General features: G+C 44.8%; 3 protein-coding genes across 4 annotated transcripts in view; 1 reads left to right on the forward strand and 2 right to left on the reverse strand.

The window, feature by feature from the left end:
- Positions 1-722, reverse strand: part of LOC146189389 (uncharacterized) — a 24,289-nt gene extending 23,567 nt beyond the window's left edge. The window contains exon 1 of the mRNA XM_084603259.1: positions 439-722. Coding sequence (XP_084459385.1) covers positions 439-699 — 261 coding nt within the window. The 5' untranslated portion in view covers positions 700-722. The remainder of the gene's footprint in view (positions 1-438) is intronic.
- A 51,745-nt stretch (positions 723-52,467) lies between these two features.
- LOC146189390 (uncharacterized) lies at positions 52,468-93,083 on the reverse strand. Of its 2 annotated transcripts, XR_014707295.1 has the most exons (11): positions 92,957-93,083; positions 89,752-89,870; positions 87,924-87,959; positions 86,261-86,296; positions 82,659-82,758; positions 80,202-80,305; positions 72,157-72,204; positions 68,956-68,991; positions 59,054-59,195; positions 55,162-55,249; positions 52,468-52,667 (listed from the first exon to the last, which is right to left on the reverse strand). XR_014707295.1 is itself a non-coding variant. In XM_084603260.1 (10 exons), the coding sequence occupies exons 1-10, from the start codon at positions 93,021-93,023 to the stop codon at positions 52,660-52,662; spliced, it is 696 nt and encodes a 231-aa protein (XP_084459386.1). In that variant the 5' UTR covers positions 93,024-93,083; the 3' UTR covers positions 52,468-52,659. The 2 variants fall into 2 exon arrangements, 1 of the variants encoding a protein (XP_084459386.1); XM_084603260.1 differs by lacking the exon at positions 55,162-55,249.
- Positions 93,084-106,024: 12,941 nt separating this feature from the next.
- Positions 106,025-108,578, forward strand: LOC146189391 (uncharacterized; the record flags this gene model as incomplete). The annotated part of the gene is made up of 1 exon (XM_084605259.1): positions 106,025-108,578. A coding segment is annotated over exon 1 (2,388 nt), but the record flags the coding sequence as incomplete, so codon positions are not given.
- Positions 108,579-144,179: the final 35,601 nt, after the last annotated feature.

A 144,179-nucleotide genomic window follows, 5' to 3' on the forward strand; every position in this document is an offset into this window, starting at 1 on the left:
AGGCGTTGGCTCCGGGCGGCGAATAACCAGAAGCCAACGTTTTTAGATTGCCAGAAGCACAGCCGGTCTCGAGGGAGAGAGCACGCGCGCTCTCCATCGAGACCGGCCGCGCCAGAAGTGACGTCAGAAAGGTCACGTGACTTCCTTAGTAGTTGTACTCCGGCGCTGGCGACGGAGCACCGAGGACTGCTCTCGGCTGCTCCCGGGACCCCAAAAGCGCGCCTCCTCTGCCAATAGAACACAACGCTACCGCTCGTGTTCGACCACTGGTAGGCGCTGAAACTCGCGAGAGCCCTTTTAGTGCAGCTAAAAGTGCTACTGTTCGTCCAATGGAAACCGGTATAAGGCGTTGCTTTTTCGAAGATGCATTTGGATAAGTGTCTGGACGGAGGCCGAAAAGGCGGCCGCAATCCTGCAAGGCAGTGAAGGCGTACTCACTCTATACTCTTCGTCAAAAATCGTGTCATTTTTCGTAGCCACACTGTAGACGCTGACGACGCCCAGCAATGCTTTGTCTTGGAAGGTAGGTGCGCATCGCAGGCATGTTCCCTTGCTGGCGCGGAAAAGTACCGCCCACTGTGCGTGATTACATGTCTTATTTAGCGTGCTCATCCATGCCATCACCCGCGGTAAAGCGTTCTTTGGAGGCGAATAGGAAATGTATACTGTCCACCAATCTTTGACACCCTCGTCTGCCATTTCTAACCTCCGTTTTCAGTATGCCGAGGCTGCCATTGTTCAGAGGTTTTTTGTCTCATTATCCTTGGCGCGCGAGATAAAATAAAACAAATCAGGAGTACAAAAACAGTATTATCGCATGATAAGATAACTGAGGTAGAAGTTGTTGCTGGGCTAGTTGGTTCATGATCATACGGGGAAAATAACCGCAAATAAAGAGACAAATACAAGAGAGGAGACAAGACAACGCTGCGCTGGACAATTAATATGCCGTAACACCATATTGTTTCTATGCTTAGTTCAGCTGCGACATTTAAGAGAACATATCCCAATGTAGGTGAAATAATCAAAGAGAATTGATAGGGCTGCTAGCCGCCTTGATCTGATTCATCTTGTATAAAGTCCTTTACTATATTTGATTAAAATTTTCGCACAATTATTGAGCCATCCAGCTATACACCAATCATTACGCCTATCAAGAGATGTTGCAAAGGCTAGAAGCAGTTTTGTTTCCAAGGCAGAGTGTTTATAGTGGAAAGAGTATCTGAAGTGGGGCGCTGACTGCAGCCAATACCGCTGTCGTGTCACGCACTTAAGGGGGAAAGTAGTTAGTTCCCAATGAGTTTCCCTTTCAATTTACACGCCAGCTGTAACGAATATACCTCAAGTACAGTATAATAGCCAAATCCGTAGGCTTTTTTTCCGATTCCGAACTCTTTGATACGTGTTAAGCATATCGTCCTAACCTCTGCGTTACCTAAGCAGCACTAATCATAGCTGTCTGTCGTCAACGGAACCCCGCCCTCAAACACATGGGAGTGAAAATGTTTGCAGAAAGCGAAGGACTCTCTGCTTGCCGCCGCGTTTAAACACAGATACTTTAAAATCATGATATTTTTTTAGTTTTGCTAAGTAACTGATATAGCATTTTAGAAAGATAAGCGATACAGTAGGGTTTGCACATAGTTTTCTGTTCATTTATGCTTCAGAAGCTACGCAATATTCAAGCACGTTCTCCTGACAAAGTGTACAAAGGCGAAGATAGCGCGAGAATTACTCATGTTTAGCGTCACATCAATGTCACTGTTCGCGTTATTCCTGGCAGGCTTCGTCACCGATAACGAGCAATGTGGTTTTTCTACAATTCTCCGTAAGTCAAAATCGATTACCGATCAGATAACAGAATGAATTTGTTGAGCTGGCACCAACAATTACCTATTATATTAGCCCTAATACTCGACCCTGCTAATGGGTACTATTAGGTTCCGTTATTAAGTCGTCCTTCGCCCAACTACTACTTAAAACGTGAAAATGTATTTGCAAATTAGCGCTTCAAATTCTTAGCAATAACACCTAATGTCCCTGTGAAAAGCTATCGCATAGGCTTGAGTGTAATTAAGCGTCATGAAATTCCTTTCGCAGGCCCATTTCAAAATAATCTTCTCTTTCGCTGTGAGCCGCAAGAAAGCGCACTGCTGCGAATCTCTTACTTAGGCACCCTTGACCGGCTTCCCAATGTACTTCAGCTGGGTGCGCAATTGGGAATTGGAATGAGAGCATGAGTGTCGATCCAAATACCATCGTCTTATCGTGGAGTGGTGGGATATCGCAGGGAAGCAGCAAGCGCGATAACGTATAAAATAGAGGGTCACCGTATGTAAGTGCACACGAGCGAAACAAGGTCAGATTAGTGGGTGAATGTGAACGTTGCTTCATGTTGAGGGCAGTCATAAAGGCTATGTAATCTCACACAATGTTCCACCCACAAGCAGCACGATGCTAGGGAGAAGATCGGCAACTATACTGTGCGCGATTTGAACTAGACTTACCTCAAAGAGCAGCAACAAGAAATGAAACTTACACCATCAAAGCCAACGGAAACTGTTAGTCCTCGGTCAAAAAGTTTTGTCTGGCAATCGGAAAATTTCGAGAAGGGGAGCCATGCGCAGATTTAAAGGAATAAAAATTCAGCTTTAACTAAACAAGCAAAAAAAAAAAGATCCGAAGAAGAGATCACTTTTCGGTCATACGGAACTGATATTCACCGATGTACAATTGTATGTATCCTAAAAGTAATATCTGCAATTCCCTAATCAAATTATGAGGAAGCATTCGAAAAGTCAGAACTAAATAGGAAGGTGCTGAAGCATCTCCTTAAGAGTATACGCAATCGCATGGTTATATTTGTTCCAGCTTCCTTTTAGCTACGACTTACTACGACGCAGTGCCTCAGCGCGTTTAACACAGCGGACTCAGACTCACCAGTTTGTCTTTAGCTACTGCGGACTGCGTATGCTGCAATGACTCAAAACGTTCGTTTTTCTTGCTATATTGAAATTTATTGCCTTTATTTGCTTTTCACTTTTTCTTTTTCTCTACTTTAATTTTTAGTTATTTTTACGATTTCCAGATATTGTGAGCGCGGTGCCAGAACTTTGACCTCTTTCACCTCTACATACGCAGCATCGTCATCATTCACCGGTGTTCGCAAGATCACTCGCAGCATTCCAGACTGTGGCTGGAATAAAGACATTTGTTCTAGCGGTGGCTTACAGGTGGTGGAGGTGCGGGATAGCTACAACAGCAGGGGCAGATGCCGAGAGCGGGCGGGTTCCGTTGCCCTCGTTCATACCAAAGGGGTGTGAGGGCAAGCGAAGGCCGGAACGGAGCTCCAGGGGGAACAGTAGACAAGTTGAAAGCGAGAGGCTTGGGATACGAAGGGCACCTCCGCTCTACTCCAACCAACTCCCATGCGGCCACTACACTCTGCCCCTTATGGCAGTCTTCCGGTGATCGTCTAAATGTTGCACCCTTCGAGGTCTCTCCGCTGGACCGAAGCAGTAACTTCCCGGCATTGCAGCAGGATGATCCTTACTGCAGCACAATTATCGCTCGCCTCCGTGGTCAATCACCGGCATCCAACAGTCGCCTGCGTCATCAGCTTTGCCTTTTGCGGATTCAAGAAGGAACGCTTTACCAATCTGTATACCACTGACACCGGTGGGTTCCCGTTGTTCCTCGCTCTCTCCATCATCGAGTGTTGGAGGCCTACCATTGCAATGTCACTACCAGTCTTTTAGGACACCACAAGACATACGACCGTAATAAAAGCCACTACTTTTGGCCCAGGCTTTCTAGCAGCGTCGCCAAATACATATCAAGTGCGCCTTGCCAACATTGTAAGCGGTCATCTCTTCCTGCCGGCCCCTGCTTCCATCCTTTTTCCGAACGCCGCCCCTTGGCCCCAGTCCGCGAAGCCTACAAGCAATGTCAAAGTGGAACGCCTGGAGAGCGGCTTCCAACAAAGGCCCACTGTGGTTTCATCGCGGTGAGGCTAGCCATATTTTAAGCCATTGCCCATACAGACGCATCAGCCTGCGCTGCTTCGCCGACGACGGCCCACGACCCCGTTCTGGCGAACCACAAGAAAAAAATTGTCTTCTGTCTGCACGAGGCAGCGGGGGTAGCTCAGCTACAGAGTCAGTAGCAGGCCCATACATTTTTTTTCCTTCTTCCTACAGGCACAACAATAGGAAAAGCTTTAAACGTTATATATATATATATATATATATATATATATATATATATATATATATATATATATATATATATATATATATATATATATATATATATATCGATCGAGGCGACACAAAGGGGCGTCCGTGTGCTGTGCGATGTCAGCGCACGTTAGAGATCCCCAGGTGGTCGAAATTACTCCATAGCCCTCCACTACGGCTCCTGCTCTTTCTCTGTTTCCACTTTCGCTCCCACCTTCCTCCCTTCCCTTACGGCGCGGTTGAGGTGTCCACAGAATACAAGTGAGAAAGCTACCACACCTTTTCCCTTCTTATAAATAAATCAGTTTTAAACGGTATACTTCACCATCCCGCACTGATCAAGCATCGTCGCTTGCGTGGGCAACGCAGACATCGAAACCGCCGAAAGAAACGCCCAGTAGTCTTGGAACAAGTGCTCCTCATCGCAAGAGGTATATATCCACTTCCGACATAGAACAAGTTTACGTGCCGGTTGCGAACTTTACCGAAGAATACTGGCATAAGATTGGGATGGAGCGGATTTGGCATGCACTCGCAGAGTATGACTAGCAGCTTACCGGTATCGCTCAAGAGGAAAATATACAACAGTTGTATCTTGCCTGTACTCACTTATGGGGCTGAAACGTGGAGGCTAACCAAGAGAGTTCTACTTAAGTTGAGGACAACCCAGAGGGCTATGGAACGAAAAATGGTAGGGGTAACATTAAGAGATAGAAAGCGTGCAGAGTGGGTCAGAGAAATAATTCGTTAACGACATTCTAGTGGAAATTAAAAAGAAATGGGCATGGGCAGGACATGTAGTGCGAAGACAGGATAACCGATGCTCGCTTAGGTAACAAACTGGATTCCAAGGGAAGGAAAGCGTAGCAGGGAGCGGCAGAAAGTTAGATGGGCGGATGAGGTCATGTTCGCAGGGGTCAAGTGGATGCAGCTAGCACAGAACCGGGTTAAGTGGAGAAATATGGGAAAGGCCTTCGCACTGCAAGGGGTATAGTCAGGATGATGATAATGACTGGTATCTCAACAAAAGCACGAAGATTGCTTTTCTCGGTGACCTGGCAGGTCTTCGCCCTCCCCGAACAAACCAAACATGATGCTCTCGTCGTCGTTACACGGTGGTCTGTGAAGCTGTGGTCCATATGAACACTCTGCTTTCTGACTTCCAAGGAGTGAAATTTCACTGCGAAATTTTCACGGTGAAAAGTTTTTGTGCGGCGGGCTGTATTAAAATAACTGGGCAACCATAGAAGCGAGGAAGGAACGCACGCCGCCGGCACGCACTGCCATCAGGCTAACCGTTTAGGAAACCATTGCAGCGATGCAAAATATTAGCGTATGCAGAATACAACGGAATAACAATCTCGTCGACCAAACAGCGTAAAAAGGAAAGCACGGTGGGCTGTCCCATCTTACCTTGCAAATTTGCGTAGTAGGAGGGAAAAGTACCCTCACCGTCAGCTATGACATATATTGGCTTTTGTAGCAAGCCTTTGCTTATATATCTTTCGTATGCGTTCTCTCATGTTACCCTTACAAGTCGTGTCATTTGACTTTACTTGATTCTCAGCTATGTTCATGAGCGCTCCGATGACATGCAAAGTGACGAAACACCGCAACCAGCCGTGACAACGTAACTGAAGTGTACAATTTTCGCATTCGGATCTTTTAAATGGCTCCACATTTCAAGCGAACTGAGAATATTGTTTTAAGGCATTCTGTACGTTGTTCGCTTTACAACAAACGAGCTATTAAATCACGGCATAGAGGAAAAAAGTTGCATTTACATCACGAGATGCCGCCGCACTGCGATCGGCGTGGGCAGTTTTTGAAGTAAAAGTTGCCCTACGTTAGGTATGACCGGTCTCTGCGTGTGTGTCAACTGTAGTTTGATCTTCAAGCAGCAACAGGACAAATTTTCTATGCGGCTCAGATGTCCATAGAAAAAGGTGGCATATGTAGCGCCTTCCTTTTCTAAAAAGCAAACAGAATGTCAGCGTGGGCTAGTCATTGACCTTCAAGGAGCCAGAGGAGAAAATGTGATAAATATTCGGCGCCTTACATCCCCGAAACATCTGACCGCTTAATTGTAACATTATGGACTTTACTTGATTCTCATTACATGGTCATGACCTTGAAAATTTGACTTTTGGACAACGTTAAAATTTTGACCTTTGGATGACCTGCCATCTTTCAATCTTGCAGTATAAAAGTGGAAGCGGGTGGACGTCACGTCGCGCAATGGAAAGAGCCATACATCAGTCAATGCATGATGTAAGAAGGAGGAGCAACCACGCCTCAACTCAGAGCAGCCGTAGATACCTATTAAGATGATGCTGCTCTTAGCACGTTGTACCGGTACAAGTTAAATCGGGATACGAAATAGTTCACCAAGCATAATGGGCTGATAATCTTTTGCTGAAATCCATATTTAACTATGCTAAGCATCTGTTAATTTTTTTAAACGGCGCGGTTCAGGTGTCCACAGAGCAAGTGTGACAGATACTGCGCCTTTCCCTTCCTATGAACCAACCAACCAACCCTCTGCAGGCCTCGATCCAATATTCGTTTATGCTTTGTCGGAAACGCAAAGATTGGTGCTATAGATATGCTGGTTGTGATAACAGTTGCAAAAATGTGCTTTAACAGAGCGAAGGCGGCCGGAGGCGCAGATGGCCATTGATGAGGGCGCGGCCATGAGAATATGATTTGTGCGCTTATTGGGTTACATCCATGGGGAAACATGCTCCTGCGGGGGCGGTTGTATTCAATGACAAATGTGGCGAAGAAAGGCATCTCCGCTGGAGTGCAGCGCTCCATTTGGGATCTGTAGAAACACTAGCGATTTGCCATTGAACTTGAACATTGGGATTTACCTTTCTGTTTATGCCAACCAATTTGCACCTGGTGGAGTCGAAGTCTGTAGCAGTCAAGTTTTGCTGTTGATAGTGTGTGCGCATATGATGCTCAACTCGGACAAATTGGTACGGAATACATATTCTGCCATTTAGCGCCTACTGTAAAAGACAGTAAAATCCGGAAAGTAGATGCTAAGCTAACATTGCACTCTGCAAGGACTCGGGGAGGGGAGAGGGCGGGGGGGGGGGGGGGGTCTTCATATGTGAGCCTTGGTAACGTAAAGCTATCTTTTGTGTGCATGTTTACCGTTCTTTATTGTCGCAATCCACTGCTCAGTAATATAACTCGTCGGCAGCATTGAGTATGCAGGCAACATGTGCAGCGAGTACCTGCTCGCCAAACAATAGCGCGGTGTGCTATGAGCCTGCACGCCCACCATTGTCTGATAGACGCACTGATATTTACTTTTTTTATTACGTGATTATATATGATTCCGAATCTATGGCTCAAATTCCTGCTCTTTATGATATATTCAGACACAATAGAGGTTCAACGTTATTTTTTTCCGCCCTCTAAGCCTTTTGTCTCATTACATCCTACTCTGTCTTTCTCTGCAATTATGAAAGTTTTGATAAGATATAGGGGATCTTTTTGTTTCCTCTGTTATCAGTGCATTTATACCTACTTATGAAGCAAGCTATGAAGCTAGATATGCAAATGCTCGTTGGCTGTGCAGACAAAGAGAGCATTTAGGGATCATGGAGGGGGCTCAAGGGAAAGAGAAAGCAAAAATGACCATTTTCAGCAGCAACTCCGACTGCTTCTTAGGGTGTCTAAAAGGCGTTCTTACGTCCTGCTCCGAACCTGGGACAAAAGCCATTTGCCAGCACTGGTCGATTAGCTTCGAGTTCCCGGACCAATCAAGGTCTCTTGAGGCTCACATGCAAGGAAGCCGTTTGATCGCTTCGATGCAATGTAATCGCAGCCATCCCAATCACTGGATCGGAGAGAGAACTGTGGGAAGTAATAACAGCGCATGTGTTGCTGTTTTTCGAGAGCCATTGTGTTGGTCGCTTTTATATTGTGCACCAATACCTTGAAAATATCGCAATTATATGATGACAAAGAAGGCTCAGTTACAAACGTGTAACCTTGTTTAGTTAATGCTGCAGCAAGTTGGAGAAAAAAGAAGGTACATCTCTAAAGTGTGCATTCGCTGCGCAGAAGTCGGCACAGCATGCGCGTTTAAAATATCAGATGTGGTGCACAGATGCCTCTCCATTTTTTTTTATTTTTTACATATCAGCAGCGCAGAACCAAAGCGCATTGCTGCAGTTAAGAATATAGCAATGTTTGCATAAGAGCTGTATTGATGAGGTGGATGCGTTGTCACGTGCAACAGCAGTCACAGACACATGGGTAATTTCTGAACGTCGCCACTAGAGCTAACTAGATATCATTAACTTCGAGTGAAAGTTGTAGTGTCGGAGTTAATTTTCGTTGGGTCTCTTTCCTCTTTGTTGCCCTTTGCAACGTCAGGTCCTCGGGGTGGAGGAGGGGTTCGTTTGGCGTGCGACACGTTGCAGAGGAGATGAGACAGATGGGGAGACTTCTTGGCACGAATGAGTACTGAAGAATTTATTTACACTATATACATTATTTACACTACGACCGGTGTGGTCGCTACCATGAGAGGCAAACTAGAACGCCAGGCCACGGTGCGCCCGCAACAACACCCTGTCCTGCCTAACCGACGACTTAACTTGCGTCGCGCTACAAGTAGCGGTTCCTCGGAGCACGGTCAGCGCATGGCATAACCCGGTCCGCACCTCTCGTTCCTGCTCTCCACCGAGAGCCTCAGATCAACCTCTCCTCTAAGTCTGAGTTCCAAGTCCCAACTTGCCCTTTGGCGCCAAAACACAGCCTTAACTCAACTCGCACAGCAGTTCTGTGCCCAATAGGGAATGCGTTCTACATGGACCAATCAATGAATTATTTCCAGTTCAAAATGGCCAATGGCATGCTGCTACACCGCTCACGAGCACAGCATGCATTTCTCTCTCCCAACAGCAAAAAGAAAATAAACAAACAAACACGCTAAAACGCAGCGGCCACCAACGGTGCTCACTAAAGCTGCGAGAGCCGTCGGCGGAAGGCGACTGAAGAAAAAAAAAAGGGAAGGAGCAATTAAGCGTCCCCTTTGGCGCGCCGACACCTACGCCTTTAGGCCCGTAGCATTCCCCATGCTACACCCTCCGACCGTCCCAGGCGGCTTCTCCAGAAGGACGAAAACCGGACAATGCACGGGGAGCGCGACACGCAGATCGCGTCGCCGAGCGCGCGCCTCCTTCCAAGGCCTTTCCTGCCGGCTGGGTTTCACTTCCGTTCCCGGCGGCCCTCTGCAAGCAGCATTTGCTCCAACGTTTCGCGACGGCGAACAATTGAGGTGGGGGCGACTCGAGGAGCCATTAAAAAAAAATCGAGATCTAAAGACGCCGACCAAATACCCTTTTGGTGTGCAGATGTACCTGGCCCACCCGGCCCGACGGTCTGCAAACGTTTAGAGAGAGAAAAAAAAATCTAGAGGCCGACCTAAACACTTTCGGATGTGCAGGTGTACATGGCCCACCCAGCCCAACGGCCTGTAAACCTGACTGTCGGCATTTCAGGGGGACTCAAGAAACAACTTTGAGCCCTTCAAAAATTGTCAAGCTAAACATTGATATTTCTTTCTATAGTAGCGCTGAATTCCTATGTGGAGAGTTTCATTTTATGTATGAGGCTGTTGATGCGATTTATGGAGACGACGGGAAGCGATATATATGTGCATCTCAGTCGTCGTTAAGGTTCTTTTGAAACCTTTGCGACATTATTTTAATAAGCACACTACCTAAAATTTAGTTAACCTGTAACGTATATCATTATTTAACCCTGAAAATTGTGCGTAAAAGGTTCTCTTTATCAGTCATTGAAGGTAGAGGGAGGGTGTTGGAAAAGAACTTTTACACAAAAAAGAGAGCACATACTCTGAAAAAATATTAATCTGCATCCAGGGGATAACGATAATGCAGACGGTAGTAAAATACCATAATGTCGTTCTCATGAATCAAGAAAACCTCCGAAGCTAACATGGCGCCCTCGCCTCGAGCGCTCTCCATGCTCTACTGACCCAATGCCGGCATTGATATTGTTGTAGCCATGACTAACATTTTAGACAGCGGAGCCTCTCTGGCGGCTCAGGCGTTTCTTTTCTCGGTGGTGCTTATAAGCGTGGAGCCAAAAAAAAAAAAATATTCTAAATATTACGCGGAGCTCTTGAAGAGCCTGTATCGTGGCCAATATCTTAAATCTGGGATGTCCCTTTATGTAGATCCGCCATGTCGCAAAAATATTTCCTGCTAAAGAAAATATCTGAAGTTGCTCTCATTACGTAGGAGCCAACTCAGTGACAAATAGTAGTTTATTGCCTGCAAGGCTTAAAAATGCGTAATTTATACTTACTTGCAATAGTCACAATGCCTTGTTTTCTATTATCAGCAAGCATTTATCTATTTTTCTAAATTGCCTTTGAGTTGGTGAATTACATTCTTCATGAATTGTTATAGTATTTGATTAGCCATATGTTCCTCTTTTACGATAAACACTGAGTGTGAACACTAAGACATTATATAGCTAGCGAAATAAGTGCTCCCTGCCATGGTTGTCAGGCACTACTTACAATATAATAATTAAGCTCAACTTATTTAAGTTGAATTTATTTTTCGGATTTTTTGCGTCAACATAGACGATAGGTTGCCATTTGAGTTGCGACGACAAACATGCGACAAAATAAAGTTACAGGCATGTTTCTTTGCTTAGCACAAGACACGAAGGGAAGAGTGATTGGGAGGCTCTGACAAAGCAAATATATCCGCAACTGGAAAACGTCGGTCATGTGGAGAACCCAGAGACTGGCAGCAAGAAAGGCATTTGTTTTGACGAGGGCGAATGAATTCGCAAACTGAGGCTGGTTCCATGGAACAGTGCAGGTTTTTATGTGTTCTCTACAGCTATAACAGCTTTCATTATATACGAGCTTCGGCGATGAACATTGCGTGTTCTCAACAGAGTGCCCCTGGCGCCAGATGCCAGCCATGTGAGGGAGGCGACTTCCGTACTAGTCGAGAATATGGGGGCGTTATAGATATCACTTGAGCACACCGGAAAATCTCAAAGCATAGCCCGGAGAAGCCAACTTGAAAACGACCCCTTGCTTCCTTCCTCACAAAATATCTTGGAAAAGATTGTGCGCATGACTTTCGTAATAGCAACTGAAAGGAAAAACTCCGAAAACATTATGGGGCCTTATATTAATCTACCCAATTTCAGAGTTCATATATAAGTATCCGTTAACCAGACAATTACTAGAAGAGAACACATCAACCAAAGCGTTTTAAACCTTTTTGATTATTTGCTGTCGATGAAAATGTAGATTGCTGTAGTTTTATACGTAACAATGATTTCAGTTGTTTCGTGCATGTTTTTAACTTACTGAATGTACTATGTTGACATTGTGTTTACACTTTGCTCTTTTTTTTAGGCAATGTGCTGAAATACTTGATGAACAGGATTTTGAGTACCATTTTCGGCGCGGCGACGACTTGCACAACACGGCAACACAGCTGGGACTCGCCGCCCTCAACACTGGCCAGCCCACCTTCCGACGACGCGGTTCGCCCGGCTCCTGCATCGACATAGCGTTCGCGTCCAGCGGCATCGAGGCGACCTGGCATCGTGCACCATCTCTCTGGGGCTCGGACCACTTCTCCATCACAATAGAGCCCACTGCTAAAGAAGCGCGCCCCATGCATACCTACGCAATAGTAGATTGGGGCCACTTTCGCCGCGAGGTAGACGCCGCCGCTGCATCCGGTGCCGATTTCTTCACCAGTCTCGTCCGGAGCGCTCTCGCAGCCACGCGTCACGCAGAAGTGCGAGCTGGTCAGCCAACACCCGACAAGAAGCTGCTCGATCTGCGTGACAAGAAAGACATCGCAGAACGCAGGGCGCTACGGACGGACAGACCGGAAGACTGGACGGTTTACAATCGGCTGGACGCGGCAGCAAGGCGGCACGCTAACAAGCTCTACCGCCGGCAGTGGGCTTCTCTGTGCAATACGATGGAGAAGGATCGCAGCTCCCGGCGGCTCTTCACCACCCTGCGGCGCATCACTACACCTCAGGCGAACCCTCAGCCCCTCGCCGCTCTCGCCATCTCAAGCGGCCAAACAACCCAACAACTAGCTGAGCAGTTCGCTGACCGGTTTGCGCCGCAATGCCCCGCGAGCACCGCTGCCATCGCAGCGACTACACCGAGCCCGAGCCCCGATGCCAATGTCGTTTCCTCCGCCCCGGACGACGGCCCGTGCAACGCGCTCTTCACAGCGGTGGAACTGAATAACGCCCTGCGCCGCTGCACCCGCCGCTCAGCGCCCGGGCCCGACGGGGTGACCTACCAGATGCTACGCAACCTGGACGCGGAGCAACGTCAAGTCCTTCTGCGGCAACTGAACCTGGTGTGGGAACGCGGGGAGCTACCGGAGGAGTGGCGCACAGCGGTCGTCTGCCCGCTACCGAAGCCAGGACGCTCACCCACGGAGCTCAGCGGATATCGCCCTGTGGCGCTGACGTCGGCGGCCTGTAAGGTGATGGAGCATATGGCGCTCCAGCGGTTACACACGCGGGCCGCGGAGGCGGACTTGTTCGATGAGTGTCAGACAAGCTTTCGAGGGATGCGCTGCACGGCGGACTCAATCGCAGACGTGGTTTCTGCGCTCGAGCACGCCGTAGCGGCGCGGCAGGTCGCACTGCTGTTGCTGCTCGACGTGTCGAGTGCGTTTGACAACGTCCGCCATGCGGTGATCCTCGCGAGGCTGGAAGAGGCAGGCGTGAACGGGCGCTTGTTGCGCTATGTGCAGGGCTTCCTCAACGCGCGCACTATTCGCGTGCGTGTAGGAGGGGCTCTCTCGCGACCCCGTCCGGTGGATCTAGGCGTTCCGCAAGGATCGGTGTTGTCGCCGTTTCTATTCAATGTGGCGATGTCGGCGGTGCCGGGCTGTCTGCCCGCAGTCAACCGGCACCGTGTGTACATCTCCATGTACGCGGACGACATCGCACTGTGGTGCCTGGGGCCGCCGGGCGAGGCTCCCCGCGTCAGAGAGTGCCTTCAGTGGGCCCTTTGCGCGATAGACGCCCGGTTGCGTGATCTCGGTCTGGCGCTCTGCCCGGGCAAGTCCGCGGCCATGGCCTGCGGCGCTCGCAGGGGCTCCCGCCTTTCACCGCTAACGTTGGCTGGGATGCCGCTGCCGTGGAAAAGCTCCGTGCGTTACCTGGGCCTAGATATCGAGCAGCGCCTTTCCTTCCGCCCCGCGGCGACCAGGGCATGCCAGCAGATGAAGAGGACCACCGCCGCCGTGCACAAGCTCACCGCCCGGGGCCAGGGGATTTCCCAGAAGGCTGCGCTGCGCCTCTACAACGCAGCAGCCGTGGGGGCGATTCTCTACGCACTGCCACTCGTGACGGTGCGCAAACCATCGTGGAGAGCACTGGAGGTGCAGCATCGCAAAGCGCTGCGAACCTGCCTTGGCCTGCCGAGTAACTCTCAATGCGAAGCGACACTCGCCGAGGCAGGCGCGTGGCCACTGCAGCTACAGGCCACACAGCGAGCGCTGCACCACATCGACCGCCTTCACCGCGCACCAGACGGCGGCGAACTCCTGCAGCGCCTTCGGAATTTCCCACGCTCTAGAATGGGTGCGGCGCTGCAGGAGTATGACCAGCTGACGCGTGCCACGCCCCCCTACGGCCTCTGCTCCCCCTGGCCCCTCACGACGGAGGTACAGCGCGAGATCATCGGCATCGCGGGAAAACGCAGCACACCACTCTGTGCGGTGCAGCAGCTAGCCAGAGCCGTCATACACGAGCAACTAAGCGACCACCTGCTTGTTTTCACTGACGGCTCCGTGGCGAGAGAAAGCTGCTCGCTCGCCGCAGCGGCCACCATTCCTGCCCTGCAGTTGCACCGCCAGCAAACACTGACACACCTGGGCTCTTCGACCACGGCGGAACTACTGGGCCTTCGCCTGGGCCTTGACCTATTGCTCACCATGGCTCTGCCACCTCCCAGGTGTGCACTGCTGTGTGACTCCCGCGCCGCCCTCAGCCGCCTGCAGACTCCCGGCCGTGGCACACCGCTGCTGTGCGCGATACGCGAGCGCCTCGAGCACCTCGCAGAACGAAAGTGCAGCATTCGCGCGCAGTGGGTGCCCGGCCATTGCGGCATACACGGCAATGAGCAAGCCGATGAACTCGCCACCGCCGCACATCAACTCCCTCCCAGCGACGAACTTCTCGCTCTGGAGGACGTGCGCGCGGTAATCTATGACCACCTCCGTCAGCAACACCCAGACCCACGCATCGCGCGAGGAGAGCGCATCCCTGCTGTCGGCGCGCGCTCATTGTCGCGCCTACAGCGTGCAATGCTCATCCGAGTGCGCGTCGGCTGCGTGTGGCCCGGGGTAAGACGGGTGCGCCACGGACTATCGTCGAGCGACGTGTGTGGTGATTGCGGTGCAGTGGAGACATTGGAGCACATGCTGCTTCGCTGTACCGCATCCGCAGAGCCACGTCGCGAGTTGCTCGCGGCTTATAGGGCGCTCGGAATCATCCCGGACAGCATCGAGACGCTCCTGTGGCCGCGAGGCAGTGCGCGCACCCGTGACAGGGCAATGGTGAGCCTCTATGCGTTCATCGAGCGGGCGGGCTTGAAGCCTCGCTTGCTCTTCGCCAGGTAGTGCGTGCGTGACCTGCACGCTCCGTGTGTGCTACCTTGGACGTATGCTGCCGGGCGCCCCACCCCGGCAGCTGGTGCATTGCGTCGCGCGCGCGATCTGTCTGCGACAGGACGCTATGTGCGCGCGACTATGTGTATATATTTTCTAAACAATTGCAGGGGCCGCTCGCGCGCTGGCATTCGTGGACAGAGCTCGGACACTTGCACGCGAGCGATGCGAACTCGTTGACTGTCTTTACTTTGTAAATAATGTACAAAACTCCCCTGTCCTTTCTTCCTATCGCTCCCCTCTCTACTTCCCCTTGCTATCCTCTCCCTATCCCCTTTTCCTTCCCGCCGGCCGCAGCTCAAGTGCTTCAGTTTTTTAGATAGCAGTTGCCGCGGCCGGCAACACTCTTTTTCTTCTTTTTGATTATTTAAAAATAATAAATCAACCACTACCACCACCACCACCTCTATAACGAAACAGCAGCTTCTGGGCTAAACCACGCTGGCGCAGCGGCGTCCACAGCAACACTAAATCACCGGGCACATAAGAGATATGTGGGCGTCGTTTGTCATAACACTCCTTCGAACGTTCCTGTGAGTCTAGGATGCGGAGGCGGGCATCGCGGCGAGTTTCTTCGGCTCGGCATAAAGTAGTGGCGATAGAAGGCTCGTTGTGGAGGGAGAAAGGAAGGATGGTATCAAGACAACTGCGGTGAACTCGAGCATACAGGAGGTAAAACGGACTGTAGCCAGTCGTCTCATGCTGTGCATTGTTATACGTGTATGTAATGAAAGGGAGGATTTCATCCCAGTTCTTGTGATCAGAGTCCACGTACATCGCCAACATAGTGGTCAGAGTGCGGTTGGTCCGTTCAACAAGTCCATTCGATCGCGGGTGATACGGCGTCGTATGACGGTAATCGCAGGTGCATATACGAAGGAGTTCTTCGATAACTTCAGCAGTAAATTGGCGCCCACGGTCACTGATCAGAACTCGAGGAGGGCCATGGCGCAGGACGAGAAATTGCAGAAGAGATAGGGATACTTCGTAAGCAGTGGTTCAGGGTATTGCGGCTGTTTCTGAATATCGAGTGAGATGGTCAACACATACCAATATCCACCGGTTACCGTTAGAAGATCGCGGAAAAGGACCCAATAGGTCGATGCCCACCTGCTCAAAGGGTGTGGTCGGAGGCGCAATAGGGTGCAGCGGTCCAGGTGGACGGGAAGTAGGGAGCTTGTACTGCTGGCACTTGACGCAACCGGCTACATAGCGTTGAAGGACTTGACACATTTTCGGCCAGTAAAAGCGTTCCTGTGTGCGATGAAGGGTCCGGGCGACACCCAAGTGGCCCGACGTGGTATCGTCGTGCATCAATTCAAGAACGGGAATGCGGAGGTTTTCAGGCACGACGAGGAGAAAGCGTGCACCTCCGAGGTTGAAATTCTTCTTGTAAAGTAGGCTGGCACGAACGCAGAAACGCGCATCTCTTGAATCATGAGCGGCAGAGAAGAGCGGTGCCAAAGTCTGATCGCTGCGTTGTTCTGTCTGGAACAGTTGAGGGTCAGGAAACGTTGCCGAGATAGGCGCCAGGTAGTCATCAAAGTTGTCATCATCACTACCAGTTGATGAAAGCGGCAAGTGGGACAGACAGTCAGCGTCAGCATGTTGGCGGCCGCTTTTGTATGCCACAGTGAAGTTAAACTCTTGCAACCGCAATGCCCATCGAGCGAGCCGGCCGCAAGGGTCATGAACATTTACGAGCCAACAGAGCGAATGGTGGTCAGTGACGATGGTAAAAACATTGCCATATAGGTAGGAACGGAATCGTTGCACCGCAAAAACCACTGCGAGGCACTCTTGTTCAGTAACGGTGTAGTTGCGCTCCGCCTTGCTCAACGAACGACTAGCATAGGCTGTCACGTGCTGATCGGTGCCATGACGCTGGATGAGCGCAGCACCAACGCCCACGCCACTAGCATCGGTGTGAACTTGATGGGGGCAGAAGGACAGAAGTGACGTAGGATAGGTCCTGATGTCAGAAGGAATTTGAGGTGGCGGAAGGCAGAGTCGCAGTCAGTAGTCCAATTGAACGGTGCATCTTTGTGCAAAAGGCACGTGAGCGGGTATGCGATGTCAGCGAATCTGGGCACAAAACGAGGAAAATAGGAGCACAGTCTTAATTTCGGTGCTGTAAAGCTGGTGACAGCCGCAATCTTCTGAGGATCCGGCCGAACACCATCCTTCTCGACAAAGTAACCAAGAACAATTGTTTGGCGTTCGCCAAAGTGGCACTTCTTAGAGTTGAGGGCGAGGCCTGCTCTCTCTATGCAATCAAGAACGATGGCGAGGCGGCTATTGTGTTCCTGAAAGGTCTTGCCGAAGATCACAACGTCGTCCAAATAGCACAAACAAATTTTCCACTTGAGTCCGCGCAGAATGGTGTCCATGAATCGTTCGAACGTGGCAGGCGCATTGCACAATCCAAAGGGCATTACGTTGAACTCATAGAGACTATCGGGGGTCACAAATGCCGTCTTTTCTTTGTCGCTTTGGTTCATCGGTATCTGCCAGTACCCCGATCTCAAGTCTACCGAGGAGAAGTATGACGCCGAATGAAGACTGTCGATTGCATCGTCAATACGTGGAAGTGGATATACATCTTTTTTGGTGACGGCGTTAAGGCGACAATAGTCCACACAAAAACGCCATGTGTTGTCTTTCTTTTTAACGAGAATAACTGGAGCCGCCCCAGGACTTGAAGATTCCTGGATAACGGCACGTTGGAGCATGTCATGAACTTGTTCGTCAATAAGCTGATGTTCGTTCGGAGACACACCATATAGCTTCTGTCTGATCGGGCGAGAAATTCCAGTATCAATCGAATGATGGATACGAGAATTTAGAATCGGTGGCTGATGATCTCTGGCGAAGTCAAAAACCGAAACATGCTTGGAGAGCAGGTCTGTCAAAATTCGGCGCTCCTGTGCTCCCAACGCTGTGTTTATCATTGCCTGGATTCGAGACTCTGCAAAATGAGATGTTTTCTCTTCAGGAGCATGGTTACCTAGTGCCGCCACGTAATTCGACACACCTTCCTCGTAATGAGCGAGCCTCATGCCATGAGGCAACACGGCTGGCTCGTCTGAATAGTTTACAGTCCACAGCAAGGTGTGGTCTCTGGTGACTGAAACTATGCAACGAGGCACCAAGACACTTTTCTTTGCACAGGCCAGCGTTGTAGGTTCCACTAAGGCGTCGAATGTCTCGCACAAATTCGTAGATGAAATAACTTGAATGAATTCTCCGGACATCGCAGGTACAACTGTATCTTCAAACACAGAAAACGTTCCTAAATCGAGCGACGAGGTTTCTACAAGGGCCGACATCAACGCAGCATTAAGCGAGATCTGTCCACTACGGCAGTCTAACGTTGCACCACACTTGCAAAAAGTCTATACCTAGAATTACTTCATGCGTGGAACGAGGCAACACTGTGAATTCGGTTCGAAACGCTTGGCCAACAATCACAACTTTCGCATAGCACACACCCAAAGGCACCAATGATTCACCGCCAACACCACGAAATACCACAGCTTGATTCACGCTAAACATCACTTTATGTCCTAATAGATTCTTGAATGCTAAACTTATAACAGAGACTGTTGCGCCAGTGTCAGTTAGTGCCATGGTGGGGATGCCGTCAATGGATACTTCGAGTTTGTTCTTTAACATAAACACAGGCAGAGGTATTGGGAACGTTGCTTTTCCGGCGACCTCACCCCCATCGGCCGCGTCTTCTAGTTTCCCGAAGGGGAAGGACGGCGCCGAGGAGACGGGGATTGTTGCTGTCTTTGGGTTGGCGGCGTCAAACTGCGGTTCGAAGCAGGCATCCGTTTCGCATCTGTGCCGGGCGGTATGTATCCAGAGTCGGTGTCGGATAAAATGCAGTGTCTGAATGATTAGAAACGTTGGGCAGCGGTCGATAATCTTGTGGTAGTAGGCCCCGCCGACGGCAATACTGGGAGATGTGTCCGGTCATGCCACAGCTATAACACACGGGTTGCTGGCGCCACCGGTCCGAGTAAATGCGGGCGGAAACTGGTTCTGGTTGGCGGTAGTAATCGGGACGGCGTTGCTGACGAACCACCTGGAGTGTGTAGGTGGTTCTTCAGCCCATCCGTGGCTGAGAAGTGCTTAAATCGTTCTGCTGTCTGCCCTCACCAAAGCGTGATGCCTTTAACGCCGGAGTCCAGGAAGCTGATGGGGTCGCGGGTTCTGTTTGCAGCGCGCAACCGTCATACTGGTGTTCGTCCCGGCACGCAGAGTCTTTGTCACGCAACAATTCTTCCCGCACAATCCGGCGTATCAGATCAGCCATGGACTCCGGAGCACTGACATCAACGCTCGCAACAGATGTGACGTTGGCCAGTCGCCCAAATTTAGGAGTGATACGGCGCAACTTCAAGGTTTCGAAAGTGCGGCAGTGCCTGATGAAGTCAGCTGTAGAGTTCAAATTGTATTTGCTGATAAGAAAATTATAGACATCTACAGCGATACCTTTAAGCAAGTGCCCCACTTTATCTTCCTCGGACATCCGAGGGTTTACCACCTTGCACAATTTCACAATATCCTCGATATATGCGGTGCATGTCTCGCCAGGTACCTGGACCCGCTGCATCAACGTTTGTTCTGCGCGTTTCTTCTTCGCGGATCCGTCGCCAAAGCAGTCCTTTATCTCTTCTGTGAAACAATCCCAGCTGGTAAGCGAGTCTTCATGATTATCAAACCAAACTTGGGCAGTGCCTTCCAAGAAGAACACTATGTTCGCTAGTTTCACGGTCACGTCCCAACGATTGTACCGGCTCACCCGCTCGTAGTTGGTTAGCCACTCGTCGACGTCCTCGTCAGGTTTTCCACGAAATGTGCGCGGCTCGCGGTAGTGCTGCCAGTTGGTCACCGCAGGTGTTGTTCAGTCAGCGTCGCCGTCTTGAGCCATGCTAGATGGTAGGGGCTGCAAACCAGCGGGCCGGCGGCTTCGTCGAAGACAACGGGGATCCGTGTTGATCGACCCCGCCCCTCCACCACAACTGTTACGTACTCAGTACGTAACGGGGGTGTTGATTGGTATTCTAAAGTGCTGCGAGTCACGCAAGGAACACCAGTACACACCACTATGTCTTCCGTTTCTTCTTCTCTCTAGCCTCTTCTTCCTTTCCTGACGCCTCGAAGCACGTGACAATATTATACAATTATTCAAGGCAGTGTTTACCCGAAAACAATCTCGATAAGCAAAGAAGTTACAATGCTAGTTTTAAATGTGAGCGCAGGACTTAGTGGGCAGCTAAAGAAAGCAACGGCTTAGATGACTTAGAAAGATTGCTTCGCGGTCTGCTATTTGGGACATGACTTTGAATGCTAAAAATGGGTTCACGTCGCCTTTTTGAGGAAGCGCATCTACCCGTCTTATGTATACACTATCGACCATTCAGCCTTGAACAAACAGCAGAATGATAAATACCTTCGCGCTTACCTTACTGCTGCTCTGAGGTGGTCAAAGGATATTAACTGCATTGTGAACAAATCAGCTGATAAATTAGGTCTGTTAGGACGAAATTTCAACCATATCCCTAAGGCATCTATAAGAGAAATAGTATTTTACTACAGTCCGAATGGTACTGGAATATGCGTTATTGTGCTTGTCCCATATACTAAAGAATGCAATGATAAAGTTGAAAAAATTCAGAATAGAGCAGTCTAAATTTTATAAAAAAGTTTTGGTAGAACACTTAGTATGCTATAAAGCAAAAGCAATCTTCAGTGGCCAGACCTCAAAACTCGAAGAAGTAGACTGAGTTTAAAACATTATTTAATATTCCAACACCAGTATTGACGGAACCAAAGATCTGAAGCCGCCATTTTATGTTTCAAAGCGTAGGGACACATTTTATATCTTTTTGATTTTCTTTTTACATGTGACGTACTCAGCTATTAGTTTCTTCTCAGAATAATACATCAATGGAATTTTTTTGTCGCCACATGTTGTTATTATTACATCAAATGAAGAGTGTTATCACGCTTAAAGAGCACGAATTCTTGTTCTATGAATATCAAAGTGTCCCCACTGCTGTAATCCCTACCGGCGATGCAGGTGTCAAATAAATGTATTATAAATACACCCTTTAAAGCACTGAGCTCCCATCCGTGGTATATGTTCAAACCCCATATTTTTAATTTTAACCTTAAACATCTTCGTATGACAGCCATTTCGACAGTAGTGCATATTTTTGCGTTCCTTCATACACTTGGTACAACATTTGCATCTTTGTTTTGCCTAAATTAATTATAGAAATCTGCGCGTTTAAAATGTATAAAAGGTCATTTATTACTATGTTACTATTCTTTCTTCGGTACTGCCAAACGCATGGGAACCGTTAGGAGTGTACATGTGAAGGAAAGACTTAAAACATTGATCTTCAATAAGCCTCAATATTCATTATATGTATTACATATTCCAATATTTTTATTTCTTTAAAAACCGGAAGTACTGCAAAATACGATGAATAATGGCGGTAACAGATATAAGCTGTTCTGTTTTAACACAGCACCTCCACATGGCACTACAAAGCGAATGCAGTCCTATTGGGGTAAAGCTTATACACCCTCAAAAAAGAGATGTAGGATGGAAAAACGAAATAACAAATCGAAAAGAAAAGTGACAAAATAAAAATAAAATTGAATAGCAAAACCTATTGCGCAAAATCATCGAATCTAAAATTTAGCACAAAGGCAACGCAAGCAGGCAACGCCCGAATCCAGGTGGAGAGACTAGATTTTGATGCTTCGAGGGGAGGTTGAGCAGCGTATAAATAAATTAACACTATAAAGCCAAACAGTCAAGGCAACACCAAAAGTCTGGTAGAAAGGCTAGAGTTTGGTGCTTCGAGGGTTGGTAATTAGCCTTGAAAAAAATGCGCACTATAAAGCCAAACACAGAAGGCAACACCAAAAGTCAGGTGGAGAGACTAGATTTTGATGTTTCGAGGAAGGGTTGAATATCGTTTGAATAAATTTAAACTCTGAAGCCAAACAGAGCAGGCAATGCCCAAAGTCCAGTGGAGAGAGTACATTCTGATTCTTTAAAGGAGGAATAATTGGACTTTAATTATATTTATACTATAAAGCCAAACACAGCATGCATTGCCCGAAGTCAGGTGGAGAGACTAGAATTTGATGCTTCGAGAGAAGGTTGAGTAGCGTTTAAATAAATTTACGCTAAAAAGCTAAACAGAGCAAGTAATGCCCATAGTCCAGTGGAGAGAGAACACTCTGATTATTCAAGGGAGGATTACTTGGCCTTTAAATATATATATATATATATATATATATATATATATATATATATATATATATATATATATATATATATATATATATACAGATCACTTAAGGGGAAATGAGGGTGCTCGTTATAATACATGAAGGAAAGAAGCCAACAGTCGGTGAGGCCAAGGAAAGCGTTGGGGATGTTACTTTATGTCCTTTTTTTTTTTTTTTAAGTTTACTTGGATAATCACAGAAATTAATAATGTAATCTTGTTTAGTGGAAAGATAATTAAACACAAAGTAGCAGAAAAAACAACGTGCCGATGGTGGGATCCGAACCCACGACCTCCGAATATCGTGTCCGGTGCTCTTCCAACTGAGCTACATCGGCCGCTGTCCGCCCTGCTACTTGCTTGGGTATTTATGTTGTCTATATACGAACCTTGAGAGTGTTCACCAGCGCCACCCTCAACCATAGCGGCGGACGTAGGACGTCCTTTGTTACCGCCAGCGTCACGTTCTACGTGACGCTGGCGGTAACACGGTAACACGGCGGTAACACGTCACGTAGAACGTGACGCTGGCGGTAACAAAGGACGTCCTACGTCCGCCGCTATGGTTGAGGGTGGCGCTGGTGAACACTCTCAAGGTTCGTATATAGACAACATAAATACCCAAGCAAGTAGCAGGGGGGACAGCGGCCGATGTAGCTCAGTTGGAAGAGCACCGGACGCGATATTCGGAGGTCGTGGGTTCGGATCCCACCATCGGCACGTTGTTTTTTCTGCTACTTTGTGTTTAATTATCTTTCCACTAAACAAGATTACATTATTAATTTCTGTGATTATCCAAGTAAACTTAAAAAAAAAAAAAAAGGACATAAAGTAACATCCCCAACGCTTTCCTTGGCCTCACCGACTGTTGGCTTCTTTCCTTCATGTATTATAACGAGCACCCTCATTTCCCCTTCATTGATCTGCTTGTAGCTTACGGGGGCCTCGGTTCTGGCAGTCTTGAAGCCATAGGTAGCGTAAGAGGGTTCTAGCACAGCTTTCGCCCTCGCTCTTGATCACGTTCTACGTGACGCTGGCGGTAACAAAGGACGTCCTACGTCCGCCGCTATGGTTGAGGGTGGCGCTGGTGAACACTCTCAAGGTTCTTATATAGACAACATAAATACCCAAGCAAGTAGCAGGGGGGACAGCGGCCGATGTAGCTCAGTTGGAAGAGCACCGGACGCGATATTCGGAGGTCGTGGGTTCGGATCCCACCATCGGCACGTTGTTTTTTCTGCTACTTTGTGTTTAATTATCTTTCCACTAAACAAGATTACATTATTAATTTCTGTGATTATCCAAGTAAACTTTAAAAAAAAAAAAAAGGACATAAAGCAACATCCCCAACGCTTTCCTTGGCCTCACCGACTGTTGGCTTCTTTCCTTCATATATATATATATATATATATATATATATATATATATATATATATATATATATATATATATATATATATATATATATATATATATATATATATATATATATATATATATATATATATATATATATATATATATATATATATATATATATATATATATATATATACTATAAAGCGAAACACACTAGGCAACGCCCGAAGTCAGGTGGAGTGACTAGAATTTGATGCTTCGAGGGAAGGGTGAGTAGCGTTTAAGTAAATTTGCACTAAAGAGCCAAACAGAGCAAGCAACGCCCATAGTCCAGTGGAGAGAGTACACTCTGATTATTCAAGGGAGGATTATTTGGCCTTTACATATATTTATACTATAAAACGAAACACAGCAGGCAAAGCCCGAAGTCAGGTGGAGAGACTAGAATTTGATGCTTCAAGGGAAGGTTCAGCAGCATTTATATAAATTTACACTAAAAAGCCAAACAGATTATAAATTGATTACAGTTATTTCCTTTTGTCTTTTCTTGCCTCTAACATATTGGGTTACGAAAAGTTTGGCCTGTATTTTTAATCCCTACGACGCCCCGGCAGCTACAAGGCCTAATAGGAAGCATCGGTTTATTGCATAAGTTCTTGACTTTCTGAAATTCAGATGGCACAATTATCATGAAGTCTGTCACCGTGCCTCCGGGTGTAAATGCTGAATGATGTGACGTACAGAGATACACCGCAGAAATCTAGTGTTTTCCATCTGTAAGCGTTCATTAACTTTTCTAGAACTTAGCTGTTCGAGCATCCCACATCGTGATCACGTGCTGCATCTGGAAGCATGAAACTGCTCCAGTCGCCATCGACACTGCATTTACGCGTTGGACGTACCAGAGGGAGCGTTGCAGCATCGCTTACGGCTGTCGATAGCGTCGGTGCTGTTGAGCTCAAGCGTTAGTTCGTAAATTCTCTTTCTAACTCCCGTTGGCATGCATATACGCTTCCTTGAAGCTTTCTCCATCTGAAATCTCGCAGAGCATTCGTGAAGTGCAATATAGAGAAACGTTTGTAACTCCTTCCTATTATTACAGCGGAAGTCCTAATCCAAATATTTAAAGCCCAGAAAAATAATCAAAGGCTTCTAAATTCGCTCGTACTACTTTCAGAGTAACAAAATGAGGCATCCGGCGCGGAGTGAACTCAAACCTACGTATTTGTTGTTGGCAGTGCGCACGGAACTTCGTAGCTATGACTGCTTTTTTATGTTTTTTTTTCAACATTGTACTTATTACAGTGAAACCATGTAAAGTAACACGAACTAGGAACAAGGTATTAGAAAAACAGTGTTTTATCAACAAAATGTGAAAAATCATCACAGGACACATTAGGTCAACAAAACTCTAGACAAAAGGCTATGCGGCGCACATTACTAAGGTCCACAGCGTTTCGAAATACGCATGTAGATACAATACCTTTAAATGTACTATCATCCTAAACAAGTCGTCTTCCAAAGTCCGTCCCTCAAGCGCATTTTTCATAAGCTTAATAATCTGATTAGAAAGAATGGGTAATCGGGCTTATCAAGAAATGGCAGTGCATTGAGGTATCGTAGAGAACGCGGTGTGTAATTAGGTTTTAATTTGTGCCCTTTGTATAACACCCCACAACAGTATTTCATTTTCAAATTTAATGAAACACCACTAACGCACTTTTGTTTTGTTTTGACCTGCTCATTTCGCCTCATTTACGATATGCACCTGATTTTAGCTACGCATTGCAGTTTTGCTGTTAATTGTTACCTCATTTTGTTAATTCTCACCTCACTGACGTCTTGCTTTCACCTGGTTATAGCTTTCATTGAATTTTTGGCTGTTAATTGTTGTCTCTTTGATAAAATTTTAACTGTTTTTATCTTTCATCTCATGGAATTTTTTTGGCATGTTTTTTGTTGGCCGTTTTTCATGCATCTTCACCTTTTCATGATTTTGCCTTGTTTATGGTTGGTTCTTCCATGCCATTTTTTATTTATCACGCTGCATTTTGCTTTTACTTGCTTCTATGCCTTGATTTTTATAGCCTCTTCAGTGTTTGTTGCACCACGTTCGTTGTTGTTGTAGTTTTTTTTTTTTTTTGTGGGGCGACCTTCTCGTACTGAGATTGTGATACGGCCACTGGGATTGCGATTCGGTATCTGAGAATGCGAGATATTGCAATGCTGCTACTGAGATTGCTATATCTGTCTTGTGAGTGCGCTTGCGTGTCCAGTTCCTTCTGTCAAATATAAATGCGCGGATCATAAGCGTCCGAAATAAAGTTGTAAGTTCAGCGCAGTTTTGTGTGTCCCTAGTCCATTGTCCTTGTCTGAAAGCGCTGCGATACCATAATGTTTGATAACCACTAATGCACCTTTGAATTCGATGAAACAGTGTCAGTGGCTTTACGAGAAACATAAATGTTGCCATTTATCGTAGACACAACAATGCCCGTTTTTACTAGTGGCCTTTAAATTAGCAGCGTCGCAGTGTGTAGCTTAAGGAATTTTTCGTGCATGGCGAGAGAAGCATTTGTCGCATTCTGGAGTACATCATATCGCGGTAAAGCAAAATACATAGAGCGGCACAAGGGCAAAGGGAAAAGCATATAATTTATATCGTCGTACAATATCTTCCTCGACACTTGGAACGGGAACTGTGGGAGAAATGAAAAAGTAAGAAGCGAGCAGCTAAATACAGCTCATGCATGGCCGTAGCTATTGACTGAGCGGGTCGTCCTGCGTGCAAGCGGCAACCTATCCTTACGCTGTACATTGCACGCGGCTGACTCCACGAACTTTGATTTCTACGAAGACCCTTTCACATTGACCTACTTTGTGTAACAACTACTTGAAATATCTATCATGATTCTTCACTAGAAGCAAAAAAAAAAAAAAAAAAGAGAGATATATTGCAGCGGTATATAGTGGTTCTTGCAGCGCGTTCATAAACGAAACGCAAAACTAATATTGCTCTCTGCACTAGCAATAACTCAGTGCAATTATGTTATATACCACGTGTCCTTACAGCGACTTGTTTTTTCAGGACACGAGTGAGCGTTCCCTGTTTATTGCATAGAGTGCGCGCCAGCAATCGCTCCTCCATTGTGCTGGCCGGACAAGCAAGCTTATTGTTTACCAGCGGCGCAAGCAGATTCCACCATTATCAGTGAAGAACAATGAGTTTATTGACAGAGCAATATGAACAATAGCACAGCGCGGGGCTGCTGGATGTTTTACGGATACAATACCAACTGATTCACAAGCCCCTGACAGTCAGTCACAATCGAACTGACGTCTGCTTCCGGCGTTCGGGTGAACCAGATCAGGATGAGAACGGCACATTTCAAAGCGACGCGGAATTGGAACTTCGGCCGAGATTGCGGGCACGAAAAATTAGAGTGAGCGGAAGAAATTTGACAGATTTCTTTATCAGCAGCTTTCGACGGAGGATACTATATCTGAAGTGCGCACTTTCAAAACTTGTTGCGCTGCTCTCCTACGAATTTTAGTTACATACAAGTTTTTTTCGTGATAAAAAAATCTTATTCCGGATCGCAGACTCGAATTCATTTTTAGATACAATAGACACAATGCGATGAAAAACAAACCATTTTTTAATGTGATAAAGATACGAAATATCGGTACAACTAAAGTAACAGCCGTGCTATAGTACCCCAAGCGGAGTCGTTTAATGCCGCGCTGCCACCCGCATCCTCTTCTCCTGCACATAAGCGGCCTGCTCTCTACGTTGTGTTCCGCGCTCCACTAACATCAATCATATCAGCAGCATATGCTTTCGATTACGGAATAAATTGGCTCATTTACGGCTTCAGCGTCCAAGAACATCCGTTCAATCCACTAGTTTAGGAATCTTGCGTGACATCCCCATACGTCTTGCTAGCAGAATAAAGCACAAGGAAGACCTGGAAACAAAAAACACAAAAATAGAAACTAGTCTCGCATTACTCCACTAAATGAGAGTTAAGAGCACTATCATAGAGATAAGCGAAGCGAGGACGATATTTAGCTTCGTAAGCTTATTAATCTGCTTGATTCTGATTGCGGCAGAATGTTTGAGCGCTTGTCAAGGTGTTGCGGAGAGTTAGCCATATGACGACAATCTAAACCGGGTGATAGTTTTCCTGGTGAGAAACTGGTACATCTGTTAACGTATTACGGTAGGCATTTAGGAGGGGCTACCTGCTCCGAGGGCAAAGCATGAATGTCGCATCGTGATCTCTATTATTGTCGGTTGGAAGCCTTGTGGCAGCTAGCCTCCAGCTCGCGACAAGAAACAGAGCATTAAATCACCAAGAGCGGCCCACTACGAATGGTTTCGCTACAACTACAAAATGAAAATTCAGAAAAGCCAGAACAATGTTGTTACATATGGGAATTTTAAAAATGTTCGACATCTTGAAAAATCTTGTATGGGTATACATTTATTTCAGCCTAGGGGCTATATTGAGGGCTATGTCGGACACCAGACAAGATGCAGACTACTCAACTTAATCTGCTACTTCACTAAAGACGTAACTTCACTTTTTAGTTTGTTATTTTAGAAGTGAGTTCTTTTGCGATATTCGAGCTCGTCGATAAAATAGGGTAAAAATTTAGGGGTAAAAATCTTTAAAAACGCAGTGTGCGCTACAAGGCTACAAATGTCATGATGATAGGCGGCCCCATTCCGTAACAAATGGCGGCCAACCTCTGTCACGCAGATGGCTACACCAAACGATTTCACGTGCTCTGCTGGCATCCCCTAAAATGCAGACGGGCATGCGGTGGTTGTTTGTCAATTTTGCTTTGGCAGCAGCCTCCCTAATCTCTAATAGCCACCGCGTTGGCACATAATGCGCACAGTAATTTAGCTCGCTATCTTGCCACAGATCACCGAGGCTGACCAATCTGCGCTGAACGCGTTATGTTGTAAAACAGCCTAAGAGATGATTTTTGAGTCAGTGGGTATATCGGTTTGTGAAGCTTGTAATGCACCGCGCTGCAACATGTTCTGAGTTTTTTGCTTCTCTGTATATACTCTTTGGTGGACCCACGGCAATTCGGCATATACAGAAAGCCTTGGATTCCAGTATTGCCCCAAGGTAACATGGATCCAAAGCCCATGAAATTATTTTGAAATTTGCACCAATACAAACAACATCCTCCGGTATTCGTTTCAGAATGATAACCATAAGCTGTCATTCATGCTCTGAGAGTGCCAGCAAAATACCTACCACCCCAATATTACGCTTCGAGTTATTTTCTTCGCCCGGTCTGGATCTGCAGCCACTACCACTCCTAAGTACTACCGAATTACTTGAAATGCGTCGCTGCCTATCCTAAATGGCTGTTTTTTTTTTCATTCTCTTTAACATATTATATGCTTCTGCCTATACATTTAAGCCTACCGTTCCGCTTTGGCTATCTAGCTCATTATTCCGCCTTTGTATTCGTTTTTCTTCTTTCCTGATCTAAGAAACATTGACAGGGAGTTAGGCAAGAGATGGAATATGTACCAAACTATATCGCGATCTGTTCTCAATGTAGGCCTCTCAAAACTTCACTTGAAGCAAACCGTGACTAAGACAGGTGAGATAGTGCCCAATAGCTTAACGCTCTTCCTTATCAGAACTGTATTGCAGTATGAAGGCAATGGTATCTTAGCTGCCAGTGTAGATATCTTCCAATTAGTTCATATATAGCTTATTTTCATGAAACCGGGGCACATTTTCATCGAGTAAGAGTCGCGCGAATGCGCGCGCGCGTGGCGTTGGATAATGCATTCCAGAGCAATGGAGAAACGTCTCCTTTTCCTCTCAAAGAGAGCGCGTAGCCTTGCGCACATCGATGTCCCCCTCCTCACCACTCAGCGGCGACGGTGACTTACCTTGACCGAGAAGATGTTGGTCATCTCGAGATAGTTGAAGTTACGTGAATGGGGGCGCCTGCCTTGGCGCGTTGTAAAAGAGCGACACGGCGTGCCCTAACTATGAGGTCGCGTCGCTTCGGCCCAGCCAGCAAGTGTTAGAGCTAGTGTTGCAGCGAGTGTTGCCTTGCTACTGCTCGGCTCCCGGGGTCACTCCGCTTTTCGACACGCCTGCGAGATCTACGAAGGAGTGGCGCTAGTCTACAGGACGGCCACATCGTGACATCGGCAGTGCCCGGTGAACAATTTGGTGATGTTTGTTTGACACTGCCGTGTATTGTTCAGTGCTTTAAATGTTCTTTGGTTATTGAAAGCCTTCTTAGGATCATGCTCTGTATTGCCTTTTTGCGAACCTCTCGTTTTTAAGTGTTAGTGTGAATTCCGCTGTATCGTCTTTTGCTCTGTATAAAGTTTGAGTTTGTATGTTAATTCTGACTCCTACCACACTGGACTGAACCGGCGAAAGCTGGGCACCAAACGGTCAACCTCTTCTGTCAGTACATGTAGATGATTTCCAGCTGAGCTGGCCACGCAAGTCAAGGGCATCTCCTTTGAGACCGGAACAGCTGCCACCCCCACTCTAAGGCTATCTGGGATTGTGCGCAAAAATAGTGGTGCATCGTTAACAGCTAATAATTATTAACTGGTGGAACGAATCTGCTCTCTAATTTCGCAATGCTTGAATGGCTGCTTTGGTTGTGAATGAGTATAATATTTGCATTCTCGTAAACTTACCGCAATGTTAAGGTGTTAGGTATATTTCCCATGTGCTGATTTTATTTATTTTTTACGTAGCCGTTGAAAACGTCTGCTGGATCATCTGGTTGGCTGAAGAGAAAGGGTGTCTTGATTCTGTTAGCGATTACTTAAAAAAAGACTTTGTGCATAACGATAAACTGACTGATCGGCACGTTTAGGGTTTTCATGTTGCCCTTCTTTTGTGTAATGACCCTGTTAGCGTTCACCTCAGTTTCCTTTACTCCCTAGGTAATGGGGCATTGCTTTTACAATGTGGCCTGATTGAGAGCGCAGCTCTTAGGTGCCCGTTTCAGCCCTGACAGGCGTCGCCGTCAGCCTCAGTGCAACCTTTGTGCGGCCCAAGAAGAATGGTCCAGGGGTCCACACTATCACTGCGAGCCCTAGTGGCTTATAAAACGAACGAAATTCCTCTCGCTCGACCTGCCGTAACGTGCCATGGTCATACGAAGCACTGACGTCTCACACAGTGGGGCAAATGCGAACGCTGGTGTAATGAGGAACTCGGCGTTATAGTTTTCTTCACTTACAAACCAGTAAACGGATTAGAAGGATGAATCTGCGGTGGGATAATGAACGAAAAATGTTGATCAAGCCTCTGGATTACGGGAGATGGCAGGTGGAATACACGTCAGCCGAGCAGGCAGTATATATTGGTACCAGAGTTCCAGATGACACATCGAGCAACTGTCGGATGGGAAGGTGATATGAGAATCGAATCTGGGAGCCTTGAAAGTCGTAAAGGGGCCCCCTAAGCCACACTGAGATTTTCGAACGGCTTGCGTGAAGCGGGGTTGATATCTATGTTGGATGAATAGTACAATGTTCTGTGGCGTTGCTGTCCGGCAGCAAAGATGCATTTTTTGCTGAAATTCTGCGAAAATAAGTTGTGAAGGCATTTTTTACGCCAGTACAATTTAAACAGATTTATACAACTACGTAGTTGTATAAAATGATGGAATCCATCATGTAAACGAACACCATGATTACTAGCGCGTGGTGAGTGGTGTGGAGCTGCAGAAATGGAAGCATGAAAGCTGCCGCTCACCGTTGCGTCATGCAGTAGTTGCCGTCGCCACAATTGTTTCGCTTGCAAAGGCCACGGATTGAGTTTCTGAACCCAGCAACGAAGCTCTTGAAGCGACAGCTGGCGTGCACTCCGTCGACTTCAGTCTCAGAGAGCGTGCGATACTTTTCAAGGCTGAAGCGGCTGTGCTAGTGGGATATGAAAAATGCCCCAACACGTAAGAGGCGGCACTAATGGCAACAAACGAAGCTGTGGCAGCTATCATCGCCGTTCCCCCGTCACAACTGATAAGTACAGACTGGTCGGTAGAGGATTTTGAAACTTTCACTACTTTTCTCGTAGAATTGATAGCGTAACCCAGCGTATCGGTGTACTGACGAAGCGAGCTTGCCTAAAAGTGTGTTGGCCACCCTGGAAAACGGTGTAACATAGCTCGCCGTCGGTGTTTTTCTTTGCCTTCTACAACGCGCTATCAGAAGGCAATATCTTAAACCTCTCTTACAGTGTTCTATTTGACTTACAGTTACGACCTTGACAGGTGTGATGATAAACTCTCGGATTCATTTACCGGCTAGACGCGTTACTCGAGTACGAGTGATTATATGGCATTGCAGCTGAACATTCTCACCATTGACAAGCGTACCAGCATGCTTTTTATTTTACGGCAATTGTGTTACCATCCGAGTTACGCGGAATTGTGTCACCGACATTCGTGGTTGTATTTTTGCACGAGCCAATATCGTTGTTGTTGTTTTAGGTGCAGTTTAGGACACAGTAAAGTCCTGCAAAGGTTGAAAAAAAAACTTGAGTGTGGACGCTTCCGCGAGGTGAATTGTGTCTTCGCGGCTCATCCCGAAGGTTGCATCACGGAGCTCCTGATGTTCAATCTTTTGCGCCTCAATACTGCCGTGCACCGCGTTCTTTAGCTAGAGCCACGTGCATGGCAGGAAAGTGCGACTGACGACATCCTCAAGAAAGATTCCCTATTTGATGCTGCCTTAGGCTATGCACACTTCGCATTCCCAAGCGTTTATACCCGAACTTTCTTATGGTACCTCATGTTATAGCGCAGTTATTTCTGTGTGAACATTATGTGCTAGACGCAATATAAAAAGAAATATTTCAAGGGTGCACGTGCGGAACTGTGTAAGCAAGCCGAATTTTGGGTGTTGCCCACTCTATTGGCGAAGACACCAACTAGTTGGCGAAAGTAAAATCAAGGAGAAAACGATGTTTGCACAAATTCAGGCGAAGTGAAATGTTGTGTGTCTGAAGAACCAAAGCATGACGGTGCTCTTCGAAATTTGGGAGGAACCACTGAATTCTTCATACTAGAATTATGTCGCACACCAGATTAAGTCAAATGAAATTTCCCGTCTCCAGTGGGCCAATTTTGATGCCGCGCATGGAGAGGTTCTGTACGCACTTTTTCCGGAGACGTTCTATACTGCCTGTTTGCACGATGAGGGAGATTTATTTTCTGGTGCACTGCATTAATTAGGGCCCTTTTGCTCTACTACACTGCACGTTGATGATCTCAGTATGTTCAGAATAAACGCTGAGCTATGTACAACAGAGTCATTCAAGCCCTGGTTACCTCGGATGATAAAATTTGCATATTATAGCAGTTCGCATGACGCATATTCTAGTTTCAGATGGTATCTGTACACAGCCAGCTTTTCCGCTGTGTGTGGCGGACTCTGTGGGAAAGATACAGTCTAGTCTTGCCAGCGGGTATGCACTGCAAGAGGAGTATGAACAGTAGAGATTGAAGATTGAATGCTTGACCACAGAAACAATATTGCACATGTATTTAGTATACTTCATTAGGCTTTTAATATTGAAACACATTTTGCTTTGTACCAGTCTATCACTTTAGAGAATTCCTCGAGGCAAGATACGTGTCTTTCGCTCCTTTCTTATTTATCAGTTCATTATCAGTGCTCAGTACACTGTGAAGCAATGGAAAGCCCCAACGGTATGCTGCCGTCGTTCACAAATAAAAGGCAATATAGCTCAAAAACCATGAAATGCAATTGTTGGCGTGTTAACCGGAGAGTACACAATGCGAAAACACGAGAACACAAAAGCTAAGCAAACTTCCGTGGATGCCTACTTGTAAATCCAGGCGCTGAAGCAGCACTTGAGCCAAGAGCCCTATCTTAATCGATTTCGGAATAAGCACAGAGGGCTGCGCAGCCGAAATTCGTATTTTTCAGTTTAGACTGGGTGCTAAGAAGCAGATGCGCATTAATTTTTTTCACGTCTTCATGATACTTAGCATAAACCCTTTTTCATTTGCTCCGTTATTTTGCACTCCCAACACTCATGAACCAGCGCAAATGAATACTAACAAAAGAAAGTGTGCCATTAGAGTGAATGAACCACTTTTCCTGCCCTGTCGTTATGCTCTGTATGGCCTGTTCAGGTTCTTGACCTGCTTCATCAAAGCATCATTCAATGCGCCCATAAAAATGAACAGCTCAAATATAGTGGAAATAAATTGAACTTTCAACACCATTGTATTACTTCCTTGTCCTTCTGTACCTTGCAGCTTTCTTGCGCATGCACACACGTTTCGCATGCTTCTTGTACGGCACAAGCCTCTTTCTTCCCTCGACGCCTTGTCTGTGTTGTGGAAAACACGCGAGCCACAATGGTACACGATTGCTGCAAAGAAAGCCAATATAATTATTTTCGTACTGAAAGCTAGACCAATATGGCTTTCCATCTGGTTCCTAGAGACGTGAAAGCTGGTCACTGGGATAACTGGGCAACACGTGTTATCCTTGGGATAAAATACCGTTGATGGAAAACCTTTAGGCCAAGTGTGATCATGCCGAAAAATTAAATAATAAATGTGTTCAAATGCAGTACGCTATTAAGCCTTGTTCAGACAGCCGGTGCCATTGTCAGCATTGCGTAAGAAAGTGGCAATACACTGAAGTGCTCAACTTTGCGGCCGGCTTCGAAGGCACTACGCGCAGGCAGAGTACACTATGCATTTGCCCTGAAATTACCGTCAGTGACTACCGCCTGTGTCAGTGGGTTACAAAAGGAGCAGCAGTACAATTGCAGTACGTTTTACGCAAGGTTCGGCAGGATGCTTCTTGTGATGCTTGATGGTTAATGTCTTGTGGTGCCTAATTAATACCGATGATTTTATACCTAGCTACAACAATATTATTCCTTAAAGTCACATAGCTCATTGCTAATACATTCAGAGTATCTTTGGAGATTGACAGTGTGCCTTTTAGCGTGTTCGGAACCTCGAGTCACACGGTATATTCCTTCTATAATCTTAAGGTAAAGTCGCGGCACGCCGAACATTAGTAACCAACACCCTGTTATTTCATAGCTTTAGTATAAACTGTCTCCATTCCGATTGTCTGGTTACTTTATATGCATTCAAATCCAATTTCAATACATATTAGAATAGGCGCTTTCGCTGCAATAATGGCTTAAAGGGACAGTGAATTACCATTTACTAATTTACTATTGAAATCAGGCGTCCCCTAACTTCATGGCTGCAGTCTCCTTCCAAGATTACCCCGGAAGGAGACTGCAGCCATGAAATTAGGAGACGCCTGCTTCTGCGAAAGAGAGCCATGGCTAGCCTTGACCGCCTAGTAAAGAGCAAGATCCGTATAACTCGTGCTATGGTCTTTCCAGTTGTGATATATGGATGTGAGAGTTGGACTGTGAAGAAGGCTGACCGCCGAAGAATTGACCCGTTTGAATTGTGGGGCTGGCGGAGACTCCTGAGAGTTCCTTGGACGGCCAGAAGATCAAATCAGTCGATATTGTCGACCATAAACCCTGACTGCTCATTGGAGGGTTAAATTATAAAGTTAAAGCTCAGCTACTTTGGTCATCTGATGAGAAGGGAGGAGTCGCTGGAGAAAGATTTGATGTTGGGAAAGGTCTAGGGTCACCGGAGAAGGGGTAGGCAGCGAATGCGGTGGTTAGATGGCATCCTCGAGGCGCTGCAGATGAAGTTATGTGATGTTAGGAAGATAGTGAGAGACCGGAAAACGTGGCGTGATATGGTCCATAGGGTTACGAAGAATCGGACACAACTGAACGACTGAACTGAACTGAATTTACTAACTCCTCAACTGAAGCTGATGCATTGCCAGTTTCAGGTGGCAAGCGGTTTTGCTTGATGAGTCCAAGGGCTAGGGATCCGCCCAAGGTTCTGGGGTCGTGATGTTTTCTAAACGAAATGCTAAATATATTTTCGCTGGATCTGGGAGGTAAGTAAAAAGCTTGAGGGTATTGAAGTTCTCGACTAACTAATGCAAACTACGCCTGGTAGCCATACTGCAGCTTCTGTGCGTGAAAACTTGTCACGCTTTCAGCAGGTCACAGTTTTTAAATGCACATTTGGAAAATCTCCTTTGACTTTAATTAACGTTATGAGAAAAACATGTTGATGGAAAAGGGCTTTGATTTTCGAGGAAATCGAATCAATCTGCAAAATAAGATAATGCGCCGAATATCATATTTTTGCAACGTACACAGGGCTAGTTTAAGAGAAACGTTTCACTTTCGATAGATAAACCTAAAATAAGTCTCGATGGTAGTTTTCTTTCATCATTCTTTGATTACTTTGAGCATACCGATCATCTACCGACGAATGCAAATTATCTGATTTTTTTTACTACATAGTTTGGCCTGATTCTCAGATATGAAAGAAAAGCTTATTTGAAAAAAAAAAATTGATGATTCAACCTGCTAACATTCAAAACTATCAGCCTCAATGAACATTTGGCTTTGCTAATTCCTGCCATAAAACTGAAACATATTATCAATACCTCCGTGACGCCTCTTTTATATATAAATTGAAAGCAAGTATATCGTTTCACTACACACACACACAAAACAAGAAATTTTGCTTTCAAAAAGAATATCGTGAAGTCACTGTGGTGTAGGAGTTAGGAAAAGACGAAGAATAGTATTTTTAAATATTCTATGTAGTTTAGCCTACGTCTGCCATTAGACTATATATTTCACCTACTTATAGATGTGCTGACAAACTCCGTTTTTTGCATGCATTCAGCACCAAGGACACCAACGCCGCGCCACTGACGAGCGTTGAACTATATTGGCCCAGTGTTGCACCAGTCGGCACTGGGGATAAATACCTCACTAGCCGCACGGGAACAATGATACAAACCTTTTTTTAGGTTCACTAACCTGCAACGACTGACGAAACAGTACATTTCAAATTGCAGGTGCCTGATAAAGTTTTATGTGCTGGAGGGAAAAACACTGGAGCGGATTCTTAGTCATTTTAGAGATTACATTTCACGAAATAATATAACAGCTATGTGCACTGCTGGGGTTTTCCAGTGTTCTCAGAAAAGCATGCATTGCTGCGAAGTTTGTAATCTATATTTGTTGCAGCTGGCAGCCCGTTGCCGTGCAGACTTGTCACTATGCTTGTACTGAAAGAAAAGATCTCGTGTTCTTTGTTTATTTACGCGCAGTATAGCCGAGACTCGCCCTATTGTTTTGTGTCACAAAAGATTCCAGCCACTCGCGGCTGCTTTTTTAGGTTGTAGTACTCACACTTTGTGGTTTTATCTGGATGCTTCGTCGCCGAGTTTGTCCAACACTGGTGAATGCAACGGGCATTCGTACTTCGGCGACCGACGAGCAACCCCCCCTGTTATAATCAATCAATCAATCAATCAATCAATCAATCAATCAATCAATCAATCAATCAATCAATCAATCAATCAATCAATCCATCAATCAATCAATCGTTATTTAATGTGCGCAGGAACAACCATGTGGTCTTCGTGCTGCAGCACAAATAAAAAAAAAGAAACAAAAATGAAAATGCACAAACATGTAACACACAGAGAGAACACAAAAAAAGAAATAAATAATACATGAAATGAAACAGAGACGAAAAGTATCACGGAAAGTAAGCGATCAATGAGTAGCATCACTTATATACACAGTGAGAGAATTTCTGAGCACACCAGGAAAGAAGAAAAAAAAACGGTAGATAGAAGAGAGAAAACAACAACAAATAACTGACATTGAATATAGTAATATAGAAATATACATAAAATAAACAACCATTCCAGGCGCAACAAGTGCATGGTGCTTAAAACACAGGCTAGAAATACAGAATAATACAATAAAGAAGTAGAATTGAACAAGGGACAGTAAGATTCTAATATAAAGTTTAAAGTTGAAATATAAGTAAGAAACGGATAAAAAGTAGTTCAAGATACAGACAGCATTGAACAGGAGAAAAACCAAAAAATAAAGTAAATACAATATTAAGGCTAGAAAGTGGGAGTTATATGTGATAAAGTACTATTTAGAATGCAACGCTACGAACATCCAATGTAAATAACCAGAGCGAGTTTTGGAAGATGTCAAGGTGAGGACAAAAAGAATTAAATAACCACTGCATCCTGTCCAGAGGGGAGTGGGAATGAAGAGGAGAAACCTGAAATGGTCTGAATTCCCTCATGCTCTTTCGCGGAACGCGCAGTAGGATGTACTCTAAGAGCTGAGGGCACATAATATGGCCATGAAGGAGTTTGTACAGAAATATGATATCACGTCTGATACGACGGCAGCGAAGAGAAGGAAGATTCAGTTGGGCGCTCCTGGTGGAGCGAGAGGGGGAAGTTGCGCAAGGAAAGCGATAATGAAATATCCGTAAAATTGTTTTTTTGTACTCTGTCAACCTTGTCCAAGTTCGATTTGCAAGTGCCATTCCAAACAACCGAAGCATACTCCAAGAGCGGCAAGCATATGGACAGGTACAGTTTTAGGAACGGAAGTGGAGTATGGAACTCTCTCGAAAGTCTGCAAACGAATCGGAGTGTGCGCATAGCCCGCTGAGCAATGCGTTTAGTGTGAGAGGAGAAGCTGATTGTGCGGTCAAAAAGTACACCAAGGTCATTAATTTCATCAACCCTGTCCAACAGCACCAAATTCACAGAATAATGGTAGAGAAAGCTATGTGTTTTACGAGTAAAGGACGCAACCCTAGTTTGGGAAGAATTGAGGGTAAGTCGATTCTTCGCACACCAATCAGAAAAAGCAGATATGTCCGATTGCAACAAGAAGCAATCTTGAAAAGAATGTATTACCTTGAATATTTTTATATCATCAGCATAAAGAAGAAACGAGGAGTTCTTTATCGCCGAGGAAACATCATTAATAAAAACGGAGAAGAGAAGCGGGCCTAGTACTGAACCTTGAGGAACTCCACTCGTTGCAGGGTAAACGAAAGAAGTCTGTCCATTGACACTGACAATGCAAAAGCGATCAAGGAGATAGTTGCGTAGGAGGGCTACGAGTGAGACTTCAACGCCAGAGAGTAGAAGTTTTTCAAGAAGTAGTGAGTGAGTAACAACGTCGAAAGCTTTGCTCATATCACAGTACACAGTGTCAACCTGACCCCTCTGAAGGACTGCTGCAGAGGCATACGTCATAAACGTGACTAGGTTGGTGGAAGTAGAGCGACCCGACATGAAGCCATGTTGATTCGGTACTATGATATGTTTGAGATGGAAGGAAAGTACGTTGTGCAAAGCTAATCCGAAAAGCTTAGAGGCTCCACATAGAAGAGAAATCGGACGATAATTGGAAGCATCAGATTTGTTTCCAGACTTGAAGACAGGAAACACCCGTGCCATTTTCAACACGCGAGGAAAGGCAGCATTTTTTAAACAGTTATTAAATATGGCAGTCAGTACTGGTACAAAGATATAACTGAAGGCTTTTATTATGGCGGCTGGAATGCCATCAGGTCCAGGAGACAAAGATGGTCTCAGACGCTTAAGACTCTCAGTTATCAACTCCCCGTCAAAGAGAATGGAATTAGATAGTGCACCAGATGGGAGGCAAACGGAATCACAATGTGGATGTTTGTAAACGGAGGAAAAATGTTGGGCAAAACTGTCGGCAACATCCCGAATTTCCGGACCCTGAGAGTCAACTAAGCTGATACTTAAATCTGATTTAATGGAACGCTTGCGAACGTAACGCCAGAACTGACTAGTACGATTTGAGGCACCATTCTCTAAAGACTCAAGATAGGAGTCGTAGTCCCGCTTGCATAAGCGTTTGCAAAGAGAACGCACACGGCGAAACTCATCTGCCCAATTGTGAAACCCAGGGCGTTTCGCTTTACGATGGGCCCGTTCCTTGAGTTTTAACGCCGTTATTAGTTCCCTTGAAAACCAGGAAGCGAACTTCCTACGCGTAGGAGTATGCAAAGGTATGTACCAACGCATACCATCAAGAACTATTTCTGTAAAGCGACTGACTTGTCCATCTGAATCATTAATGTCATTTAAAAGGGACCAGTCGACGGAAGAGAAGAAATTGAAAAGACCGACATAATCACCACGTGCATACGCGAAACGGGGTGAATTCCTCACCCGATCTGAATTAGTAGAAGGTGAGGCAGAGACAGCAGTAGTAACTAGAAGCGGAGGGTGAAATTTGTCACAGCGAGTCAGCGGTATGTCTGAACTCGAGACTCGAACACTTTCAAAGTTCGATAGGCAGATGTCAAGAATATTACCACAGCATTTTTCAATGAAATTGTGTTCCTGCAAAGAGTTAAAGGCTATAAAATCAAGTAGAGCGTTACACTTACTTAATATGTAATGATTGTTGTGAGAAGAAATAAATGAGTTCAAGTTGATACCAGGAGTATTAAAATCGCCTAAAATAAGAAGTTTGTGTTTGCTATGACGGGTTATAATATGTTCGACAGAGAGCAGAACATCATCATAGGCTGGAGGAGGAAGATACGGAGGAATGTAGAAAGCTGCAAGTAAAAGATTTTCATGTCGATTTAAAGTGAGCTCGAGCCACACACATTCTTCAATAGTTTCCAGATGGGAACGTCGAACACAGTTCACGAAACTGTCAATAGCAATGAGCACTCCACCTCCTCTTGATTTGGGACCTGTTTCAGGGCGGTCGCTACGAAAAACAGAGTAATTATTTGGAAAGAAATCATTGGAAGGAATATCACTTGACAGCCAGGTTTCGGTAACCACAACATCGGTATAACAAGAGGACAAGACGCTAGAAAAAAATTCAGATCCCTTAGTCCGAAGACCACGGGCGTTTTGATAATAGATATCCAAATTAGGGGCCACTGCAATTTTGCGTCAATAATAATAATAATAATAATAATAATAATAATAATAATAATAATAATAATAATAATAATAATAATAATAATAATAATAATAATAATAATAATAATAATAATAATAATAATAATAATAATATTTAATGTGCGCAGAAACAACACGTGGTCTTCGTGCTGCAGCCCAAATAAAAAAAAAGAAACAAAAATGAAAATTCACAAACAAGTTTACACACACACACAGAGAACACAAAAGAAGAAATAAATAACACATGAAATGAAACTGAGACGAAAAGTATCACCAAAAGAAAGCAATCAATGAGTAGCATCACTTATATACACAGTGAGAAAATTGTTGAGCACATCACGAAAGAAAAAAAAAACAAAGAACGGTAGATAGAGAGAAAAAAACTACAAATAACTGACATTGATTATAGTAATATAGAAATATACATAAAATAAACAACCACTCCAGGCGCAACAAGTGCATGATACTTCAAACACAGGCTAAAAATACATAATAATACAATAAAGAAATAAAATTGAACACGGGACAGTAAGATTCGAAAATAAAGATTCGAAAGTCTGCAAACGAATCCGAGTGTGCGCATAGCCCGCTGGGCAATGCGTTTTGTATGAGAGCAGAAGCTGAGGCGCGGTCAAAAAGTACACCAAGGTCATTAATTTCATCAACCCTGACCAACAGCACAGAATTCACAGAATAGTGGCAGAGAAAGCTATGTGTTTTACGAGTAAATGAGACAGCCCTAGTGTTGGAAGAATTGAGGGTAAGTCGATTCTTCGCACACCAATCAGAAAAAGCAGATATGTCCGATTGCAACAACAAAGTTGAAATATAAGTAAGAAACGGATAAGAAGCAGTTCAAGATACAGACAACATTGAACAGGAGAAAAAGCAAAAAGTGAAGTAAATACAATATTTTAGGCTAGAAAGTGGAAGTTATATGTGATAAAGTACTATTTAGAATACACCGATACGAACATCCAATATAAATGGACAGAGCGAGTTTTGAAAGATGTCAAGGTGAGGACAAAAAGAGTTAAATAACCACTGTATTCTGTCCAGAGGGGACTGGGAATGAAGAGACGGAGAAACTTGAAATGGTCTGAATTCCCTCATGCTCTTTCGCGGAACGCGCAGTAGGATGTATTCTAAGAGCTAAGGGCACATAATGCGGCCATGATGGAGTTTGTACAGAAAAATGATATCAACTCTGATACGGCGGCAGTGAAGAGAAGGAAGATTCAGTTGGGCGCTCCTAGTGGAGCGAGAGGAGAAAGTTGCGCAAGGAAAGCGATAATGAAATATCCGTAAAAATTTTTTTTTGTACTCTGTCAACCTTGTCCAAGTTCGTTTTGCAAGTGCCATTCCAAACAACCGACGCGTACTCCAAGAGCGGCAAGCATATGGACAGGTACCGTTTTAAGAACAGAAGTGGAGTACGGAACTCTCTCGAAAGTCTGCAAACGAATCCGAGTGTGCGCATAGCCCGCTGGGCAATGCGTTTTGTATGAGAGCAGAAGCTGAGGCGCGGTCAAAAAGTACACCAAGGTCATTATTTTCATCAACCCTGTCCAACAGCACAGAATTCACAGAATAGTGGCAGAGAAAGCTATGTGTTTTACGAGTAAATGAGACAACCCTAGTGTTGGAAGAATTGAGGGTAAGTCGATTCTTCGCACACCAGTCAGAAAAAGCAGATATGTCCGATTGCAACAACAAACAATCTTGAAAAGAATGTATTAGCTTTAATATTTTTATATCATTAGTATAAAGAAGAAACGAGGAGTCCTTGATCGCCGAGGAAACATCATTAATAAAAACGGAGAAGAAAAGCGAGCCTAGTACAGAACCTTGAGGAACTCCATTGGTTGCAGGGTAAACGAAAGAGGTCTGTCCATTGACACTGACAATGCAAAAGCGATCAAGGAGATAGTTGCGTAGGAGGGCTACGAGTGAGACTTCGACGCCAGAGAGCAGAAGCTTTTCAAGAAGTAGTGAGTGAGTAACGTCAAAAGCTTTGCTCATATCACAGTACACAGTGTCAACCTGACCCCTCTGAAGGAATGCTGCAGAGGCGTACGTCATAAACGTGATATATAGGTTGGTAGAAGAAGAGCGACCCGACATGAAGCCATGTTGGTTCGGCACTATGATATGTTTGAGATGGAAGGAAAGTACGTTGTGCAAAGCTAATTCGAAAAGCATAGAGGTTGCACATAGAAGAGAAATCGGACGATAATTGGAAACATCAGATTTGTTTCCAGACTTGAAGACAGGAAACACGCGTGCCATCTTCCACACGCGAGGAAAGGCAGCATTTTTTAAATAGTTATTAAATATGGCAGTCAGTAGTGGTACAAAGATATAACTGAAGGCTTTTATTATGGCGGCTGGAATGCCATCAGGTCCAGGAGACAAGGATGGTCTCAGACACTTAAGACTTTCAGTTATCAACTCCTCGTCAAAGAGAACGGAATTAGTGCACCAGATGGGAGGCAAACGGAATCACAATGTGGATGTTTGTAAACGGAGGAAAAACGTTGGGCAAAACTGTCGGCAACATCCCGAATTTCCGAGCCCTGAGATTTAACTAAGCTGATACTCAAATCTGATTGAATGGAACGCTTGCGAACGTAACGCCAGAACCGACTAGGACGATTTGAGGCACTCCTCTCTAAAGACTCAAGATAGGAGTCGCAGTCCCGCTTGTATAAGCGTTTGCAAAGAGAACGCAAGCGGCGAAACTCATCTGCCCAATAGTGAAACCCAGGGCGTTTCGCTTTACGATGCGCCCGTTCCTTGAGATTTAACGCCGTTATTAGTGCCCTTGAAACCCAGGAAGGGAACTTCCTACGCGTAGGAGTATGCGAAGGTATGTACCGACGCATACCATCAAGAAGCGACTGATTTCACTGAAGCGACTGATTTTTCCGTCTGAATCATTAATGTCATTTAAAAGGAACCAGCCGACGGAAGAGAAGAAATTGAAAAGACCGACATAATCACCACATGCGTACGCGAAACGGAGCGAATTCCTCACCCGATCTAAATTCGTAGAAAGTGAGGCAGAGACAGCAGTGGTAACTAGAAGTGGAGGGTGAAATTTGTCACAGCGAGTCAGCGGTATGTCTGAACTCGAGACTCGAATACTTTCAAAATTCAAATGATGATAATAATAATAATAATAATAATAATAATAATAATAATAATAATAATAATAATAATAATAATAATAATAATAATAATAATAATAATAATAATAATAATAATAATAATAATAATAATAATAACAGGTTCAAAGAAAGGGAAAGGCGCAGTATCTGTCACACTTGTTTCTGCGGACACCTGAACCGCGCCGTACGGGAAGGGAGGAAGGTGGGAGTGAAAGCGCCTGCGAATTACGTATTTATGTTCAGGGGCTCTATTTTAGACACACATGACTGCAGTTCGGTGCCATGTTGTTTTTCTGATTGGTTGTCAAAAACGCCACGTGTTTCAAATTTGTGGTGCAAAATTGCGGTCTGTCGAAATGGCTTTTTACGGTGACGTAAAAATGATGCGAGCGTTCAAACGAATTTTTAGCAGCGCTGTTCATGATGTCTGGATGGTATTTCTAAGTAATAGTGGAGGGAAAACGGAGGTATTGATTATAGAGAGCAAAGCACTTATTATGAATGAGGTGATATGAAATAACCACTGTCAAGAGCCGCCTCCTGAAATCTGGGTGGCTGACGTGATTGGTGGCAAATGCGTGATGGTAATGGAAATCATTATATGACGTCTCAAAAAGACGTTTCATTACGTAAAGAATTTGCTGCCATTGCTCTAAATGTCCAATGTCGGGCGCCACATTTCGGACCACTAGGGGCGGCCGCGTTGAAAAACATTGCGAATTCGCCATGGATCATAGACAGTTGTTAGCTCACCACAGTTTGGTAGACAGTTTGGTGGGTGGTGAAGCTGAGTCAGTTTCTTATAATCTCAAAATAATTGAAACGACGTAATAAGGGTACTTTTCAGCTGCTCAACATTTTAGAAGATTAATAATAAAGACGCAAATTTACAACCGCACGAGAGTCCTGTTCCCTCTCGTTGCAAAGGCTTTGCCCTCATAGATAAAGCATCGATCCGCGCCGTTGTTGTCAAGCGCAGTAGTGGCGGCCTGCCAACTCAAGCGGTTGATGTGCGTGAGACGAGGCATTTCAGAGGGCACCGCTAGGCTTTCTGACTATCTGTCTGGACGGTTCGTGAGTACACTCTGAAGCGTCATATGGTGCACTTCGCGCGACAAGCAGCAAGAAGTCACCAAAGACTGCCTTAAACGTCGGCCCTAAACATTGCCTTTCTTGTGTAGCACTATGCCCCCCCTGCAATGTTAATGAATTGATGAGCATTCCCACGATGGGGGTGGAGAGAAAAGCAAGCAAAAATACTGACAGCTTGTATTTTAATAAAGAGAGGTATCTACCATGTACATGGAATATGTTTGCTAGCCACATGTGATGTGTTTCATGTAAAGTTATGTTTTGATGTGCATGCGGGCTCACCATTTGCTTATTTTTAGAAGAAAAGTACTCCAGAGCACGTTATGACGGCACGCTCTAATCATATGTTGTTGAGTGACATTTTGTATTGATTGCTTTTTTAATACAGCCGGAAAATATTCTCTCTTAAATGATTTGCATTTAACCGTTTCGCCAGTAAGGAATATGCACGCGCGGCGCCCTAGATACTTACGTCAATTTCATCAGTGATCACTCGCTTTCTTTCCTTATTCTGCGTTTATCCGTCTCTGCACGTGTACGGTAACCTGGCATCGCCTAGTTATCCTCCTTGCAATTCGTTCTTCTGTTTCTCTGTCTCTCATCAGACATATTTCTTATTATGCAACAGCCTTTCGCACGCCAGCGCATGAAAATTTACCCGACTTGGTGTAAGGTCCAGCGTGAGCCTCCCACCTCGTCCGTTGTGTGTGTGTGTGTGTGTGTGTGTGTGTGTGTGTGTGTGTGTGTGTGTGTGTGTGTGTGTGTGTGTGTGTGTGTGTGTGTGTGTGTGTGTGTGTGTGTGTGTGTGTGTGTGTGTGTGTGTGTGTGTGTGTGTGTGTGTGTGTGTGTGTGTGTGTGTGTGTGTGTGTGTGTGTGTGTGTGTGTGTGTGTGTGTGTGTGTGTGTGTGTGTGTGTGTGCGTGCGTGCGTGCGTGCGTGTGTGTGTGTGTGTGTGTGTGTGTGTGTGTGTGTGTGTGTGTGTGTGTGTGTGTGTGTGTGTGTGTGTGTGTGTGTGTGTGTGTGTGTGTGTGTGTGTGTGTGTGTGTGTGTGTGTGTGTGTGTGTGTGTGTGGAAAACACACACTCTCTCTCTCTCTCTCTCTCTGCGCTGCTTTCCGCGCGTTATGACTAGCTACCATCAGACTTGCTGACCTGATGGTAGCTAGTCATAACGCGGCTGTTCGAAAACGGTGGGCAGCACTGCCAGTACCTAACACTAATTAATACTTTCAGACTACGATCGTTGTCAGCTCGGACATGGAGCATGCTGGCTGTGCAGGTGCCACTTCGTCAGTGCTAGAGCTATTTCGGAAATCTGTCGATCCCTTCTGTTTACGACGAGGTCCTTAAACATTTAAGTCCCTGCATTTAAAAGCTGCTGATAAGTGAACGTGTGATGTCATCGGGGCTTAGGAGCAATGCCATTTTCCGCTCCCATTCTGCGCCAACCCACACCGAATATTCCGTTGTCGTTCTCGCTCTTCAGCTGCAACGCTCCTCGCGTTACAAACTCGCTCAGCCTCTTCGTGCGTAGCTGCTGCCGAATGCCCGACAGCAAGTGTATCATACAGTTCATACAACACTGAAACCGCAACGCCACAACATATTTCACTCACCCTCACTGAAACCCGAAGCTTCTGAATCTCGAGGCGCGGTTCCTGGAGCGTCTTCGTTTTTCATACTTAGAACGAATATTTACTAGCAGACGACAGGGCCTTTTTTCTATCACCTTTTTTTCTCTTTTTCGTCACGATGCGTAACCTCATTTTGTGCTTACATAACCCGGCATCGTCCTACTGCATACGTCATCCGTACGTCACAATTTGATCAAAATGGCGAATTGTCGAAAATAGGGCTCCAGGACGCAGGTCAGATTAATAAAGTGTTTTGTTTTCAGTAAAATCCAAGCCTTTTCAATTTTTACCTACTGTCTTGTCACTACCACGTGAAAATATGATTCCGTACCATGTTGCTGCTTTTGGCGAATTTAGCCAATAATAATAGCGGAATATTCGCGAGCCAGTGCTTAGGCAACAGCTAGATATATGCATATTTACACTAACTTTCGCGTCACACACAGATGGTATAGGAGCCTTGCGTTGCCCAGGGGGCGCCGCGAAAACTGTGCTAAAAAATGCCGCCTAGGCGTCTGCTGGGTAGTACAAATTCCAGGCGTCTGCATTCGAATGCATGCAGTCGGTATGTATCCACCGCTTTCTATTATGTATGAATTACAATGAATTTCAGGCGCTGAAAATTCTTTTTAGGGCTGTCACGACGTAAAACACCTCTATAGGTTTTGCTTTCGCTCACAACTATGTACCATGGACGATTATACTTGGAAGAACTATTGGAAGAAAGGACTATTGCATTTAGCATGAAAAACACCAACATGATCAAATGGTATATCAATGTCAATCTTGCTTTCATGGTTGTGAACTTCATTGATTATTAAACTTAAATTCTAAGGTAACCAACATGAGGAGAAAGGATGCTTTTTCACGAACAAAACTGTAGTTTTCTGGCCTTGGCGTCCATCTCACTGGTAGTATGAGTAGCAGAAATCTGTTCGGCTATGTCATTGAAATCTATGAGAGAAGAGAAGATGAGGGGTTTGTTCTCATGTAATAACTCCAGAAATCGCAATGAACTGATGCTCATGCGAATGTTTCCAGTGAAGGCGACAAGATGGCTTGGTTGCACCAATGGCTTTTACGAAATGTTGGAACAGAACATCAGATACGATACAAAGACAGTTGTCATGTTGCTCGGTGCTCCTGGACAAAAAGTGTCGTGCTTTCGATGAGCTTCGCAAGGTAAGCTTAGGATGTATTTAATAGAATTGGTCATCTTGAATGACAAAACTAGCGGGACAAAAGGTCCCTTGGACCTTGTCAAGCTTTAGAGAAGCACACAAATTTGTCGCGAAAAAAATAATGAAGAAATAAATGAGGAATAAATTCCAGAAGTCACGATACTGTGTAAACGTTGTTCTCAAACGAGGGAAAGCACCCATAGTCTGCTCCTCCTTTTTAACAGGAATAAGAAAGTGCGTGTAGCCTGTGTAGCCCAAAGACATCGGAATGGCGTGAATGGATTCTCTTGTAGTAGGCTGTATTTCAGTGATGTAATGTCGGCACTACTTCACATAATCGGCGCTGCCCTCTACACCTGGCGCCTAGCCGAGTGTCCTCCAGGACCCCTACTGTGGGAAATAAAGTTTTACCAAACCAAACCAAACCACATAAATGTTACAATGAAATATGCGTACTACAGCAGCCTTGGCAATTTCAGGATTGGGGATCGTATCTGGCCACGATGATGTGTTTATGAATTTAATAGCATTATCTATTTCTAGTGAACATACATACAAACATCCGGTTGCAATTGAGTACAGGCAGGAAACATCTTACACACGACGACAATGATATATGGCTGACGTCAAACTGTTGATTGAATCAAAGGATTCGCAAATAGCGCTTCTTTTTGTTTTTGCGGTTGCTTTGTTTTTGTGTCTAACTTTGGTGGCAGTAGACTGCGCTGAATTTAATAAAGACCTCGGGCAACCTTTCCTGGACCTGGCAATGTTCCTAATCGGGTCCTTCGTCATGACGTCTGAGCGATGCGAAGACAGCAGCAACAGACGATTTTCTGGCAACATGAGGATTGTTCGGAAGATGATACTTCTTGTTTAGCTCTTGGACACTTTTCACTAGCGTTTTACATTCGCTGCGAGCTTACGTCACGTTTCAGTGTAAGGCCTAATCCATTGGACACGCTAGAGGAATTGGAGGCTGCATAAGGGAGATCTGATACCATGCACCGCCAACAGTAATGGGTCTACTTTCTCCAACATTCAGTGATTGCCCTCTCGCTTTATTCGGAAAATTTAGGAGTGCTTTTGTAACCCATAATAAATTGACTCGGCTGATATTCGATTATGAGGACGAATACATGCGTTGTGGAGAAAGACCGGTTTTTGCATGTTTTCTGTTCGAAATTCCGCATTTACAATTACGAAGCGTTTAGCCATGCGTTCGTGGAATCTCAAGAGCCGCTAAATATTTTCGTGGCGTCCACGCCTGTACGGAAGTACTTTGCTCACTTTCGGGCTTATAGCAATCTGTTACAATGAATTTTATAGACGGCGCTCAACAGATATCTCACACTTCTGTAGCATGCGGCGTAACAGCAGAATGTCAGTTCGAAGAGCCCAATGACACCACTGCGAATTTGGTGTTAAGCATGTCTTTCTTCAGACCTTTGTTTATTTTTCTGCTGTCCCTTCTTCCAGTTCCAATTCGTTGTCTTTTGCTTGGAGCTCTTCCTTGGACACAGCATGAACAACAAGGAATGAATTCTTGCACTTGATTTTGATGGCAATCTGTCTGATTTTGACAAGAAATTCAATTTTGACAACAACTACGTATAGTTTTGCGTATTGTTTTCTTCGTCCTCGTTCATCGCGCGGCAGGTTTAAATTAAAATTTAAGCACATTTTTTTTACTTTCCAAAAAACATTTCTTAATTTTTCTCTGTGGCGCATCCAATTATATAAGATCTCCGGATATGGCTTGCCAGTATAAAACAGGTGGCGAACTGAAAGGCAAGGACATGTAATGAAAACTCTTAAGATATGCATAGGCACGCTAATGGTTGATGCCATGATGTGCGTGATTTTCCGACATGTTTGGCGACTGTTGGCACGACGCCAGGTCACGCCAACGCTCCCGTTCGGCAGAAAACGCTGCGTGCGCTATCATATATTCCGCTGAGGCCACTTCAGACGTGCGAAAGCAATGTTTCCCATATATTAGCATGCCCTTGCTTGGCGGTTAGGCATTGAGAGGTGGGCATAGAGTTTGTCAATATATTAACTGTTGTTGGTTGGCTTGAGTTTTGAGAAAGATAGGAGCAGCATCTGTCTCGCTTCTTGGCAGGCTTCTATGCTTACAATGAACAGCAGACAGCTTGAGGTACACTTGTTGTCTGCTTGCATTGCTATTGCGAACTAGCCTCTTACTAGACAGGTAGATGATTCTAAGAGAAGGACCAATGGTACGACCTCGAACTGTGCGCCGCACAGGAAACACTGCGTTAGTTTTGGTACGAAGTCACATGGGTGGATGTTTCTATACGTTCCTCCATTCCAGGTTACGCGTCTGCGATGGTTATGCCTTTGGACCGGACGAGCTGTATAAGATATTGTGTAAAAGAGCTACTCGAATGATAGCGTTACCCGCTTCTTCACGGTGAAGTATTTGCGTGCACAGTAAGATGAACGGCGAAATGTATGTGCACATAATAGTTATCGCATGCCAAAAAGCATATTCTGTGGCTTACAGCGTAAAGTAGAAGTTTGTTTACTTATCCCACTGGCTACAGCAGTTTTGCGAAAAAATGAACGAAGCTACTGCGTTTAATTCGACCCCAATGCCCGGATTTCAGTCTTGGATGTGCTCCGTATCAGTGCTGTGTCTCATGAAGACCGTTAGCAGGGGGTGTTCGGAGTCTAGCTTTTTTCGAAAAGAGTGCACTGTGACGATGCAAAGATGTTCCACAGAGAGCGCTTTTACTGGAGAGGAAGACTTTTAGCACAAAATATAATCACTTTTTGCGAAAACTGCAGTATCCGTAAAGACATTTCTAAAGGCTACGAAAAATGTTTCTTTTCTGAGGGGCAAAGTGTGCCTGAAAATATATTAGTTCGCAGATTAAGGGATATTGCAAAAAATAAATTTAATAAATGAATGAAAATAAGTAATGACCGGCACCACTTTCTTCTGTCATGTATTTCCTTTTTTTTTCCTGGCTCACGTCCCCGATGAAGAAGAAGAAATGAATCCAATAAAAAAGTCGTTTTACTGCTATGCGATCAAAAATTAAGGAAAAACTACTAGGAGCTTACCATAGCGGCTGTGCGCATGTAACATAGCACACACGGGCAGCCTGGGATTATTTGATGTAGTTTGCGAGCGCAATAAGTAGTGGTTGCTTACTATTTAATACACATCCGTATCGATAACAAGAGCATAATGCGTCCGCTGGAGGGAATGACGTCGAGTGTTGGATTTTGGAACATGCCCAGGGGAACATGCTATTCCCGTCTTGCTTCTCAGTGACACCTGCGCGTTGAGGACATGTTTACTGTTAACATATAACCATGTATCGATGAAACTTCTAATGCAATAAACTAACTAGAAGGCATCTCTTCTCTTGTGAGGCTAAATTCGTCAAATATTTCACTTTAGGAAGCACGTTAATTTCTTCAGCGAATAGGATCTATGGAAAGCAATTTCGTGCTTATATCTACATATAGAAAATTTAACTTGGAGAAGCAAAGGATACATTGTTAGGTTTCTCAAGTATACCTATTTTTTTTTTATATGCATTGCTCAACTTCCGGAACTGATGCGGGTGAAGAAGGCAAAACTTTCTAATGATTACAAAGAAAAATAGATTAAAGCATGCTCCGTCCTTCCTCAAACACAAAAATATTAGAAATCGAAGTTTAAGTCGCATTGCTGAGTACTGTCAAGGGACAACGAGGAGGAGAAAGTGCTGTGCTCACACACTTGCACATGGTGAGCCAGTCCTTTACATCAGCACCGTTCAGAGCATTGAAGGTTCCAGGTCAAGCGGGTGACCAATGGCGACAGCCGAGGTGGCGAACGCCGATCTATTAAACTTCGACTTCTCTGTACATGCACAAATTACTGCAACCTTCAGTGTACTGCTTCAATTCTCGCTTAATAGATGACAATAAATAATGATTACTAAACTCTCGTCGGGCATGTACAGCTCATCGTACTAGAGTAACAGCTCTAGAAGAAATTTAACGGACAGTAACAGCCTCTCATCGCCAGAAGTCGACACTGCAAAAATGCCCGTACAGCAAGTGAGTACATGTGATTACCGCACAGAGATTGTAATGGCAGGCTAAGGAATTCTTAACGGCACTAGTGAGGTCGGTTTTCGCGTTGTGATGAAAAAAATAAAGGGCATGGTGCTGGCAGGTAATATGTGTCATCTGACACTGCCGAGCACTGATTCTTCGACAGCAGAAGGTTGTGAGGATACATCGTGTGCACTGGCAAAGAAGACACGGCTGTGTAAAAACATACGATACGTAAAGGGAAAATTCTCAGAATAGCAAATTGTAACGTTCGCTATCTTGGCCAATGCAACCGACAGTTTCAAGTGAGATTCGGTAACCACAACCTGTGAATGTTAAAATACTGCGTTAATGACAGTAGCTAAGTAAATGGTATGTTATGCTTTTTATAACTAATTTCGTTCACAGAGTTCAACTTCTCAAAGCAACTCACGCTGTGAAGCACACCGATGGGGACCACAGAGATTGCACCTGGGCGGACCTAGTGCAATACATCGTCTAGGTGTTCACCTGTGTTGAAAGTGACCCCCGCGGCCGCGTTTAAATGCCACGTCATTGGGATCAACTGTCGAGCGCCGTAACCAATGAGCCCCCTCTACGGCACTCTCTGTAATGCTCCAAAATCTCCTATTTTAAATTATATACATGAAACATCAAATGATTCTTGTCAGGTCGAGAAAATATAGTTGTCGAGAAAATCGATTACAAAGAATTTAACGCATGAACGGCAAAAATATTATATTTATTGTTTTCGGCGTTGAAAATGTAGAGAGTACAGTCTTAATAGTGTGCTCTTGTTTATGTTGTAGCACACAAAATTTGATAACAGCAGTAAAATTGTTGTCGTTGACTTTCTAGTTACTGTCTTAGAACTCATTTTGTCCAAATTCGCTGTGGTGAACAGGCACAGGAAGCACCCAAAGTTTTATCTGCCTGGAAATAAACAAACAGAATAAGCTTTCACTACAGTGCATGCATACCTTATAAACACGGAGAAATGGTCTGTTCGTAAGCGGTTGTTATAATTCGTACTGTTGTGGCAGTATACTGTGAAAATATAAAAAGTCTCACAGAGAATTAAGAAAGGGCACAGTGAAATGCTTGCCTGAGAAGCTAGGAATTTATGCTTTCGTAGTGAATTTAATATTGGCTGCCGCTCATCTGGCTAACTGGAAAAATCGATAATTAGTAAATTTTACGAAACTACATTGTATAGCATTCTCAGTGAAGCACATTTTGTGTCACTTTAAAAATTGGGAGTGCCTTTAGTGTCATTCACGCAGTCTCGCATGACAAACTTTAGTGATTCTGGCAAAGAAGGCACTCGTATCGCATTGAGTTTGGCGAATCCATATTTCACTAGGCCGGAAAGCGAATGTGAAACTCGACAACAGACCTTCCACATAATATTAAGCGATTAGCACACAATATTAACTTACTAACAGCTGTTGGCATAATAGTATAACATTAGAAGTCGGTAGCGGATGTTTGAAATCATTGAGGGCAGCAAAATATGGTAATTTGTGGCAGTACCGATTCATAATTTATCGGTGTGCGATATCAATGAGACGTTAACAAGATTATTATAATTGATAAATTCTGAATAAAAGAAACAAAAATGTGCAGGTGCTCAGATTGAAAAGATAATGCTTGACGATGTGACATATAAAATTCAGAATGTAAAATTTACCAAATAGTTAATTAACTACAATAATTGAAAATGAAAAATATTAAGATTGACTCAAAGGCGTTGAAATGCTCAAATGAATAAACACAGCTTGTTTATACTAATTAAAAATAATTAGCTTTTATTTGATCATTCAATCATTTGAAATATTTGGAGGAAATGAAAAACGCATACAAATGGGGCCAAATTGCGCTGCTCGGTTTGAGGAATTGCTGCTTTATCTGATCCATATATATTATAGGAGCCACACCATTTCTGTAATTCGCATTTCTTTGCCTTCCTAAATTCGCGTCCAAACTTATCAACTCCAGCATCATTATGTAATGTTTGGTGAATGCCACGCTCCCCTGTTGAAGACAGGTGGTCACCAATCTCGGTTTCCCTGCATATATCATATTGTATATCTACCAACGCTTAGTACGTATCGTACAGCTACTAAGCTTGAATGCGCTGCTGAGCAATTCCATCAAGCCTAACTCCTGTAAGCCATCTAGCTGTTTTCACTGCTGCAATACATTAATTCATTGTTTTCTTAATGCCTTGTGCGCTACGTATTCCTGACTGAAGCGCGCAAAAGTCTCAAATTATTCCCGGACACATTCAAAAGAACAGAAGAATCCTGTACAATTTACCTAAGTCCATATTCAGACAGCAGTACAAACAGCTCTGAGGGCATTTCTGAAACATGTTACCGGGCTGTAAATTTTAGGTTCGCTTGTTTTACGTGATGTGTGATTCTGTGCCTTCCATTTTTTTCAGTCGACATATTTTGTAACCCTTTGATTTTTACCGCACATTTGTATCTTTCTGTGTATGTTTTAACTCCCTTCTTTATTAATGTATAGGCTTTCTAATTTTTAATTAGGGGCACTTGTATATTGAAAACGAGGAAATAAAATCTAATAAAATATCGATTGTTACGAGCTCTCTCGACGATTTAATAAGAAGCCCTATCAATTTAATTAAGGGGATGTGAAAACGGCTATGGTACACTGTCGTAATTACACGAAAGGCAAATGCTGTTAAAAGGATCAGAGTGACCACAACTATTCCTACCGGCACAGCCCAAAGCCTAGCAGAGCATAAGGAACCGACTCTTTTAGAAGAGCATTACAATGAACATGGATCGCAATTAAAAATGTAATCTCGTGCTAAAGCGGCTTTTACCGGTACGTACAAATCCGCTTTGAGTCTCACATCGATATGCCTCGTACTGAGGAAACGCTTACGCGTGATCTATTCCGTCACAGTACAGTACACAAACCGGCTGACTATTTGCAGTTTGGAGCTACGCCAGCACGCCTTTAAGCTGAAAACTAACTCAACAAACATTACCATTTTCCTATACCTGCACACACCAAAGCTATCTTGCCATCGAAGTGTACAGTCATCGCAATTTTGCTAGGCGTTCTTTCTTGCCAGTTCTAGGTTTTATTTGCATGCCACAATTGTGCATCTTGTCCGATCTTGCTGTACACACCCATATTAGTGACTGAAGAAGACCTTGCGAGAAGAAAGCGCAATCGAGAAAGTAGCTTTCTTCAACAATATAGAAAAAATATGCACAGATTTCTGAATATCAGAGGACGTATAGCACGAAGCAGTTTTGACGAAAATGTTTTCCTCTCCTTACGGCCAACTGGAAACAAAGAGGTATCATACCGTTAGCAACATTTGATTTGATGCTTTATTTCGCAATACGAACAAACTTAGCTGTCGTTCGTTGAATGCTTTGCTTACCATTCAAACGCCTATAAGGTGCGCAGGTACTCAATCGGTATCGTGCGACCATAAATAAGGCAATATCACGCCTTACGGCGCCATATATCTGCATGGATGAGAAATACAAGTGTTTTAAGACAAACACAAGCCAGTCAGCACAACTCAATTACAATGCTCTTAAACGTGCTGGCAGGACATCGATGTTTAATAAGCAATAAAGAGGTTGATTATACCTTCACACTGACAGAAAAAGAGTCCGGATGATTAGAAGGCAATCTGCTAACTGCGCATTACTTAATTATGGGATTTCGTCTATACAGTATCCCTGTAAGTTTAAACGCAAGGAAAGCAAACAATATCTACAAAGCAGTCGTGCTGAAGTGTTGCGGAATTCGCGATAATTACCAAAATGCACCTCCACAGTTGGAGTAGCACTCATTGTCTATGACAGGCAATTATCGCATGGACGAATCAGCACACAACACACTATAGGGCGTTTGTGTGTACATCACCTTATAAAAAGAAGGACCAGATATCAAAATGAACAGTTGCCTTATGGAATTCCAGCAAGCTTAACAAACAGATCCTGACCCTCTACCTTACCCTAAGGCTCCTATTTCCAGCCGGCCTGCACCTAGATAGAATGAAGTTTGGTGTCTCGTCTCTGGCTTTGTGTTGCCTTGAAAAACCAATATTTTATCGCCATGACAGATAAACATGCGTGCGGCATCCGTGGCAGTCAAGCGCCGCAGCAATGCCCTGGAGTATCTATAGGCCTCCATTTCTGTTGAAGCGGATCCTAGAACAGCGGCTGTGGCACTCAACAGCGATAGCCCTGTCAGGCACTCCTTCGCTTCTTAAGAGTGTCGGGCCTTCACCACAACCTTTAACTTTGTAGTGCGCGTTAGGCTTAGGGACTTCTTTTCGTGTTTTATCTATTTATCCTTCTAATGTCCATTCTTTCACCCCCTTTTTCCACAGCGCCGGGTCACACATCAGCTCCTGGCATTCGACCGCCCCACCTCACCCCTGTCGGCTAACTTCGGCCGGAATTTCTTCATTTGGGGAACAAAGTGAAAAGTGAAAAAATGCTCAGTTAGGATTAACAAGAATGAATAGCAGCTTCAACGCTATTTCTCGCAGTAGATTATTGGATAGCTTGCTTGGATGTGGACCGAATTATTGTGGTACTTCTAATAGCAAAGTCAATTTCTTTACCTTCGTTCTGATTTCTTTCTTTTGCCTAAATGTAGCTGTGTTACTCTAGAGCTCCTAATCTTTGTTCTCACCCCAGGCTTATTGATTTTCTTCACAAACCATGGTGATGTCGCATCCAGGCCGATCACGTATGGCAACCCCGACCGATTTTATTGTTGTACATCCTGTACGCAGTGCCTGTATACCAAATCACGTGTAAACTTAAGAAATAATTATTCCATGCGTAACACGGCATATTAATAAAATGTTCAGCGCCGTCGTTAAGGGTGCGATGAGATAGCGCTATTGGCTCCATTTTTGCAAGCCTACCTGGAGATCATTATTCGCGTACCTGGATTTTGCAACTCGACCGATTAGATACTTTCTTCATATAAAATCTTGCTCATGCTCTTTATCATTCAGCTGTATTAGAAAGGCACACCCCACAAACCTATAACGCCCCGCCTAACTAATCCGTGCGAAATTTACTGTGTGACCTAGAGTTAGCGTGTCTGACTGGGAATGCAATGGTCCCGGAAGGCCAATTCTGAGGGCACCCTTCCATTTGAAAGCAGAGGACTGGATTTTTATTTTCTACCAAACCAGCCACGTCGTATGATCATGTGACATAGGAAAGCCTACGTCCCTGCTATGCCCGCCACCAACTGCCACCTGGGAGACTCATGACGAGAATTTTGCGCTTACATATTCAACATCCCATTTTTTGTGGAACTGGGTGTTTAAAGCTTTCACGCTATTTTTTTACTTTTTCATTTTAGTAGTACTTTATGCCCTTATAACCTTTAGAGCACGAATAATTGATGAAAGGTTTTCCATTATAGAGCAATTAGGAGGGAAGAAGCAAAGCCTACACGATTTTTACAAAAAGGGCGACTACTCAGAGACTGGCAACCTGTGAATCAAAATCCCCACATACCGATAATCACGATTCAGTAAAAACTTGATCCAGAATAATCCTGAGATATAACGAGTCATTAAATCTTAATCAACATAATGATCCACAGCACTATATTGCACAACTGGAGGAAAAAGGCATTCCCTATATTCCCCAATGAACGTGGTCCGCTACCAAATGCAGCCATTACGTCCTGGCAAACTTCCTAATTATCCACAAAGGCAATGTTCCGCAGCATAATCTTACGCTTGCGTTTTCTTAGAACAGTCAAATATTTTGCCTTGGAGTTACATCACGTACCAATCTCTTTAATAATACAGGAATATAATAAACTCACATTTGTTCCTGGTACATTCTGCGCGGGTCACATCTCTTCTTGATACAGGGCATCGTCCGCGTCCGTTGCACTGTATCAAGAACTGTGGAACTCTATACTATAGAAATCTGGAACTATGGAACTCGCCCAAGCATCGAAATTAGCATGTCTCTCAACAATACACCTGCCATTATTATTTTCATAGCCATCAGCGTGGTCCCAAATAACGAGGAACTCATTTCTTGAACCTCTTTGCTTAGTACAGGGAAGATAGAGCTGTTATGTACTTTCCTCTTGAGTGATCCGCCAACCTGCTGTTAATGAATAAATAGCACATTTCGAATCCGCTCCAAACGAATCACATGTTCCTAGTTTCCTAGCATGATCCGGATAAGCAGCCACTGAATGTCTTATGTAGACAAATTCCCAAAGTACTTCCGGCGCGTTGCTACTTATGGCAAACTAATGCTTCATTCCGAGCCTTTTGGATATCATTTTAGTTTCCCACTATTGACTTAAGGTGCATCCTCTTTTGACGTCATTAATATTCGTCAGCAATTCTTCACAAAAATAATCACTAAAGCAATGCCATATGCGCATGTAGGATTTCTGAGGTATTGTATTTTAACCCTTATCTATAGCTGTTCCCGATCCAGCCCTCTTAATACTTTCAAGCGGGGAATAGAGCTGCAGAGAGTATGGTTGCTTACCTAACACCAATACTTATTGGTAATTTATTACTTGTGGATGACCATGTTTACTGTGCAGCGGCTTTGCTAATCGTCCGGAACGTTATTCTATGCGTTATCAGTAGCGTGATTTCGCAACGACCTTCTGGCAGTTGTCTTATAGAGTAAAACGTTTTCGCGTAATTGATTAATACAAATCTAGAGGGGCTAAAGATATTCCGAAAACCGTTGAGTCACTTATTTATTATTTGAATATATACAATTTTAGGTTGTCTTTTAGAAAGCCTGCCTGATAATATTGGTTATAGAAGTGTAAGGCTACCATGCTTCTATAACTGATTGCCATAGTAAATACCTAGTGCATAAGAGATTTGGTAGGCCTGTGCACTATTATATACTTAGATTCTCCTACAATGAACTATGACATTTTAGCAATGAGCGTTCATTCTGTTGGGGTAACTTCGTATACAGGGCAGCCAGTTTGTCAACAACAGTATCCGCATTCTCCTTCTACAAATAAGCAGTTACGTAATGCTCCTCTGCTGAAAATCTGATTGATTTTCAGTAATTACCTTCTCATGACCATTTTGATTACTTCGGCTGCTCTCTCGATCACTGTTGAAGTTCTCTTCTAAATTGGCAAATATATTCATATTATTAACCATGTCGCCCACCTTTTCTCTGCACCCTGCACCCAGTCTTCTCTTGACTGCTTTTCTGATACTGCTTGAAGTGATACACTAATGCCTAATGTGGTTTGAAAATATTTGCGAGCAGATTTACTGCACTTACATCCATTGCAGAAAAGAGTCCGGTACTCTTTTTGTGCCTCATCGCTAGTCCAGGGTTCTCGTGCAGCGTCATTGATAAATTGACACAAAAGCTTTCTGTATGTTGCTCGTGGATAGGTTTCGGAGATATATTTGGCCAGACACTGAAATAAAGAGCAAATAAGGAATCTGCCCATCATCCGCGCACAGTTGATACGCACCGATATAGAAAGCATGTCGTAGCAAATACATCGCCTCAGGTAACGTACATGAAATGCTTGGTTGCGAACTTAATAAGCTGTATAAAAGCGAAGGATAGGTAAAATAACAAGGCTGCCCTATGTCGGCTCATCAGCTTCACGAAGGCTGAATGACTGTAGTAAGGACTCAAAGAAAGAAGGATCGAGGCACACCAGCTGCTATACCTAAAAAATTAAAGGGGTACTTTCGACCACTAAATTTCAATGAGGCGAAGGCCTTTGTTTGAAACGCCGCTGCTTCCTACTATTCTGCGTCTGCCTATGTATACTGTGTGGTGCGGAGTTTGAGGAAGAACCAGATCAAAGGCGCAGCACATACGCCTGGATCTAACGCCAGGCAGAGTAAACATCGTATATGTTTGAATCGACTGGTTAAGTCCTCCGTCATGAGCGGAGATGATGTCATGATGACGCAAGTTCCGGTTTGTAGATATGGCCAGATGTGACATCATGATGACGTCATATCTGGTGTTAAAAGATGGCGTCACCAGGTGATGCGCCACAATCTTGCGGTTACCCGCGGAATCTGGCGAGAAGTGTGCCTTTTCCCGCAGACGCACACAGGCACGGACGGACACTCATGAGCCTATATAAATATTCATCCTAATAATTAAACCTCCTGGTGAGCCATCATTTGCCCTCCTACCTTTTCCAGCTCCCTGTCTCAAGCAGAGAGCGAAAAGAGTGGTGAGAAAGTCGAGTGCTTGGTTGGCAGTCGGCAGCTTCGATTGGAAATGCACTTTATTAGCCATTGGAGCTCAGCTGTGCACTCGCGTGATGTAATTCGCCAGGCGTATTTTAAAAATGTAACTTCTGCGGTCTGGGCATTGCAGGTGCGAGGAAGGCTAGTAAACGATGGGTTTTAAAGTGAGAGTTTCACTCTTCACTCTGCAGTATCCATTATCAATCTCTTGCACTTTTGAACTTGAGCCCAGAACAGCCGTAATGAGGGGCTCCGGAAATTTCAAACTAAGCTCATTCATTCTTTCCTTTCACCTTGAGCCTAAAGATACCTCAGTGAACGTTTCCGGAAATTGTGTCCATCTGGGTTCTTCAACAAGCACTCACATCATCAGGCGAGCAGTTTAACAAATGCTTAGCCGGCGCTTGGATACTTAGTCCTTCAACGGATGAGGTCTGTGCCGGTCTGACTGTTTTACCCTACGGGCGTAGGCGTAATGCTGATATGTAGCCATAAATAAATATCTGCAATCTTTAAAAGAAACCTAACATTAACACTTGCACAAAAATTGGCATCCCGCAAAAATATAACGGGTTTCAGTATACATGTCTGGCCTACAGGTTGCATTTTAAAAGCTATGGCGCTCACATTTCTTCCGCGTAGCTGAAACCCTTTAAACAACTAACTAAAGTAGACATTTTATTGTTGTAAGTGAAAGCAAGAAAGTTCTAAGTGACTGCTTAACCACTATGTTTCTATTGACATTGATTATAAAAGCGTAGAGATATATAAACTTCCCAATTTGTGTCGCAAATTTGAAGTGACGATTTTAGGTGGTCTCTACGGGTCTAAGCAGCGTCGCAGTTTTCTTCAGAGTGACAGATGGGCAGGACCAAGGTGGGCCAGTGTGCCTCCCTATCGCATTTGGGAGTGGCTAGCTTGCGTCGAAATACAGGTCTGTCTCCAATAGCCTGTCATGGTCACCCGCAAGAAACGGTTGGTATAGTCGTGTTAAGGCAGCACTGTGATCCTCAGGGAATCTTTGACTCTGTCACGTCGTACATCTAAAGACGCAGTGCATGTCTATCTGAGATAGATTTCCCCGGCTGGCGGTCCTACTACAAATTGGGAACCAGAAATCGAGCACTAGTTCCTGGTCGGCACAACGCAGGTTTCCATGATTATAGAGGAGGTTGCGTCTTGGAGAGTTCGGTCGCCGATAGTGTCGGGATCCTGAGGGATTCTTAAATCTGTCTCGCGCTGTCCTCAGAGCTAGCCTAAGATTTCCTTAAAAATGTTGGAAGATAAATAATTTCGAACAAGTTGACTTAGCAGCAGTGTTTTGCTTTCAAAATACAGCGCTAATATATAGGGCAACTGAGTCATCAAATGTAGCGTGTTTCAATACGCTCATATTCGTTTTGATATCTTTTTTTTCTGATTTACTGCTAGCCTTCGCTGCACGACCAGAATTGTTCAGTTCAATGGCGCTATAATTCGCACAGAATTGATTATATTGTCACCTGACGGTTCGAGGTAGCGCTTGAACGACGAAGAAGTTGGAGACTCTCGCGCGCTTCGGCTAGCTAAGACTGTGGACTCTTGAGCTTGTGTCTTTGTGTTACCGTTTACCGGGAACCTCTGTATTGACTGTATGTATCTGCCCCTGTTGCCGATACCCATAAATCCCTGTCTTCGTGACAGTTTTGGTGGAGCCGCTGGGTAATTGTCCTCTCAATGTCGCACACCCCTCCGCGAACCAACGACACCGAGCTTTTGCCTGTGGACACGCCAGTTCATCGCGTCAGCCGGAGGAACCTGGGCCTTCCTCCCGAACACGGGCCCTTGGAGTCCACTTCAACAACGAGTCTCCGGCCAGCCACGCAAAGCACTACGTCGGTCATGCAAGGTACTCCTGTTTACCTTCAAAACCCCCGAGTGCCGAAATCGTTTCATGGCACTGCGCATGAAGACGTTGAGGATTGGCTAACTCAGTTCGAACGAGTCGCATCCTTTAATCAGTGGGACGACAACTTAAAGCTACGGAACGCCATTTTCTGCCTGGAAGACCATGCCTTGACATGGTATGAGAACCTAGAAGGCACAATAACATCATGGCCTCACTTCCGCCGTCTTATCGTAGAGGCGTATGTCAGCCTGGATAGGCGCGAACGAGCAGAACGTGCTCTACAATCTCGGAAACAGATGCCAAACGAGTCCGTCATGATGTATGTTGAGGACATGACGAAACTATTTCGACGTGCGGATCCCAACATGTCTGAAGAGAGAAAGCTGCGCCACCTGATGCATGGGGTTAAAGAACAGCTTTTTGCTGGTCTTGTACGTAGCCCACCAACTACAGTTACCTCATTTTTAACAGAGGCGGTCACCATGGAAAAGATCCTACACCAGCGCCGCTCGGCGGTCTACGACAGCCCAATCCTCGCTACGACTGCTGCCGAGCCTCTTATAGCTGCTGTAAGCAATACTGAACACCTCCGAGATCTTATTCGTGCAATTATACGCGAGGAACTGCAGAAGGCTTGTGGCACGTTCCAACCCAGGGGTGATTCTCTCGCACATATGATCCGCGAAGAGATTCAGCAAGTCACGCAGCCATCTCTGCATGTTGCTGAAGCTCAAAGTACCTCTGTGCCTGATTATTCTCGTCCGACTTACGCTGACATTCTCCGACGCCCAGTTCCCGTCCAAGCTCCGTTGTCTACGTTACCACCAACCCAGTGCATGCCCGTCCAGCAGCCAACGCAATACATTCCTGTACAGCAGCCAACGCGGTACGTGCGGCCACCGCGGGCAAACATTCAACGAACGGACGTCTGGCGGGCCCCTCGGAGCCGCCGCCTTTGCTACCACTGTGGGGAACCTGGTCACATTTTCCGGTGGTGCCCTTATCGGGAACTCGGACAGGAAGGTTTTTACACCAACGCACCTAGACGCACGTTCGGACAACTACCTCGTGACATTGGAGACAACCTCGCACAAGAGAGCCTCCGGATGGCGCGTGGACAATCCAGGTCTCCATCCCCACGTCGGCAAACCCCTTCAACAACTGGTGACTTCCCGCGAGCACCGCCTGGTCGCTCGCCAAGCCCCCACAGGGAAAACTGAGTAGAGCGACCTCCGGGGGCGGGGCCGCTAAATGTCAGCACAAAGAAGTCCCCCCAATGAGAACAGATATAGATTTTGGAGCAGAAACGACAGCATTTGGTTCAGGAGACCGGCTATCGCTGGACATCCCTGTGTGCATCGATGGTCATAATGTTAGCGCTTTAGTGGATACCGGAGCAGACTTCGATTTTGAGTGGGAAACTGGCAGCGAACCTTAGGAAGATTATGACACCATGGTGTAGCACGCAAATACGCACGGCTGGGGGGCATGTAATTACTCCTATTGGATAGTGCACGGCTAGAATCCAGATTCGTACGTCAACGTTCGTTGTCAGCTGCGTCGTTCTCCGGGAATGTTCTCGTGATTTGATTCTCGGTGTGGATTTTCTGCGGGAATATGGCGCCATCATCGATCTCCGACAGCGAACGGTCTCGTTCTCAACGGAGAAAGCGGCTGCCAGCCCCACCGATGGCCAACGTACGTGCGCCCTACGGGTTTCAGCCGAGTGTGTTTCAGTGCCTCCCCGCTCCAGCGTGGTTGTGAGTGTTGTGTGCGACGGGCTTCGTGACGGGCCGATAATAGCTGAAGGCAACCGTTCGCTTTTATTTTCTCATGGCATCTGTGCAGCTCGAAGCTTAATTATTCTCAGCAATAGTCACTCTGAGCTTCTCGTCACGAACTTCACGAATGAACCTCGCCACCTCTATCGGTCTACTGCCATCGCTTTCGGCGAACTGTTAAAGGAAGTTTCTGAATGTTTTGCGTCTGACATTATTGATACTCCCAGTGTTCTAGACAACATCAATGTTAGCAGTGACCTTTCTTTCTGTCAACAACGCGCGCTACGTGCCTTACTGCTGGAGTACGCCCCGTGCTTTGCCTCATCATCGAAATTCCGGCAAACCTCTATCACCAAGCATCGCATCTTAACGTCTGACGATGCCCGACCTATTCGACAGCAGCCGTACCGTATTTCGGCCAAAGAACGTGAGGCAATTCGGACACAAGTCCAGGAAATGCTTAATGATGATGTTATTCAGCCGTCTAAAAGTCCGTGGTCGTCGCCAGTCGTGTTGGTTAAGAAAAAGGATGGCACGCTGCGTTTTTGCGTTGATTACAGGAAGCTGAATGACATCACAAAAAAAGATATATATCCGTTGCCCCGTATCGACGATTCACTCGATCGACTTCGCAACGCCAAGTTCTTTTCCTCCATTGATTTAAAAAGTGGTTATTGGCAGATAGAAGTGGATGAGCGCGACCGGGAAAAGACTGCCTTTGTGACACCAGATGGCTTATATGAATTTAAAGTATTGCCTTTCGGTCTGTGTTCAGCGCCAGCGACGTTCCAGAGAATGATGGACACCGTACTTGCTGGTCTTAAATGGCAAACCTGTTTGGTTTATTTGGACGACGTCATCGTGTTTTCAGAAACGTTTGACCAACATCTTAAGCGGCTGCGAACGGTATTGGACGCTCTTCGCTCGGCCGATTTGACACTCAAACCGAAAAAAATGTCAATTCGGATATCAGCAGCTAAAATTTCTCGGTCATGTGGTTAGCGCTGACGGTGACCGGCCTGATCCTGATTAAACAGCCGCTGTAGCCAATTTTCCCATCCCTACCACGAAGAAAGTAGTCCGACGTTTCTTGGGCCTGTGCGCGTACTATCGCCGTTTCATTGCCGATTTTGCCAAGATTGCAGAACCTTTGACGCCCCTGACACGTGATGACGTCCCGTATGTCTGGTCTTCCGAGCAGCAGGAAGCATTCACCGAGCTGCGCCAACGGCTGCACAACCCTCCCGTTTTTGCACACTTCGATGAGGACGCTGCGACCGAAATTCACACCGACGCCAGCAATGTCGGTCTGGGTGCTGTTCTGATCCAGCACCAGCAAGGCGAGGAAAAAGTGATCGCTTATGCCAGCCGCACCCTTTCTCGGGCAGAATCAAACTATTCAACTTCTGAAAAGGAGTGTCTCGCCGTCGTTTGGGCCACAATGAAATTCCGACCTTACCTCTACGGCCGTAAATTTAAAGTTGTGACAGACCATCATGCTTTGTGTTGGCTAGCTAGTCTTCGAGATCCGTCAGGACGTCTTGCACGGTGGAGCCTTCGTATGCAGGAGTTTGATTACTCTATCGTTTATAAATCCGGACGTAAACATGAAGATGCTGACACACTGTCTCAATCACCCGTGGAGTTGGCCCATGACAGTACGGATGAAGACGCCCATTTTCTTGGCATTATCAATTCCTCTGATTTAAAGGCCCGGCAACGGGCTGATCCAGCCCTCAACACTGTGATCGATCATCTGGAGGGTTTCGATTATACAGTATCTCGACTGTTTGCTAAGAACTTGTCATCCTTCTGTACGCGCGACGGAATCCTCTACAAGAAAAGCGCCGGCAACAGTGACCGAGCCTATCTTCTAGTCATCCCTGCAGATCTCCGCGATGAAATCCTTCATGCTTGCCATGATGAACCCACCGCTGGACACTTGGGTTTTGCACGCACTCTTACCAGAGTGCGCCAGGCCTACTACTGGCCCAAACTTGCCGCCACCGTACATCGATACGTTAGAGGTTGCCGCGAGTGCCAGCGACGCAAGACACCGCCATTAAAGCCAGCGGGTTTCCTGCAGCCTATTCCCCCACCGCTAGTACCATTCGACCAAATTGGTATGGACTTTCTTGGCCCTTTTCCTCTATCGGCAGCTGGCAATAAGTGGATTATCGTGGCTACAGATTATCTGACACGTTACGCGGAAACTATGGCGGTGCCACGTGCAACATCCTCCGAAGTGGCACAATTTTTCATGACGCAGATTGTCCTTCGCCATGGCGCCCCTTCATACGTCATCACTGATCGTGGCAAGGCATTTACAGCGCGTCTTCTTGGAGAAGTTTTCCAACTAAGCCAGACACATCACCGAAAGACTACTGCTTACCATCCTCAGTCTAATGGCCTTACTGAGCGACTAAACAAAACATTAGCGGACATGCTCGCCATATATGTCGATGTCCGGCATAAAACATGGGACGAGATATTGCCTTATGTCTCATTTGCATATAACACGGCCGTCCAAGAAACAACTCGATTCACTCCGTTTCGCCTAGTATACGGACGCGATGTACAGACCATGCTCGACGCTATGCTGCCATGTGCGGCTGACGACCAGCTGCTTACCGCTGACGCAGAATAATTCACCAACTACGCTGAGGAAGCTCGTCAACTCGCCCGTAATCACATTACAAAACATTAAGCAACGGATGCACGCCGATATAACGACCGCCATCGCTATGTTGTGTTCCAGCCTGGTGACAAAGTCTGGGTGTGGACACCTGTCCGGCGCCCAGGCCTGTCAGAAAAACTTCTCAATCGTTACTTCGGACCCTACAGAGTGTTGCGTCGCCTCTCAGAAGTTACGTACGAGGTTATTCCAGACGGAACTGTACCGAGTTCTAGACGTCAGTGCTCGTCTGACCTGGTGCATGTGCTTCGCATGAAGCCGTATTTTACCCGCTGAAAGTCATATTTGCCATCCGGATCAGTTTTTGTTTCTGCGAGCTTGTGGTTTTCTTTTTTCGAGGGGGGGAATAATGCCACCTGACGGTTCGAGGTAGCGCTTGAACGACGAAGAAGTTGGAGACTCTCGCGCGCTTCGGCTAGCTAAGACTGTGAACTCTTGAGCTTGTGTCTTCGTGTTACCGTTTCCCGGGAACCTCTGTATTGACTGTGTGTATCTGCCCCTGTTGCCGATACCCATAAATCCCTGTCTTCGTGACAATATTTTCCTTTTGGATATGCTCAACCATTTTCGGCATGCTCATCCGTTAGCATATGGGCTGCGGTACTTTACATTTGAAAGAACATATGCATCCTTCTCGCTCTTGTCGCTGAGATCGAAGACAACAAGCTTCCTGTGACTTAAACTACTGGGTTCAATTTTGTATTACCGATATTGTCATCGTGATGTCAAATTTTCTGTAAAAGTGCGCTCCTGCCTTTGCATTAAGCGAAAACTGCAGCAATGATAAAAAAACCTTTCTGAATTTATTTCATTCGGGCAGTAATGTGACGCCAGAAATTCATTAACCTACATTTAAAGTGTTGCTGTACAGCTAACTGGGACCATATGCAATCAACTACGGAATAAAGGGGTCATGACAGCTAATATTTGAGCATGAACTTATTATTGCGTTTCACTCCACACACGTTAAATTTTAAATCCCCGAAGTTTGAACTAATTCGGTGCAGTAGAGAGTTTTAGAATGAATATTTATTAATATTGAAATCAGATTTCTGGTCTGGCAACCATTAGCCACTGACGTCTCTCGTCCCTTATATATATGTGAATCTCCGCCCCATGGGACAATTTTTTTTTAATTCCTCTGCCTGGGTTGAGTCTACTTTTGCAAGGATCACCGTGCTTGTCTTTGTCGTGTTTAGATAGATAGATGGATTTATTGATAGGAAAAGGCAGAGAGGTTGGCCCGAATAATTCAAATCTGGCCTGCTACTCTGCACTGGGGAAGGGGAAGGAGAGAAGAAAGAAGGTCATGATGGGTGACGATGTGGGAGAAGGCATATGAAATATATATACAGACACAGCAGCTTGCTTTACAAACGTGAATCAAGTCCACTGGCGCTCAAATAACGGCAAAGAGCGCGCACTGCCTGGATGCCCTTCCCCTTGTCCTGCCAAGCGCCCAGCAGCAGTTCCTCCGACAGAGGCCTCTTGTCTAAATGCTTCAAGGAAGCAGCTAGCACATTTCTTTCGTTCGCATACTCTGGGCACACCAATAATACATGGTCCACAGTCTCTGGGATGCCACAAGTTAAACATTCCGGTGAGTCCATCTGTCCAATTAAATGTAAGTACTTGCGCGTGAAAGCCACGTTTAAACGAAGTCGATGTATCAATATTTCTAACTAGGGATATTCGTACTGCCTCAGCCAATTCTCGCCACGTTTTGTGCCCCCCGGGTTCGAGCAGTCGTTCACTCTAGGTACTCATGAGCAGTGCTAGTGCCTTCTTATCGCATCTTACGCAAAATTACGAGGAAATTATAGACTGTTAAAAATTGGGACGTAGACTGCTACCGCCGTCAGATCTTAGCTTAAATAATAGAGAAGCTGTCGCGTGAAGGCGGCTAAACTAATCCCTTCATTTCGCGCGTTTCACGCGCTACTAGACTTTAGGGAAAATGATCAGTGCAAACGCTGCAGGGCGAGAGGGAACCTCGACCACATAATTTGGGAGTGTCCACAATCCCAAGGGACAGGACAAAATATAACAAGTAGAGAAGCCTGGGATACCCTGTTCCGAAGCGCGGACTCTGCGATTCAGCTATGCACCGTCCACCAGGTGGAAGTGGTCGCAACGAGTCAAGGGCTACCTGCCAGCCTCTAATCCGCGGGCGCACGACTCCCCGTCTTCCCCGGCTCGCATGCCGGGAGCGGGAAGAGGACGCCCATTTCCGATGGAAATAAAAGTTGTCCAACCAATCATCCCCATGTCGTTTGCCATCGCCGGTGATTTCTGTGGTGCTACGGACGCAAAACAAGTTTGGGAGAAGTGCTATAGGCTCGACCTGTTCATGTGACGCATTTACTTCTAAGTGGCTGCTTCGCGGACTTAATACAGCCAGTGCGCTCCAGTTTCACACAGAATGGTGAAAGGCTTGTCAACATTTTAAATGCCCGATACATAAAGACTGGTTCCTTCTATTAGCTTCAAATAATATTCTCAAATTGACCACGCAAATATTCCTTTCGCAACAGTAACATATTTTGTGCGGTGCACCTGTAGAACGAAATAGCGCTAGTAATTTTAGAGATACTTACCTCGCTCACCTTTAAAGCAGCTGTTATTGTGCATACCTTAAAAATAAAAACACTGCAGTTAAAACCTGCGAAGAAAACTCAATATGATAAGAATGAAAGTAGGCTTGAAAATGCCGAATTGCAGCAAATATCGAACATGGGCAGGTGTGGAGGATGTTGGACATGCAGAAATCAGGCTCAAAGCAGTCGAGTCCTAAGACCACCTATAAATAGAATTGTGTCGTAGGGTGAACAAACAATTGTAGCTTTTGTGGGGATACAGTTTCATTCTACGTCACTACGGGCTTGACCACCGCGCGTTCAAGCATCAAGACAGTACTTAGTGGGCGAGGAGGGGAGTATTTCCCCATTTGGGGAAGCATTTACCTCCTGATTCCACTGCCGGTGTTTCGATGCTTTAGGGGTTGGTGACCAGCCCATTAGTTGCACCCCCCGCTAATACGAGGCTGACCTATACGTTCCTTACGTCCCTGTCTTCCTGCGCTATCCATCCGGACAATGCATGCATTACTCAGCCGGCAGAATGTCCTAGCGAGTGAGATCTCCGGCTGGCTAGGTAATTCCTTCCCTAACGAGGCAAGCCGAAGAACTAACCAAAGTGGCACCAACATGCACGCCGAGTCCCGCAAGAATTTCGAAAAAGTGTTCTACATACTGGCGGCAATTGGAGTGGTCATCTGTGAATACCGCTCGCGGGCTGATCGGGAGGAATGAATTGGCCGAGTATGTGACTCCTATGGGAGGTCTCCTTGTGCGCGGCTGGCTGTCTTTCGGTTACTGCCAGCTAGAAAGACCGTCAGATACCACAGACTGTCTCCTCCCACCGCGGCAGAGGACACTGAATGCCATACATAGGTGAAGTAATGTAGCGAGCGGGATGTGAACATCCAGGTTCGGAAACAATTAGCGGCGAACTTGTATCCCTGTCTCCGGCCGGAAGATGCTTTTTCGTAGTGTTCTATTTCCTAGGAAGCCCTGGTTGATGTTTTATAGCTAGCCAACACGCTTTGCATTATTTGCATGCGCAATAAGCAGAATCAAAAGTTCACGCTTTGTCGTTCAGTCTCTATGATTCCTCGCGGCTCATGAGAGAGGACAATACACCCGTGGAGTCTCTGATGCACCTGTGGAGTCGGGCTGGACTCTTTTTATTGCGAAAGCGATACTACTCGCACTTTCAAGCCTTCGCGTGACCCGGCCGCAGTTACGTATTACCCACGTGATGCTGTGACGTCACACCCCACGTGACACACGGGCTGGCAGGAGCTGCCAACTTGGGTCTCTCGTCACACACGGGACGGTTATGTCAGAATCAGCCTGCTAGGACCTTGGCATTCACGTTGCCCCTATAGGCCACTAAGGCACCTTCATATGGGTTGGTTAAAGCGGGGCTTTATATTTGGGCTGAGGAAGAAGAAAAAGAGAAGAAGGACGCTCGGTCACCCGCAGCTAATGCTTTCGCCCAATATTTGGTTCAGCAGCGTGGAACCCTTGTAATTTTTACTTTAGAGACACGAGATCTTGAGAATTTTATTAGATTTTGTTTCTTACAAGGTTTGGTGTTGCTTTGTCGCGGCAGAAATGTTTGGTTTTCCGCCACGGCGCTAATGCCTAATTCGTGACTTGGTAGCTATAATAGCTGACTTCATGATGGTGATTTCCCGTGAGAGTGTACGCTGTCTTTCTTTGTTCCCAACAGAAAACACTGTTTCTACACACAAAAAGTATGTACAACATGCTCAGAACATGGATTAAAAAAACACGCCACCACGAGCTGCGTAATTCATTAAATTCGCCTGTGTCTAATAGCGCTTCCGTTCTCTGAAGCCAGTCGTGCTTTATGTGTGACTTTGGACCATGTCACGCCACGCTTTCCGGTCTCTCACTATCTTCCTAACATCACATAACTTCATCTACAGTGCCTCGAGGATGCCATCTAACCATCGCGTTCGCTGCCTACCCCTCTCCGGCGACCCTTAACCTTTCCCAACATCAAATATTTCTCCAGCAACTCCTCTCTTCTCATCAGATGACCACAGTAGCTGAGCTTTAACTTTAGAATTTGACCCTCCAATGAGCAGTCAGGGTTTATGGTCGACAATATCGACTGATTTGATCTTCTGGCAGTCCAAGGAACTCTCAAGAGTCTTCGCCAGCACCACAATTCAAACTCGTCAATTCGTCGGCGGTCAGTCTTCTTCACAGTCCAACTCTCGCATCCATACATCACAACTGGAAAGACCATAGCACGAGTAAAACAATATTAAGGGGCTGTTAAAAAGTTTTTGCTTCCTCTGGTAGACACCGCAGCTTGTTGGGAAAAAAAAAGCATCGCCGTCGTCGTCGCTGTTGGCGTAATGAAGATTTTCAAAAGCAGCACGTTATTGTATATCACTTTTATGACGCAACTTTCTATTTGCAGCATCGTGGGACGCGGCGCATCATTTATATTTACGTTTAGCGTTCACTTGCCAGTCACGTCGGAGACTAGTTTGCGGTAGAGATTCCAGCAAACGGAATATTTACTTACGATTCTATGCTGTCGACCAACAAGATCGACCAACAAGCTCACAAAGGCCGATGTCAATGCCACCGCTGAAGAGAACTCTCATCTTCGGCATCAAAATAATGTACCCTAGTTTGCCATCCTCCTTCTACATTACCGTCGGGTGCACTACCAGTACACTACATAAAACCTCCACAGGGTCTACAGTCTACACTTTCTTGAGGCCTTTATGGTTTCTGCCTCATTTATGACAATACAACGAGGGAAAAATATCGATGTGCAACAAGCCCTATCTGCATGGCTATATATCGGTCTACATTACCAAATATGAACTTATCGCTCAGGGAGAGCTTATTATTCAGTGCAATCCGGTTCCTTTCTCAAAAAGGTTCATGGATTGAGATGTAGGCAGTCGAAAAATTGCTCAGATTTCACGGGGCAATTTGTTTCAGAAGGCTGATATGGTGTATTCTTTTTAGGTGGTCACTGGTTTGTGCTAATCCTCTCACTGACCGACGTGTTTTCTGTCACGCAAAACAATGAATGTGTGACCTGGAAGATCAGTCGGAACATTGGATCTTTTCAGCAATGCATTCTAGCTTCCTTAATGTTTTTTTATTAATATTGCAACATTGCCACACATACCTGTATTTCCTACTCAAAGGAATCGAAGGAAAAGAAAAATGTTTACTCACGTTTGCTGATTCCCCTCCATTAAACGCGATTGAACTGACGTTGAAGCACTGTAGTGAATGAAGAGAAAAAAATTAGATTTTGAACCGATACCTGTCGTTATTGCTGCTCTTACTGGTACTAAAACTGCTCAGCCTTCGTAATTGCAGATTGCAGTATTGATGTCACTGACGTTTTCATATTGCCCGACGCCGTTTTCATAATACCTAAATGTAGGTGACAATTACCTAATGTAATATTTCCGCACATAAGCTGTTTCCAATGCCTCATTATCTCTAAAGGTCTATGCATTTGTTAACATTTTCAAACTAGCCACTAGACACGTCTAAGGCGCGCTAACACATATTGCGTCTGAGGTTGCATAACAAGAAAGAAATTATGAATAGGGTGCACTTCGATATTGCGGAGATAAACATTTGTGAAAGAAGACTTCCTTTACCTGCCGGAAACAGGAATGTTCTTCAGGGAAAAGTGACAGAAAGCTAGCGCTTTTTGCAAACTTCTCATATTTTGGTCTCACGTAAAATGTCAGTAGAGTATGTTCACTAATCCTAAGCCTTCATAAGAACACACTGAAAAGTGAAGCGACTCCATGCGTACAGCTATATTGCCAATTCAGGATGTCATCTAAATAAAACGTAAACCAAGTTTGCACGATTGCGATGCCAGATAATTACATAGGTTAGATTGCTGGCATTCCTGAAAAGCATACACGTGAAAACACAAAGAATGTTTAGACACAGTACGAAGCCAAGCGGAATAGTTTCAGGTTTTGTTTGAGTTTCAGCATACGAGCAAAATGAATTCTCTCTCCTATAGATCAAAGGCTCCCGCCGATTCCGTTGAGGGTAAACAAATAGACTTATGTTTTACTGGTTCCAGTACACACAGGTAGCAATGCCCCATCAGAGAGACCATTTTATTACATCTCCGCATTAATTTTGAGACGGAATGTATGCAATCTGCGCGACTTCGTGGAAAACCTTGCACCAGTGATGCTTTGAGCAGAATCCCTGTTCATCCATGTATCGCAGGAATTTGGTCCCCAGTCTTTCCCGTTCAGGCACTGGTGACTGGATGGACCATCATAACTGCGTCGCTCCTCATTGGTGAACAAGTGCGCAAGTCTTATTACAACTAGCTCCTGTATATGCTGTATGATTCTATATTTGCGTTGTTCGGGCTAATAAAGACCACATGCCGCCATCAAACCTAACTGTCCCGTGTGAAATATCGCAAGCCTATCTAACCTACATATGCGATATAGGTGGGGAAGCCTTTGTCACGCCAAAATTGGGCCGCCGGTACTAATGTGCGGTGGCTACAACGGCCGCACCAGGAAGAACAAGACCTCCTTGCATGCCGCCCAAATTGGTCCTATGTAGATAACATGAGGGCAGGAACGATCTGAATGAGAGCTCTATAAGTGAAAATCAAAGTGAGGCTCAAATAATGAAGCTTGCATTAAACTCGTTTGTGCTTCACATTGGGAAATTTGTAGCTTCAGTAAAGACGTGCCCGCATAAGCTACCGAACTTGGTCACTTGTCAAAATTTTGAAGGCATGACAAGTTCAAAGTGTGCTAAAAAAGCATCGTCGAGTACAGTTTGTACTGACCACACGTAACGACTGCAGGATGGGTACTCAGGCGTACGCATTGTGCCCACGCAAGAATTTGGAAGAACATGAGGTCTGACGCCACCTATGTGCGGGTTTTCTTCACGAAAATGTAGCACAAACCGTAGTAGGGTAGCCGGAGCTGGAAACATTTGAGCGGGTGCATACTATCCTACATACATTCGTTCCATCTGTTATTTCGCTTCCTTTGATCTCAATTACTCCTACTACTAATTTGTAATATTATTATTACCATTGCTACTGATGAATAATATTCTATAAAAATTGTAAGCAACTTTACTCTTCCAAAAATTTCGGTCTTTAGTTCTCGCTTTCAAGTAAATTGAGAAAAAATTACGAGGATACATAACACTGAATGTACCTCAGTAAAGAATTGGCCTGAATAGGGCGAAACTGTCCCTCGATACATTGTTACCATTCAAGAGACAGAGCTTATCTGCCTAAGGTCATGAAAATAGTGGGGCCACACTGCTCATAAGAAATAATTCTAAAACATCACTGCTCCACAGCCAAGTTTCAATGATTACGGCGCTCTTAAGTTGAACCCAAGCCAGCGGGGTAGAATACCGGCCACGACGGCCGCTTTTTATTGGAGGCGCCCAGCAAGGAGCCCGCATTATATGCGATGTAAGCGCAAGTTAAAGAACTCCAGGTGCTATAAATTTCGGGAGCTCTCCACTACGGCCTTTCTCATAGCCTTAGTTGCTTTGGCACATAAAAGCCTATAAATCTAGCCTACAAATCAAGCCAACCAAAAATTTCATTGCTTGGCTCAGAAAATAAAGACAGAAGTACATTCATGAAGTTTGCCCATATGAGCTCCATGCCAGAACTATGACCCCGATGGCTTATTAGAAATCAACTTCAGCCCACCGATGGGAATATTGAGGGGACGCCCAATCGGCGTGCGCCTTTGCAACCGACATCGATCTCATGTTGGTAATGTGATGCTAATAGAAATCAAAACAAACCTTCGTCAAATCGACTGCCTCATCTGTCCGAATTAGGACCACTGGGAAATTGGAGAGGTATCCATATTTGGCAATAGAAGAAGATTGTAGGCAGCCCTGCATGAGGTTCCACCATCGGACCTAATTGGGATTCATCGGGCTGTTTTTCGGCAGCCCACTTCAGGCCTACTTTGGCACCATCGAGCAACACGAATTCAACCCACCGGGGGTTGTCGCGTTGCTCGTATCAGTACCGGTCAGTCACGCGCATTTTGACGTTTATAACAGAAAGTCTGTGCTGATTGCGACGTTTTGCAAGCACTACAAACGGCCTGGTTACATGACTTCTATGATAGTGCTAGATGTTTAAGTGAAAGAGGCATACTCATTCGAATTTGCATGCTGATGTTACATCTTCCCCATTTTGCAAACAAAGTGCATTGAAACTAATATGACAAAACAGATAATAGTTATTCATTATTCCCAAGTTGTTTCGGTGTCTTCATCACGCTATCGTAGCGGGCGGCTCTACTATATCCGGTAGCTTACTTTGCTGGTATCTTGAATGATGAAGCGGAATTTTGCGGTAATCCCGCTGAAACACTAGTGATGCCGTTTCGTCATCTACTATGCCTGGCAGTAAGAACATGTGGCGTCTCTTGCGGTGAATGGCTTGTCTGAACCTAGTTGGACCGTGATGTTTGGGATTATTAGCTCCGGCGGCCCCCTTCTCTGTTAGTAATGCCTAGTCCTCTAAACGAAATCCGGAAAATACCACCAGCATGACGATTGTCAAAGTATCTTTTCTGCCTTTTGATGCATTCCGTCCACGTTCTGACAGGAAGAACTGTTGGCACGCGTTTTTAGCTGAAGCATAATCCAAGGTATTCTGAAGTGCAATCGACGACCCATAAAACGTTTAACTGGACTGTGGACCTGGCGAATTGAGTGATTCGGCAAGAACATATACGGGTGGTCTGCTTCCACGAAAAGTACTTTTATCGTTTTTGCCATTCGTTCATCTTCGCCATCGGCTTCCACGAAGCGAGGACGTTTTGGTGGTCCTGAGTCTACAGACATTTGAAGAATTCTTCAAAGCAAACAATGTAAACTATGCCCCATTATCCGACAGCATGAAATTCGGAATGCCCTGACTGACGAAGATGTTCTTCAGATAGATGATGACAATCTCATGACATGCGTTCCTTCAGTAGGCCAGCGGTCTGTAGCTTGTTGGTAACACACGATATTAAGGCACACAGTATGTTTTAAATCGAGCGAGCCAACGCCGACATTTTATGTTCGTCCTTCAGTCGTTTCGGAGGGAGTAATTGGTTACACGAACAGCAAACGTTCGGCCGCACACGTTCGGATATCAGCTGCAGCTTTTGTTTAGCCCCGGTCACAAAAGAATCTTTTTAATCGTGTACTCGAGCGAACGCTAAGTCGGTGTCCTTCGTGCATTACTTCAATCTTTATTTGCGCAGGCATTCGTCATCTTTTTATTACTCGCCTCGTTTGACATAAGCAATACTATCTGTATCAGGTGGGGCGAGAAGATTCCATCAACGAAAGCCAAAACGTCAAGTTGGCAGTGTACCTAGCGCATGGTTAGGCACATTCGATCGCACTCCTGATAAGGTATCGGATTTAAAAATAGCGCAAAAGACAAGCACCAGAGCAAAGAAACACAAGACGAAAAATTAAACAGCGCTCGTCTTGTGTTTCTTAGCTCTGGTGCTTGTTTTTTGCGCTGTTTTCCCATCCAATATATTCCACCAACTCGGCCGTTCGGCTATAGTCCTGATAACGTGTCTACAATGCTTTTTAATGGAACGTGTGTTGCATGAAACATTACGTCATCACACGTATACTGAACCTTAGAAAGCGAGGCGGCAAGGCATTCAGATAATTACGATCCAGCAATGGAAGCAGAGGCTTGTAATCTGTTTGTAGCAAAAGGGTCATTCCTAAAAAAAATTCGCAGAAACATTCAGCTGCCTAGTCAACGCTGCTGACTTCTCTATACGAGAGTATTTTTACTCTTTCTTTGTGACCCGTATCAAGCCATAAGCAATCAATCATCTACCCGGCGGGGGGTGTAGGGGTTAGTGCGCTAGACTGCTGGGACCAAGGATTTGGGATCGTGTCCCGACCTCTGCTGCCGCTTTTCTCTGCAGACGAAAAACAAGGCGCCCATCTTCTGTGCGATCTCTGCGCACGTTAAATAACCTCAGCTGGTCGAAATTTTCAGAGCACTCCGCTACAGCGCCTCCATAGCCTGACTCGCTTTGGGATAGTTAACTCCATAAACTTAACCATACCAATCAGTAGCCATTTTTTGAATCTTTGGACCTGCAATATTATGATGCCAAGACCACATAAGGAAGCGTCTACTGAGGGTATTTGTGTTCTGTTTTATTTGAGCTGTACGTTAATATCGTCCATGTACAGTCAAAGCACGATCTAATAATTCCAAACGTTGCTCAAACTTGTGACAATTTTCTGGTGTCGAGGCTATACTTAAATCTAGTCTGCAAACAGTAGCAGCGCCTGCCATATGGCGTTCGAACGTGGTGAGGTTTTGGCACAACTCTGCAAGTTGAATTTGATATATACTTAGCTTTTGTCCAATTGTGAGAGCACCGCTTACGGAAATCCCATATCTGCTCCAGATATGGAACATATGCTGCCAGATACAAATATATAAGGCAGCAAATAAGACCTTATCTGGGCCAGATAAGGTCATATATGCGCAAAATGTTGCCCTTATATGGCTCAGATTTGGCCACATCATGCAACATATAATCCATATCTGAACGGGTAACGGGACCTTATATGGCTTGATCAGGGGCATATATGGTATCCTCGCGACTTTATGTGGCCTGATAAAGGGCATATATGGCATCGTCATGTCCTTATATAGACAGACCAGGGCCATATGCCTGGCATCAACAGTACTTTATATAACCTCATCGGGGCCTTAATTATGTAGGCGCCATAACGACTGTATATTAGCAATATATGGCTTTCGTCTACCTTCTGCAAATATTCAATATTGGCATCATGTGGTCGAGCTTCAATTTTTCTACACTCAGCATGGCCTGCATGCTTTGACTCTTTCTGAAAGCTTCTCATCATCTGCACTATATTAGGTGGCTGGAGGCGCTTTCCTCTTGAGAACTTGTTCAGTTCAGTTAGGCGAGCGCAAATTCTAACTGATCCGGATAGCTTCAGAATAAAATAGGCGCAAGAATTCTTTAGAATCGTCGACGTGTCTTGGGATGGGAATTCTGCACGAAGTCGACACTGCGTAGGGCTGCTTTTTTCACCAGGCGTATTGTGTGCTCGCCACCTAGAGTTCCAATTTTATTAATCAGCCTTAGGTATTTTTGCGATCTCATCCCATGTTTGTAGAGCACTAATTGCCGTGAGCCCTACAAGAGACATGCACAGGTTGTGGGTGATATACAAGGTTGTCGCATTTATAGTGAACACGCCAGCACGTAGCCTTTCTCTTCAGAGCTTCACTGTGCCTATAGACAATACTGACAATACTTCGAAGCCAGAATGCACCCGGTAATGTAGAGCGGCCCGAGGGCTTATCGTTTTCCTGGTCATACTACGTTCCTTTCTTTACCCTCTCCGAGCCGCTTAAGTGATTCAAATAAAGTTTTTCTCAACCAACCAAAGTGAAATGCCGTGCGAAGCACCTCATCTAGATTCGTCCGTTCCGGTGCTATTTTTCTGTGATATGTGGCGAAGTAGTGCGCTGCGCCGCTTGAAAAAGAGCGGCCTTTACACTCCGTGGTCAACCGAAGTGTAAACGAACCTGTATGCTGTTTGCACGCAGCAACTGTTCGTTCATCCGTTTTCTGCTTGAAACTTATCCCACATGTGAATGCTTGCATCACATTGTAATTTCAGGTTTTTTTTTGCTCTATCAAGATAATTCTGTGTGCGTGGCAAAGCTTTCCCAATTACCGCAATTTCTCCTGTAAGATGTTTCATATTTATTTCGTGGTTATTTATCTGTACCACAACAAAGTGCGCAGACGACTTGCTTTATAGCGGTCTAGCTGTTCCTAGGATAGGCCTTCGTCATTGGTTGTAGTTACCCCGTCGAGGTTTCTTTATCGTTTCCTATTGCGAAGAGCCGCTTCAAAGTGGCTCTTGGTCTGGCACTAAAACCACAGCTTCGTCACTGGACAACTTCTTCGAGGGTGTGTCGGACCTAACATTAAGTTCAATGCTCTTCTTACAAAGCGTGCGTGTAGCATTGTCTTCCCTCTTCTTTTTTCTTGCTGTTTACTACTGCCACATATGCCTCGGCACTCGTACGCCCTTTCACGTCTGCATGCGTCTTTACCGCCTCGCTTACTCTGGCTTACGCTAATGCTATTTTTAGCACTTGAAACTCTTCCGAAAGTTCTTCGTCTAAAAGGCGGGCTATTCAGTGACCCTAATTAAGCGGTGCTTGATGTTATCGAAGTCATATCGCTCTGCTAACTTTCGGAGCTCGGTTTCAAACTGATTTGCCGTTTTCCCTGGCTGATTCCGACGCTAATTAAGAGGGGCGCTTTAATACACACTATACACCCTTTGCACGAAATATATGCTTTACACTTTGACTTTATAACCTTGGCGTTCTTCAAGTCTTCCTCCTTACAAGTAACGATAAAATAATCTGAATAAGATAAAAGAATAGTGAATTCCATGAGGAGATGATTATGTTGAAAGCTACTACTTCGGTCCATTTGTCGGTATATGACCCAAGCTTCCATTTGCTGGAGCAGCGATCCCATTTCCGACCCATCACGTTTACTGCGAAGATGATCAATGTATACATAAGCGCTGATCAAATGACTAGTGTAACAGTGCTGAATTTTTTAGCGAAAGAAAAGTGCTTGCTTATTATCTACATGCTGACGCTACAATAAGAACCACCAGGCCCCTCACTTCATAGCCAACTTTCGCTAGATGAGTATATTTATATCTACAGGGGTCTCATTCACTCTCTCTCCCTAGTCAAGGTGAAGCCATCGAACGACAGAGGTTCCCCGTCTCATTGTCCGATGATTTGCCTTCTAAGTTCAAACGAACAATGTTAAAAAATTTGGGTTACCATAAATGATCAAATAAAACTATGCCCTATCTCATGGTTACGAACTTAGGGCGCTCCACTGCTGTGTCCAAGGATGCGGGTATGACCTCCAGCCTCAGTGGCCGCTGTTCTGCTCAGGCGAAGTGAAAAGAGCCTATCTGCTGAGTGATGTCAGCGCACGATAAAGAGCATAAGGTGATCGGAATTTCCGCAGCTCTCCAGTACGTTGTCGCATAATCTGTCATTCTGGGACGTTAAACCGCATAGACAAAACCAAATCGATTAATCATTTTAGTGAGGAATGTTAGCCGTACTACGGTATGACGGAAAATCCGCGATACCAACGAATGCTCACCTTATTCAAGACGCTCAGGAAGGAAAGCGTGATGTTTCCTTGGCAGGCACCTTCCAGAACTGGACTGCTGCGCTCCAAACTCGCCACGAGTGCTACAAATTTAGCTGCAGTAAAAATATTGCGAAAAAAATGAGCGTTTTCTTGTACAACGTTTATCAGTTATCTAAACAAATTTATCTTGCGCGCATTATAGATAGAGATGTGGGAAATAGTAGAGAAGTTTTTAATAGCAGACACAGAAATGCACAGATTTACAAATAGGAATACACAAATAGGAATCTGCCGCTTTGTATGATCCACACAAAATTATGGTTTCTGTGATTGGTAAAAAGCCTGCCTGCCTGCCTGCCTTGCCTGCCTTGCCTGCCTTACCTTGCCTTGCCTGACTGCCTGACTGCCTGCCTGCCTGCCCGTCTTCTCTCTCTCTCTCTCTCTCTCTCTCTCTCTATATATATATATATATATATATATATATATATATATATATATATATATATATATATATATGTATATATATATATATATATATATATATATATATATATATATATATATATATATATATATATATATACCTTCTGGCACTGCGTCTAAAAACCGGAAAGCGCAAAGCGAACGCGCGAGAGAGAATAAAGAGGAATGGGCACTGCCGGCAGGGTTCTACCACAGCTTCTGGTTTTCTGGGGTGAGTTCAAATGTTGCGGGCCCGTGATCTCATAACATTGGGTGGCAGCGGTGGCCACGTATATAGTGGTATAGCCGGGCAAAGCCACTGCTACTTTTTTTGCGGTATTCTGTACTGTTCAATCTGAATCATTTTCCTCTGTGATAACATATAAGCACCAAAGAAATTGAACTTGTGGCAACTGCCAATTCTTTGTCCTTCTATTTCTCGATGCCGAAATTGTAGTAATACGTCGCTACATCTAGCCTAATGTTTCTCTTTTCGGCAGTACGTATGCGATTATTTGGATATTGCCTCCTTCTGAGAATTCTTGCATAGAAGAAAGGGACGTGCACTGCAAATGCATTGCAAGAGGGCCTAGTCATCGAGGCAAACTACTCAAATAAATGCAGAACAAACTGCAAAAATCATTACCCAGGCATGAAGCTTAAAAACCTACCTCGCAACCCAATATTAATAACACTGTTTTATCAATTAAACACAATCGTTAGCAGGCACTTCCCTCTGTTGCAAAGTCTGCCGGATGGGAAGACTACGGAAAATAATTCCGGAAATGGCAAATGCTTCAATTTAGGAACTGTGGAGTACATGCCTAATGTTTGTCTTTCGAAGTCACACGGGTTGATGTATCTGGACACCAAAAATACCTGTGAGTTTAAATGTGTCAATAAATATTTAAAGATTAATAATTCTCCGGACTGGGCAAAGTGACACACTCCTGCCGAGAATAGTACAGCGTGAAAATAAGAAAAAGCAGAAATTGTCGAGGCACTGTCCGTCATTGTATTCTTAAATCTACTGGTATCGTACGAGTATCATTGGATTCGTCCGTTGTCTCCTTTTGAGCTGTACCTACTTTTCTGAGAAATGTGACGTTATCATCATCATCATCAGCCTGACTATACCCACTGCAGGGCGAAGGCCTCTCCCATATTTCTCCACTTACCCGGTTTTGTGCTAGCTGCATCCACTTGACCCCTGCATCTCATCCGCCCACCTAACTTTCTGCCGCCCCCTGCTACGCTTTCCTCCCTTGGAATCCAGTTTGTTACCCTAATCGACCATCGGTTATCCTCTCTTCGCACTCCATGTCCTGCCCATGTCCATTTCTTCTTCTTAATTTCCACTAGTATGTCGGTAACCTGAGTTATTTCTCTGACCCACTGTGCACGCTTCCTATCTCTTAATGTTACCCCTACCATTTTTACCATTTTTCGTTCCATAGCCCTCTGGGTTGTCCTCAACTTAAGTAGAACTCTCTTGGTTAGCCTCCACGTTTCAGCGCCATAGGTGAGTACAGGTAAGATGCAACTGTTATATACTTTCCTCTTTAGCGATACCGGTAAGCTGCTAGTCATAATCTGTGAGTGCTTGCCAAATGCGCTCCATCCCAATCTTATTCTTCTTGTTATTTCCTTTTCATGGTCCGGATCTGCGGTTACTGCCAGTCCTAAGTAGACATATTCGCCTACTACTTCCAGTACTTCGCTACTTAATGTAAACTGCTGTTCCTTCCCGAGGCTGTTGAACATTACCCTGTGACCTACAATGCATTATCTTTCTGCAGCTCAGTGATGGAAAATATACACATGTGAATAATTAATTCCCGTGTTCGCCAATAAATGAAAACTGTTGAAAAGGAAATTACAGTTTAATTATGCATCAAAATGTGTTTTGCTAGCAGCAAATGCAGACATAATCAAGCATGATCTTGAAGGCTATCTGTTTGCACATTATACACAATCTCAGAATTTGGAATAACTGCTGCTTACCGTATTGGTCGTTTTTCGAAGCGACCAGGGGAATGATATTTTTCAATGCCTTGTTGGACTTGTATTCACCATGATTTTTGTACTCTGCATGAATTGTGCACTGAAACAGTATTAGAAGTGGAGTTTAGGAAGAGGCAGTATTTCAGCGTGCACTTTATCGGTTATATATATATATATATATATATATATATATATATATATATATATATATATATATATATATATATATATATATATATATATATATATATATATTACTGCCTGTTATATTTTGATCACTTATTCCTATTGTTATGCCTGTTTTGGAAGCTCATTCTCTTCTTGCTTTGTATTGTCCGTATTTTATGTGTTACCCACTCCCCTCTGCATTGCTTTGCCCTGAGGGTACAGCAAAATAAAATAATAAATAATAAACAATTGCTTCGAAATATGTGCTTTGTTGACTAATTTACCATCCTTCAATATGAGAAAGTTCGAGTCCATCGTTTACTGTCATGTTCACACGTGACCAACTTGGGCTGAGACTTCCTATTGCTCCAATTACGGTTATCGATTGGGCTGGAGTTCAACTGGCGCTCTATGCGTGTCCTAATCCCATGCCGGACGCTGAACGTTGCGATGCTACTGGCAAAGCTCCTGTCGCCGAGATTACTGACATCCTTGCTTGCTCATCTGGGGTTGTGCCGCTCTCCTGTGACTGTTCGCGACGCAAGTGTCGTCTTCACGCCTTCACACCGCCTAATATGTTTCTTCGTCGTCACTGTCTGCCCTTGCCCTACGACCTGCGCATCATAACCGCCGTACTGATATCATTATAGGTCACGAACCCGTTTCCAAGCCCATTCGCTTTACGACGCAGCGAATGTATCGGTACCGTGCAGCTATCCAATTTTGTTGTCAACCCCTAAGTCACTAGATCGCGATCGCTCGACTTGAATTTCCTCAGCAAACTTCCTTCTTTTTCCGCGTGATTGTCAGCCGACCTATTTCATCGTTCAATTGACATCTCTCTTCCTCTATCTCAGAGAAGCCGGCTTCTTGCACTCCTATAGGAGTTCTGCTCCCCCTTCTATTGTCACAAACCTGTTTGGGGACGCGCGTCGACTACGGGAGCACCACGTTGACACTAGGGCTCATGCCGTTCTGCGTCAGGGCGGGTATCGTATTTCCGTTTACAAATAGGTCGTTGAACATCGTATGGAAATCATGCTTCAAAGTAAGTTATTCAGCCTTTCTGCCTCCCATGGGCCCTAAAAATGCACTTGTGAAGAAGGGTGGTTTCGTTTTATTTTCTGTCGATTAACACCTCAATAAAATCACGAGAAACGACGTCTACGCCATGTCTCGTATTGATGAGGCTCTAGACTGCATTAAAGGCGCGGAGCTCTTTTTATCCCTCGAATTCCGAAGTGGTTATTGGCAGTTACCATCACTTTTATATCCCCTCACCCCATTCTCCCAGTGCAGGGTAGCAAACCGGTTTCTTTTACCGGTTAACCTCCCTGCCTTTCCTCCTCCTCACTGCCTCCTCCTCACCTGTCTCCTCCTCCTCCTAATGGCAACTAAGAGAGTCACATTTGTGTACCTGGATGGCCTCTATGAGTTCACCGTGACGCCTTTTGGCCTAGCAATTCACCGGCAACCTTCGAGCGAATAATGCATACAGCTTTGTATGGCCTGAAGTGGAAGACGTGCCTGTTGAATCTGGATGGTATCACCCTCTTTTCGCCCGATTTTCAGATGCGCCTATGTCGCCTGAGGCACATTTTAACACGTCTCACAAACTTCGGCCTGCAGCTGAATTCAAAACAAAATTCACTTATGCTGACCGGGAACTCACAAGTTTAGACCATGTTATGTCCAAAGACAGTGTATGCCCTGATCTCGGCAAGCATCATGCCGTCCAACTCTAAGGAACTTCGAAGTTTCCTAGGGCTCTGCTCTTACTTTCGGTTGTTCACAAGCAACTTCTCATCAGTTGCTACCCCATTGCCACAGCTACTCATGAGCGATACCGCTTTTTCATCTTGGTCATCTACGTGCGATGACACTTAGCACCCTGCGTCGTATCCTTCGTTGTATACCTTGCGTGTACGGCCGTCATTTCGATGTTGTTTCGGATCCCCATGCTCTTTGCTGGTAAATGATGCTTCCGGCCACCAGACCCGATGGGCGCTGCGTCTCCACGAATATGACATCCACGTCGTCTGCCGGTCGGGCCGCAAGCGTATGGACGCCGAAGCATTGTCTCTGTGCCCGTAATGAGCCTAATTGCCAGCCTCTGCGAAATTGACAGTTCTGCACCGTCCCCGTTCTCATAGACGGTGCAGCCAAGTATTCTTGGATTAGAGCTCCTCTTGACATTCTCTCCAACCCATTGGAGGTTACACCATCGTGCACCCTTGGTCGTAAATGATAACATTTTGAAGTTCGAGAGAGCCTGCTCTGTCACCATAATTACAATTCTAATAGACGAAAATAGCTTCGTGTCATTCCCAGGCACCTATAATCCTGTATGCGTTCCTGTTTCCAAGCTGACATGCAATGCGGACGCAGGTCCTTTCAACACGTATACGTGCCTCCGCCTCCGATGCTACTGACGTGGCACGTACAGCTTCGGTTTGAAGTACAGGCATTCGGCCCTGGACTGTCAACGCCGCAAGACACCCACTCACCGTATATCTCCGAGTTGCAAGCGCCACCTTGTCCCCCTGGTTTTTCGACCGCTTTGAAATTTATGTATACGACCCACTCCCGTACGCTCTATCTGGCAAACGATGGGATATTGTTGCCATTGATCACCTGACGCGGTATGCTGAAACCGCCGCACTGTCTGCTGCGACAGCCCAGGAACGGCATCCTTTCTTCTGCGATTCGTCCATAGACACGGCGTCTTCGGGGAGCTGCTCAGCGAACGTCTTTTCGGTCTGACATCACCACAGCACTACTCCTAGAGTGCAACGGTATTCATTGGCGTCGCACTGCTTACCACACTCCGATGAACGGCCTACCTGAATATTTCGGCCGCACTCTATGTGACATGTTGGCTATGGACATCGGTTCGAATCATACGAACAGGGACCTGCTTCTTCCCTATATTAAGTTCGCGTACAATACTGCCTCACAATCAATTACAGGTTTTTCTCCTTTCTTCTTTACGGCTACCATCCCTTTTTTCCCATCGATACTATGCTACCCTCCCATCCTGACACATCTGAGTGCAATACTGTTTCACCAGCTTCCCAATGTTCTAAAGATTTCTGCGAGATTCCTCAACCGATCTCCGTAACGCCGCGGTTTCGAGACTGTGAATGTTCAACGCCTCAAGCCCTACTATGAGCCCGCGGTCTTTTCCGCTCTTAAGTCGCCAGGATGGCTCGTCTCTGCCAGGGGGCCATTGTAAAGAACACGTGATTATGCTTGAGCCGCATGGTCATTACCTTGCCTTGTGCTCGCGGCTGGCTGCTCTCGCTTATCTCGCCTGCTTGTACGCCAGCTTCAGTTTCATGCCTTTACGCAAAGAACCCTACCTTAGCCCTGCAATACTAGCATTGCATTCTAAGATATATTTTTGGTAATAGAACAACAGTCTGCATACTTACAAAAATCAGCCTCACAATCCGTACCAACTCTGTTTGCTGAAAAACACCAAATAACAAAATATGACACATACTACATACGTCCAGTATATTTCTCCTTAAGTATACAATTGAGTAATGTCACATGACCCCGCGCTGGAACGAGGTCGTTGGATTATCTGTTTTCAGTCGCTCGGAATATTTTCGAGCTTTATACCAATGAAATAAAACACAATCAAAAGTTTTCTAGGGGTTCCGAAGAAAACCTGCAACAAAAATGTAGTTTTTCATTATAATTTGGTTTGTAGGAATCAAAATAAATGTGCATTCTTTCTTGATAACAAACATGTTTAAATTAGGTAAATTAAACTTCACAGATATGTACGCTTACTTTGAGTGATAATACATGGTATTATGGTGGTGGTGTACGTGATATTAAGCAGTGACATTATCCAGCTTGTCTCGTTTTCTTCATGGTAGTCGTGTCGTATCTGGCATGAATGCCTACTAATCCAAAAACCCTTTCAATGCCTCTAATCTTAGATGATAGAACAATACCTATCGCTGAAATTATGAATCAGTGAAAGAGCGCTAAACGCGGGAAATTAAAAATGAGCGTAGCGCCATACTCGGCAATGTTTGACATTGAAACAACACTCATGTCTAACAATTCCACTTAATAACGGTTCCTATTGCAATGCTACGGTGGCCACACCGTTTATTTATTGCAGCCTGTCTAGGCTGGTTGGATTTATAGGCTAACATACATGTACGCGAGTTTCACATTTTTATTTGATGCGAAAGGAATGCGATTTGGTGTGGACAACAATTGATTTCGAAAAAGGAATTCGCTGGAGTGCAGTTCTTTAACTCGTTGATCTACATGATATAGTTTCAGTTTATTTCTGTAAGGGTAGAACTATATAGCGAAATTCAGCTTGTATATGCCAGCGCACATATCTGCAAGGTTCAACTTGTATTTAATATCCATTCACAAGAAGTACAGTCGTCCTTATATCAAATAGTAAAGCACGAGCATTGACCAAACTCCTGCTCAGCTCCTTTTAACGGCGATAAGCATTCAACACGGCGAAAGTTAGCACACGTGCACGAAGGTAGAGTGTTGACTGCTGCGCTATTCCGATCACGAGGACGCACGCCCTACATCTGTTCGCAAAGGAAACAAACCGCGGGAAGTAAGCATATGCACTTAGCTTGGTGCCCATTTTATCATATTCTAGCCTTACAGATGGCTGTCTAAATCGTTCGTTCCAGGCAATACTTTTCACGTACTGCTGCATTTACTTTTATTTTTTTTTTCTTCTATTACCTCTGCTTATTCAGCGCGACCTCTAATAAAAAAAGATAGGTATCACGTCTGAGTCACGTCTTCATGCGTATGACCTCTACTGCCAGTCGGATTTTCGCGAACAGATATTGTGGCGAGGGGTGTGTCCACTTTATGGGAACAGGTCACCTTCTGACGAGCAGTTTGGTGCATGCTCGTGCTATGCAATTACAAATCAGGCTGGCTGTACAGCTGAATTTGTTTTGGGACAAGTTCTAATTATAGCGGGCCTTTTTCTTCCGGTTCGTATGCAGTGCAAGTCATCTGCATCAATATAGATGATAAATGTAACAACGGCACAAAATAGAAAAATGGAGAGTAAAAAGTCCGCTACTATACCTCGTTTTCGCAAAAGTCTTCGTAACCCTTCAAGCACTGCAATGAAAAATAAAGATTCCTACATCAATATAATTTCTCTGTACTTTACAATTTTCATTTGAAAGATAAAATGTCTTGCAAAGCTCTTCTTTATTAAGGTGTCTTTAATTCGACGAGTGAATTCGTGCGAAAGCTTGTGTTTGACATTGAGACCTACAACCTTGAATATACGAGATAGATATTCATACAGGACATTTCCGAGTAGCCGAAGCTTGATGCTCGATCAAGAACATCACGATAAATCAGTTCGCAAACTAGCACACAAGTTCTTGCTCAGACATCGTTGTCGTCCCACGAACCTGCCCCCCAAAACCCTCTTATGTCTCGACTAAATAACGGAGCGCTACTATCTAGATGGACGTACTCGGCTCCTGTGCATACTAAACGGGTGAGTGGAAAGGGTGTGGTATAGAATAACCGGTGCGCACAACTCTTGGGGTGGTGTAGTGGAACCTGATTTTTGGCACGAAGGCGTGACTTTGTATGTCTCGTTACTAGGGGCAAGACGCTGTAAATAATCACGTAACGAGCGAGTAGTCCATACTTACACACGAGAAATGCCCAAATAAAGCCATTGGCAAGAAGAGCTCAAGGACGGGCGCTGGCGTTCTCGTCCTGACTTTATTTGTGCACTTCGATTGCTTAAGTGTGACCGATTGACCAAGAACATGCACTCCTAACGCTCTCCGAACAAGATACACTTTTAAAGGCAGTAGTTTCTCATACAGGCCCCCCATCGCGACCATGCGATCGATTCACCAACAGCATGCACTCTTAAAGCTCACCGAACAACATGTACTCTTAAAGGCAGTAGCTTCTCATACAGGCCTCCAGCACGACCATGGTCGCGGACAAAAGTAGATAAAATGAATAACTGATGATATCCGGGTTAGAGGAGTCGAATGCAAGTGCCCACAATGGTAGTTCTACGTTTCAGTCACGATGTCACCCAGATATGTCCTACATGGACCGCCCTGTGTCAGAGTCGATTTAAGGCCCAGCATAAATTATTTCTTTACGGGTCGGTCTGGTTAACTTTTGCCGGATGGAAGATGATTAGATCAGGTCGGTAACCACATTCCTAAAGAATTCTGCTGATTCTATCTATACATGCTTCATGGAGACTGTGACGCGACACGATAAATAGAAAAATGTTGGAGAGGTCGGATGCACTGCTTGAAGTAATAGCATCCCAACTGACGACGTGATGTAAGCAGTGGGGCCAGCCATAACATATAGTGACCGGATACAGACATTTGCCATAATACATAAAGCTACTCTTGCACTGCTTGACAATAGTGTTTAGAGAAGATTCATTACTCTGTCTAATGTCATTTAGATTTTTTTCTTTCCGCAAAAGTCGAGAAAAATATTTTCACTGAAAAAGGTCTGTTGTGAGGGCGGTTTCATTTTGTGGATAGACTATTTTCCTGCCACGTGCTTACGTGCAGGGGTTGTCCAGGCTAATTTTCATTTTATTTAAAGGTTAGGAAATTTCAGAATGCACCGAAGAAATGAAAGAAAAAAGGAAGGAAACAAGCATAGCTATCACGTAATGTCGGGAGCCTCCGCTATTAGCAAACATCGGCACCGGCTTTCGAAGTCGGAAGATTAGCAGTGCTTGTTTAAGGAGGTACATCATCATCGCATCCTAAACAAATTTCTAGCTACCAGCCCTCACAAATTGGGGCGAAAGAGAACGGATTCCGCTGATTTACGGGTACACCTTTTCCTTTTCCAATAAAATGCACATCTACACTTTTAAGAGATATAAAAACCACGAGCTCACTTGTCCAAACTCGTAAATGTCCGGCAAGATGATTTCCATGCACGAGCTGCTATTGACTGGTACATCCGCTTCTCTGGCTTCAGGAGCCGCTCTGCTCATCCCCGCGGCAATGGTAACATCTTCGTCCAGCAGAAATTCGGCATGACAACCGGACACAAAAGTGAAACTAGTGTACATCAAGTCAATGAAGAAATAAGCCATTTAGAGGAAGATATTCAAACATTCTGCACTACAAATGCTGTATTGCTGTTGTCGTGGCACCACAGGGTGCCTGAGCACCTTTTGCACGAGACAGCAATAAATACCTCTATAGAATAGTATATTCGATAAACAGGTTTACGTCATGGCACCTGGCGTGTTGTTCTTCTGTTTCAGTGCAAAATAAAATAAAAAGTGAAGTAAAACGTTGAGAAAAATGGCAGTACCTACTGCAGAAATATTGCACAATCAGTAGGTGATAGAAATATATTTTCTAAACGTAGCAGTAATTTTATAGAAGTATATGCCTCAATATCTGCAGAGGAACTAAGATAAAATGTTGTAATACGCGAAGCAATGACTGGGGAAAATTTGAGTCTCTTGATTTGCGGAAATGTGAAAGCAATCCTAGTTGCTGGACTAGCTTTTTTTTTATTCACTCTTGGAGCCATCAATAAATTTTGCTGGCCATATGAAATTCGTTACAAAATACAGATATTGGTCTTCTTAACTTACGGGTTACTCGCAGATAAAATGAACTGGAAGCTTTACGAGACATTATTTAGGTACAGTCGCCTAAAAACTTCTACAGCACAATATACGAACGAAATTTTTAGCGCAGGCTGTAGCCTGCGTGGTGTGACCAATTCTTTACGAAGTCGTCCAAATTTCCTTGTAATGAAAAAAGGTCTCTGTCGCTCTAATGCAGCCAACAGAGCTTGTTTTGCAGTCAGTTTTGTAGTCGTGATTTCGATAGAGAAATGACAACAAGCTTTTTTCAGTGTGCGATGCGTTCCGCCCTCAGCTAGCTCTTCTATCTGCAGGGATTCCACCTGAGGCGGATGATTTCCATGTGAAGCCAATGCTGATGTACTGTAAGTTTATTCTCTTTGAATGAGTTGCTGGCAGCACTAAATGAGGCTATCCGGTTGACACTACCGTTTGTGACAACACTTCAATTATGAGGTGGGGGAGAAACATTGTGCTAGTCTACTCCTTCAATTTCTCGACACCGGTAACAAAGTATTATCAGACGGCTGCAAACCCAAGGTCTAGAAGTTCGTCACTGTGCGCCTCTTTCAAACACCAAGTGAGCCGCCATTCAAATAAATGACTGCTAGCTCAAATTAAGACTTTCAAGCCGGTACATCAGCACTGGCTGATTGGAAGTTATGGAGATCAAGACACTGTATCTGACTCTAAGCAAAAATTCGCCAGCATCCCATTCACGGTCTCAGAACTAACGACCTGAGTCCATCCAGATGTTGTGCCTCAAGGCTGGTGTGTCCCCAGTGCAGAAGAAATCAGGGGCACCGCAGCTGAAACAACACACTGCCAGAATTTTTACCTGGAGAGATGTCACCTTCATCATCATGCTCAACCTGACTATACCCACTGCAGGTCGAAGGCCTGTCCAATATTTCTCCAATTAACCCGGTTCTGTGCTAGCTGCATCCCCTTGACCCCTGCGAACTTCTTAACCTCATCCGCCCATCTAACTTCTGCCGCCCCCTGCTACGCTTTCCTTCCCATGGAATCCTGCGGCAGTCCTGTCACTATGAAAAAAATTAAAAACCGGCTGACTATAAGCACTTTTAATAACACATGATGAGCGAAAAGTGTTAAGTATATATGGATTATACTGCTCGAAATGCAGGTTCCCCAGATTTCGATCAGGGCATCGCAATGCAAACGGCAATGACGATCTAAGCATGGTCAGGGTTTAGCGCTAACAACTGTAACGAATTTATCGCAGGTCGCCAAGTGCAAATTACGTTCGCTAGCGCCGCCCACCATCTATTCGCACACTAGCGTATACGTCGCGGGGCTTCTGCTGGCCACCGCATGCAGGCGCGCCTATCACACTAGCAACTGGTGGATAGATTCGCAGGACAAAGTCTCAACAGAAAATGATTTACTCAGTAACGAAGGTTTTCCATTTTGTTGAAGCCTTAGTATTATTCATAAAACGGAGCAGTTTCTTTCAGGTGTGTCCCCATGAAGCACTCAGATATCCGTGCCGCTTCCAGTAATCTTGAGTAATGCGCTTGAACCGAAGAACCAGATCACGTAAAGTAAAATGATAATGCAAGCTTAGAGCGCATGGTAATACAAAAATGTATATGCTTTCTTTCTACAGACCATAGTAGTTGTGCACGGAAAAAACAGTATTAAGAGGCATGTATGCTGACACGGTGGGTCTGTTTTGAGGGCTCATGGACTAGATTCAGCCACAAGAGCAGTCTGTGGGAACAGCGTTCGAAAAGTATGTATCATGTAAACAGATACCTCGTGCACAACAAGCGCGAGCAATATTTGATGAGCAGTAGAAGTACTATTGCATGCCTGAGGGCGCCTGCCTGAGGCGCTCCGGCAGAAAGCCAACTCTACCATGACGTGTAGCGAAGAGCCAAAGCGGCTGTGGAGACAAGATTTGTAAGCTACCTCCAGAAAAGGAAAACCGAAAAAACCACTGGCTTATTGGTGCAAGGGCAGCACTTCTTGTCGGCGGAATTAGCTGATGCAGAGATTGATTAAGGGCCTCAAATAGAGTCCAATGTTTTCGTTGACAATAAAATTTTAAAAGCTTTCGTTTTTATCTTCTTTCTAAATAATGAAATTTATAAATTTATAAAATGAAGCGTCAAAATGCGCGGAAAACGCCCTTCTTTAGTTGTAGTTCTGACTGAGTATATATTGCGCGTGACGGAGAGAACCATATTGAGCTACAGAGGTACTAGGATAGCTTAGAAATGTTTTAGGGTAACCTTGGTAGAGTACGAAAATGTGCAGTCATTTGGAATATATTCAGAGACTGACTACTTACTTAGTACTAAATTACATACGAATTGTTTTCATCGTACTTAGGAAAACAAACATTCCAAGAACCATTGCAAAGTGTGCGCATTTAAAGATGGATGCATAACGTGAGCAGGAAGCGAAAACATAAAGTGGTTATCAGATAAAAGCCAATTCAGAAAGATTATGATAAATCAGTAACTCTTACCACTGAAATTCATCAAATGGAAGAACGGGATGAGTATGAACAAAACAGAAGAGACCATCGGAGACATCTCGCCTGAACCCAGCAGTTTTCAAATTATTCTCTACGTCAGTGTTAACCGATGTAGAAATGGCTGAGTGAAGCCAGCATACCTAATTTGCAAACATGACGACCCGTAACACCTGCTCAGATATGACATCCTGCCTTAACAATGAGAGTACAGCTGTAGGCAGGTTTTTGTTTCCATGAAGTATACTTAGAGAGTAGGAGCTACAAGTGGATTGCAACAGGTACAAAATATTTAAATCAGGTTCGTATTCTGCGCAGTAAGAACAGGTGCAAAAGAGACAGGCGAATGACTTCTCATAGTTAACCTCTTTGTGTATTCTTAACAGAGCAATTCCACACGAGGGGACTCTATTTTGAAGGTTTTGTACATTTTGCACGGAGTCTATATGAGAACAGATTGGTGCAGCATTGCGTGCAGCAGCTGTGTGCATGTGTATGTGTCTGTGTTTATTGGGGGGGGGGGGGGAGGAAGGGGGGCGTTGGTGCATGTGTGACGATGCCTAGCCGTTTTGCTTTTAGAAATAAAGTGGGAGACAATGCAGGATCACTGCTCCGCAAATATGTACTGATTTCTCTCAGTCAGGCTACGTAGAGCAATTACTGGCTCTTAAACGCGGATGATAATTTTACTCACGGCTGCTCAATTTCCTTTGGGAGCGGCACATCGAGGGTGCTCGTCCTCCGGGCATCGGAAACGCTCCAGTTTCTTCCGCCGTGGCGGCCGCAGCACTGGCTATAAGAGGAGTAGAAGCGCAGACGTGGTAATAGTTATTTGTAGTGGCCGGATACGTAACACAGTTGTCGCTTGCAAAAACACGACACCATCAGTTCCTAATAGGATTTGTCATAGTGTATGAATACTCTTTTTGAAAGACGGCAAGGCTGACTTCTTTCATCAGTGGAGTTCAGATTAAAAGTGTACGGAATTATCCGGAAAGCCAGTTTGCGCCACTTGTCAAGACGTCGTTGTAATAACAGTAACAAAACTAATTGTCCCTATAAATTGACTATCTGATATCTGTAATGATGCAGAATATAGACAACTACCCGTTTAGTACAACTTCACACATTTATACGCATGAACAATAACATTAACACAAGAGGCACTAGGATGATATCCGCATAGACAGTTATATGTTTACAGCAAATGCATTCTCTGCTACATCATTAAGCGTCTTGTAGTATTTAATAACCCTGGTTAGAGTGCTCACGCTAAAAGCATGATTTACAGTGCATCATGAAGGCAACGTGCCTTTATAGAATAAAACGCCTCAATAAATAATCCTAACTATATATTTCTGACCATCGCTGATGTCGGTAAGAGATGACGCGAACGAATTCCGCTTTTCGAAAAAAATATGAGGCAAGTAAAACTCTTAGTTTGGAACCAAGCGAGAGACTAGTGTTGTTCATAGGGGCAAGTATCCTTTAGCCGAGATATTCCAATAAGAAATTACAGATCGCAGGAAAACAGGCCCATGACTATCACAGTGAAATTCGCCCATTTCAGGACAAGAGAAGCTATACTTTTAAACACTAATAAGCTGAAAAAAAAACATATTACCTGATAGGCCTGGGATACTCACCCAAAACCTGCACTGCGTGAAAACATCTTGTTCGATATGCCAAGGCACAACCGATAAAATTTAAGCTACGCCACGACGAGCTTATTATCGACAAGGAAATTTATACACATAATCATGCTGCGCATAAAGACTTTCCACGTATCCCATAATTAGAATGCAAAGCTAATACGATATCAAGAGCCAAAGACGTTTCTTTTCTGTACACTGACATAAATAAACCAATGCCTCAGATTGACATACTTTACAGCCTTATCGACACACCGACAACAATCTTTTGCTATCATATGAAGCGTCGGTAAATAGAACTATCCATGACAACGACATTGTAACATTTCTTCCCAGTTTGAATATCTGGCGACCCGATCGTGTAAATAGACGAGGCGGTGGTATATTGCTAGCTGCTCATCCTAACCTACATTTCACCGCAATTACGATAAATTGCGCATTAGAAGCTGTTCATATAATGTGCAACATGTCATACCCACCAATTATAGTAGGATCCTTCATCGCCCGCAAGACGCAAGTGCCCCGTTTTGTAATCACTTAGGCGACACTATACACACCTTAACATCGCCCTACCTCCAGGCATTCATTATTTTGAGGGATTACAACTTTCCTGCCACCACGTTGTCTGGTATTCAATTAACTATGGCCACAATTAATAATAATAATTGGTTCACAGGAAGGGAAAGGCGCAGTAACTGTCACACTTGCTATGTGGACACCTGAACCGCGCTGTAAGGGAAGAGAGGAAGGTGGGAGTGAAAGTGGAAAGGGAGAAAGGAGAGCCGTTGTGGAGGGCTACGGAGTAATTTCGACCACCTGGGGATCTTTAACGTGCGCTGACATCGCACAGCACACGGACGCCACTTCGTTTCGTCTCCATCGAAACGCAGCCGCCGTGGTCGGGTTCGAACCCGGGAACTCCGGACAGTAGTCGGGCGCTTTACCACTGCACCACCCCGGCGGGGCCCACAGTTAACACCTGAAGCGATTTTTGAACGCATGCATCTATATCAATTAATCCCAGCTCGATCCGCCTCTACCAGGGAAGATGACCCTTTTTCAAGCATGCTGGACACGGCACTAACTTCCCACCTCGACGACGTCTCGTCCCTTACGTAGTTACCTGGTAAAGCGGTCACAAAATAATACACCCTTCATTTAAACCACATCTACCTGGCACAAAAAGGTTAAAGTGAAATTAACCCTCTATCATAACTGTGATTACGGACGCATAAATAAGCAGTTATCCGAGTTTACGCTGTGGCATTTAGCAGACTTTCCTGCTTGCTGTGTCAAAGCTAACTGGTGGCTTTTAAAAAATAATATCCACGAAGGTATGACCGCACACATCCCCACCATATCCATAATGAAGCGACTTACATCAATCTGGTTCAGCGCTCCTTCAAAACGTCTCAACAACAAAAACAAACTGCACTATCGAGCAGCCAAACGCCTATACACCTCAGCCGCGTGATAAAATACCATACCATCGGTAAAACATTTCATTCATGCACTTGCAGCCAAAGCCAAACGAACCTTTTATTTAAACACGTCACCCACCTTGCAGCGAACAACCTTATACAGCTTTGAAATATGGTTAACCCGTCGCCTTACCATCATGTTTCTCTAACTGATGACCAAAACAATCCTATTCTAGATACAAATGCACCACAAGCACTGAACTCCGTATTTTAATCTGTTTTTACTTCGAGCCTACCGATGAACTTCCAGAATTTCCGCGATACAGTCAGCCTGTTATGCATGCCATATCTTTTCATGCTAACGCAATGTCGAAGCGGATTCTTGAAAGGTCGAATCCTCAGCCGCCGTTAATGGCATCACCTCCCAGCTCCTGAAACACATAAAACATATTACACGTACAATTTGGTAGCACATATTCAAAGAATCATTATCACCTGGAGTGTTGCCACAAGTCTGGAAGGTAGGCAAAGAGTTTCCAGTGACTAAAAAGGTGCGCCGTGCCATAGCTATTGTCCCATATTCCTTACAGGAATTTGTTCAAAACTAATAGAGCACACTGTGTCATCTGCACATATATCGCAAATTTTCTTATATCTGTAAATTTTTCAAACATAGTCGCCAAGGTCTTGGTAAAGAAATTTCATGTCACACTCAGCTTTATTCATTGATATTAGTTCTAGCCTAGACCTAAACACACCAGTTGATGCATTGTTCTTGGATTTCGAGAAAGCTTATGAAACAGTTCTTCGCAAGCTGATTCTATTTCAACTTTCAAGTCTGGAACTTGACGCATTCATTCTCACTTGGATACAAAACTTCCTCACTAACCCCAAGCAGTTTCCGTATGCTAATCGACATTCCTCACTCTTAAGTCCTGTCGCTTTTTGTGTGCCACAAGGTAGTGTACTCGGCCATTTGCTCTTTAATTTATATCAATGACCTGCTTACTGGTATTGCTCTTAACATGCGACTATTTGCTGATGACTGCGCAATCTATAGACTTATCTCTAACAGCAATGACACCAAACACAAGCACTCAAGACGACTTGAGTTGCGCTGAATCCTAGTACGGCAGACGGCGCATGTTTATAATCCCGAATAAGACGTCACTAATTCCAGTACACCGTAGACAGTGCTTTTTTTCACCTACATACTATACATATTCCTATAAAATTTCCGCAGTTGATGTCATAAATATATTGATGTAACCATTTAATATTCTCTCTATTGGTCTGTTCGCATCTCTAATGTTACAAAACAGTTATTCACACGCTTAATTTTTCGAACTAACCTGTGAATTGCACCTCCTTTCTGTCACACAGCTGGCCTATTTAACGCTCCTCCGTTCAAAACAAATTCGCCTGCATAGTTTGGGGTCTTCACCAGTCTAACCAATCCTTACCCTCGAATCCATCCATAATCATGGAGCAACGTTCACTAAAATGAGTCGTCTGTGTCACTGATCTGAAGGCAAGATCTAATATTCCTTCTCGTGTATCACGCCATCAAATAGGCCGGCTATGTCTTTTCAGTCAGCATTTGGAAGCTGTGCCATCACCCTTGACCCAGCTTATCCCATCATCGTACTTGCAGTGAAGGGCTGCAGCGCTAGCGGAGAGGTAAAACGTCAGCCTCGCTTGCTAGAGGACTGTGATTTGGATCCCGGGGCCACGCAATTTTCCACCGGATTAAAAGAAATCCGCGTGTTGATGGAATTGCATAAACAGGTTTGGGGTGCAACCTCATTCCTCTTTTGCAGTTATGTATTTCCGATTCACGGTGTCAGCATGCGCCTGTCACAATTGTGCAGGGAGTTATTTTCTCGTGATGTGGTCCGGCGCAGGGCAACAAAGGGCAGCCATTTAATGCATTCCTTCAAAATTCCGGCCCTTGCCGTGAGAGCACAGCAGCATCATTTAAAAGGGTCCCACCGCACGTCACGTGCCACGTTACCACATGTGTGGCGCCCGCGCTACCTGAACTGCTTCAAGAATACAGCAACGAGAAGCTCATCTGGAACCTGAGCTTCGGAGTGTCCTTCATTGGTGCGCTTTTTTTAATGGGCAGTAATCTTCTGAACCGATCTGGCATGAGTAATCGTCCATTCCAAATCCTAAACTAGTAATCTGACTAGTATATGGTTAAGATATATGACAAAATTTAGGTATCCATCCACAGTAGTTAGAAAGACACTATTAGAATTCATTTCAACACCTCACATTTTAACTTTTTGGACTGCTTCCTACACTCCTGAAAACTTGTGCTGCCTTCTTAAAAAAGCAACGCAATATTCTCAATAAGCAATGTATAAAAAATTGGTGGTGCGCTGCCTATAAACGCCTGCTATGTATTTTCACATTGCATTACAAAAGATCTTCACCCCTTAAATCCTCAGCAGTCAAGTTTACTTTGCGGAACGAAAGTTTTGCAGGGCGGCAATAAAAATATTTGAAGACGCCATCATCATGTGCACTCTGCCATCATTCTCTTTGAAATGCAAAATGCGCTGATTAAGAAAGGCTGTTAGCGAAAAACACATCATTGCCATCAGTATTCGTTTAGCTTGTCGAAGCACGCGACTTATGCACTCAAAGCTATTTCTGAAGCGTTAGTGGGTAATGGAGAAGTAGGCTGATTTTATAGCAGTTCTTTCCGCAATATTCACTTCACACACCGAGCAGCAATACACGTGAGTCACCAAGGCCTCGCTTGCCTCTATGACTGTGTCACCTCTATAACTAACACAAACCCAGCCGTGGTGGTGCAGTGGTTAGTGAGCTCGACGAGTATGCCCAAGGATGCGGGATCGAATCCCGGCCGCGGTGGCCATTTATAGATGGAAGTTTAAAGCAAAGCACCCGTGTACTGCGTGATGTCTATGCACATTAAGAAACCACAGGTGGTCGAAATGTCTGGAGCCCTCGACTACAGCGTCTCATAACCAGCGCTGCTTTGGAACGCTAAACCCCATAAACGAACCAGCGTTATATTAATATAAATATCCACATATTCAAAGATCCAGTTAAACCAATGTTTGGGATCTCTCTTCTTTCCAGAGAGCAAGTATAAGCCGCCCATACCTGCTGTGATTGGGCAACATATAAATAACATCTTGCCCCAGTTCGGGATGTCATTAACCGAAGAAATACAATTTGATGAAACCTATGTACAGGTCTCGGCAGGAATACCAGCTAAATGGCAAAACAACTTGATAGACGTAAGTGCTGCGTGATGCAGGAAAGAAGGTATACTGACCTGTTAGCCCACAAAAACATTGCACTTTATTTACAGCATGAAACAGCCCAAGTTTTAAAATTTTATGGATTTACGAGTCAGACGCACGACATGAGGAATATTGCTTCGAAAACATATTACTTTTTATATAAGCCAGCCGCAGGACCGCAGAATCGAATGTAGGAAGCATTGTACATTCTACATGCTGCGCATACAAAATGAAGACAGATGTGCCGCTTTCTTTCCGGCGATATATTAACCGATACAGCACTTGTTGCCACCTTAAGCGCAATATTAAGAAAAAAACCAAATACGGTCCTTGAATTGTCGGCATTTCACTGCAAATCTTCCTTGATGCGAACATGGTGATATACAGAAAAAGAAGTACTCAATATTTTTGGCAATCGGCCCGGCCACCGCTTGATGGGAATCGATCTTGAAGTTCTCTCCATTAGAACCTGGTTCTTTTGCCAATGCCACATTGTACAACAATAAATAATTGATTGGCAACCCGCATTTAGCCACGTAATAAGTCATTGCAAAGAATCAGTCAAACATTCGTCTTATATGTTCTTAATGAATTACTGTTGTTTGGACTCAACTATAGAGACAGTCCCGAAAGTGCAGCTGCACTATTCCCCTGACTGGATTGATGACTTAGCTAATTCAATTACAGCAAAAGAAAAAAGAAAACATCGAAAACATTTCTGAGCGGTTTTTCGGGCAATACATGTGAGTTACCGATCTGATATTGCATTCCCCTGCGCTTTTCACCCATCTACACCCATAACCCACCGGTGGACAAACATTGTACGAGATTTATGAGACACTGTTTCTGGAGCCAATATACAGGATGTTATATTCTGGAGGCCCTGGCAGTAATGTTTTCAAGGCGGTTAAAAAGTAACAGGTCATACCGGGAACAAAAATTTCTCTTTCAAACTGCACACTGGACCTTTGTCTGTAAAGTATTTCCCCCAAAATTTATTTTTTCCTAACATCGGGATTGAGCTACATCCTCATGTCAACAGGCGAAGCAATAAATCACGTATTTTCGCAATGTTGGGAAAGGGCTTACTTCCGGGACGCGCTGTAAAAAAATATTGGCCCTCCACGCGTTTGCATTTAGATTTTGGTTTACATATAACGATGGTGGTCGTCCTTTTGATTCTACTGTGATAGTGGGTATCTATTGCATATGGTGCTCCCGACACCCGGATATCACTGTGATATGAATCTGCGGCCTGCACGCATGTGCTTTCGTGAAAGTATTCGCACGTTTACTGGGGTGATGAAATCTCAAACATGTGCCCCAGACTCGATACCAAGTTTCGAGCCTTAGAGCCTTTGGTTGCGCTAGACGTAGGCATTGACGGCTTTTACTATTTTCTGTAAGATCACTGCCTTGTCGTGGCGGAGGGGCTTGCGAAACTCGATGAAGTCGTGAGCTCTGCTGTGTAGGGCCACCCACGATAGACAGGTCACGGCAGAGAGTTCTGACAAAATGTGATTCACTGGAGAAGGTAATGGCAACCCACTCCAGTATTTCCTGCCAAGAAAACCCTATGGCCAGACACAATAGCATTAATGATATGACGCCGGAAGATGAGCCCCCAGGTTGGAAGGCGTCCCACATGTTACTGGGGATGAACAAAGGGCGATTCTTAGTAGCTCCAGGACGAATGAAGCGGCTGGGCTAAAGCCAAAAGGACGCTCAGTTGTGGATGTGTCGGGAAGCGACTGGAAAGTCCAATGTTGCAAGGAGATATATCACGTAGCAACATGGAATGTAAGATCTATGATGCAAGGAAAACTGGATGTCGTCAAGCGAGAAATGGACAGATTGAACATAGATATTTTGGGTATCAGCGAGCTCAAGTGGACTGGAATGGGAGAATTTAACTCCGGCGACCATTATGTCTTTTACAGTGGGCACGAATTCAAGAGAAGGAATGGGGTCGCTCTCATAGTAAACAGAAGAATGGGCAGAGCAGTGCTAGCATACAACCCCAAAAACGACCGAATGATTTCACTTCGGATCCAAGGTCACCCTTTAAACATAACAGTTATTCAAGTCTATGCACCAACCACTACTGCTGAAGAAGCTGACGTTGAGAGATTTTATGCGGACCTGCAATGCCTTTTAGACCGCACACCATCATCAGACGTCGTTTTTCTCATAGGAGACTGGAATGCTAAAGTCGGGAGTGAAGAAATATCCGGAATTACTGGCAAGTTCGGTCTTGGTGAGCCAAATGAAGCTGGGCAGAGGCTAGTAGAGTTTTGTCAAGAAAACAACCTGACCATAGCTAATACTCATTTTCAACAGCACAAGAGGCGCCTATACATATGGACTTCACCGGACGGTCTGTACAGAAATCAGAACGATTATATTCTTTGCCGGCAGAGATGAAGAAGTGCTATACAAGCAGTAAAAACAAGGCCTGGGGCCGATTGTGGCCCCGATCATCATCAGCTTCTTGTAGCAAAATTTAGGCTTCGATTGAGGAAGACGCAGAAAACTATAGACGGCCTTTCATGTATGATCAGGATCAAATTCCATCACAATATGCTGTGGAAGTAAGGAATCGATTTCTAGAATTAGATATAGAAGACAGAGAGCCTGAAGAGATGTTGACTGATGTTCGTGATATAATACAAGTTGCTACTAAGGTAGTTCCAAAGCAAAAGAAATGCAAGAAAGCAAACTGGTTATCTGAAGAGGCTTTGCAAATAGCTGAAGAAAGGAGGATGGCAAAAGTTATGGGGGAAAGAGAAAGATACAAGGTTCTCAATGCGGATTTGCAGAAAATAGCAAGGAGAGATAAGAATGCCTTCCTGAACATACAGTGCCAAGCAGTTGAGGACAACAGCCAATTAAGGAACACAAGAGCTCTGTATAAGACAATCAAAGATATCAAAGGAAGCTTCTGTGCTAAGCTGGGCGTGATAAAGGACAAACGAGGCAAGGACCTCACTGAAGCCTCATGGATAAAGAAGAGGTGGCAGGAATACACAGAAGAACTGTACAAGAAGGACCCAGATGTGCAAATCCAACATAAGACGGTTGTGATTACTGATCTCGAGCCGGGAATCCTGAAGAGTGAAGTTGAATGGGCCTTAGCCAGCCTTGCTATGAACAAAGCTAGCGGAATTGATGGTATTCCAGCTGAGTTGCTTCAAAACCTCAACCACGACGCTGTTAACATTCTGCATACATTATGTCAGAAGATTTGGACAACCCTGCAGTGGCCACAGGATTGGAGGAGGTCGGTTTACATCCCCATTCCAAAGAAAGGCAGTGCCAAAGATTGTTCCAACTACCGCACAATAGCGCTTATTTCGCATGCTAGCAAGGTGATGTTGAAAATCCTCCAAGGTAGGCTGCAGCAGTATGTGGATCGGGAGCTTCCAGACGTGCAAGCTGGGTTTCGCAAGGGCAGGGGAACTAGAGACCAAATTGCCAACCTTCGCTGGATCATGGAAAAAGCAAGAGAGTTCCAGAAACCCATCTACTTCTGCTTTATTGATTATGCGAAAGCGTTTGACTGCGTAGATCACAGCAGATTGTGGCAAGCTCTCCAAGATAGGAGAGTTCCAATTCACCTCATTTTTCTCCTCAGGAACCTGTATGAAGGGCAAGAGGCCACAGTCAGAACTGGACATGGTCTTACTGATTGGTTTCCGATTGAGAAAGGAGTGAGGCAAGGCTGCATACTGTCGCCCTGCCTATTTAACTTGTATGCAGAGTGCATCATGAGGAAGGCCGGTCTGGAAGAGTCTTCAGCTGGAGTGAAGATTGCTGGAAAACGTATCAACAACCTTAGATATGCGGATGCAGATGAAGTTATGTGATGTTAGGAAGATAGTGAGAGACCGGAAAGCGTGGCGTGACATGGTCTATAGGGTCACGAAGAGTCGGAGATGACTGAACGACTAAACTGAACTGATTTTGATGTCTATTAAAGCGTGGCAATAAATAAAAAATCACAGGTGGCATACAGGAAGAATATTCGCCTCACATAAAAGAGGACCCTACTTCCAAAGTCCGTGACGCGCAATTATCCACCGGATTAAAGAATTGCTAAGGTTGAGTTTCGTTAAACTTAGTATGTGACGAAAGCTTGGATGCACGCTTACGGGTGCGCTCTTATTGTGGTACCAGATAGGTTCAAGTCTTAAGTGGAACGCTTAAAATGTTCCAGTTATAACTGAAACTTTTAATGAGGTTTTACTTATAGACGGAACTTTTTTTGTATGTGGACCCAGATTAACATAAAAAAAAGCAGCTCAAAATGCGCAGTTGCTAGTCAGCGGCGTGTGTGCCTCTCTTCCTTCGTCAAGTATTTTACCGCTGCTTTTCAGTATTTTGCCTCAGCACGCACTTGAACCAGATTAAGAACGTAGTAAACCTCTTCACTGTCATCATTCTCATCATAATCCTGACTATACCCACTGCAGGGCAAAGGCCTCTTCCATAATACTCCTATTACCCGGTCCTGTGCTACCTGCATCCCCCTGACCCCTGCGAACGTCTTAACCTCATCCGCCCACCTAACTTTCTGCCGTCCCCTGCTACGCTTTCCTTCCCCTGGAATACAGTTAGTTACCCTAAGCGACCATCGGTTATCCTCTCTTCGCACTACATGTCCTGCCCATGCCCATTTCTTCTTGATTTCCACTAAAGTGTTAGTAACGAGTTATTTCTCTGACCCACTCTGCACATTTCCTATATCTTAATGTTACTCCTACCATTTTTTGTTCCATAGCCCTTAGCGTTGTCCTCAAGTAGAACTTTAGCCTCTTTACTGTAGTCCTTCGTTAATTTATCAGAAAAATAAAGGCTTCCCAGTAAAAAAAAAGACTACAGAGCCGTGCAAAAAATACGACAAAAATTCTGTAGCTTTGTCAAAACCGTCAGTTTTTTCCTTAGTTCTGTAATTTTTCTGTAGTGTATTTTTGTTGCCTGTAGTTCTGTAGCATATTTCTGTTGTAACTACAGAAATTTCTAATTTTACTACAGAACGTTCTGTTGTTACAACAGGCTTCTGGCCAGAAACCGCGCAGAAATTCTGTCGTAACAACAGAAAATGTCCTGTAGTTTTTTTTTTTTCCGACAGGATTATAATACTATTTTTATAAGTGACCGAGCAATGACATCATCTCTAGCGGCAGTGCATGCGCGATATGCACAGCGAACTGTGGAGTCAGCGGCGGCGCCACTCTGAAGTTCAGCAAGTCGCACCTGTAGCTACAGCGCATGCACAACGCATTCTTTGTCCGGCACAGCGAGGCTGTGTAATCGGCCGCGGCAGCGGCGGCGGTGCAACTCTGACAAAATGCGCGGCGCACCCGTTCGCTTGGCGCAGCGAGGCGGCAGAGTGAGCGGCAGAAACTGCGGTAGGGCAAAACTGATGTGACGTGCGGTACACCTATTGCTCTGCACATGCACTGTAGCGGTTCCGTGTTATCACTGTCGTTATCAAAACGTTACCACCTTCGCCTCCCAACACTACATTTTTATCAGATGGAGCATCATACGCAACAGCTTCTCCTAACAGGGAAGAGATTCATTCCGCGTTTTACCGTCTCGCATGAACTAATGATGGTTCTGTGGGGTTTTGAAGTCCCAAAGCGACTCAGGCGCATGCACTAATGAGTCTGTACTATAACATAGTTATCAAATGACTGACTTTCAATACAGTGTGTCCAAGCTAATGAAAAAAATGATACATTTCAGGTAGGCGAGATAAACTATTTGTATACAGCTGTCAGCCATCTAGTTATGTGATGTTAGGAAAATAGTGAGAGACCGGAAAGCGTGGCGTGACATGGTCCATAGGGTCACGAAGAGTCGGACACGACTGAACGACTGAACTGAACTGAACTGTCAGCCATCTGGCGTACCACCAGGAAGTTTTTGTTTTTCAATTAACTAACTAGTAATTTATATATTTCTTCAAATTTATTAACTGTTGTCTGAAGACAGTAACTGAATTTGCAGTGTTGGAGAGCACCTTCAAAAGAGTAACTGAATTTGCAGTGTTGGAGAGCACCTTCAAAAGCCCACATATCATTTATTTCCGATAAAGAAACCCTCACGTGTTCGTTTTTTGAAGGTATAAAGGAACCCTGCAAAATACAAAACATATCACGTGACTGACGGATTGATCTGACAACATGAGAAGGCTTAACGGGCAAACTGTCATTGTGCAATTCGAGGCCTTCATGCCTACCGAAATTTAAGATGTTCGGGTTAATTCGCGCTAGAATGTCGTTGCAATTGACGTCCATCAGGCGTCTGCGCTAGAATTACTGCGGTCTATCAGTGAATTTGGAGGCATATCAGTACATACAGTTATCCAGCTGAGCGAGGAGTTTTCTCCCCGCGTCATCAGTGACGTCGGCAAAGATCATGAAAGATTATCGGACCATACTCGTGAAGCCAGCAAAACAAGGTACCGTGACTCTTCGGATGCCGTCTTGGAAATTTTCGCTGCGTGAAGATAATCTTCAATGGCGACAGCCTGCCGTCACGCGTGAAGGTAGGCCTCTTTCGTCACACTGTACGGCTATTCATACCAAAGCCCCTGCAATGTCAGAAATGTATGAAACTATGCCATGTTAGCTGGTTCTGCAGCGACACGAGGGTGTGCGCTACTATTGTGCTGTATCAGGCATGTGTGATAGCCTGATGACGGATCACATGTCATGCGCAGTGCGTAAGCCGCGCTATGGAAACTTATAAATACGATGGCCATCAATAAACATCCGTTCTTCTTGTTCTGACCGTCATGCTGTCGAGTGCCTTCCTGTCGATCTGATACATGGTGTCAGAAGTGGCCAGTTAGCCACGGTCGATGATGGACCTGCTGAAGCCCCCAGAACCCTTGCAGCTCTCGGGAAACCTGTCTCAGAACTGTAAGCGATTTAAGCAGAAACTGGAGCTGTTCATCAAGGCGACCACGTCTAAAGAGGATCCTAGAACCGGTGCAGCAAAAGCAGCGCTCCTCTTAAGCGTCGCCGGAGATGAAGCGCTTGACGTCTTCAACACATTCAAGTTTGAGGCTGGTGAAGACAAAGAAGATTATGACACTCTGGTCACGAAGTTTGAGGCCTACTGTGCTGAGGTAAGCAACGAAGTGCATGAGCGTTACGTATTTCGCTCGAGGAAGCAAGGGGATGGAGAACCATTTGAAACATTTATCCGAGATCTCAAGAAACAGGCAACGCAGTGCAACTTCGAAGGCCTGAACGATTCAATGATCAGAGATCAGATCGTCTTTGGGACGAACGATTCAAAGTTGCGTGAAAAATTGCTCCGTGAGAAGGGCCTAACATTGATAAAGGCTGAAGAAATGTGCCGAGTAGCGGAATCAGTGGCACGAAGAAATCAGATCTGGGAGAAGCCAGATAACAGTATTGACGCTGTCTCTCGGTATGTAGCGCCATGCCGTCACTGTATAGATCCACAAGAGAAGACTGCACTCGACAGGACTGCGTATCGCTGCAAGAAGTGCAACCGACGGCACGAACAACGGCAGTGTCCGGCATATGGGAAAAGATGCAACTCCTGCCGAAAGCTCCACCATTTTGCAATTTGTTGTCCGGCCAAGGCAGTCGTCAGCGAAGTCAGCGAACTTAACATGAACGATGAGTTCGACGTTCTTGACGTTGGCATCGCAAGCAGCGACAGTAAGGACTGGACTGTGAAAGCCCAAATCGCAGGTCGTGAAGCACTCTTCAAGGTCGACACCGGATCACAGGCAAGCATTATACCCTTTTCAGTATACCGTAAGCTACACATTGCCGAACTGAACCCTACGAGCTCTGTGCTGCGAGCCTACAATGGAGGCGTCATCACAAACTTTGGAACAACAGTCCAAAAAGTGACAATTGGGAACGCCGCCACTACGGTGAGGTTTTACGTTGTGAAAAATGGTCGTCAGGCCATACTTGGGCTTGAAGCAAGCGAAGCATTGGGTCTGGTGCGGCGGTCAATCGACACTATCAGCGCTTCCGCTGAATATGGAGCACTTAAAGATTTTAAGCACGTCTTCGAAGGGTTAGGTTGCATGAAACAACCCTACAGCATGGTACTACAGCCAGCTGCTGTCCCGGTCGTCCAGCCAGCACGGCGGGTGCCCCTGTCCTTGCGTCAACCCCTGCGTGACGAGCTTCAGAGAATGGAGGCGGCCGGTATCATCAAAAAGGAAGACGACCCTACCGACTGGGTAAGCCCTTTGGTCTTGGTCAAAAAGAAAGATGGCAGACTTAGGGTGTGCATGGATCCCAGAAGGATTAATGAGTATATAAAAAGGCAGCATTACCAGCTTCCCAGGCGAGAAGATATTGAAGCGGAATTGACAGGCGCCTGCTTCTTTAGCTGTCTAGACGCAAATTCTGGATTTCACCAGATACCGCTCGACGAGAGAACATCAAAAATATGCACATTTGCCACTCCTTTCGGTAGATATCGTTACTTGCGTCTACCGTTCGGCATCGCATCTGCGCCGGAAGTTTTTCACAAAATGCTCAGTCAGATGCTTGAGGGGCTACCAGGAGTGCATGTGTATATCGACGACATTCTTGTGTGGGGGGCTACACGGCAAGAACATGACGAGCGGCTAGTGGCAGTGTTAAAAGCCGCCGAAAAGGCAGGACTGACATTCAATGCCGAAAAATGCAAGTTTGGTCTAACCGAGGTTCAATTTCTGGGGGACGTCATTGGACAAACTGGAATTTCCCCAAGTCCGAAGCTAGTGCGCAATTTGGTTCAAATGCCAACGCCAAAAAGCAAAGCCGATGTTCAGCGCATGTTAGGAGTAGTCAACTACTTTGGAAAATACGTGCCTCGCTTGTCTGACAGAACAGCGCTGCTACGAGCGCTTATCAAACCTCAAGTCGAGTTTGAGTGGACCGAAAGTCACGAGAAAGAATGGAAAAGCGTCACGCAGGTACTCGCGACAGAGCCCGTATTAGCAATATTTGACCCTAAAAAGGAAACTAAAATAACATGCGATGCATCCAAAGATGGCGTTGGGGCGGCACTCCTGCAGTGTCACGGTGGTTCCTGGCGACCAGTGGCCTATGCATCCCGAGTGCTAACAGTTCCTGAGCAACGTTACGCACAAATTGAGAAAGAAGCGCTCGGAATTTTGTTCGGCTGCGAGAAGTTTCACCAGTTTGTGTACGGACAGAGGGTTATTATTGAGACCGACCACAAACCACTTTTATCGATTTCTTCTAAAGGAATTTGTGACATGCCCCCACAATTACAGCGATTCTTTTTAAGACTTCTTAGGTACGACTATGTGCTGCAGTACGTTCCGGGCAAGCACCTCGTCCTGGCGGACATGCTGTCACGAGCGACTCCGGCAGGCGAAGTTGACAATGCGGGTGCTACGGAAGATGTAGAAGTTCACGCACTTCAGCTCCTGAACTGCATGGTCACGGAAACAACACAACAGGAACTGGCGAAAGAAACAGCTCGGGATTGCTACTTGAACACTGTCGTCGCCGACTTATCAACAGACAAAGAAATTCAAGGTGAACTGAAGCCTTTTTCATCTGAACTGTCCGTCATCAGCGGAATACTCTTCAGGGGTACGAAAGCCGTCATACCGAAGAGCATGCGCCGGGAAATGCTAAAAAGAATTCATGCTGGTCACCTTGGTTTGAACAAATGCAAAGAAAGAGCCAGACGTCTCGTTTTTTGGCCGGGCCTCAACAGTGACATCGCTGAGCTGATTCAGAACTGTTCAACGTGCAGAAAGTTTGCGTACAAACAAGCCAAAGAGCCCTTGCTCATGCGCTTGGTGCCACAGTGTGCATGGTACAGGGTCGGAGCGGACATCTTTTGTTTTGGGGGACATTCTTATATTGTCGTATATGACTCTGTTTCAAACTTCCCAGATGTCGAGAAACTTCCAGACACAAGTGCAAAAAGCGTTGTTGCGGCTCTCAGCGCTATTTTTGCTCGATATGGCGTTCCTGTGGAACTCTGCACGGATAATGAACCCCAGTTCTCAAGCCAAGAGTTCGCGGTCTTCTCCAAGCAGTTCGACTTCGCACACGTCACGTCCAGTCCCTACTACCCGCAGTCTAACGGTCTCGCAGAAAAAGGTGTCCAAGTTGTAAAGCGCATAATGAAAAAAACAAGTGATGCAGGAGACAACTTCTGGCTAGGCCTTCTAGCCTACCGCTCAACACCACTGGCCGATGGTCAATCCCCTGGTGAACTTCTTCAAGGGAGGCGCCTTCGATCTAATATTCCAGATTTCGGCAAAATCACGGCCACTGATGTGGTGAAGCATCGTCAGACATGCGAAGGGCGGCCGTTGCCACAACTTGCTAAAGGTGACGTGGTGCGACTAAGAGATACGACTTGGTCACAGAAAGGGAAGATTGTTGGACAAGCTGCTCCGAGGTCATACCACGTCATGACTGAAGATCGTCGTGTTCTTCGACGAAACAGGAGACACCTGCTTCACACTGGCGAGAAGTATGATGAAACAAGTGACGACGACACCGACAGCATTGGTAGCGTAACACCACAGCTTTCCAGCACTGACACTGCTACAACACAGCAGCCCTCTTCCAGCCCACTTCCAGCCCATGGTGCCACGCCCTCAGCTGCAGTCACCCTTCCAGATCCAACCAGGACGACCACCACTCTCAGAAGGTCGACTCGCACCATACGACCACCACAGCGCCTTTATTATGATGCTGCTTTTAATCAATTAACATGAACATTTGCTTTAATCTTGTGTTAACCATGGAAGGATGTATCAGGCATGTGTGATAGCCTGATGACGGATCACATGTCATGCGCAGTGCGTAAGCCGCGCTATGGAAACTTATAAATACGATGGCCATCAATAAACATCCGTTCTTCTTGTTCTGACCGTCATGCTGTCGAGTGCCTTCCTGTCGATCTGATACAGTGCCGAACAGCATAACGCTGAGTCATGTACGCTCAGGTTTTGAGGTGTTCAAACCGTAACGGTCCCCATGACGCCACATCTTGAGATGGCCCGCGGATAAAAGATTATCGGGCTATTTGAAAGCGAATGGTCCGAGACAATTCAACTCACCGCGAAGCCATTATAGTTATTCGCAGATGTGCCCTACGCAACAAATTCCAGGAAGGCTACTACCAGCAACAACCGTGCAAATGCGTAGCTGAAGCCTCCTCTTCACCCTACTACGGTTCCACCCCGCCCCAGTATTACCCGTACGCACACTATGGACAATGAAAACCAGGTAAACCAGGTAAACCAGCTGGCTTCAGTCTGATTCTTGGCCCGCCCTTCCTCCATTAAATCGTCCTGCGGCACCACGACGTAAGCTCACATCACTACGGGTGGGCTCCCGGAGCAAGGTCGCCCAACCTTTGTTATCTTAAGACCTATGACTCCTTTCTCAAACATTTCACTCCAAAGAGCCGAGCACCAGGCCGGGGGAAAGCCTGTACCCATTGAAAAGTCGGTGGTACCCGGCGGCACCAGGGATCGAACCTGGTACCTCCCGAACACGAGGCGAATGCTCCACCACAAGGCCACGCTTCGGTGCAAAAAGAGCCACATAATGGGCTTTTTGCCGCACAAGGCGGGCTTATTGTTGTCCAATGGCGGAACTGATCACTGCCACATTGGAGCACCTATTTGAGACTTATGACCCTTTCCCAAACATTTCACCCCAACGAGCCGAGCACCAGTCCGGGGGAAAGCTTGTACCCATTGTAAAGCCAGTGGTTACCCGGCGGCGTCGAAAATAAAACTCCAGACTCGCATGTCTTAACTTCGGTGGAATAAGCCGCCTGTTCACTACTAAACCACTTGAAGATAACGGAGTATGAAGATCATTGTTCGTCAAGTACAAGAGTCAAGAAATGACATCATACCGCCACGAGTTTCATTACTCTAGATAAATGTTTACACAGCGCTTTAATATTCCTCTTTTAGAAAGTGGCAACTATGTTCTACCAGAAGTGGAGGGCGAACGCATTGAGTGCATATTACACAGTTGCTGAACCTGTGTCCAAAGAATTAAGCTGTATTTCGCCACTTTATACATTTCTTGTGGCGATGGGATTTTTGGTTCCGCACGGAAACACTGATCGTTTTATTTTGTGGTTGCAAAATTATAACTTTATACTTTCTGCTCAAACACTGCTCCAATAAAGCACTCTCAGTGAAATCCGCTGCGAGGCTGATCACTTTACTGAACGCCACCGGGACCATCAAAACTTTATCACACAGAAGATTGAAACCGTAGGGCCGCACCAAAAGCCGCTACGTTGCTCGATGCTGTATTAAGCTTAAACTAACAGGTTAAGGTTAACAGTAAGTCGTCCACGTCTCTATGCAGCTGCTATTTCTACGTCAAAATCTGGACTCTTGTAAACACGATTGCGGTCTAAATCCGAGTTAGTGTTCCGCTCTACCCGCTCGTGAGGCACCACGTGGTCATAAAACATCCTGTCTACCATCTGTATACAGTTGCAATATGACAGGAAACGCAGGATGTCATATCAGAGCAGGTGTTACGGCGAGCCTATGTTTATTATTCAGGGACCACCGCACACACTTGCATCTGAGACGAATGGTTGCACTGATTCAGCGTGACAATGAAAATCATTTCAAACATATTCATTGGTGGGCCAAGGTGGCATTATTATCCATGATACCTTTGGTCTTTCTGCTGCATCTGTCATTCTTTCTTATGGTAGATTCGAATGGAAAGTCTAGTTGATTTATTTACTAAACTTTTCTGTTAGTTTGCCTCTTTACCAGTGTTTTTCTTTCTCTAACTTGACGCATATTACATGTATCTTATGTACAGCTACCAGGAAATGCTATTGGCGTGTGCTTTTTGCTTTATTAAAAAGAGGGTGAGCATGTGATTACACTATAGCGTGAAGGTATTTTTGGATCCTTGAAATTGGGCAAAATTGAGCACATCGTAATACCTTAGAAGGCTTGGCCTACAATCCGCCTAAGTTTCAGTATGCATCCCTTGGCTCACTTTAAATTTCATCACCGAAGACCGTTTTTGTGGCTACCACCGTTTGTCATTAATGGGATTGGCGAAGAACGCAAACTAAAATAAAGAAAAAAAAAATGTCTGAGAGCACTCTGAAATCTACACTGCAGAAATGCTAGAGCTTGAGCGCTGCTGGTGCGCACGGGGAATCACGTTTGCTCTCCTCATTATTATCAACTAAATGCACCGTCCTTATCGTCGCTAATGTTGTCATTGTCATTACCACTGATTGCAGCATCATTGTCATCGCTACGATCATTTTCACTGTAGACAAGGTGAATTGTGATGTGTGATATGTGTGTATTCGCCCAGCAAGGAGAGCGAAGGCATAGAGTTTTTTTTACGCATTGAGCAATATGTGTGCTTTGAACGTTTATTTTAGTTTTGGGTGATTTTTATTGTGTATGTAAAGCAGACAAAAAGCTTATAAAAACATCATTTCGTGACAAAAGCGCGTAGTGGTTGAATTCCCTCTTTCAAGAAAACGTTTAGATGTTGCCGGGGAAGTCCTTTCGGCGGTACCTCATTTTACTTACTTTCAGTTTTAATGTCTCCCGAGGTTAGATAGAATTTATGCGTCTCTTGAACTGGTTCCTTTGTGCAATATCTATCATGTAAAACACGTCAAATACAGACCATAGCCTAGTAATGTTCAGCTTGAGGGAAAAGAAAAGAAATCGAGGGTCTCATGGGACCTTTGGAAGTTTAATTCACAATTACTTGAGGATGAGAATTTTGTTATTAATGTAAAAGAATTCAAGCGTTACTCTCAGCAAAGCCTGGGCACTGGGTAATATTTTGGAAGGATTTCAAACAGAAGGTGAAAATAATTGCAAATGAAAGAGCAAGCATTATATGCTGTGACAAACAGATTGCCAAATAGACCTACTTGTATGAATGGAAAGTTCCCATCCTGGACTGTGCAAGAAAGAAATAAGAGAAATGGAAAATAAGCTAGAGATTATCGATTGAGACGTATGCAGAGCTGCCTTGATATGGGCGCGTGCCGAGCGTATCTGGCTCAACGAAGTGCCCACTAAGAGTTCGCTTAGTACTGAAAAGAAGTACGCGACTCAGAATGAAATCAAGCAAATGAAGTACACAAATGAGGTGACGAATGACACTGACATAATTCAGTTAGCTTTTGTTGAGCAGCACCGGAACTTGTTTGGGCGACGACAGATCCAAGAAGAGGGGTTTAGAAGTACGTTCTTGTCCCGCATACCGAAGCTAGAAGAAGAAATTAAAAGAGGACTGGAGATGCCAATCAGGATGAGAGAAATTGAAAGGGCTATTGAAGAGCTGAGTGATGGAAAACCTCCTGGTCCAGACGGCTTTGGTGCTGACTTCTATAGGCATTTCAAAAAAGAAATAACTGAGGTTTTTCATTGCGTATTTGCAGAAATGTTGACACAAAGAAAATGCCACCGTCATTTAGAATCGCCCATGTGGTTATAATACCTAAATGTTAGATCGAGGCTATATTGCTGTTGACTGGGGCTTGTCGTAAATGTTGCTTTAAAGTGTTTATGAAGACTGTTGCCAGAAGAGTGCAAAATGTTATAAAAGACCTTGTAGGGCTACATCAGACGTACTGTATTAAAGGCTGCATCATCCGAACGAACGTGCACATTGCAAGAACTGTTCTTTATTGATGCGATGGCTTCCTATGACGCCTTCGTAGACTTTCGATGAAGTGTCGCACGATATACTTTTTGCTATACCAGAACATGTAAATGTTGGCTCGGTGATATCACATTGTATGCGAATGGCGTATGAGAACTGTTGCACGTATCATTGTGAATAAGCAGTTGTCCTAAGTGCGTCTGTCTGCTCTTCAATCAGGAAAGGTCGCCGCTCTCACCTCTGCTTTTTGCTATTTAATTTGAGCCGTTTCTATTATCATTAGTACATAATGAACGTGTCTGCTGTTTCACTCTCTAGTACTTGCTTATGCAGATGATATCAGTGTTTTTTGCGCAGATCGGGAAAACGCTAAAAAAGTCGTTCGAGTTGCGGGCGACTGCTCCAGAAAAGTGAATTTAACAATATAGCGGCAATTGTTGTTAATATGCGGTCGGCAATGGTTCCGGCGAAGTACTTGGGTGTACCCTTAGAGCATTATATGAGCAGCAGAGAGTTGTGGAACGACACAATACAAGACTAAGCAAAAAGCGGATGTGTTGAAAGGGCGCGACCTCTTAGTGTTCGCACGTGCAGTGTGTGCAGTTTGTATTTGATTTCCAAAATTTGGTATTTGCTGCAATTTTTATGCATCTTCTGCTCGAACGTGTAGAACTGCCCAGAGTATTTTCAGTTTTATTTGGAGCTCAAATTGGGAGCGAACTAGCCGTACGTATTTTGTTTTTTTTTCCATGAAGAGGAGTGGCCTAGGTCTTTCGAACTTATTTCTGAGACACGTTGTGACACGATTTCATTTTTTTTGCGTGATCAAACATACAATTTGTTGCGCACAATGCTGCAGATAGCCTTAACAAATGTGATACCGGACTTTGTTGTGTCTAGTTATCCGGCCAAAAATCGTGCTGTCATCGAATTTTTACAAGTTTTTTTGCCTTACAAATTTTGCGTGAACATTTTTAGGTGGAGTATCTTAGTACTGTACCCAGGAAGAATTGTATACGTACTTCCTTAACCTCCTTGTACCGTATCCCTATACCGATCCATATATAGTGGAGGCTCAGGACAAGATATCCTAAATAGAGTCAGGAAGATGCCGTTTTAGCCAAGCGTCAAATCGTTTTCCTTCATGCTTCACTCTACTACCCTTCCCGTGCAAACGTGACTAAATGATAAAGGTATACTTTTACCTCGGACCCTAAACTCCGCATCATCATCATCATCGTCATCATCAGCCTGACTATACCCACTGCAGGGCGAAGGCCTCAGTTAAGTTTGCGGGCTTCGCACAGAAGCCAGATTCCGAAGGGGCCGCCAAGGTCAAGGGGCAGCTTGACGCGGGCAGATTTATGACGGTCGCGCGGGCGACCGCTTCTCGGAAGTGAGCCCAGAACACATGGCAGCGGGCGACGCCACCGGCTCTCTCCGTCCCATGCCGCGAGGGAGCCAGAGCAGTGCAGTTAGAGCGCACAGCATAAGCGCAGTGGTTTGCGGGTTCGGCGCTAACTGCAGTGTCTCCCGGGTCGAGTGGAGAGGGCGCGGAGGCCATAAATCCCGAAACGCGGCGTAACACGGACCTGGGGAGAACGCGCTGTTGACATGTCTTCCCGAGAAGACGCCTGTGTGTCCCTTTGAATCCGCCGCCCGCGCGCAACCGACCAAGAGCAGGGATCGGAATGTTTGGGCCTGAGGTTTGCGCGTGTGTGTTTTTATGTATTTTCGGAAGTGTAACCGTTGACGCCGTTTGTCTTTGCGACTGTCTGGCGCCTCTTGCGTAGGAGGATTTTGGAGAGGGAAAAGTTGCAGATGTATGTGTTTGTGTGCGCAACCACTCGCCGCTTAGTGCGTGCTTTGTGTGTGTTTTATTTGACAAGCGTAGGAGAGGGTATATGTGGCACAATGATTGGCCAGCCCATTTTAAAGGACTGCATGTTATTGGCCACAGAGTGGCGTACGTTGATTGGTCAACGGACTAGACTGGAATTTTGGGTAACGCTAAGAAAGCGAGCGTTGGAGAGTTGGGCTTGGAAGAGAGTTGGTCTCGGACGAGGGTCGAGGGCAGACGGGTTGTTCGAGAGGGAGGCTAGGCTGACGGAGGTCTCAAGGGACTCCGGCCTAAAGTGTAGCAGGAGGCCAAGGCCTGGTTCTGCTAGCCTCTGACCTCAGATCGTTCACCAGTCGCAGTTAGCCGTCTACGTTTGATGTCGCATCCGACGACATTTGTGTAAATACGTCAATTGTAAAAAGTGTAAATAAACGTGTACAGTCCGAGAAGAGAAGTCGTCATCTCCGCACCGCAATGTTTCACTGAGCCAAGGACGCAGCGGTGGTCACCAACACCACTCGGTACGAGCGAAGGCAGCAGAAGAAACAGCAAGAGCACCTGCTGTACAGGGGAGCCCAACATTCCCCAAGACTTCGCACCTTTTAGTTTAACTGCCTCTCCCATATTTCTCCAATTAACCCGGTTCTGTGCTAGCTGCATCCACTTGACCCCTACGAATTTCTTAACCTCATCCGCCCACCTAACTTTCTGCCGCCCCCTGCTACGCTTTCCTTCCCTTGGAATCCAGTTTGTTACCCTCAGCGACCATCGGTTATCCTCTCTTTGCACTACATGTCCTGCCCATGCCCATTTCTTTTTCTTGATTTCCACTAGAATGTCGGTAACTTGAGTTATTTCTCTAACCCACGCTGAGCGCTTCCTATCTCTTAATGTTACCCCTACCATTTTTCCTTCCAAGCCCTCTGGGTTGTCCTCAACTTAAGTAGAACTCTTTTGGTTAGCCTCCACGCTTCAGCTCAACTGCATAATCTGCAAAAAAAAAAAACAGACAACATCGATCCCGTTTTTATAGACAGCTGGGATCCTGTTTTTTCAGTGGGAGATATTACAAAGAACATTAAAGAGAGAAGAAGTACTCATTAATCCATACGGCATCCGGTTTCTACTCGTACAAAGTGACGAGGTCCTGTACGACATGATTATGGTGCCGGGCCTCCACAGAATTTGGAAAATGCGGAGGCATTTAGCCACGCAGAAGAAAATGTATGACCTGCCAGGAACAACTTCATTGAAAGTGCAACATTTCTGACAGATGCTCTCCGTAGTCGGCCTGAGCAACCCCAGGGGATGAATGTGGTCGGATTGATCAACATGGAAAAGCTTTACTCTATCGTTGCCAAAAGAAGGCTTACAATTTTTACCCCTTTATGATCTTTGTTGCCCGGCAATAAACAAGAAAAAAAAATGACGTGCTGCAGTTGAATAATGTGCTCGGCTTCGTATCCGAGGGATGGAGGATCGATTCCCGTGTGATGATGTTATCTTCAGTTTCGGGTTATGACGTCATTTCATTGACAGCTCTAGTGTGACCGGACGAACGAACACCGACAGTGTGAGCCATTGAAGGCTTTCGCCTTAAAACCAGTTGGAACCTGCTTTGTAATAGAATATCGAGCTGCTTTGAACCTCTCCTTGTATTCCCGTGACAGCAAGCACCCATTTCTAAACGAAATTCAATCTTCAAATATTGACCAGTAGTTGATTCGCTTGAAACTTATCAGCAAAAAGTCCGTACCGCTATTTGCTCGAGACCAAGGCGGCGCTACACAAGTGTAGCACAGCTTCCTCGCTGCGCTCTGTCCCCCTAATCGGAATCGCGGAGGTAATAATCGCATCTCACACATAATGCTAATGACTTTACCAATTTGTGCGAACTGGATCGCGTGTCGTGCTCGCATGATCCATGCGATCCCATTCGTGGCAAAATCGAAGGGAAGCGATGCAAAAAAGCAAGAAGTGCACTATGCCGATGTCAGCAGCGCACAATAGATAGAGAAGCAAATGCGCTGCAATAAGACGCAGCCGCTGTTTCTGTCGGTGATGATGGCACAGCCATCCCTTACGCCCTCTCCTAACGCAGCGCGCGCCGCCCCACCACAGCGTGCGGGTAAACGTTTAAACACTCCTGAAAAAAACATTTTGTTGGATTAGTTGGTCCCTTATGACTTGAAAAAAAAAACCGAAGCGGTGGCCTTGTGGTAGAGCATCCACCTCGCACTCGGGAGGAACGGGGTTAGATCCCCAGTGCCGCCGGGTACGCACCGGTTTCCAATGGGTACAAGATTTCCCCCGGCTTGGTGCTCGGCTCTTTTGGGGTGAAATGCTTGGGAAAAGGGGCCATAAACCAAAATTTTGGTTCAAGAAAAAGGGCCACATGATGGACTGTTGCCACGCGAGGCGGACTTATTGTGTCCTATGGCGGAACGGATCACTGCCACATTGGCGCAACTATTTGCCGCCGTGACCCCTTTTCCCAAGCATTTCACCCCAGAAGAGCCGAGCAGCAGGCCAGGGGAAAGCTTCTACCCCTTTAAAAACCGGTGGGTAACCGGCGGCACCAGGGATTGAACCGGTACCTCCCGAATGCGAGGCGGATGCTCTACCACAAGGACACCGCTTCGGTTTAAAAAAGCAGCGCGAATGAACTAGTCCGAAGGCGAAAAGGGCGCTCTTTCCTTTATCTTGTTTTCGTGAAAAAGGGTGCTCTTTTCTACAACAGTTTTTCGCTTTCGGGCTACAGAAATGGATAGATCCTTCTAGCTGCTTTTTTTTCATGTCAATAACCTTGTACGCCAGGCCAAGTTAAACCAATTTCCCTGAAAAGTAAACATGGCCGTCCTCACTTCTCATTCAAGCCGGATTTTGGTGCATAATTTCGGCCCCCGTTTAGGACGCATTATGCCAGAAAGTCCCCAAGTTAGGACGTAGCGAAGGGGGCTCTTATACATGGAACACTGCGGGAGCCATGCTTAATCTCCTGCAAAACAACGTACAAACCGGCAAAACGCGGCTCCTGGAAACGCAACCGAGGCGTTTCACTGTTGTAAGAAATGTTAAAAGCATATAGCATTACCACCGGAACAGAATTTGGTAATACTCTTGTATACTTGTGACTTGAGAAATTAAGACTGCTTTCTCACTAATAATATATATTTTGAGCATATTTCGCTTGTTTTTGTAAGGCTTAGCAAATGTAGTTGCATATGTAGTTAATGTACATAATTTTCTGCGCGCAGATCAGTTCCCTCCTGCAACAATAACAACACATTCTGAAGCCCCGGGAGAAGAAAGCTCTTCCAGCTGGGGCACATGCATCGAAAAAACATTGCCTGACATTTACCGGATCGGAGAAGTGAGAACTTCCTTGCACTCAAGCAACACAGTGCCCGTGGTCACTTTTGTGCAAAAATGTGCACAACTCGATTGTCATTTTCCTTCATTATGCTAGTAAATGGTCTTAAAGAGAGAACGCGGGAACACTATTTTTAATCAAGTTCACATTCCCACTCAGTCATCCATTCTTGTCAGATGGTAACCGTACTCCGTAGTGTATTGGGCATCAGTCTTGTGGCAGAGATATGGTAATGATTGCATTGCTTAACTTGTATAAGCACACGGCAGGCCGATTCCCTTAGAACAAAGTGAACCTTCACGACGCTTTGTGATTGTCGTGGTCATTTTTTTTCTCCTTTTCTTGCTCCTTTTGTTATTATTCACTCGTACTAGGAATAAACAGTACATTTTGGTATATTCCCACGATATAGAGATGCAGTTTTCCCTACAAGAAAAACTAAACCATGGCCTTAATATTTGTTGTAGGAACTGCGTCATCTGTGAAGCCAAAGCAAGAAATACCAACAGCATTTTATAGCCCTGTAATCGAGGTTTACTGCAGCACTCGAGATCTGCAACTGCACGTCTTCTGTAACAGAAATCGACAGAAGTTGCAGGGTAGGGTGTTATTATGCTAGATATATTAGAGACTATTGACATATGAAATCGAGACATCGTTGAAAATCTTTGCACACGCCAAATGATTGCGATGCGTTGAACGCGGCTGATTTATTTCGGCAGTTTGGTTTGGCACAATTATGAAATAAAAACACCAACAAAGCTCGCATGTTGTACTTGGCATAAAGACGGAGTTTTCTACACACAAAGTGAGATTTCCCCCGCGTACTTGTGTAGATCCCAAATCGCCCTAGGATAAAATTTCTTTCTACTGTCAGCACATGCAAATTGAATATGTTATGTATGAATAAGAAGACGAAATAATGCCTCAAAGATAGGAAAAGATATTTGTTTCAGGAAATGTAATTCATAATGTGTTCTATTTATTTTCCAGTGCTTCAATGGATACGAAAACATGTGCCAATGTGAGGTAATGACACTCCACCTGTTACCTTTGCAGTACATTTAGTGTTGTAGAATTCAAGTCAATGGCTGATTGAATAACATAGGTTCCATCACGCAAGCACATCCTGAAAAATCACTGCCTTTATTTAACGCTCTTACACATATAAATGATGAATCAAGTGTACTTAGATGAAGAAATGTCAGAGAAAGAAATTTCAATCTTCTCTTCCTTCTATATTAGGATACTGAATCCTACATCACTGGCCGCTCCTGCAGAAATTACAGTAAAAGCAGCGTCACTTTGAAAACTATTCGGATCTATTGATTGGAAGAACTACGTTCACAAACTTCAGTATGTTTAGAGCAAACCATACATTCACCGGTGAGAGGCTTTGGAACCGCAAGATATCGTTCAGCAAACATTAGAAAATCACACAGGCGCAACTGTCCCATTTAATTGCCTTGTATAAACTTCCATACACGTAATTAGACCGAAAATACTAAGAAGACCCTATTTCTTGAATCGCGAAGCCTCGGCTCCGAAGAGCACCCCCACCCCGCCATGTCACGTCTGCTTCAAAGTGGAACTACTTTTCTTAGGCGCTAGAACGGGTCTTTCTAATTTGCAGTCAGAACTTAAGCATAATGCACTGTGCTGCGTTAGCTAGCATAGATACAATCCTGTCGCTTATGTCAGATGTGCTGCAGATAAGGTTCTAGAAGCACGAACAGTACGTGATACATAAGACTATCGGTCTACTCCTTCGCAAAGCTCACAAAACGATTATCTAATTGTATCCCAGGGGCTGCAGTAGTGAAGAAAACGACTTTTCATATAATTATCATTGTTTAATAACCTCGCAAAATATGCGGGCGAGATTGATAAAGAGGAAATGCCGCTGCCCTTATAGAGGAGACAAATATATATTGTATTTTCACACCGTAACATTTTTCCAAAGCAGATTTATTCCAGTGTAGCTATTTGAAATTAGGAATGACAACGCACATATGTCATGAATTTTAATTACAAAACGCGACACAAAATCTTGAAGTAAACTTTCACGATAACATACCGCCGCCCGTACTTTGTGTGCAAGACTTTTTATCGACCTCGGCTCGCCACTGTCCACATGTGGCGCTAGAAAGCATTCAGTGAGCTTCTCCTCTATATAATTTTGCTCCTGCGACAGCTGCCAAAATAATCATGAAGCGTCTGAATTTTTTGACCGCAGGCAGCGCGAAGCCTATGCAAAATCGTTGAATACAGATATTCTCAACGGGTTTGGAAACTTCTTAAGGTCAGCACCATTTTCTTACAATTATCACACACCAACTTCTTACAATCATAGAAGAGCACTTCGGTTCATCATTCTATTTAAACGGACTAATTATTGGTTGCCTAGGAAATTGTCATCATTTCAACAATTGGTGCGTTTGGGCATTGTATAAAATGAATTTATTGCATCTGCATCGACGTTCTTCGCGTCGTGTCACACAGCGTCTTCAAACAATATATCAGTTTCACCCGTTCCGTTTCACAGGACAAAGTTATTGAATAGCGGTATTATTATTTTACACACAATAATAATTAGAACACACAAAACGGAACGCGATTGAAGCAACTATTAAAATGAATAAAGAAACACAGCTACTAGACAACGACAGCCAGAGCGAAAGGTTGTTGCAGAAAAATGACATTATTCATTGCTACAAATTGCTTTATTTCATTCTCAGTATTATCTGGGGATGTTCATTTTCAAGGGAATGTTTGTTCAAGCCTTGAAACTTTATTCTTAGATCTATCGCAAAAATATTGGCCTGCTACTTCTAATGCGAACTGCAGCTGTTCTATCCTAACATGGTTCGCCCAGCGCCCTACACAAATACTTGTTTGTAACCAAGCGTACAATATGGCAAACACACTGCGCATACATATTTGACTCATTATTTGTTTCTTGATAAATTTCAGACTGCTGAGTTGTTAGGAGCTGTGAGACTGATTAGTGTAGGTATGCACATTGTGGTCATTCACAGAAAGGACGCATGTGTCAATATTGTTATATTAATGAAGAGAAATTGTCGAGAAGTATTCTTCAGACAATGAATCCGATAGCCATATTACCTGCAGGTGAAGGTGGGGGAAAGTATAAAAGAGGAGACTAAAATCGTGCTGCTGACTAATATTTGAGATAGCATCGTCCCTAAATTCGCTAAAAATGCACACTAAAGAATTTATATCGCACGTCTTGGAATGTTTTTCCCGGAAGCACCTCAGAAGTTTACCAGCTCATAATTTTCAATTTTACTGAAAGAGCATTGCTGAATTAAGAACTATAAGTCCTTTCAATGCATATTTTGCCTGACAGAAACACAGTGTTTCATCCAAAGCGCCATCGAATACGAACAGGGGAGCAAACTCCTTCGCCAGCTGCCCGTGCCGTGTAGCTTCCGTGTACGTGCGGTGCGGGCGAATGCAAGCAAATACACATTCGATCACGCCTTGTGTGAATGTAATTCATTGCATTATGTTATTTGCCGAAGGGTGCACATACACTAGTAAAAATTATTAACATGCAGCATCAACCATTAATTGTCTTTAATTTGATTAAAATGATCACGACCAAATTTTTCTGGCGCAAGGGCAGCTGCAATAAAGAGCTCAATAGTTTACTTTGAGCATTAAAAGACATCGTTTTCACGTGTCTAATCAAATAGAATGAGCGGACCCGGCCTTGTGAGAGTTTTTGGTGGCATATCATGTAGCACCTGGCATTGCTATGGGGAATGTGAACGTGACAACGTGTTTTTCGCCTAGCCTGCAGGTGCTTGCAGGACAATATCTTCTATCCTGCCAATTACATTTTTACGAAGGAAACATGAAAGCCCCAGTCTCTCAGACATCTGGTTTGTAATTTAGATTTCTTGGCATTGGCATAGCGATAGCGAAAAAAAAAACGATCATGCTTGTGGCAGGTGAGGGCGATAAGGCACATGACCTGGATGGGGTTCATCGGTGCGGTTTGAGACATCATGAGAGCATGGCGTGATCAAGCTGGTACGAGCTGTCAGCTTGACTTTTTTACCTGTTTTAGATTCTTTCTCTTTCTGGAGCTGAATTGGTATACGAAAACTCCGGAACCATAAGTACCTCGAGTAACGATAGTTTTTTTATGGTCATGAAGGCAAGCCTATATGGCTTGGTTAAAGAAGGAAATTATATCAATATCAGGTGTCATTTCATATAGCACTTCATCGTGACTTGCGTGTGTGATATAGCAGAACCATACTACAAGACAGCAAATAAAAGGATCGCTAAGTGCATTTAGGCAATACAATGCCTTCAATGGCAGCCGCAAATAGCTACCTGCAGTCCTGTCGTTAGAGGCTATTGTTGACTACAAGTGGGGTTGACCTTGGGGGTTCTGCAACGCTGTCGGGTAACACCCTTAAAAGCCAACTGAAACGAAGAATTAACCCGTACAGAATGGCCGTAAGTCTTTTGATACGCCATGAACGTTGTCGCGTGACCAAGTTCTAGGTTTGTATCAAAAAATGTAGCAAAGATATGGGAGATTAAAGAGCTCGGTAGCAGATGACGCGTGAAACTGGCGACGTGTCTCGCCATTAGACAGCTCGCCACATATTGCGTAGAACCGGGCGTGAATACTTGACTAGCAGACGATGATCGTGCACAGATTGCAGTCGGTGAGAGTAGACGGCAAGAAAAACAAGGGGAATTAGGACTTTGCGGTTGTCGCGGTTTCGTCTGTTCGCCCAGTCTGTTCGCATCCTAAGTGCGAGGACCATACCGAGACGCTCTGCAACCGCCGGGTGCCGAAACACACGCACCGTACACGGAGTAAGCCTGCGTTAGTTTCCGAAGAACAGGAAGCTGCGAAAGTAGTGAGTGTTGAAAATGGACCGCGAAAAATAGATACCATTTTAGCTCAGCACACTTCGTTCAGCTCATATTGAAAGCGCGAGAACTTCATGTACGACTCGAACCTGGCCGGAGTACGGCCGTTGGCACGCCTTTGAAGGGTGCTGCAGCACTGCCTGTAGCTACAGCTCTTGAAGTTCTGCCTGTCGGTGAACACATTTCGATGTCTTAAGCTAGATGAGTAAGAATGTCCAATGCTGAACGAGACGAAGAGTCTTGCAGAGCTTTCTCCGCCCACATGTTAGCCATCGAATGTCTCGCATTTTCAGTACTACACTTGCCAGTGTGATAATTAATCAAAAGTCATGAAACAGTTAGGCATACCTGCTTGCGCTACGATTCCTTTTGACATGAGCCCGATATCTTGAATTCACAAAAGCCTACTTTCGTTAGAAAGTCACATTTCTTTGTATAGTGTAGCGAAAAGAGACGTGCCCATATCGTTGACTCAAATCCAGTTTTATGTGCTTTCATCAAGACACACAGCTCTCCTCGTTTCGAGCAATTCCAAACATCAGTGGGACGGGATCCCGCCCATTAATTCGTAATCCCGAATCCACTCACAGGATCTGTCTCATCTCTGTTCTTTGGGTGGTTTCATTACATTGGGGAACACGTAGGTCACTTTGCATACGACAAAAAGCAGTCCTGGAGATTACAACATTTCAGCATCACAAAACCACGGGCTCAAAACGACCTGTACGCATCAAACCACGGCGATTTCTCAACAGCTACAGCGAAGGCGGTACGTTTTAGCAGTTTACGTTAGGTAGCGAAGCACTGCAAGTAGTAGGCGAATATATTGTTACGAAGCGGCAAGCCGATGAAGACAGGAGACAGAACATGACTGATGGCGATGGTAGATGACGTTTAATGAATGTTCGCGGGCCTAGCGCGAGCGCTCCTGCCCGCACCACTGCCCGCTTCTTCTTCCTTGTCGTCCGTAACATGACCCGGGGCCACCGAGCGATCGTCCCGATCGTGGACGAGGAAGTTTAGCGATGTTAATGATTTTATGGCATGATGATGGGCGTCTCTGGATGCTTGAAGAAGAAGAGGAAGAAGGAAGAATAGAACGGCTTGCCGGTACGATGTCTGATGCGTGGGTGATTCGCCTCCCTTGGAGCTGTCAACCATCCGTCACCAGAGTCCATGGGACCGATGGCTCGAGGTCACGTCGGGCAGCTTGGGCGGGGGTTGCGTGTTCGTGTCCATCGGTTCCTTCGGGTCATTCGGGTCTTTTGGGTCCTTCATCTCGGTTCTGATCGGTATGTCTGTTCTCCTTGTCTTCAGGTCCGGGCTGGGGGCTGGGCGGTGGTAGTTGTTCAGGTCTGGGCTTGAAGGGCTGGGGCGAAGCTGCTCGGCGATGTCCCTGGGCCCTCGGTGATGGTCCCGGCTTAAAGATGGCCTCGATGCTCCAAGGCGAGGATGGGGATGTCGTACCCCGCACCTCCAACCAAATGTTACAAAGCGGCAAGCCGATGAAGACAGGAGACAGAACATGACTGATGGCGATGGTAGATGACGTTTAATGAATGTGCGCGGGCCTAGCGCGAGCGCTCCTGCCCGCACCACTGCCCGCTTCTTCTTCCTTGTCGTCCGTAACAATATCTATTCAAAACAGGTAGTAACCGCAGATCCGGACCATGATTTTTATATAGATAAAACTGAGTATTTTTTTAACCCATTGCTTACTCTCTCAAGCTGAAACTTTGCGGGCATTTGAATTTTTTTTTTCGGTAATCGATTACCAGTTATCAATTCGCTCCATAAGGGGCTACAGGGTTGAAGCGTCTCTGACGATGTGATTGCGTCATATTGTTCGGCGGCATGACGCTGCTCATGAGTGTCTGGCATGCTGATCTCTTCGCCGTCTTCGTTCTTAGTGTAGGTTATGCTGCAGCCTGTTGCAATTCGGGGAATTAAGGCCAAATGGGTACATAGTGGAGAACCATGCAAGGCACCCCACCAGATTTCTGGCCAAGGAATTAGAGCGGGCTTGCTATGTTTCTACACGAGAAGCACCTCTATTCCTTAAGGGAAAAAAAAACGACACAATGTATTTTAGCTTTTCAGCGATTTTACATGAAGCGCGTTTTCACAGCGTCAAAAATGATGATCGGTGCTTCGTGGACTATGTATAAACTGGAATCGAAGCATTGCGCAACCATAACAGGTTCGCAGGTATCAGGACGATATAACACCGCAATACGCTCTACAGCTTACACGTTCAACCATATCTATTTTAAGAAACAACGTTTCTGAAATTTAAGTGCTTGAGAAGAAGTTTGAAGTAAGTCACACAAGTTCTATGCTGTTTGAGAGTGTTAGTTATAATTATAGCAGTAATGTTACGAAGAAAACTAACGGAAAGTCACATGGCCACTACCAGGTCACGACAGGGGCCACGGGCCGCTTGGCGGCCTTCGTGATTGTACCCCAAAGTTACATGGCGACCACCAAGTTTAACACAGACATTTCGCCTCTAGATCTCCCTCGAGGTGAAAACCTTACATACCCGGTGGCACCTCACATGACCTTGACCCTGTCATTGACCATGAGCCACTTGGGAGCCTACGTGACTATGCCAAAAAGTCGCATGACGACCACGACATCACGTGATGTTGGCCTTGACAGTGTTCACGGGCCACCTGGTGGCCTATGACTGCCAAAACACAAAAGCTTAACACAAAAATTCGACATCTAGATCTTGTTCAAGGTGAAACGCGTTCATACCCGATGACTCGAACTACCTGGCGTAGTGAAACTTTTGCTTCAATATAATCGAAACTGCAACATTATGTTCCGCAGCAAGAGAAATGCCTGCGCATAAGCGGATTTAAAAACACCCCTGGAATTTTTATGGTTAGGTATTTTTGTCCATGGATTGGCCTTCACTGATCAGATACATCAAAATAATCAAAAATATAAAAGACATTCACAATGACGCACTCGGTAGACTGAAGTCCTCCTCTGGAATACTTAAAATGAGATATTCTCATCCCCATCCCCAAGTGCAGGGTAGCAAACAGGTTGCTTTTACTGGTTAACCTCCCTGTCTTTCCTCCTCATCTTTTTTCTCCTCCTTTCGCTCTCACAGTGTCATTCCCGTGTAAGATATATGCTGAAATATGCTGCCAAAAACATATTTTGTGTTTTCATCCGGAATTGACTTTAATATCTAACCACTAAACGTTAATCTTATATAAGTGGAGTGCCACCATACATCTGCACGCATTCAGAAATAACGAGATAGGCACACAGCAAGCACCGCTTATTTTAAAGCGTAATACCATAAAGCATGATCGTCTCAAATAATTGGTATAATATACCTAAATAACCTCTGTACGATCCTAAAAAAATGCCTGATATACTTTTCAGTGCACTATGCATGAAATCTTCAATAACGAAGGAATGTTCCGATCCCACGTACTTCTGAAAAACATTATCCCCATTGTGACAGACAAAGGGAAGAAATTTGGTGAGAAACATTTTTTTATTGACTTGTCACGTGAGCACATGATTGGAAATCTATTTAAACAATTGTCCTAGAAACGAGACAGGATCAAAATGCCCAAACAAGAGTGCTGTTACATTTGTTGTCTTCTAAGATAAAGTCCATTCTATTCTCTTATTATATTGTTACACCACGTAGCGGCGCAGTGACAAGCAGCAGAAGCAACAGAAGAAGCGGAGAGAACGAGGGGCGCGCAGACTGATCCGGGTTTTTCTGAGCCGTGTGCGTCCGTCTTCATACGAAGTTCACCTGTATTAAAACCATTTCATCCGTTATAATATTTAAAAAAAAAGAAAAAAAAAAACAAAGTTGTTTTTACCAGTGACTAAGAATTTCGCAGGATAGACCTATTTTCTAAATATATAATAAACGCGATAGGATGAGCAACACATTTTTGATGCAGACATAATCATATTGTTAATATTTATTACACATGGGGCTTCAGAACTATTTTGAATATATTAGCCCCGGCATCTATAAATGAAGTCTTCAAATTTGCCGCAATTACAGACGCGCTACCAACAGAAGGAGAACGGCACATGTCTCATAGTTTTGATGTTCCTATGAAAATATATATTAATGGGAACTAGATGTTTTGAGGACCGCATACATTTCATTGTTCTTCTCTTTTCCCAGCTATAATGTATTATAAGTTGGTTTTATATTGCCTGCATGCCCTCGGATAATTAAAAAAGGCTTTGGTGTACGTAGACCTGTTGGTTGCTTGCGTGACTGGCTGGCTGGCTGGCTGGCTTCGGTCGGTCGGTCGGTCGGTCGGTCGGTCGGTCGGTCGGTCGGTCGGTCGGTCGGTCGGTCGGTCGGTCGGTCGGTCGGTCGGTCGGTCGGTCGGTCGGTCGGTCGGTCGGTCGGTCGGTCACTGCTTTGGGTATAACGTCCCCAAGCGAATCATTCTGTCAGAGACGCCGTAGTGAAGGGTTCCGGGAACTTCGACCGCATGATATTTTTTATGGCAACTCATATAACGAACCTACACTATGCAGGCCTTTATTGGTCGCAACGGTTTTTTGAAAAGTAGAAACAGCAAATTTAAAAGTACTGACGCGCTGCAATCTCCTGAGCAACTTACATATTATCATGACAAGAGTGCCTCGATGAGACCACCCTCTGATTCCAGTTTTTTTGTATAAACTGCAATTGCGCACATGCAGCTGAGAACAGCATTGCCGATTGTACCAGCGTGGGCAGTGCTAAAGAAGCCCAGAAGGTCGAAATATCCTGAGACCTCCACTAAGGAATCTACCGTAGCATGTGCCGCTTTGGGACGTCAAACACAGTAAGCCAAACCAAACCATCATAGGCAAGACTTTCCTCCCAATTTCCAACTAACACACTCTCAATTCTAAATCCCAGACGCTTTCTTTTGCTCTCGTGCGTAGAGAATTCAGTTTCTCCCACGCCGTCAGGCTTTTCATGTGTCGGTATTACGCAAACGTGTTGCCAATGCATAATATTTATCTTTGTAAATCCTACAACAGGAATAAGTACCCTCTAGAAGACTGTGACTTCTAGAGGATACTTACTTCATATATTCCATGTCCTAATTTGTGTCTTTTTATTATAGCGCAAGAATTAATAAAGACAATGGGGACTTTTGCTGTCAGAAAATTACGGTCACAAACCATATGCGAAAAAAACATCAAGCTCTCATTTCCAGACAGCTGGACAACCAAGGTCGGTAATATTTTATCACTCGCCGCGTGATCCATCGAAAAGCGCTCTAGATAAACTACTAACCTAAAAACGTTTATCACTATTCGATATAACCTAAAATGTTATTGAAAACTTTTCTTATCAGGAAATCTTGATAATACTTGAACTTAAGCGCCATAACGCGCTTATAGTACCTTAGGTATTAAAATATTCCTCGATGTCAATTTCAGCTTCTTTATTCCAGTGAAACACAGGCATTGTTTAAGAGCACACCTTGTCGTAGCAGTTAAATCAAAATTTACCTGACAAAGGAGTATTGTGCAAAGATTCTCAGGCATTGCTAGAAATAAAGGCAGAAAATTAGCGCGAAAAGAGGTATATCCCTGTACTAAATAATCGGCAGACCGCTTTGTTCGCATACTGCACCTGAAAACTACCTTTCGCAATGAAGCATTGATGCAGAGTCTCGCTTCATGTCCCCACTGAGTTCTGTTAACAGTGGGACGAGACCAGTTACACTTAATAATCTTTATTTTTTCCTAAATAGAGCTTTGCGAGAGGTGTTCTTTTCAAGGGTCAGTGCGAATAATAATATTAGGTTACAACATGATCCTAAGTATAAAACGAAGGAACTACCATAGCATTTTTTCAACATCAAGGTCTGTATCTGATGCTTTTTGACGAGTAAATTTCAGTACCAAGAGGATGAACTAAATGAACCTGCAGTTAGTAGGCATATATCGCTGAAGGGCATTACATTTTTCGCAAATGGCGCTGAATGCATATTTTCTTAAACGCGCTAAGGCTCAACTGACGCATACATGCAGGTGTAAAGAAGCCTATCTCAATATTTTCTGGCTTAGCAGGTTCTTAAGTATCAAATATTTTCTGTCGAGTTCGCGTTCTCTAAAGCTTGCTAAACGCGGTAACATGCAAGGTGCAGTTAATAAAAACCAATTTTAGGCTTCTTGCTGCTTCGTAAAGCAATGTAAAACTTCATTTTGGTATCCAAGTTCTGTTCTCTCCTTTTACAAATGGCATACAGTCCACAGCTACTTTTATTAATGCGAAAGCATTAATAGGCTATATTCGCTTGCTGAAGTTCGTGTAAAATGAATGTACACAAAGCGAGGCTAGTGTAAGACTGAATTAAGTTATATTGTGTAGTTAGTTGCTTTGTTGGCTTGTGGGGTTTACCGTCCATGTTGTGGGGTTACCGTCCATGACAAACGCCATGATGGAGGGCTCCGGAAATTTCGACCACCTGGTGTTCATAACGTGCACTAACATAGCACAGTTAACGGGCGCCTTGCTTTTCGCCTCCATTGGAAAGCAGCCGCCGGAGGGACTCGATTCCGCATCCTTGGGAGAAGTAGTCGAGAGCCCCAACCACTGAGCCACTCTGACGGGGCTTATATATTGCAGTGATAAGCGAATTGTGTTTGATGATTAGTTATTGGTGATAGGGCATTAACGACTGAATATTAGCGATAAAGGTTAGCGATAGATGATTACTGATGTATAGATTGGTGACTGGTTAGTGATGTAGGGCTCTGTGATAACAGGTTTAGTGACATTAATAAGAGATTTTTGGTAATAGCATAGCATGATCGATAATAGCTAGTGATAAGAAATGATGAGGAAATGGGGTTAGTGATAACTCGTTATAGATAAGTGAATTTTGTTCTCTTAGGATAGTGAGTTCCAGCCCTGTGAAGCTCGTGGGTTTATTCTTATAAAGATAATGGGTCCGAGTGTCATGAAGGTCATGGGATCAAGTCATGTGAAGATCGTAGGTTCGGGTCCCGTAAAGGTACTAAGTCGGAGTCCTATAATGGTTGTGGGTTTCGATCCCATATAGGTCGTGGGTTCGGGTCCCTTGAAGGTCATTGATAAAATCCGGTGAAGATATTGGTTTCGAGCCCCGTGAAAGTTGCAGGTTCAAGTCCCATAAACATAGTGATTTTGATTCCTGTAAAGTCCGTCGGTTCGATTTCAGTGAAGGCTGTGGTTTGAGTACCGTTAAAGTCCTACGTTCGACTCCCGTAAAAGTAGTGGGCATGAGTTTTTTTAAGGTCGCCGGCTCGAGTCCCGTAAAGATAGTGGATTCCATTCGTGCGAAAGTTGCGGGTTTGAGTCCTCGAAAGGCCGTTGATTCGAGTCCCGTAATGACGTATAGGTTCCCGTCCTGAGAATGTCAAATGGTCGAGCCCCATGACTGTTACGAGCTCGAGTATTGTAAGGGTCGTGAGTTCGAGTACCGAAAACGTCGTGGGTAAGAGTCCTCTGAAGGTCAAGATTCAAGTTCTGTAAAGGTCGTTGGCTCAAGTCTCGTGAACGCCATGGCTTTGTCTCCCGGAAAGGTAGTGGATTCGATTCCCGTGAACGTCATGGGTCTGTTTCTCGGAAAGGCAGAGAGTTCGAGTCCCAAAAAGCGGGTTGGAATCACGTGGTCCTAGGTTCGATGCCTGTAAAATTAGTGTGTTCAAGTCCCATATATGTAGTAGTTCTCATGTAAAGATTGTGAGTTCGAGTCCCCTGACAGTCATGGGTTCGAGCCCCATAAAGTTTGTGTTCGAGTGCAGTTAATTACGTAGGTTTCTGACCTATGAATGTCGTGTGTTCGAGTTCCGCGAACTTCATTGACTTGAGTCCACTTAAGGTCATGGGCTCGAGTCCCGTTAATATTGTGGGTTCGAGTGACACGAATACCATAGGTTCAAGTTCCGCGAAGGTCGTGAGTTCCAGCACGAAAATGTATTGGGTTCGGGTCCCGTAAAGGTAGCGAGTCAAGCCATGTCACGTGGCTGTAAAAGCATTACGTGACAACGTTTCGTTACAGTCATGATGCATAAGAATGTCATGCGACTATCAGAACGCTACGCAATAGGAACGATGCTGTGCCGCACAGCCCCGCACTTGCCAGAGCACTGCAATTAATGCACGCCAGGGAATGTCACCCAACTGCAACGGATGGTGTACTAATTGCACACATGCAGCGGCGCTGCAATGAACTCGTGCCAAAGCAAGTAAATTACAACTGCACAGTACGAGCTCTAGCCTCGCTTTTAAAAGCTATATTAGGCTCGCGTGGTGTGATGTGTGTACCAGCAAATCACATTGCATTGGAGAAATGCTTTCGCATATCTTTAGTGCAGATTCTGTAGTGCTCTCGGAATATTTTGGCATTATTCCACAGTTTACTATATTGCTGTGCCTACGATGCGTAGCAGACCTCAGTTGGGTTAGCGAGTGATCGTGTCAAATTTACTAGTAGGATTTTATTTATGTTAATAAAGAGACCTGCTTGTTTATTGTACGTTTTCTGTTCAAATTGGAACCCTGAATTCTCACTCAGGATTTTTATTTGCACTCATTATTTATTTTACTGCATCAGTGAGAGGGCATTACTTAATAATAAAGGCGCTTAAGCATAGTAGTAAGGTTGAAAGTTGGGCGAGTTGAATCTGGTTCATTTTGAAGATAGCGCGAAAAACGAGGACCAAGAGTAGAAGGACACAACACGAGCGCTTTTTCACAACTAAACACGTCGATTGCTCTAACACATAAAGAACTCGCATATCTAGACCACACATGGAACTAATATCTCCCGTCGCTTCCTTCATCAGCTGTGTCATGCCCTACACTTTTCCTGTACTTGATGCTATCACCTTTTTTGTGTTTTAGTTTCGCGAGATGGGCATTTATTCCGTGTTTTTCAATAAAAAGTTTAGTTGTGAAAAAGCGCTCGTGTTGTGTCCTTCTACTCTTGGTCCTCGTTTTTCGCGCTACCTTCTAAATGAGCGCTTACGCATGTAAAGGTGACGATAGTGAAAATGTCTGGCGATGGCTATTCAACATAGATAATAAACTCTCTCTGTATGTCTATCCGCAGTGCTTCAATGAAACTTCTTTCACATCTCAAGGCAAACAACCATCAACTGTGAGTAAGCATTTAATGATTCAGTGTCTTTCATAAACTACATGTGAGGAATATGTCTAGATGGTGTTTGGGGGACACGTGAATAGAGAGCTTGCAAAAACAAAAAAAAAAACATGTTCTTACCACGTCTAAGGCTGCTCCTACACCTTTTATTGTAACAACATTATGCTCGTCTGGGGTAACGATATAAACCCAGCAGAGGCAAAAAAATGTTCACAGGTTATTTTGGGCGACATGCACCGCAACAAGAACCCCATGCAGAGAAGCTATCACACATAGTAGATAACGCAGAATAAAAAGTACTTTTTTCATAAGAATAAAAAAATTACTAAAACAAGTATTTGTCTAATCGTATGCCATCATAAATTTCTGTCCCATTATAAAGGGCAACAAATTAAAGCCTATGATACAAAAGCTGAAAGAAGGTGGAAACGTTCATTCCAATCGTTTACAAATTATGCTTTCCAAGTTCAGGCACGTTGTATAGCGTTTACGGCCACATCGCGTAGAAAAATGATAAGTGCCGTTAAAAAAGTGCTTGAAGCTGCAATACATGCAGCATCTCCTTTCTACTTAATTACCTACACAGTTTTGCGGGTCAAAGAAGCACGGCAATATCAATGTATCCAGTATACGCTTCCGTTGAAATAGACACAAGTTATTTTTACGTGATGGCAAACAATGAAACAAGGCGATACAATAGAAAGTGGATGATATGACGACATGGTGAAGTATGCTTTATTGGTGAGCAGGCCTAGCCTGAGCGTTCCGTCACTCGCCATTGCCCTTTCGGCATATCCAATTAGTTGCATGACCCGAGGCTACCGAGGGATCGTCCCAATCGATTATTTGAAAGGTGATGCACAATGTGATGATGAGTGGAGTCCGAAAGAATAGAAGATGAAAATATTTTCACCATGTTTATGGAAGGATGTTATGGACGCTTGACCCTGGAAGTACATTTGGAACACTCGCCATTTGCCAGAGGACACAATGGACAGCTTGGGCATAGCTGCTACTTGCCACTTGTGTCGTGGGATGGCTTCGTCGTAGGGTCGATTGATTCGGCCAGTGGCTGTTGCTGGTTGACATGTGTTGTGGTCAGGGCTGTGGTCAGAGCTGGGGAGAGAAGCTGATCAGGTAGGGTTAACCTGAGCTGGGGAAGGATGGGTGGCGGAGTCCAGGTAGCCATAACCGTCGACCAAGACTAGCGGAAGGAGTCGCTCCAGGGAGAGAATGAAGAACGTTGACAAATGCCCGCGCCTCCACCAAGATGTTACGTGATGGCAAGCGAGGAAACGCGCCGACATGACAAAACGAGGATCACGCTATCACAAAATTATATAGCTGACTTTAAAGACCAGCGGGCCTAGCGCCAACCTCGTCCTACCTCATTGCCAGTTTCGCCGTCTTCGTATTCATAGCAATATCGACTAATATCCCTGTCCCCACCTCTCTCTGAACATCAGTCGTGCTCAGAAGAACCAGGGCTGCTGTAATTTTAGTTTGTGCGTGATACGTCTAAATTCAAAGATATTTGGCATGCAAATATTTTTGATGCTCTAGATAGCTGAGAGACCAGCTGAACCTAGTGTATGTGCGTGGTAGTGGTGTGGAAAAAAAAGCAGTATTTTAAGTTAACTGTCCATGGCTCCACTCAATCAAACAAAGGTCTGTCTTCCAATGTTTGTTCGAGAGTTTGCTCTAACTGACACGGAGGTGTGAAATGTGATGTAAGAAGTGATTATAAGGATAGCCGTTCTGCGCTCCAATTGTCTGCGTTTGCCTTTTTAACTTTTCGTAATGTCTGATCCCAAAAAGACAGCATTGCTGTACTACAACCGGCAATCTCCGATTGCCCTATCCACTTATATGATTTTATTATCACGTCATAATCCTCACTGTCGCCCTGATTAACAAAAAAGAGGGGGGAAAGCCTCTCCCATGCCCTCTGAATGATGTGGTCCCGTGCCCGCTGCGGGCAGCAAGTCAGCACAAAGTTCCTAATTTCTTCCGCCGTCCTAACTACATCTCGCCCCCTGCAATGCTTCCGTTCTATCGGATCTCAGTCTCCATTAATGACCGCGGTAATCGCGATAGCTCAGTTGTTAAGGCACTCGGCTGCTCAGCCCAAGTTTGAGGGATCAAGTCCCGGCCGCACGAGCGATTTTTCGATAGAGGCGATGGAGGTGCTATGTCGGTACTTATTAAAGACCCTCAGATGCTTGACAGTTTCTGCCGCCTCCACTGCAGCGTACTTCACTGCCTGAGCCACTTCCTGATGTTAAATCATATGACCTAAATGTTCGTTTCAGAGAGAACTTTTTTTTACGTCGCATGCCATCGAGCAGACCGGCATATCATGGGAAGCATTTATTGCAGTTTTTTACCGCAAATTGAGCAAAAAACAGGAATTAAAATTATTTCGGTGTTTTTATAATCCTATGTGCAAAGCGGTCACCAGCTGCTTTCTCCTGTCTTAGTTTTTCTCTCGATCTGTGCTCTAATCATTAGAGGCCTCCTCCGAACGAGTCAGACAACTAGCAGTGGGTACAATGCCTCCAGAAATATTGCGTATCTTCTGGAATATTGCAGAATAATAGAATAATAACATTACTGCTGAGCGAGACTTTTAGTAGAATGCTAACCAATACAGCAGAAGTATAACCCGGAGTGCACATGTCGATGTTTGCGGCCGTATCATTAAATGTGATGCATAGACAGTCATTGTCTCTGCCGATTTCAGTGTGTTTTTAAAAATGCGCCTGTCTCAACAACATACCTGCTTTGCCAAAAGTAACCAAGGTGCATGCTCCGCTTCTCAGTCTGGTAGTAGAGAATTCGTACCACTCCTGAAGTTCTAATCCTGTGCAAAATGAAGGCGAGCTCCTGTCCCCAATTTTTAATAAGTTTCGATCCTGTCGGGTTCCATGTTGATTTCAGAATACAAGCGAGAAGCAAAACATGCAGCCTTGTTACTTTTGGCAAAGAGGGTACCTCGTGTATCCGGTTGCATTGTGCGGAATATACATTAGTTAAGCCTTCAGCCTATAAAATTAGCATATTTGTCTGCTTTTAACTTCGTGTAGATGAATATTTCTAGCCCAGTAAAGAAGGGTTTGGTTTGGTTTGGTTTGGTTTGTGGGGTTTAACGTGCCAAAGCGACTCAAGCTATGAGAGACGTCGTAGTTGAGGACTCCGGAAATTTCGACCAGCTGGGGTTCTTTAACGTGCACTGACATCGCACAGCACACGGGAGCCTTGCTTTTCGCCTTCATTGAAAAGCGGCCGCCGAGGCCGGAATTCTATACCGCGTCCTTGGGACCAGTAGTCGAGCACCGTAACCACTGCACCACTCCGGCGGGGTAGTAAAGAAAGGAAACCGAAACTACAACAGTGGCCAGATATGCCTAACTGCTTTGAGTACCATTTCTCTAAGGGAAGCTTCGTCCTCGTAGCCTTGCATGCATGACCAAAGAAAGCTACACAAAACCATAAGCTTCCTGCTTACGGCTATCATGCGACCGCTTTATAATGTTCGTCTGCAGCTTACTTTCGGATGCAGGTCTCCTTCAATGCGCATTGCCACCTCTAAATAGTCATCATCATCAACAGCCGGATTACGACCATTGCAGGGCCTTGTGTATATATCCCTCCAAAACAACTCGGTCTTGTGCCACCTGCATTATTATGATCCCCTCAAGCTTCCTAATATCATCCGCCCACCTAACAATATGTCGCCAGCTGCTAGGCTTGCCTTTATTTGGCTTCCAGTCTGTCAATCATAGGGACAATCGGTTACCTCGACTAAACATTAAGGTCACATGTGGCCATATCCTCTTGATTTCTAATAGATGGTCATTAGTCTGCGTTCGTTCCTTAAGAATTTGGTGCGCTTCCTAACTCAATATTACACCTACCATTTTTGTGTCATGCTGTCTTAGTCATCCGCAATTTAAGTTGAACCCCTTTCATTATCCTCTAAATTTCAGCCCCGTGGGAGAGTGCCGTTATTGTGCCCTAGATATGCACTTTGCTCTTGAGGAACACTATAGCACCCTGCCATTAATGACCTGACAGTACCTGCGAATTCGGCATTGCGTTAGTATGTGCTTCTGCGCTTTATCACATTCATAACCTAAACCGGACCCTACCATAAAGTTGAAAGACCGCTCATCAAAAATACAAAAACCGCTCTAACCTGCCGTTGAATCATCACTGCGTGGAAAAGAGGTTGTACCTTTCGTTCTCGATCCAGAAGAGGTCGCACTGTGATTTTCATCTCATGTTGTCTTTAACAGCTTCCGCGTTCTCACCCTCTATCTCGGCCAGAAGTATGCGAGTACAACACATCCACGCCTCAACTCAGTGTGGCATGCATACTCTTGCATACCATATACGGGCTCCCAGCGTCTAATAAAACAAAGACTTTGCTTTGCAGCGGCTACGATTCTTGTGCTTTAATTGCTTCCATAACAACGCGGTATCCTCAAAACGTATCATTGTCCACAAATACTGGACATCGGCGTCATTATTCTCGTCGGTATAGGCAATATGTGCCAAACTTCAAGATCATGGCTCTGCCGGGTAGGCGGGAGAATTAGCCTGGCTGATTTGTCGCGTTGTTTGTGACGTCACGAGGACACACTTCGATGCCAAAATGGCAGGAGTCCGCAGATCAGGAAGTCGTGCTTAGACCGGAGGGTGAAATGTGGATCTATCTTTCCAAAACAAAAATTGGATTTCGAGTTATATACGCCGCTCATAGGCCTCGCAAGCATGCTCGTCGGCTTGATTAAAGCAGTACTTCATTCTCTTGTCACGCCTTCCGTATCATGAGCTAGCTTACCACTGTGCCCTATCTATGGCCTCTGAGATTAGCTCCTGTACCCTAAAAATGATAACATTGGGCAGCCGCAGAGAGGAGCCATGAACCTTGTCTCAGCATTTCTTAAAATGGTGCAGGTTATTTTTTCCGAAGCTGTTCTTCGACTGGCAGTAACTGCGGTCAAACCATTTCTGTCTTCGTGGTGCTATTATCTTGCTTTTATTTCAACCTTCTTCCATCTTTTTTTCTTTTGACAGTCTTCGTCACTTCTCAACCGCATCCCTCTTCGGCTTATTATCTTACTCTTCACTGCCGTGCCTTTGTGCAGGCTTGCAATGTACTCAAATTTCAAAACAAGGTCGACTAGAGTTTTCCTTAGCTGCTTTACTGTACCAGGTGTCGTCTCAGTCAGCCCCTCACTGACTGGTGAGATGGGGTTTACTTCTTTCGTGGTAAATTGCACAAAAGTTCTCACTGAGAAGTTAGCAGGTTATACTAGCTGGTGCTTTACCAGCTTAAGAAAACGGATGAATGAAAGTGCAGTAAAAAAACCTAACAAAAATGCGTAAAGCTTCGGAAAGCTTCAATCTGTCAATAGCTGAAGACGCTACGACAGTTGGTTCGTTATAGCAGGCGTAACGCGACGAGTCAAAGAGCAACAATATGGAAGGTAGAAAATGCATTATTCACGCAGTGGTGGCAACGAGGACTTTTTTGCGCACTCTTATAAATATCATTGAAACAGCACCGGCCTGTAAGATGCAGAGCAGATTATTTATGGTTCCGTAATCCTTTGCTGCTGCTGCCAAAACGTGCAAATCTCAAACTCCATCCGCCCACAGCGCTACACCGACCATCCATCATCTCATCTACCCAGCTACCTATTCCTCCTCCCGGTGTAATTTATTACCAGCCAGAGCCATCATTTAAGGCTGCGTTAACCACCTTCCAACGCAACCATATAATATTCATTTCATGGAACACTACGAGTCTGCCTCGCAAAGACCATTCCCTGCTCACCAGGAAAATATCATTGATTAATCCCGGAGGGCTGCTCGCGCCTACTGCACGCACCACTTGATTCCCTCCACCGCTGCACCTTTCTGTAGGATAAATAAAATTATTACTCACTCTTCATGACTGATACAAATTAAAATTCCAGCATATCACCCCACTGTTTCGGTGAACAGAGCGCCCCTTTCATTTACACTGCGAAAATGGAGTGATGCCTTTCCAATGAAATTATCAAATGTTATTTTCTCCAACCTTCTTCCCAGACACTCTTCCCCGTGTACATCGGACATGATTTGCTGATATCCACTCTTGCTACTTCTTAAATCTGTGACATGTGCGAAATTGAGAGAGCTGTACCCCACTGCCCCGCCGGGGTGGTGCAGTGGTAAGACGCCCGACTACTGTGCCGGAGCTCCCGGGTTCGAACCCGACCGCGGCGGCTGCGTTTCGATGGAGGCGAAACGAAGTGGTGTCCGTGTGCTGTGCGATGTCAGCGCACGTTAAAGATCCCCAGGTGGTCGAAATTACTCCGTAGCCCTCCACTACGGCTCCTCTTTCTCTCTTTCCACTTTCATACCCACCTTCCTCCCTTCCCTTACGGCGCGGTTCGGGTGTCCACAGAGCAAGTGTGACAGTTACTGCGCCTTTCCCTTCCTGTGAACCAATTTAACTTAACTTAACTGTACCCCACTCGAAAATCCCCGCGAATATCCCTGGACGTTTTGACCTGAATAGCTTTTCTTATTGCAGAGATGTGTTCTTGGACCAGCACTAAAATTCAGTGAAGTAAGTACACGTAAGATTTGTAAAGAAAATTTGCCGTCCGCTTCTGCAATTTCGAAAGCTTACTCTGCCTCATAGAGAAGGCTAGTGAATATGGTAACTTTAATACAACCAAGCACACATATATTCTAGAAATAGGTGAGTGAGATAAGCAAGATGAATAATATTATAGCTCAGTCGGAGAGTTTCCTGGAGACATTGAAGCGTTCACTTTGCGAGTGACCTGCGATGAAAGCGGCGTACACCTTAGCCCAATTAAGAACCTGTCCACGACAAACAGTGAAGCCGGGTGCGTGAGCTCCTGCTAAACTGGAGTTACCAACGCAAAATGTGGTAATTCTTCGTGCGCCCTGATGATTTTCGAGCGCAGTTACAAGCAACGTTTTTCGATCATGCTTTCCATTAACTAAGTATAAAATAAAACTGACCTTTGTAAAATCTTACAAAGCCAGGCTAAATTTGCAAGGGTAAAATTTCTTAAAGAGCTGCGACTTTTCACAGGGCTGACGTTTTGTATTGAAAACCACCAGTCAGAAACGGCATCAGTATCGAAAGTGGTTCGAAATCTTAAGTGAATCAAAAAACATGTTGACAGACGACTGACGTTTAATAGTTGCATTAATCGTGTGCAAGCAGTTATTTAAACACAAAGCCATTACGAAATATAATTATATAGACCCAGACCTCAGTGCCCAATGGCCCATCGAGTCCTATCTTCCCAAGCTGTGGCACACCTTTTATGAGAGGCTTCTTCACTGTGAGTAACACACGGATTATAAGAGCCGCGGTAGATGTGAAGAGTATGGATGGAATTCGTGCCGGTGTATTTCAAATGCTAGAGGTCAGGGGACAGCAGCTTGTGATGCATCGTAATGCCATTCCTAGCACACAGCATGACGACCCCTGCATAGTGTCCCTTACCGTTGTAACTACTAACTCCCTCCGAACCAAATTTTGATTTACATGTCTTAGCGTCGATGCAACTGGTCATCTTAGTCAACCACGTTATGCTTAATGAATGTAATTAGTGACGCATTTTGGTTTCACAACCGCATCTAACTTGGCGCTTGCACGGTCGACATGCTTACTAGAAAGGCGTACGAAAGGCTAGGAGTGCAGAGTGAGTAGCGTCAATATGTCTCCAGCCAACGTCGGATTTAGTCTTGGTTTCGGCTTGTTGGTAGAGAGTACCCAATCATAAGAGGCAGAACGAATAAACAAGGAAGAACACAAGAAAGTGGCGCTCAAGAAAGTGGTGAAACGAAATCTCGAGCGCGACAGTTCTACGCGAGATCTGCCATATTCAGCGACATTCCACGAGATGCGTTCATATTTAACCTTCCTGCCATCTGCAATTCCACACTTGAACGCGCGCAAAGGAACGCCACGGGAAAGGAGCGTCAAACACGCTTGCGAAGAAAGTGTCACCGATAATACGCATTTCCTTGTTTTGCAAACCAATTATAATTAAATCTAGCACTACACCGAATGCCGATAAGAGAGAAACGATGAGAAGCAAATGATGGGAGAGGAAGGGTAGGCTTTCGCCCCTCTCCTTGCAAGAGACATCTAAGAGATCCTCTAAATGATTTAATTAATCGCCAGTTTTTAACAGACATCAAAATACATTAAATAAAAAGTAAAAACGCAGCCGTTGCGATATGTTCTCTTGTGTTCCTCCCTCTCTATTGGCGCTGCCTCCTAATATTATGCGTTTCACTCTTTTTTGGTGCTGGATTCCTCAGCGTTCTGGAGAGTGACAGCTATATCTAAAAACCAGAATAAAAATGAATAGAATGTATTTGAAATTCAATTATAGACGATGATTACAACAAGGAGACGACGAATGTGCCCTAAATCGGTCTCACCTTTTTTCCTGTGACCTATCGGTATAATGCCAACTTATTTATTTACATTAGAGTCCCCAAAATGTTGCTGTAGGACGGCTTAGCCAGGAAAATGAATACAGACGAAACCTGAGCGACGACAATACTATTATTAGTGTGCTATCGAAGGAGAGGAAAAGACACTGAGGCTGCTTTCAAGCGCACGAAAAGGTGTATACACTGTTGTAATGAGGTGAGTTAGAGATATTCAGTTCATATTAAAGGGCACGAAAATATCCGTCACTAAAACTTAACTCTTTTGCCAGTTTTTCATGCAATCCGACATATTGTAAATATTAGAAGGTCACCTTTAGTATTTAGCTAAGAGAAAGGTCGAATCTAGTGACGCACAGCGGCAGCTTTCTTCGAATATACGTCATTTGCTCGATTCGAACGCGTGGTACTTGGCCATAAAAGTGATCGGGAACTTTCTGGATGGCAGCAAATAAGTTAATAGCAAAATATTGTTTGAGTCGCGAAGGATGTTGTAAACATTTTCTAAAAACAGCGCCGCTACTTGAGAGAAACAGATGATCAGAATAACGGATAATGCGCTTGCGCTTGTCCGTTACTCTCTTCCTCTGTTTGCCTCAAGTAACGGCGCTGTTTTTAGATTTTGCGATGCACCAACTAGCTCCAATTCCCGTTCTTCAATAATTTGCTGTGGTTTGACCAATGGCCATCCCAAGTGGCATTGCGGAAGCAACGAGTTTTGAAGATTTACTCGCCTAAGACGATCAGCCTCAGCTCGGCTCAACTTCTCCATGGCTGACTACGGCGGCACCGGCGCGGTGCCACATATACCGGGTGTCCCAACTAACTTGAACCAAGGGTTACAAAATAATATATTTGAGGTAGGTCAGTGAAACCAATTGCATACAACTGCCAGCCTGTTTGCGCACTACAGGCAATTTTTTGTTTTGCAATTACTTAATTAGCTAATTATGTTAATTTTTCTAATTTATTAAATATCGACTTTAGACCAAAAATGTGAATTGGAAAGTTGTAGAGCACCTTCAGAAACCCCCATTCCATTAATTGCGATAAAGAAAGTCTCACGTGTATCTTTTTTTCCGGGCTCAGAAGAAAGCCCGCGAAATACAAATAATACCACGTGACTAGCGCATTTGTGCGCCGCGATTGTGGTGCTCTCAGTCGTGGTTTGGGCGAACAAAATCAGCTGCGGCCGTGACCCGATGGTCCCGTTGCAGCGGCAGGCAGAAATGTTGGCGATGGTTCGAGCGAGCTCGAGCTCGCCCGTCGCCACCGTGATTTTGGCCAGACCTGCGCACCGCAGCAGCCTACATCACGACAGGCGGATGACGATAAATAACCGGCAAATGAAGGTGCAGCGCTAATTTTAGTCGAGTCACATGATGTCATCTCGCCCCTTTACTCAAGCATGTATGCGCAGATTCAGTGGCTGATACCTTATCGCTCATCCGTTTGTCGTGACGTTCGCTGATGAGAGAGAAGGAGGCCTTGTTAGAATCTCGGTGGTGTCGGCTCGCCGTTCTCGCTGCTACTGCACCGTCACGTGGGCCGGCTGTCTGACGCGGGCGAACAAGCCATCGCAGGCATATTGGCCTGCCGCTTTAACGGGGCAAAGGAGACACGGCCGCAGCTAATTTCGTTCGCTCAAACCACGACTGAGAGCACCACAATCGCGGCGCACAAATGCACTAGTCACGTGGTATTATTTGTATTTCGCGGGCTTTCTTCTGAGCCCGGAAAAAAAGATACACGTGGGACTTTCTTTATCGCATTTAATGAAATGGGGGTTTCTCAAGGTGCTCTACAACTTTTCAATTCACATTTTTGGTCTAAAGTAGATATTTAATAAATTAGAAAAATTAACATAATTAGCTAATTAAGTAATTGCAAAACAAAAAATTGCCTGTAGTGCGCAAACAGGCTGGCAGTTGTATGCAATTGGTTTCACTGACCTACCTCAAATATATTATTTTGTAACCCTTGGTTCAAGTTAGCTGGGACACCCGGTATACACCCTGCGCATGCGTTGTGGCTCCGGTGTATCGGAAGAGCAATAACGCCACTGCTCGGCGCGACGAACGTGGCCATGAAGGGTTCATTTCGTTTTTGTTTTTGTTTTTTTTTAGCTTGTGAGCAAACTACGGCTTTTGATATCAATGAATCTAAGTGACTTTGTCTGGGACACAGAGGATGATCTTTAATATTATCTTAATATTATCCTGCCCAGTCTTGAGACGTTTTGCGAGTTAGAATGGGTCTTTACTTGAAACAAAAAAGCAATAACACTAATAGAATATGTTGAAAGCCTGAAGTAGTGTGCCATTTTTTTAAAAAGAATCTTATAGTCACTTTACAGATTTTCTCCTATTTTCTCTGTTTTTCA

Source organism: Amblyomma maculatum, chromosome 5, assembly GCF_055883805.1.
Source record: "Amblyomma maculatum isolate TAMU_Amacu chromosome 5, ASM5588380v1, whole genome shotgun sequence".
NCBI classification, from domain to species: domain Eukaryota; kingdom Metazoa; phylum Arthropoda; class Arachnida; order Ixodida; family Ixodidae; genus Amblyomma; species Amblyomma maculatum.

Bases quoted from the DNA above. Each gene is read 5' to 3' on its own strand.
- LOC146189390 (XM_084603260.1), bottom strand. From the start codon at position 93,023: ATGTCTCCGATGGTCTCTTCTGTTTTGTTCATACTCATCCCGTTCTTC. The intron at 80,306-82,658 runs GTAAGCAGCAGT...TTTTTACTGCAG, and splicing joins TTCGAAAAACGACCAATACG to CTAAATTTGTAGCACTCGTG. The intron at 68,992-72,156 runs GTGAGTAAACAT...TTTATTTTTAAG, and splicing joins ATGGAGGGGAATCAGCAAAC to GTATGCACAATAACAGCTGC.